This window comes from Peromyscus maniculatus, chromosome X, assembly GCF_049852395.1.
Source record: "Peromyscus maniculatus bairdii isolate BWxNUB_F1_BW_parent chromosome X, HU_Pman_BW_mat_3.1, whole genome shotgun sequence".
NCBI classification, from domain to species: domain Eukaryota; kingdom Metazoa; phylum Chordata; class Mammalia; order Rodentia; family Cricetidae; genus Peromyscus; species Peromyscus maniculatus.
The window spans coordinates 84,188,274-84,332,452 of NC_134875.1; the positions used below are offsets into that span (position 1 = coordinate 84,188,274).

At 42.3% G+C, this 144,179-nt stretch overlaps 1 protein-coding gene and 1 pseudogene across 6 annotated transcripts; one reads left to right on the forward strand and one right to left on the reverse strand.

Moving 5' to 3' along the window:
• Positions 1-18,193: 18,193 nt before the first annotated feature.
• On the reverse strand, positions 18,194-93,494 carry Taf1 (TATA-box binding protein associated factor 1). 6 transcript variants are annotated; one of them, XM_076562033.1, is made up of 39 exons: positions 93,273-93,494; positions 92,555-92,669; positions 92,299-92,415; positions 88,329-88,451; positions 86,282-86,523; positions 84,786-85,004; positions 84,005-84,223; positions 83,231-83,438; positions 79,611-79,787; positions 78,571-78,698; positions 78,370-78,477; positions 78,101-78,274; positions 77,033-77,206; positions 76,462-76,566; positions 70,380-70,580; positions 70,106-70,247; positions 69,631-69,761; positions 68,218-68,298; positions 66,224-66,373; positions 65,939-66,058; positions 65,532-65,707; positions 63,902-64,080; positions 62,023-62,236; positions 61,336-61,501; positions 59,963-60,174; positions 55,338-55,446; positions 54,055-54,153; positions 51,557-51,734; positions 47,352-47,419; positions 44,972-45,094; positions 42,672-42,764; positions 42,507-42,591; positions 30,014-30,081; positions 29,581-29,697; positions 26,047-26,172; positions 24,690-24,846; positions 23,949-24,126; positions 19,961-20,025; positions 18,194-18,814 (listed from the first exon to the last, which is right to left on the reverse strand). In XM_076562033.1, exons 1-39 carry the CDS (start codon positions 93,390-93,392, stop codon positions 18,798-18,800), a joined length of 5,484 nt encoding a protein of 1,827 aa, XP_076418148.1. In that variant the 5' UTR covers positions 93,393-93,494; the 3' UTR covers positions 18,194-18,797. The 6 variants fall into 6 exon arrangements, 5 of the variants coding, with proteins under 5 accessions (XP_076418148.1, XP_076418146.1, XP_076418147.1 ...); XM_076562031.1 differs by lacking the exon at positions 18,194-18,814 and having other exon boundaries at positions 19,273-20,025; positions 62,023-62,233; XM_076562032.1 differs by lacking the exon at positions 18,194-18,814 and having other exon boundaries at positions 19,675-20,025; positions 70,112-70,247.
• Positions 93,495-108,286: 14,792 nt separating this feature from the next.
• On the forward strand, positions 108,287-108,595 carry LOC102907133 (ATP synthase F(0) complex subunit j, mitochondrial pseudogene; annotated as a pseudogene).
• Positions 108,596-144,179: the final 35,584 nt, after the last annotated feature.

The window sequence follows — 144,179 nt, forward strand, 5'->3', positions numbered from 1 at the left end:
TGAAGAAGGATAGGCTTTAGAGGAAGAGGAATCTGGAAGAGGAGCTGAAGGAACAGTCGCCCTAGGAGTAGGGGTGGGAGCTGGAGGTCGGATAGTTGGAGGTTTATTAGCAGGATCTAGAGTCAGAGATTCCAGAGTCAGAGTATCCTCCAGTTTAGGCATAGCTAGGAGCATATGAGCAGGAGAGAAGGAATCCAGAAAAGATGGTTTAGCACTGAGAAAGAAGAAAGCGACTCTTTCCATTTGCCTGCATGCTGACAGAAATTAGAGAACTCCCGTAAAATATTGGGATCTAAGGATCCGCTCAGCAGCCATTTTTTGTTATTTTCCAAAGCATATTTGGGCCATTTCTTAGTACAGAGATGGGTCAGCTTAGGAATCTTTAAGCAAGGCATTAAGCTGAGAGGTTTTGAAGCTTCAAGAAGACAGCCTAAGGGAGAGGAAGAACTAATAGGGTTAGAAGCCTTGTTTTCCATGTCTGCAGCAGAGAGGCAGAAAAATAAAAAAAAATAAGAAAATAAAAAAAACAAACGTGATCTGGAGCCAAGGCCCTAGGCGTCCCCAAGGCCAAGGACAGATACTGGGCACAGGCCGCTAATTGGCTTGTCAGCCGAGAAGCGGGGGGTGGGGGCGTGGGGGGGCCGCCACATGAGGCAAGGATTCCCCGGGAATCCGGACAGTGTCTACCGCTTCGTTAAGCCGGAAGAATGTGTTGCCCTCACACCTTCCCCAGGACACACCCAACGGCGGTGGTCCCACTGCGAGGAATATCTCAGGCTGCAGACATGGGAGATGGCTAGAATTTAGGCCTGCGATAAGGGCTGACCGTAGCCAATAAAGACCGTGGCAGGGGGTTCCTCCGGTTTCAAGAATACTTAGTGAGGTGCCGGACGCTCAACCGTCTCTCACAGATTCAGGAAACCATTTTCGCTAGCCAAAAAGTGGGGGACTCACCAATCAGAGAAGTGGTGTTGGATGTAGTTTGGTGTGGCCAGGCAAATGAAGAGCGGTCTGTTGCGAACGGAGCAGAGTTCCCGGTTTGTACGGAGCAGTCCCCGGTTTATGGGTTTCCAGGTGCAGGGCACCCAGAAGCGCCTGCTTTGGTCACGGCACCAGATGTTAGTTATTTGGCAGCGCTCTTACCCTGCGAGGAAATGTCACAAAACACAACAGAATCCGCTAACAGGAGTTTTATTAAGATAAGAGGAAAGGACAGACAAGTGCTCAGGCCTGCAGAAGAGACACGTGTGTGAAGAAGAAAAAGGAAGCTGGGAATATGGCGCCGGCTTTTAAAGGCTGGGCAGCACAGGTGTACACAGGTCCATGTGGCTACTCCATGCGTGTGCGCAGATCACATGGTCGCATTGTGCACTCTTATGCAACCATGCAAAGCCACGGGGTTCTGGTCATGCAAGACGCCTTGACCCAGAAATGGCTATTTTGACCTGGAACTGGCTAGGTGGAAGTGTCTAGGTCCGCCGGGCATACGCAAACATGCCCAACCGTGGGGGCATGTTGTGGGTCTATCACTGATCCTACTGCTAGGGGCCCCACAAACAGATCAAGCCACACAACTGTCACCCACATTCAGAGGGCCTAGTTTGTTCCATGCAGGTTCCCAGCTGTCAGTCTAGAGTCCTCGAGCTCCCACTAGCTCCTGTTGGTTGTCTCTGTAGGTTTCCCCATCATGATCTTTATGCCCCTTGCTCATAGAATCCCTCTTCCCTCTCTTCAACTGGACTCCTGGAGCTCAGCCTGGTGCTCGGCTGTGGATCTCTGCATCTGCTTCCATCAGTTACTGGATGAAGGCTCTATGATGACAGTTAGGGTATTCACCAATCTGATTACCAGGGTAGGTCAGTTCAGGCACCCTCTCCACTATTGCTAGTAGTCTAAGCTGGGGACATCCTTGTGGATTCCTGGGAATTTCCCTAGCACCAGGTTTCTCCCTAACACCATAATGTCTCCCTCTATCAAGGTATCTTTTTCATTACTCTCCCTCTCCATCCCTCCCCCAACTCAACCATTCCATTCCCTCCTGTTTTCATCCTCCATCCCCTACCCTCTCCCCCTCCAATTTACCCGGGAGATCTCATCTATTTCCCCTTCCTAGGGCGAACCTTGAATCCCTCTTAGGGTCCTCCTTGTTAGCTAGCTTCTCTGGAGCTGTGGGTTGCAGTCTGGTTATCCTTTGCTATCTAGTATCCACTTATGAGTGAGTACATACTGTGTTTGTGTTTCTGGGTCTGGGTTACCTCACTCAGGTTGATATTTTCTAGTTCCATCCATTTGGGTGACACACTCCTTTAATCCCAGCACTGGGGAGGCAAAGGCAGGTATACCTCCAGGTTCCAGGCCAGCCTGGTCTACAGAGTGACTTCCAGGACAGCTAGGGCTACACAAAGAAACCCTGGTTGAAAAAAAAAGGACTGCACAACAATGGAACTTTTAGCTTCGAGTTGGTGGCGCACGCCTTTGATCCCAGCACTCAGGAGACACAGGCAGGTGGATCTCTGAGTTTGAGGCCAGCCTGGTCTACAGAGTGGGTTCCAGGACAGCTCAGACTATACTGAGAAAGCCTGTCTCAAAAACAACAAAAAAGTTGTTTATTTAAAATTTTCAATTTGCTTTATTTTTATGCTGCATGAGTGTTTTTCGTGCACATATGTGTGTGCACCACATGGATTCTTGGTGTCCACAGAGGTCAGAAGAGGGTACTGGAAAAAAAAAGGGTACTGGATCCCCTGGAACTGAAGTTATAAATGTTTATGAACCACCATGTGGGTACTAGGAATTGAACCTGGGTCATTTGCAAAAGCAACAGGTGTTCTTAACCACTGAGCAATCTCTCTAGCACCACCTCATTAGTTCTTGCATCTCAATAACAATTAGTCATTGAATGCGTGCAAATCTATCTCCTAAAATCTCCTAAATCCATCCCATCCTCTCCAACCCCACTGCCATCACTTCACTGATGTCCATTTTCATCCGGACTAACCCAACAGGCCTAGGGACACATTTTCTTTCCTCAAGCCTGACTTCTTTTCTGTATCACCAATTCAACATATACTCTCAAGCCAGAGTTAATCTCTCTAAACCCGACTAAGCCTAATGGCAGCCTACATCTGTTTACAATTCTGCATAATCCAGCAAGATCAAGATAAATTCCAGACTCCTCACCATGGCCTCTGGGGCTTTGTGGCATGCTGTGCCTCTGCATTCCTTCCCAGCCCTCTTTGCCCTTCCTTATTCAAGTGTTCAACACTCAAGCTACACTGGGCCACTTGCACTGTGTACACGCTCCATGCTGGGTCCTGGCTCTGAGTTTTGCACGTGCGTTATCTGTCTGGCTTTAGACATGTGTGCTGGGGTTAAACCCATTGCTTCTGACTTGCTAAATACAAGCTTAACCACTGAAAGTACGTGCTCAGGCCTGTACAGTCAACCTGACAGAAATAAAAACTACAGGACAAAGACAGTTACATTCTTGGAAGTCATTACTGTATTATCTAAAATTGAAAGCTCAGCATGATGGCTCATAACCCGTAATGCTAAGCCCTTTTAAAGGAGGATGAGGCAGGATTCCCGTGATTTTGAGGCTAGCTGGAGTTGCATAGTGAGTTTCATATTTACACGGTGAGTTTTGTATGTATTATCATGTGTGTATGACATGAACATGTGGCTGTTAGAGGACAAGGTTATGGTGTTAGTTCCAAGGATTGGATTCCGGTCGTCAGGTTTGCAAGGCAAGTGCCCTTACCCACTGAGCTGCCCCGTCTCACCAGCCTTTAAGCAACTGTGAAAAGTGACCATTTGGAGGCAGGAGAGATGGTTCAGCAGTTAAGACAATGGCTTCTTGTGCACAGGATCAGGGTTGTATTCTTACCACAAACGTGGTGGCTCATGACCATCCATAACTCCAGTTCTAGGGGATCAGAAGCCCTCTTCTGGCCTCCTTGGGCACTGAACTCATGTGGTACATTCAGGAGCAACACTCATGTGCATCTTTTGAGCTGGGGCGGGTGAGGATGACGGGGGTGTCACTGTGTAGCCTTGGTTAGCCTGGAGCTTGCAATATAGAACAGGGTGGACTTGAAGGCAGAGATCCATCTGCCTCTGCTCCACAAGTAAGTGCCTGGTGCCTGGTTGGAGGAGGTTGTTTGTTTGTTTCTGTGCTTGTTTTAAGAGCAGGGATGTAGTTCAGGCCTCAAAGTAGTCCTCCTGCCTTAGCTTTAAGAGTGTTGGGGCCAGGCAGTCGTGGCTCACGACTTTAATCCCAGCACTCGGGAGGCAGAGGCAGGCGGATATTGGTAAGTTCGAGGCCAGCCTGGTCTACAGAGTGAGATCCAGGAAAGGCACAAAGCTACACAGAGAAACCCTGTCTCGAAAAACAAACATACAAAAAAGAATGTTGGGGCCGGGCGGTGGTGGCGCATGCCTTTATTCCCAGCACTCGGGAGGCAGAGCCAGGTGGCTCTCTGTGAGTTCGAGGCCAGCCTGGGCTACCAAGTGAGTCCCATGAAAGGCGCAAAGCTACACAGAGAAACCCTGTCTCGAAAAACCAAAAAAATAAAAATAAAAAAATTAAAAAAAAAAGAATGTTGGGGTTACACATGTGCACCATAACATCTGGGTCACTTAGGAAGCTTTTAATACTAGTTTCTGGGCAGGTGAGATGTCTCACCAGGTAAAGGTGCTTGCTGCCAAAGCCTGATGACCTGAGTCCAATCCCCAGGACTGACTTTGTGGAAGGAGGGAACCGATTCCCCAAATCATCCCTTTGACCTCCACAAGTGTGCCATTGAATGCATGTACGCACACCTGCACACAAGTCCATAATTGTAAAGAGTTTCCAAGATCACATGCCAGACACACTAAATAACTATGGCGGTTTGTTTTTGTAAGATTTACTTTTATGTGTATTGGCATTTTGTCTGCATATACGTGTATTGCATGCATACAGTGCCAGCAGAGACCAGAAGAGGGCCTTGGATCTCCTGGAGCTTGAGTCACAGATGGTTGTAAGCTGCCATGTGGGTGCTGGGAACCAAATCTGGGTCCTCTTAGCCACTGCTCTTAACTACTGTACCATTTCTCCAGCCCCACCATGTTTGGTTTAACGTATGTCTAACACCTCTTCTCCTTTTAGGAGGTCGAAGTTAATTTTGCTTCTTAAATGTGACCTGGACTTAGTCACGTGCTTCTAAAGAACTGAGGATTCTGGGCTGGGGATGGAGCTTAGTCAGTGGCAGAGCACTAAGCTAGCACATGCAAGCTCCTAGTCTAATTGGCAGTACTGCTTTCATGTGCGCATGTGTGAAGCAATGGGAAACATCCTTCAGTTCTGATAGTCTCTAAAATGGATAACTCCAGTCTAAGAATGAGGACAATCTACAAAACACTTGAAACAGACTCTTCCAAACTAAACTAGTTATGAAGGACACAATATCTAAATGTAACTAAATGTCATGTGGGATCCCAGATTGGATCCTGCAGCAGAAAAGAAGACATTAGTACAAAAAAGCAGTCCAACCTGAACAAAGAGAAACCACTCACGGGACTGGAGCCCTGCTCATTTCCTAGTACATGGATCACATGGATGTTCCTGTGTAGCTAGAGTTTTCCTGCCTTGCCCACAGTCAGGACAAATCTCTCTCACCTGCCAGTCCCACAGCTGTTCAGACCCAACCAAGTAAACCCAGAGACTTATATTGCTTACAAACTGTATGGCCCTGGCAGGCTTCTTGCTAACTGTTCTTATATCTTAAATTAACCCATTTCTATAAATCTATACCTTGTCACGTGGCTCCTGGCTTACTGGCATCTTCACATGCAGCTTGTCATGGTGGCGGCTGGCAGTGTCTCTCTCTCAACCTTCCACTTCCCAGAATTCTTCTCCTCCTTGTCCCACCTATACTTCCTCCTGCCTGACTACTGGCCAATCAGTGTTTTATTTACTAACCAATCAGAGTGACACATTTGCCATACAGAACATCTCACAGCACTCCTGTGACAGAAAGGCAAGAAAGGGGCTATACAGCAAGTTTCTACTGTGCACACCTATGATCCTGGCACTTGGGAGGTAGAGGCAGGAAGATCAGGATTTTAAACCTACCCTGAGCTAGATAGGAGTTTGAGGCCAGCCTTGACTACCTGAAATCCTGTATCAAATGAACAAGAAAAGAAAAATTTCCCTGTGAATCTGAAATTCTTTAAAAGTAAAATTACTTTTTTTCTTTTTTCTTTTTCTTTTTTTGGATTTTTCTGAGACAGGGTTTCTCTTTGTAACAGCCATGGCTGTCCTGGAACTTGCTTTGCAGACCAGGCTGGCCTTGAACTCACAAAGACCCGCCTGCCTCTGCTTCCGGAGCTGGAATTAAAGGTATTTGACACTAGCTGGGGTGGCGGCGGCGGCGGCGGCGGCGGCGGCGGCGGCGGCGGCGGCGGCGCACGCCTTTAATCCCAGCACTCGGGAGGCAGAGGCAGGCGGATCTCTGTGAGTTTGAGGCCAGCCTGGTCTACAGAGTGAGTTCCAGGAAAGGCACAAAGCTACACAGAGAAACCCTGTCTCAAAAAAAAAAAAAAAAAGGTATTTGGGGCTGGAGAGATGACTCAGAGGTTAAGAGCACCGACTGCTCTTCCAGAGGTCCTGAGTTCAATTCCCAGCAACCACATGGTGACTCACAACCATCTATAATGAGATCTGGCGCCCTCTTCTGTGTTCATAATAAATAAATAAATCTTTTTTTAAAAAAAGGTACTTGACACCACACCCAGTTTAAAATTACTTTTCTTTCAATAAAACTATCGAAGAAAAAGGATTTCTAAAAACTAGGTGGTAAGTACGCATCCAGTTGTGATGGTACATGCCTTTAATCCCAGGGCAGCTAGGGCTATTACACAGAGAAACCCTGTCTTGCAAAACCAAAAAAAAAAAAAAAAAAAAGGCCCTAGGCTCAACCTCTAGACAAAAGCCAGAACTATATGAAAGGTCTGTCCATGTTGGGGATAGATCAGAGGTAGAACACAGAGGTAGATAGAATTACTTAGTGTGCAGGAAGTCCTGGGCTCTGTATCCAAGCATGCATATGTTCGAGCATGCACACACACAAATCTTTACTGTGAACCAAACATTATTCTAAGCACTGTACAATGCACTTTTTCTTACTTTCTTTTTTTGAGATAAGGTCTCCCTTGCTGCCTAGAGTCAATCATTCATGACTCAGCCTTCCAAGAAGCTAGAACTACAGATACTCATCAAAGTGCCTTGGATGTTCATGTTTGCAATGATCTTATCATCTTACGTTTACAAATGATAAACTAAAGCCCTGGGGATTTACCAGAAGGTCAGAGTGTGATCAGAGGAGCTTCCTTCCAGGGACATAGCCTCCAGCACAGCAAGGTCCAGGGCTTTTAAAAGGTTTGTGGTTTTTTTTTTTTTTTTTTTTTTTTTTTTTTTTTTTTTTTTTTTTTTTTTTTTTTTTTTAAGACAGGCTCGCTCCTGCCTGTCCGGGGACTTGATTTTAGACAAGAAGGCTGGCCTGGAACTCATAGAGATCGGCCAGCTTCTGCCTCCCCCAAAACTCCTGTTAAAATAAGGAATGCGGCTAGGAGTGCTAAGATTATCGGCGTGCAACACTACACCAGGCTGTATTTTCTGTGTTTAAGTGTTTTGCTTGCATGCACTGTATTCCTACCTGATGCACGTGGAGGCAAGAGGGTGTCAGGTCCCCTGGAGCTAGAATTAGAGACAGCTGGAAGCTGCCATGTGGGTGCTGGGAACCAAACCTAAGTCCTCTAACAGGAGCAGCAAGTGCTCCCAACTTCCTTAGCTTCCTTCCTTCCTTTTGTATTTTGTTTTTGAGACAAGGTCTCTACATAGCCATGGCTGACCTGAAACTCACTGCACAGACCAGGCTGGCCTTGAACTCAGAGTCCACCTGCCTCTGCTTCTGAGTGCTGGGTGTGCCACCACACTGCACTTAAATAAACTTTAAAGATTTCATGGCCACACAGTGGTGGCACAAATCCCAGCACTTGGAAGACAGAGGCAGGTAGATCTCTGTGAGTTCGAGGCCAGCCTGGTCTACAGAGTGAGTTCCAGGATGGCCAGGACTACACGGAGAAACCCTGTCTGGGGGGGGATTTCATGTTGAGAATAGACTAACTCCAAGGCAGACATTATGGTATACAGCTGTCATCACAGTGCTTGGAAGGTGAAAGCAGGAATTAGGAGGTCAAGGCCAGCTTCAGCTACATGAACTCCTGTCTCCAAGAAAACAAAACATGGAAAAACAAGAACAGAATAACTCCAACTGCTCTAAGTGTATGAACTTCTGCTCATTCTGAAGAGATGGAATAGTTGACAATTACTAGGCGCTTACTATGGGTTAGTGTATTCATCAATTTGCTATCACTCAATATGCACAAAGCTACATCGTTGTCAAGGAGAACCAGTTTATGTAGCTGATAATTTTGGAAGAAAGCTCAAGCTTGGGTAACCATATCAACTCAGCCTCTGGTGAGGCTCTCCTTGGCTGTGTCACATTGTAGAGGATGGCATCATGGTAACAGCTCAGGTGAGAGGTGGAAATCATGTGGTAAGACAGGAAATCTGAGAGTGGGGTGGCGAGGGGTTAGTCTTAGGCTTCTATAAAATTCACCTTCTCAAGAACTGCCTGGCCAGGCGGCGGTGGCACACACCTTTAATCCCAGCACTCGGGAGGCAGAGGCAGGCGGATCCCTGTGAGTTCGAGGCCAGACTGGGCTACAGAGCGAGTTCCAGGAAAGGTGTAAAGCTACACAGAGAAACCCTGTCTCGAAAAACCAAGAGAGAGAGAGAGAGAGAGAGAGAGAGAGAGAGAGAGAGAGAGAGAGACAGAGACAGAGAGACAGAGAGAAACTGCCTGGAGTTCCAGATACTATTTGACTCTTTCAGGGCAGTGCCCTAATGAACTGGTAAGCCTCAGTCAAGAGACCACCACTTTCAATTGTGCCAGCCTTGAGAAGCAAGCTTGCAAGCTTACCACAGGTGACCCCACTGGGGACACATTGAACTCACATGCAATCACAGAAGCCATATCTACTTTACTGACAAACCCCCCTATGAAACTCTAACCGTGTCAGATAGCTGAGGAAATGGAACCTGAGTAAACTGCTCAAGGTCACCAACGATCTACTCAGTATGACAAAGACTGCACTCTTACAAAGCGCACATTACAATTCCAAGGCCCTTGGATCTGAAATGGGGATTCTTGCTAAAATGTTTTCTTCCTTCTGGTCCAGGAAGTACTTCAGCTGGAATCTGGAGTCCCAGCTGGCATTTCACTTAGAAGGTTGGAGGGGGTGGAAAGACTAGAAAGTTTACTTCAAGCAAGGAAAATGTGTTGGCCTAAATTGTCTATTATATTTGGCAAACCCAGTTTGCAAATTGTTTATGATTTTTTTTTGTTTGTTTTGTTTTTCGAGACAGGGTTTCTCTGTGTAGTTTTGGTGCCTGTCCTGGAACTCACTCTGCAGACCAGGCTGGCCTCGAACTCACAGAGATCCGCCTGGCTCTGCCTCCCGAGTGCTGGGATTAAAGGTATGTGCTACCACTGCCCGGCCATTTATGATTCTTCATCTCAAAATATAGCACTATTTAACTATAGATGTGTGTGTTTCTGTTACCATGGTCACCTAGTGCTTCTGTTTTCATAGTCACCTAGAACATTTGTTCGTTTTGTTTTTCAAGATAGGGTTTCTCTGTGTGGCCCTGGCTGTCCTGGAACTCGATCTGTAGACCAGGCTGGCCTCGAACTCATCAAGATTCCCCTGCTTTTGCCTCCTGAGTCCTGGGATGGAAGGCGTGTGCACCACCACTGGCAGAACGTTTCTTCTTTACACTTGAAAAATATTAAGACTTCTGAAGAAAAATGTCCTTTTTTGTGAATGTGCCTCCTTTCTGCATGTGTGCCTGTACATAGTGGGTTGGATTTCTTGGGACTGGAGTCACGGAAGATTGAGAGCTGCCATTTGGGTACTGGGAATTGAATCCAGGTCCTCTGAAAAAGCAACTGGTGCTTTTAACTCTGGAGCCATTTCTCCCTGAAAAAAAAATTCTAACAACACTTGTTTCTTTTTGAGACAGGGTTTCTCTGTGTAACTCTGGCTGTCCTGGAACTCACTCTGTAGACCAGGCTGGACTCGAACTCACAGAGATCCACTTACCCCTGCCTCCTGAGTGCTGGGATTAAAAGCGTGCAACACTATGCCCAGCAATTTCTCTACTTTTGATCATGTATTTGCTTCTACTTTCCCAACATAGCCATTTCCTTCTCTTAGGTAGTCCTTATTTCATAAGAAAACAATAAAGCAAGCCATTTTGCCATCATCTTTTTTTTTTCCCCCCAAGACAGGGTCTCTCTGTGTAGCTTTGCGCCTTTCCTGGAACTCACTTTGGAGACCAGGCTGGCCTCGAACTCACAGAGATCCGCCTGCCTCTGCCTCCCGAGTGCTGGGATTAAAGGCGTGCGCCGCCGCCGCCGCCGCCGCCGCCGCCGCCGCCGCCGCCGCCGCCGCCACCACCACCACCACCCAGCTATTTTGCCATCATCTATGAGACATCTCTCTATCTACTAAAAAGTAAATAAATTCCACTTTGCTATTTGACTACTTCTGACACATTACAGAATTACTGTAATTACATGTGAGTCAAGTTGGGCTATGTTTTTTTTTCTTTTTTGAGACAAGATCTAACTATAGCCTTGGCTGGCCACACACACACACACACACACACACACACACACACACACACACACACACACACACACAGCATACATTCATACAGACACACAAATAAAAATACTAAATCTATTTAAGAAATCTTGACTATTGCTGGGCAGTGGTGGTACACATCTTTATAGGAGGCAGAGGCAAGCAGATCTCTGTGAGTTCGAGGCCAGCCTGGTCTAGTTTCAGGGCTACACAAAGAAACCCTGTCTCAGCCGGGTGGTGATGGTGAATGTCTTTAATCCCCACACGTGGGAGGCAGAGGCAGGTAGATCTCTGTGAGTTCGAGGCCAGCCTGGTCTGCAGAGTGAGTTCTAGGACAGGCACCAAAACTACACCTGTAACTCCAGTTCCAGGTACATCCAACACCCCTGTCCACACATAGACACATGTAATTAAAAATAAACTAAAAAGTAAATAAAAATTATGGTCATATATTTTGTTTATTTACCACAGGAACATCTGTCAGGATGTTACTACCATGCTCTAGGGGCTATCTGCGTCAGAGTAACAGGTATGTATATTACCAAGCCCAAGAACCGAAATTTACAAAGATCAAACTTGGCCCGTTGGGATACCTACTAGTGCAAGAGCAGCTTCTCAGAATTTCTAGACGGTGCTCATTTGGGAATACTGCTAAGTCAATTCTCCAAAGCTCTCCAATTACAATCACCTGGAAGCACAGAGGTAGTATGCTTGCCTTGCACATGGGAGCTTCTGGGCCTGGAACACAGTCACCATGGTTCTCCCACAGACATTCTGACTCGGGTTCCACTGATGCCTAGCAGTCTCTGTATGTGTTTCTTGAGACAGGGTCTTGTGTAGTCCAGGCTAGACTCAAACTCATTGTTCTGCCTCAGCCTCCCCAGTGCTGGGATTCCAGGCAGAATCAGTGTTTTTTAAAGCACAAAGAAGATGAGGGCCTTAAAAAACAAAAAAAATAGCATACAAGTCTTGCACTTGCTGGGTTAGAGTTACCCAAGGTATTTTATATTATTTGAGGCTATTCTGCAGGGTATTGTTTCCCTGATTTCTTTCTCAGTCTGTTTGTCATTTCTATATAAGAGGGCTACTGATTTTGTGAGTTAATTTTGTATCTGACTACTTTGTGAAAGTGTTTATCAGTTGTAGAAGTTCCCTAGTGGAATTTTCAGGGTTACTTGTGTATACTATAATATCATCTACAAATAACAATACTTTGAGACAGGGTTTCTCTGTGTCGTTTTGGTGCCTGTCCTGGATTTCACTCTGTAGCCCAGGCTGGCCTTGAACTCACAGAGATCTGCCTGCCTCTGCCTCTCCAGTGTTGGGATTAAAGGCGTGCGCCACCACCGCCTGGCCAGGTCTCTGATTATTGTGCCTTCTTCTGGGACTCTTTTACTTTCATGTTCGCTTGGCTTGTCCAACTTTGATATAATGATTTTTGTTTTATCTTGTTATACTTAAATAAAGTTTACTGAACACCTAGTCCTGGAAAAAAAGCTATTTTCATTAAAGAGTTCAGGATAAGCTGGGTGTGGTAGCACATGCTTTTAATCCCCTCACTCAGGAGGCAGAGGCAGGCAGAGCTCTGTGAGTTCGAGGCCAGCCTGGTCTACAGAGCAAGTTCCAGAACAGCCAGGGCTGCTACACAGAGAAACCCTGTCTCAAAAACAAAACAAAACAAAACAAAACAAAACAAAACAAAAAAAAAAAACAGAAATTCAGGGTTAGATTAGGTCAAGTAAAGAACACACCGAAACCAAGCTCCTAGAAATGACACTGACTTCTCCAACCTACTTGCCATCTGGTTTCTGCACTCACCATTTCAAAGAAACTGCTTTTCTCAGGCTCCTCAATTTCCACATCCAAAGCACAACTTTCAGGCCTTATGTGACTGGCCATTCATAAGTACTGGAAACTGCTAACCATTCTACCCTTTGAAAGACTCTTCATTTGGCTTCCCTCAAAACAGTGTATCTTGCTTTCCACATACTTCTCTGGACAATATTTATATTGATTCTTCCGGAATTTCACATCATGCACCCCAGTTCCACCCAGTTCCCAGTCCCTCTGTATCCACCCTTTACCCTTGTAGTACCCCCCAAAAGGAAAACTTAAAAAGAAATAAGAATAAAATACAAATAAGAATATTAATTTTTTAAGAGCTTTTGTTTTTGTTTTTTCAAAACAGGGTCTTATGTAACTCGGATTGCCCTAGAACTCACTCTGTAGCCCAGGCTGACCTCAAACTCACAGAGATCCACCTACCTCTGCCTCCTGAGTGCTGGGATTAAAGACGTGCTTCACCACTGCCTGGCTCTGGCCAATTTAAAAAGTTTTATTTTGAGCCAGGGCTACACAGAAAAACCCTGTCTTAAAAAAAAAAAACCTGCCTGGACTGAGTCTACCAGGTGATCTCAATCCTCGGGGGAGGCTTTGTCCTGGAGGAGGTGGGAATGGGGGGTGGGCTGGGGAGAAGGGGAGGTGGGCAGGAGGGGGGAGAACAAGGGAATCCGTGGCTGATATGTAGAACTGAATGGTATTGTAAAATAAAAGGAAAAAAATAAAAAAGAAAATTGAAAAACAAAACAAAACAACCAGTTTCATGGCTTTAAAATTTTTATAAAAAGCCTCAAACAAGGTAGACAGCAAGGACATACACCCTTGGTTGTCCATAGACTGCCACACTCACAAGAAATTTTGAACACAGGAAGTAAGAACTAATGTTTTAGTTAGCATACAAAATAGTGGGTTTTGGGCGGCAGAGGCAGGCAGGTAGAGCAGCGGAGGCAGAGGCAGGCTGAAGCAGGCCGAGCGGTGGAGGCAGAGGCAGGCAGGCAGAGTGGCAGCCGCAGAGGCAGGCAGGCTGAGTGGCGGTTGCAGAGGCAGAGGCAGGCAGAGCAGCGGAGGCAGAGGCAGGCCGAGCGGTGGAGGCAGAGGCAGGCAGGCAGAGTGGCAGCCGCAGAGGCAGGCAGGTTGAGCAGCAGAGGCAGAGGCAGGCAGAGGCAGAGGCGCAGGCAGGCAGAGCGGCAGAGGCAGAGGCAGGCAGGTAGAACGCCAGAGGCAGGCAGGCACCAGAGGCAGGCAGGCAGGCAGAGTGGCGACGGCGGTGGCAGAGGCAGGCCGGCTGAGCAGAGGCGGCAGCAGTGGCAAGCAGAGCAGCAGAGGCAGGCTGAGCGGCGGCAGAGGCAGGCAGGCAGAGCTGTAGCGGCCAAGTCGTGGTTGTAATAAATAAAGACCAGAAACTAAGCTATTACCTGCTGAAGAGTTAGGGAAAACAAAGAGATTAAGAGCTTGGAACAGGGACGCCTTTAATCCCAGCACCCCAGGAGGTAGCCATCTCGTGGGACAAGACCAGAACAGACCCGAACACTCTGTCTGAGGCCAACCCAGGGCCCAGCTGCCGATCCTAGGAAACCCAACAACTTGGAGGTTGTTGGTGAGATTGCCCTACTGAACAACCTGCTCAGCTGAGATCCAAAAGGTGCTGCTCAGCCACCAAACGAGATCACCAGAATCATAAGCCTACACTACACCGACAGGGAACAGGTAAGCCCCCATCTCCACACCAGCAGATCAGGTCTCTAGCCCCTAGGCCCTACCCATCAGAGTCCCAGGGACTAGACAGCTACCTTTCCCTGTTCCCCCACCAAAAAAAAAAAAAAACACCAAAAACCAACCAAACAAATAACCCCTACGACAAACCTAACAACTATTGAAACCATAAGCACACCCTGCACCAACTGGGAACAACTGCTCCCAGAGACAGAACCCACTAACACTGATTGGACTAAGCTGCTCCCAAAGAAACAGAGCCCAACAGCACTGATTTGACCAAGAACTCCTAGTGGACCAAGACTAACAATTAGAACAAGAGAGGCACCTTCAGTCACAGACACTGCCTACACCGAGCACAGAAAGAGATGAGTAGACGCCAGTGCAAAAATATAGGCAACACCATAAAGACCTATATGACAATATCAGAACCTAGTGATTCTACACCTGCAAGACCTGAACATACCAAGACAGAAGAAACCAACTCTAAAAATGACTTTAAGAAGATGATAGAAACTCTTAGAGGAAATGAAAAACTCCAAAGAGGAAATAAAAGTTTTTTTTTTTCATTGCGTATCATAGTTTCAAAAGTTGTTTTCCCAGTGCTGGAGATGGGATGCAGGGCTTCACATGTACTAGGACAAGTACTCTACGGATGACCACTGTGCTACCCCAGCCATACATCTTCTCATTGTAAAAAGTGCTTTAATCTTGCCCAAGTTAATGCATACAGACCAATGACAGCTGTACAGCAAAGCCTTCTCTGACCATTAAACTAGCACCTTCATCCCCCACTTTTTCACAAGCTACATAGCAAAACCCTGTCTCAAAAAACAAACAAACAAACAAACAAACAAAAATTGTTAGAGCCCTGCCAGGGAACCAAATCAATGCATTTTTATTTTTTTGGTTTTTCAAGACCGGATTTGTTTGTGTAACAGTCCTGGATGTCCTAGAACTCACTTTGTAGACCAGACTGGTGTCGAAGTCACTGAGATCCACTTGCCTCTGCCTCCCAAGTGCTGGGAATAAATGCACGTACCACCACCCGCCTGGCTCGGTGCCCTTTTCAGCCATCATCAGAGAAACTTCCTCCTACAGTGGATGGGAACAGAGACCCACAGCCATACATCACACACACACACACACACACACACACACACACACACAGAGAGAGAGAGAGAGAGAGAGAGAGAGAGAGAGAGAGAGAGAGAGATCGGAACACACAGCTCTAAATGGGATGTCTCCATCAAATTCTTCCCCTCAGAGCTCAGGGAACCCCAAGAAAGAGTAGGTGGAAAGAGTGTAAAAGCCAGAGGGTATGAAGGACCCCAGGAGAACAAGGCCCTCCCTCTGAAACAACTGAGCGAAGTTCATATCAACTCCCGGAGACTGAAGCAGCATGCACAGGGCATATAACGGGTCAGCACCAGGTCCTCTGTGTATACACTGTAGCTTTCACTTTGGTATTGTAGGACTCCTGAGTGTGTGAATGAGTAGGTCTGATTCTTGTGCCTTCTCTTGGGGCTCTTTTCCTTCTGTTGGTTTGCCTTGCCCAACGTTGATGTGATGCTTTTTGTTTTATATCTTATTTTTAGGTTTTGTTATTATCTCTTAGAAGTCTGTTCTTTTCTAATGAGAGACACAAAGGGAGTTGATCCAGATGGGAAGGGAGGTAGGAAGGAACTGGGAGGAGTAGAGGGAGGGAAAACTAATCAGAATATATTGTTTGAGAAAACAATCTATTTTTAATAAAATGGGGATATTTTTCTAAAAATAAAAAAAAGAAAGAAGCCATTTTTCTTTAAAAATTTATTTTTAGGGCTGGAGAGATGGCTCAGGTTAAAAGCACTGCCTGCTCTTCCAGAGGACCTGTGTTCTGGCGCCCTCTTCTGGCTTGCAGGCACACATGCAGGTAGAACACTGTGTACATAACAAATAAATTTTAAACATTTCTTTTTAATTATGTGTAAGTCTGTGCATATGGGTGTACACATGAGTGTAGGTGCTCAAAGCTTCAGCTGGGTGCCAGGAATCAAACCTGGGTCCTTTTCAAGAGCAGCGCACACTCTTCACTGATTCTATCTATGCTTCCTAGGCAATGTTGTCTATCATCTAGGTTGCACAAATCCTAAGCCTTATACAAGCATATGTGAAAATCACATACTTGTAGCTGAAACTTAAGAGCCACTTCTCAGTGACTAAAAACTCCTAAGTCAGAAACACAGGTTCCACTCTCTATTTCCCATTATCTAGTCATTAAGACAGAAGTCTCATTTCATCCCTGCTATCAATGATTCAGTTATGGTTTATGTCTCAATCATCTACCATCTGGCACCATTCCTTTCTGTCCAAAATCATACTGCTACCAGAATGACTGTTCTAAAATAACCATCTGATCCTGAAGCTGGAAATCTTATCATCTACAGCTATGTTCTCTGTATCCCAACTCAAGTGGAACTACCTACAGTTGGAACATGTTGTTTAATGTCTCCAAGCATTCCCTCTGCCTACAGTGTTCTCCCACTCGTGGCCCTTACAGCTAATGGCTAAACCCTGTTCATCAACTGTTGTTTTTTCGTAAGTTAGGGTCTTGTAGCCCAGGATGACCTAACTCCAAAGCATTCTTTGCCTCAGCCTCCCAAGCGCTGGGATTACAGGTAAAACCACCATGCCTGCCTTCATGATCTAGCTTTTTAGTTTTCTCTGTGGAGTCTTCCTATACTTTCTTGGCAGAGTTCAGTCTTCTCATTATAAATATCTTTTTGTTGTTGTTATTTTTTTGTTTTTTGAGACAGGGTTTCTCAGTGTAATATTTCTGGCTGTCCTGGAACTCATTTTGTAGACCAGGCTGGCCTAGAACTCACAGAGAACCACCTGCCTCAAGGATCACTTTTAATACACTAGTATTTACAAGTCTCTCATTCTAGATCTTAAGATCCTTGCAGGGATGGAGAGATGGTTCAGAGGTTAAGAGCACTGGCTGCTCTTCCAGAGGTCCTGAGTTCAATTCCCAGCAACCACATGGTAGATCACAACCATCTGTAGTGAGATCTGGTGCCCTCTTCTGGTGTGCAAACATACATGCAGGCAGAACACTGTATACATAATAAATAAATCTTAAAAAAAAAAAAGATCCTTGCAATTGAAAACTACATGTTCTCTATTAGTTTTTCATTTTCTTTTTCTTTTTCAGGTCAAGGTTTCTCTGTGTAGCCCTGGCTGTCCTGGAACTTGCTCTGTAGACCAAGCTGGCCTGGAACTCAGACCCCTGCCTGGGATCAAAGGCATGTGCCACCACATCCAGCTATGTCTCATACACTTAGTAGAAATAAGTGGTATAATAAAGAAAAAGAGGCCATGAATTTGAGAGAGTGAGGGGGGGGGCCTATGGGAAGGGTTGGTGGGAGGAGGTGGAGAGAAATTATATAACTATATTTTAATAAAAGTAAAAATAAATTTAAGCCCAGCAGTGGTGGTACATGCCTTTGATTCTAGCACTAGGGAGGCAGAGGCAAGCCGACCTGAATTGGAGGCCAGCCTGGTCTACAAAGCGAGTTATAGGACAGCTAGAGCTGTTACATAGAGAAATCCTGTCTTGAACCTCCTTCCAATAAATGAATTTTAAAATGGGCAATATAAAATGAATACCATATATCTACCTAATCTCCCAAGTCAAAATTCTAGAAACCCTTTCCAGTCTTCCTTTTCCATCCCAAGTACCAATATGTTATGAAGTCCTGTTGATCACACCTCTCTCTGAAGAGGTTTCAATGTCACTCCTCTTTTCCCCATTCCAGTGCCACCACCACCCTACTTTAGGCTCCACTCCTCTTAGCCTGAACTACATTTTCTCTCCCCTCCAAACCACTCTCCACACTGCCAGTAAATTTAAAAAAATTTATTACAAAAACAATACACACTAAAAACTCAAACGATACAGAAATAAAAGCAGAATACTTATTCAGTATACATAAACCAAATGAACCACATCCTCTCTATTCCCATCCGCAGAGGTTCACTGTGAACAATTTAACAGTTTCACATCTTTCCCTTTGCACATACAAGTATATACAAACATAGCATATACACCTGTTTTTTTACTCTTACACAAATGGGATCATAACGTGTCTATTATTTGACTCAAATTCTGTCTTCATTCAATATCCAGAAAAATTTTGAAACGAATCTAATGCACTTCTCTAGACTTCATTTCCTTAAATAAAAAATTCACTCACTGGTATCAAATGCAAATCTCTCTCTCTTTCTCTCTTTTTTTTTTTTGTTTTTTTTTTTCAAGACAGGGTTTCTCTGTGTAGCTCTGGCTGTCCTGGAACTCACTTTGTAGACCAGGCTGGCTTCGAACTCACAGAGATCCACCTGCCTCTGCCTCCCAAGTGCTGGGATTAAAGGCGTGCGCCACCATCGCCCGGCTCAAATGCAAAGCTCTTGAAGATATGCTTCCTGTTGTCTTTCAGTGTCATGTCTAGTCATTCCAGCATCCTTTCTGAAACAAGGCAGGTACAAACACATTCTGTCATATCTAGACTTTCAACTTTTCCCTTCATGTTAACACCCTGCCTGGACTTTTTGAGCTGCTACACTCCTACCAATGACTTCTTCAACACTCAGTTTTCAGGTGGCCTCTGGAAGACTTCTCTGCTTTTTCACACATGATCTCTTCTCAATTTTTCTTTGTACTTTACAGCTAAGCTTCTTGATTGTATTTGTCTTACAGTTCTAATAATTTATAAACATGGTTTGAACTCTACTCTCCCTCCCCCGACTTGATGACAAGCTCTTATTTAACCTTTGCACTCCAAGGATCTGATAAAATGCTCAGCATGAAACAGATACACAGTAACATATCTGTTGGGATTTCATGATTTTAAGAACATTTACTGAGTACCTACTTTGCATAGAACCATATCCTAAGCATAAAAAGCAACAAAAGACAGTCTTGGCTATAAGAAACTTACCATTTTTCCTATAACTTTTCCTAGGGCGAGGGAGAGCACATTTACATGGCCACCTATTATTTTGGATACACAGCCTGTTTCAAAGATTTATAGCTATGTTCCTGTAATCTATTTAGGAACAAGGCATTGTATATCTACGTAAGTAACACATGAACAGTTTGTCCAATATGTTTATATCTTAAGCGTGGTACAGAGCCAGCCCATCAGTACCTAATTCTCTATTCCAGCAGACAGATTTTCATCTATTCCTGCTTGCAAATTATAAGTGAAATGGTGCTATGTTTCTACACGAAGAACAATAAATGCCATTAAAGGCATGTAATGGGGAAGAGTGAGTCTGCTCTCTCTTCTTGGTAGTGGTTAGGGAAAAGAACTTGCTACTCCAGGATCTGGAGAGATGATTACTATTTACTTATTACTAAACCTAGGGTAGTAATCTGGTGATATCATTATCTATACACATATAAATAAGCTGAGGGAAAGGTAATCGACCAGGCTGATTGAAGAGGCTTAAAGGAAGCCTCATTCATCAGAGTCCAAGTCACTGTCTCCAGCAATGGAGTGGAAATCCTCACTGTCCTCCTCGTCCTCAGAGAGGTGGACCTGGCTTAGTACGCTGGGCCCAGAGCGCTGCTCTTCCTCATCTTCTTCCTCCTCTGATACCTCATACCCACCGATGCTGCTGAAGCTTGTATCCTGGGTGTTCGACTTGGGGTCGGGTTCCTCATAGCTCCCATAACTGAGAAGAGAAACAACATCTCTCAAGCTTGGGAACCACCCACTAGCGGACCATTCCCATGCTTTGTACTGCCAAGGAATCAACTCATCTCAACCTCCCCTGGACACTAAATAATGGGTTCTTGACTGTTCCACCTCCCCTAAGAAAAAAATGATCCTGTTAAAAACATTAACTTGTTGATGTTATACATGTGAGAACCTGAAATAAACTTCCTGACACTGACCAACCAACACACACTACCAGCTAACAGGACCACAAATGCTGTCGAGCCCCACTGTTTCACCTGCTACTTAGTTTCATTCATCTTGTATCCAAAATTGGGCAGCAGTCCTGAATAATCTAACATATCTTGTCTCTATTATCTCCTTTCTATTCCTGCTCTGTCTGCTGTCGCTTAGTCCTGTGTTAACTTCCCTGGCCTGCACTACTAAAATAAGTCTTCATGGCCCTAGTATTGAGCTCCTTCAACTAATTCTTCACACTTCTACCACAGTGTTCTATTTTCTGTTTGTTTATTCTAATTTTAGTCTGAAAAAAAATCACAAATGCACATTTACTGTTTAAAAAAATTTAGAATGGCTCAAGAGATGGCTCAGAGGTTAAGAGCAGTGGCTGCTCTTCCAGAGGTCCTCAGTTCAATTCCCAGCAACCACATGGTGGCTCACAACCATCTGTAATGAGATCTGGTGCCCTCTTCTGGTGGGGAGGCAAAACATTCAAACAGAACACTGTATACATAATAAATAAATAAATAAATCTTTACAAATAAAATGGTACATACTTTTAATCCCAGCCCTTGGGAGGCAGAGGCAGGCAGATCTCTGAATTGAGATTAGCCTGGTCTACATAGTGAATTCCAGGACAGCCAGGGTTATAGAGAAACCTTGTCTTGGAATAAATAAATAAATAGCTAACTGATTAAAAATAAGATGCTCATCCCTCAGAAATTTGTTTTTCAAAGGTAATAATGAACATCCTTCTGTGTCAATAAATACAGCTCTACTGTTGTGGAATATTAGTTTAAGATGTGTTACATTCATTTATGCTGTGGAATATTTGTTTAATGATGCAAAGATGTGTTGCATTCTTTTATGTTGCATTTGTTTAACTCTGTAAAGCGGTGTTACTGTGCCTGTTTAAGACACTTGATGGTCTAATAAGGAGCTGAATGGTCAACAGCTAGGCAGGAGAGAGAAATGGGTGGGGCTGCCAGGCAGAAAAAATAAATAGAAGAGAGAAGAGCAAGGAGCGAAAAAAGGAGGAGAGGAGGACACCAGAGGCCACCCAGCCATAAAACCAACCACAGAGTAAGAACGAAAGAAAAATAAACAGAATAGAGAAAGGTAAAAAGCCCAGAGGCAAAATGTAGAAGAGAGATGGGATAATTTAAGAAAAGCTGGTTAGAAATAAGCCAAGCTAAGGCCAGGCATTCATAAGGAAGAATAAATCTCCGTATATTTATTTGGGAGCTGGGTGGTAGGCCCCCAAAGAGTAAAAACAAAAAAACAAAAAACAAACAAACAAAAAAACCCCAAAACCAACTACACTCTATAGCATAATTTTTTGGGTGGATTTTTGAGACTGAGTCTTACTATTCAGTTCTATCTAGCCTCAAATTTGTGATTCTCCTGTCTCAACCTTCTAAGCGTAGGGATTAGAGTGTGCCAGACTTAACAGCTGCATGGTATTCTGCTATATGGCTATAACATGATTTATTTAACAGTCTCTCAGTAGTAACATTTAGCTGTTCCCGATTTATTTCACCATTAGACACAATGGGCTGTAATAAAATCTTTGCACACCTTTTTTGTTTGTTTGAGACAGGATCTCACAATGTAGCCCTAGCTGTCCTGGAACTGGCTATGTAGACCAGGCTGCCCTAGAACCCATAGTGCTCTGCCTCCTAGAGTGTTGGGATCAAGGGTGTGCATCATCACATCTGGCTAAAAACACCTTAATAAAGTGTTCTCATAGGAAAATTTCCTAGATGTAGAATTTTAGAACCAAAGGGGGTATACATTTAAATATTTTTATTTAAAGTGATAAAATTGTCATAGTTCTCTCCCACTCACCCTATCTATTTACATATTACTGCCAGCCATTTGGGAATGTTTTTTTCTTCACACCCTTTCCAAAAAATCATCACCAATCTGATAGGTAAGAAGCTACATTACATTGTTTATCATACTTATTTGATTATTAGAGAAGCTATAAAATATAATTATTGGTCATTTGAATTTGTGAATTTCTTAGCTCACGTCTTTTATCCTTTGTTCTTTAGGGCATAGAGCAAGCTTTCTAAAACACAAAGCAGATCATACACTGTTCTCACTCAATGCCTGCCCACATTTGGGTCCTTCACAATTTGGTTCTTACCTATCTCTTTTAAAAAATAATTTTTATTTATTCTTAACTACCTCTTTGAATCATTTCTATTATATGGATCAATTAAAAGCTCTGGCCTACTTGTATTTAAAAATGTCTCATGACTCTGGGTTTTCACATTGCCATTCCAAGTCTCTGGGATATCTTATGCTTCTTACCCTATAAACTACTACTCATATTTGGCTCAGTTTCCTTCTCTAATCAGCTTCGCTCCCCATCCCTCTCCATGCCCCAGAAAAACCCTGTGGTTGCCTTTTATGTTACACTGCCATTGCCTGTTTACCTGTTTCATAATTCCTAATAGGCAGAACTCCTTAAAGGAGGGAATACCAAAACTTATTTTTGTTTTTATTTATAATCAATAAAATGTTTTATCTACTTGCTGGCAAGATGGATCACATGTGCAGTAAATCCAACATGTTTGAAGCCAAAATCATTTTCCCATCCTCTCTGTTTTTCTTTCCTCAATGAAAATTTCATTATTTATCAGACTCAACTCCCAAATTCAACTGAATACTGCTATTTTCTATCCCATGCTACCCTTAAATGTTACTTAACATATAAATTTGATGTTACTTTCTCTCCCTCCTTTTTTGTTTTTTGAGACAGTGTCTCATGTAACCCTGCCTAGCTTTGAACTCATCCTGTAGCTGAGGATTACCTTTAACCCCTGACCTTCCTACCTCTACCTTGAAAGTGTGCACAGGTCAGCATCACCACAAGGAGCTGTTTTGTTTGTTTTTAGACAGAGCCTCAATACATAGTCCAGGTTTAGGGGGTTTCTGTTGTTGTTTTTGGACACAGGGATTTACTGGCCTGGACCTCACTATATAGATCAGACTGGTCTTGAATTCAGAGATCCACCTGCCTCTTCTTAGGCATGCACCACCACACTTGGCTAGCCTTGAATTTAGGGTCTTCCTATCTCATACCCTAAGTATTGAGATTATAGAAGTGTGCCAGCATAGCTGACAACTTCCTTTTCCTGAAAGTATGTACTCCTAACAGAACAAAATCCAAATGCCTTAGGATTCTACTTATGATCCCCTACAATATAGGCTCTTGCTATTTCAAAACTCTTAATTTCTCAACCACCTCCATTTACTCTTGAACACATTTCGTGTTAGATTTCTATGCCTCTGACATATTATTTCATCTGTAAAGATCTATCCCCACTTGCTGCCACTGTATATGCTTAGCAGACTCCGATCCATCCTTTAAGGCATAGTTCAAATGCTTCTACGTGTAATTTACCCTGATTACTTAAAAGCACAATAAGACACCGTTTTAGGGATACCTCAGCACTCTGCACTTATTTGTGCTTAAGTACTTATAACATTGTATCAGATGATTCCACTAGACGAGCTCCTCAAGGGCAGGCTATGTCTTATTCATCTATGTATTCCCAGGGTCTAGACAATGCTTGGCCCAAGTATAGGTGCTCAGGGAAGACAGATGGAAGCTATCTGATGCTAGGCCCTTTGTCAGCATAGGTGGGAAATGATGCCAGAGCCCAGCAGCATCTTACTGCCCATTACCTGATGTTGCTATCCTCCAAACCACGGGAAGCCTCCCCACCATCTCCCTCATAGGACATCATGCTTTCTTCATTTTCCATGCCCATCCTCGTATTCTCTTGAAGCACACGAGGATGTTTAGGTCTTATACTGCCAGATCCCACATCAGAGTCACTTCCACTTTCACTTAGCTGAATAGCTGTAAAAAGACAGATTGTGGTTCATTAACAGACAAGCTTGATGGACTAGTGGTATGGCTCAGTGCTAGAGTGTTTGCTTGCATGTATGAGATAGACTTTGTGCCTATAGTCCTCACCTCTCAGGCCTCTCTTGAACTACCAAATGTCAATAGTAGCAAGATCTATAGTTTAGAAACTGAATCCAAGTAACTTATTTCTTCTATCTCAGTCTAATCTACCCATTTTCTATCATCTCCAATACCTTTACCTTACCATTGCAATTATTTTTCTTAATTTTCCTTTCCTGTTCCCAAACACAACCCCTCAAAGCTGCTACTTGGGCACTGCCTTTTCCACTGTTCCTTTTATGTCTCCTGTGTCTGCTCATCTTCACTTCCCCTCAGGCTAATGGACATGATCATCCTGAGTGTGTGTTCAGTACTCTCAGGTCTACTAATGGGACTTCAATAAAAAGAGAGGCTTTTTTATACTAGCACATAGCAAGTAGCAAAGTGGTTTCTACTCAGTCCTGAGGGCGCAACAGTGAGCTACACAGAAACAGAAGCGAAAGAGTAAGACTCACCAGAAAAAGGGTTATCTCCTTCTTCATCACTCCCAGCATCTTCCTCATCATCTTCCCCTTCAGACATAAGCAAGTCCTCATACAGGACACTGGCTTGAGTCTGTTGTACAGTTCCTTCCTCTTCATCTGCAAGATCACCATCTCCATCTTCACCTTCCTAAAAAGTCCACGTGGCAGCCCCATTAGTGACCAAGAGACCAGAATGCCTTCCTTCCCCTGCATCCCATTTGCTGCCTCACAAGAAGTTAAGTGACTGTAGTGGATGGATTTGTCCAACTCACTCTAAGGATTCAAGTCAGACTGAGGCTCGCTTCGGAGAAAATCTATGATTCTCATCTTGGGATTTGGCCGGACCTATACTACTGGGGTTCCTGTCATATAAGTGTATAATGTAACCATAAGCTTTCTGTAAGCATACTCACTGGGGCTGGAGTCTTAGGTTCCCCCCTCCTCCCCCGCTTCAATATCTACAGAGTCTTCCTCACCCAGCCTACCTTGGCCCTGGCAAACCTGAGTAAGGAGCACAAATGGCACATCATTGAGGGATGTGCCCCTAGGAGTTAACCAAGGGTTCTTTACCTAGGCCAGATGCTTTCCTGATGTCCCAGCCAACAGCACTGCTGGGGGAGGCTGTTGACACAGCTCAAGGCATGTGCACTTCCTCCCAGTCATTCTTTGGAAATAATAGACAGGGCAAGAAAAACCAAAGAACAGGAAAGTTTTTGGTCCACTCCTGTCATCAGAAGGGAATGCTTCCTTTCTAAGGCAAGCTTTTGAGATAGAAAATCCTTCTGGGTTTTTGAGAATAGGTATAGCTTCAGATGAAAAGTATGTTTTGATACCTCTGGTAAAAGCCAGTTTAAAAAATTATACATAATTTTAATTTGGTTTATAACTTTTTTTTTTTTTTTTTTTTTTTTGGTTTTTCGAGACAGGGTTTCTCTGTGTAGCTTTGCGCCTTTCCTGGAGCTCACTTGGTAGCCCAGGCTGGCCTCGAACTCACAGAGATCCGCCTGCCTCTGCCTCCCGAGTGCTGGGATTAAAGGCGTGCGCCACCACCGCCCGGCCTGGTTTATAACTTATAAGATGCACAAAATAGTACGCCAACTGTTGTGAACACTATCTCTGAATGCAGCTGGTCTTTCTAGTTAGTCACCTATTAGGCTGCACTGATGCTTCAACTACTTTCTCTGAAGTTCTGTTGTGCTTAATTCTGCCAACCATGCCCCAGAAATCAAATTCCAAAGCCTTGTTTTCAGGGCCAAAGGATCTAGTCACCCTTCATGTATGCATGGTATCAGTCCATGTTCACCCACCAGGCAGACCACCAATCTCACAAAGAGAAATAGTCTCCTACCTGTGTTAGCTGCTTTTCTGAAGTAGCACTGGGAATATCCAAGACAGACATATTGCTCTCATCTTGATATACAGAGGCATCTCGAGAAACACTGAGGGATGTGCTGTTATCATACAAATCAGGAGGCTGTGGCATAAAACATACAATTTAGCTTCTACCAAGGGAACAGCTAGAAGAAACACAAAGAATCCTCCTTTATAACATTCACTAAAGAAAAAGGACATGCAAGACGACCCAGTTAAAGAGGAAACACAGCCTGGTACAGCTTTGTAGACAAATCTTTAGAATCCTATGAACAACATCCACTCTAGCAAACTGGCATCTAATGTATGTGTTCAGAAACTAAAGCAGAAATGCATAAAGCTTAGGGACAAGTTTATGTATTAACAGCCTCTCTGGTCAGTAACCTACTTTCTTCTTCTAAGCCTGGCCTTATTGTATTTAAGCTCAGAGATTCATATGAGTTATAGTTTTATTGACTTAGAGGCATATAAGAAGAAATTGGATAAAGGAAAGTTTCAACAAGAGTATGGGATGGTTTGACAGTTCACGAGCTTGCGGACGATGCTTCAAAGCAAAATGATATGTTAAAAAGAAAACAAAACATGGGCTATGGAGGAAACAGCCCTGGCATTGAGTCTTGGCTCTACCACTGTTAATCATCCTGTTTTCTTCAACTGTAAAACATGGATGATAATATCTACCTCACAGGGTTGTCATGTGTACCAATTAAGAGCTATGTACCAATACGTGGTACTTAATAAATGATAGATCTCTTCCTCTTATTGTCCCTGAAAGGAACAGGGATTTAGCAAATAGATTCTAGTCAATGATAAGAGGGACTAGATAAAATATTCATGAAGTGCATAGAATAAGAAAAATAGCCGGGCGGTGGTGGCACACGCCTTTAATCCCAGCACTGGGAGGCAGAGGCAGGCAGATCTCTGTGAGTTCGAGGCCAGCCTGGTCTCCAAAGCGAGTTCCAGGAAAAAAGCGCAAAGCTACACAGAGAAACCCTGTCTTGAAAAAAAAAATTCATCAGTTTTAAAGTATGTTTATAGACATAAACACACATACCACAGATATGAAGAAACTCAAAATATTCAGTGATTGGTGTTATGAAAGATGGAATTGATAAGTAACACCTCTTCTTTGTATCTTCCAATTTTCTTTTTAAAAAAGACTTCATTTTTAAAAATTATGTATATACTTGTATGTTTGAATGTGGGTTTGTGCATGTGAATACAGTGTCTATGAAGGCCAGAAGAGGTGTCAAAACTTCTGGAGGTGGAGTTAAAACAGCAAGCCACATTACATGGGTGCTGGGAACCAAACTCAGGTCCTCTGAAAGAGCAGCAAGCACTCTTAACTGCCAAGCCATCTCTCCAGCCCCATCTTCTAATTTTCCCCAATCATCATGTTACTTTGAGCAATACAAACCTGCTTACGAGCAAGGAATAAAGCCTATAGTTCCAGCACAAATTTGAGGCCAGTCTGGATTATACAGCCAGACCCTGTCTCAAAGAAACAAATGCACACCTACAAGTGTTGCTCTGTAAACAAGTAAGCAAACAAGACTGAGAAGATCTGAGTTTCCAAAATAGAGGCAAAACAGGTTTCAAAAACGTTAGTGCACAGATAAACTGGTATGCAACGGAAGGGAAAAATAAGGGAATTTCTGCAAAATTTGAAAGTGTAGTATGAAAATAAAGAGAATTATGGGAAACTGTAAAATGAATAATTCCAAGGTATTGAGCTCAATGCAAGCTCGGTATAAATATCCAGATGCAAATACATTATTAACCACCACCATTTGGAAGTTGAAAATAACATGATTACTGCCATGCTTCTATACAATCACAACTGTATTATGACAGTTACATAGACATAGACACTTTGTAATAATCTTTTGATTTCATATAGTAATGAGTAAGGATGGTCACACATGAGGCTCTTCCTTGAATTAACAGGCAATGACTGGGCTATCTTACAATGTATACACATAAATGCATAAATGAAGGGAATGATGAGAGCATGAACTGATAAGAATGAAGCAGTACTATCCATACCATACTCTCCATAGGAAACTCACTAAGAATACCAAAACAGCTATTGCTCAGGAAGGACAAGGCTTTGATTCACCAATGGTCTAGGCTTATGACTGTCCAAGACTTGAGAAAAGCACATGCCACTTGGTGGTTAGATTCTTCTGGAGAATGATGGCTAGTACTCAAGCTTTAACTTACCAGAAAGTACCTTGTGGAAACTGTGAGCCTATTAGCAAACAAGGCCTTCCTGGGCAACATCACTCACCCAAGCCCCCTTGACCCAATCTGCCCATACAACTCCAAGAGCCTTTCCTTGTTCTGGACCTTGAAGAAGTATCTGAGGGTTCTTTATACCTGGCCCCTCAGTAACCTAGGTTTTGGGATGAAAGAGAGAGTAAAAGAAAGATAGAGAAAGTGTACGAATGAGACACAGAGACAGCAAAAATCCAACAGAGATCATGTATGCTGCATTTAAACTCAGAGTGAAACCTGGGTAGACTGAAAAATAATCCTATGGGAATTGGAAGAAATTCTGCATTTAAAGTAGTTGGTTAAATTGGAAAGAGCCTCTGGGAACTTTACAAAAAACAAAACAAAATAAAAACCCTTCACACAAAGAAGGAAAGAAATATTTACCAAATACCTATCATGTGCCATACAAACTAATCACTTAACGTTAGAAAGCACATCTTAGAGAAATGGGAATAGAAATGTTTATTTCCCAGTATCACAAAACTACACAGTAGCAGAGCTAAGACTCATACCCAGGCCTGTTTTACACCAAACCTCATGTCCTTTCCACCCTACCACTGTATCTCCAATAAAGAAACTAAGGACCTGTTAATATTCCATTTAAAGTCTATTCTTCAAATATGCCAACTTTCTCAGAATGTAATATAGAGGAAATATTCAAAAGGTTCCTTCAGACCAGAAAACCCCAAAAAATTTCTTATTTACCCTGCTTTCTAGTCTTCCAATATATAAACTTAAAATACAAATATAAACAGTCTTCATTTAGTAGGAAAGGGAATTAACCCAGAAATTGAGTGATGTGAGTTACAATGACATACCTCTAAGGTAATGGGTAATCAGACACCTAGAAGGTACAAGAACAATATGGCCCACATCTGTAACTGAGCAACCTACATTCTAAGGACATCCTAGAAGCCCAGAATTTGCTGACAAGAGAACTGGACCTAGAGGATAGCTCTGGCTATAGTAGTCAGGAATCTGGTATTCTCACACACTGTCTATAAACAACCGCCCCACTCATTCATCCCATAGTTGCCTCTTCTGGATTTAACAAGGCCACAAAGATACACGGCCCTCACTCACCTTAGCCTTTGAGAAGACAAGAAAGCACACGAAAGGCATATGAAGAGGAAGGACAGAGAAGAACGGTATCTCAGTAAACACATCTGTTAACATGCTCCCAATTTCCCAAACCATAAGAAAACTCTAAGAAATTCCTAATCCTTTGACTCACCTGAGGTGTGTAAGGTCCTGGAGTCATTGGGTCCAAACTTTCTAATTCTGCTTCCTCCAGAGCTGCTTCTTTAGCTGTACAAATATCTTTCTCAAGTTGAGTCAAATGTTCATCATACTGAAGAAACAAAGAAAATTAATGAATTCATTCAACATTAAGGTACTGGGCAGGCAAAAATAAACAACACACACACACACACACACACACACACACACACACACACACACACACACACACACATAGTCCCTGTCTTCATAGTGCTTCTATTCTAACAGCAGAACACAGCTGATAACCTAAACAAGAGAAAGAAATGACAGAATGAGGGTAGAAGATGGAATATTACATTTGAAAGAAAACAGGGTAGTCAGGAAAGCTTCAAACTCAAAGACACAACAGAAAGGCTTCAGGGAGCTAGATCTTCTTAACCACCTACCTCAGTTAATGTCTGGTAACAAACATTCACAATCTCCTGAGCAGTCTTAGTATACTGACTCTCAGGCCCTAGGAAAGAAGTAAAATGCCATTACCTTTGTAACTTCAAGAATTTTATATTTCTTCAACACACTCATTTAATATATATTGCTATTTATTCATTTATTTAAATAACCACTAAAATTTGTTTTTTTTATATATTTTTTAAAGATTTATTTATTTATTATGTATACAGCATGTATGACTGCAGGCCAGAAGAGGGCACCTGATATCATTACAGATGGTTGTGAGCCACCATGTGGTTGCTGGGAATTGAACTCAGGACCTCTGGAAGAGCAGTCAGTGCTCTTAACCTCTGAGCCATCTCTCCAGCCCCCTTTTTATATTTTTCAATGCAGGATTTCTTTGTGTAACATTGGCTGTCCTGGAACTCGCTGTGTACATCAGGCTGGCTTTGAATTCAGAGATCTGCCTGCCTCTGTCTCCTGAGTACTGGGATTAAAGGCATGCATTACCACCACCCAGCTAAAATGTATTTTTTATGTTATGTATATGCTTATGTGTATCACTGCACACTATATGCATGCCTGGTACACAAAGAGGCCCAAAGAGGCTGTTGGACTGGAGTCACAGATGGTTTGGGGCTGCTATATATGTGCTTGAAGAGGCGTCAGTGCTCGTAATCACTGAATAATCTCTCTATCCTCATACATTGCAATTTAAAAACAAGAATTTTACACTTTGTTATCCAATAGTATATCATTATTTAAGATTCAGAAAAACTTATGTTTAATCCTTACCTTGGACCTCTCCTCTACTTTTATAAATGAAAATTTTTATTTGATTTTTGGATTTTTGTTTGTTTTTTGAGGCAGGGTCTCACTATATAGTTCTGGCTCTCCTGGAACTCATTATGTAGATCAGGCTGGCCTCAAACTCACAGAGATTCACCTGCCTCTGCCTCCATACCTAGCTATTAATGGGAAAACTTTAAGCATACAAAATCAGACTAATTAGTACCCTAATTAGCCAGCTTTAACGATGATCAACACAGCCAGGTGGTGGCAGTGCACGCCTTCAATCCCAGCACTCGGGAGGCAGAGGCAGGTGGATCTCTGTGAGTTCGAGGCCAGTCTGGTCTACAGAGCAAGAGCCAGGACAGGCATGAAAACAACACAGAGAAACCCTGTCTTGAAAAACCAAAAACCAAAACAAACAAACAAACAAACAAACAAACAAACAAACAAACAAACAAAAACCCAATTATCAACACATGGCTAATCTTGTTTCATTTATATTTCATTTTCTAGACTCTTCTCAAAATATTTTGGATACAAGATCTCATTATGTGTTCTAGACTTGTCTCCTTGCCTCTATCTCTAAGCTACCGAGATACATACAGAGACCCAGTGTCGAATAAACAAATAAGAATCCTTTTGTAAACTATGGATTTATGGAGTGTCAATGGAGGTTTATCTATTAATAGAACTACTGTACCACTTTGGTGTAAGGATGTTGATAATGGGAGTAGGGAGTATACTGGACCTCTGTAACTTCTACCAATTTTGCTATGAACCTAGAACTACTCTAAAATATAAAGACTACTTGGAAAACAAGAACTACTTTCTAAGCCAAACTGTATCATATCTAAAATAATAATCCCTTGGTACACGTCTTTAATCCCAGCACTCCAGAGGCAGAAGCAGGTGGATCTCTGTGAGTTCAAGGCCAGCTTGACTTACATAGTTCCAGACCAGCCAGGGCTACATAGTGAGACTCTGTCACAATAAACAAATAATTCTTTTTTTAATTAACTAATTAATTTTACATCTTGATCGCAGCCTCCCCTCCCTCCTCTCCTCTGAACTGGCCATCCCCTGTGATCGGATTGGTGACTACCCACCCCAGTTGTCATCAGATAGCCTTCATCCAGTGACTGATGGAGGCAGATTCAGAGACCCACAGCCAAACATGGGACCATGTTCGGGGAGTCCTGCTGAGGAGAGGGAAGGGGGATTGTAGGGAAAAAAAAGGGGGGGGGGTCAGGAACATTGCAGGAAAAACCACAGAAACCACTAGCCTGGCTCATGGAAACTCTGAATCAACAACCAGGGAGCCTGCATGAGACCGACCTAGGCCCTCTGCATATATGTAATTCTTTAAGATAAATGAATCAATGTTCAAATTATAGGCCTGCCCCACCATACCCAGTTGATCAAACTCAGAGCTTTATGTATACTAGGCAAACATTCTACCAAATAAGATATATCTCCAGCTCCAATAATGTATTTTTCTATGGTAAATTAAACTTCAATGAAAACTTAAAAAAACTAATTAATACAAAACATTTACTACAAAATTTCAGATAAAAACCCAATGGTTGATATTTCTTAAAAATTAAAAGATAGGGCAATGGCCAGGCACTGTGACACATGTTTGTAATCTAAGCACTCAGGAGGCAGAGGCAGGAAGATATACAGTGAGTTCCAGGCCACCCAAAGCTACATTGTGAAACCCTTTCTAAAAACCCAAAAAATTAAAAGAGATGGCAACAGAGGACCAACATCTTCCAGGACACAAATGGCCTGGGACTGAGTAGCAGCTCCTCTTTTTATGTTTCATTTACTGTTTTGAGAGAGGGTCTCCATATGCAGCCTAGGATGGCCTTAGAACTCATAGAGAGCTACCTACCTTTTCCTCCTGAGTGCTGAGATTACCAGCATGTGCTACCATATCCAGTTTATGTGATGCTAGGGATTGATCCCAGGTTTTCTGGCATTCTAGAAAAACTCTTTGAAATATAGCCCCAACCCAATAAGGAAAGCTTTCACAGATGTGATCCTTGAAATATATCTACTGCTTACCATTATATAAAGAATAAAAAGTATACCACATGGGGGGGGTAGAGATATAGCTTAACAGGATAGTTTACCTACCATGCACAAGGCCCTGGGTTTGGCTCACAGTACCACGGAAAGTATACTATATATACATATACTATGATTATTACAAGCCATTATAGGAATAAGGAAGTCCTTTTCAGGGGCTGGAGAGAAAGCTTAGTAGGTTCAGAGCACTTGTTTTAGTTTGTTGGTTTTTCAGACAGGGTTTCTCTGTGTAATAGCTGTTCTGGAACTTACTTTGTAGACCAGACTGGCCTTGAACTCACAGATCCACCTGCCTCTGCTTCCTAAGTGATTAAAGGTGTGGGCCACCACCGCCTGGGTAAGAGCACTTGTTCTTATGGAGAATCCCTGTGCATTTTTCAACACTCAAGTGGTGGTTCACGACCAACTGTTAACTCCAGTTCCAGAGGATCCAATATCCTCTTCTGAATTCCTTGGGTACCAGGCATGCACGTGGTGCAGAGAAATACATTCAAGCAAAATATTCATACACATAAAATAAACTTAAAAAAATAAGTCCTTTTCAGGTAAAAACATCTCCCAAGAATACAATATCTACTCTTTTGTGAAATGGAGCCAGGCATGATAGTGCATGCATGCCTGTATCTCAGTGCTGGAGAGGTTAAGGCAGTAGATTATGAACTCAAGGCTAGCCTGGATTACAGTAAGTTTAAGGTTGACATGAAAAACTTAAAGATCATGTATCATATATCCAAAATCTAGGGGCTGGAGATGGCTCAGCAGTTAAGAATGCTTTCTGCTCTTGAAGAGGACTCCAGTTCTGATCTAAGCACCCTCATCATGTAGCTAGCACACAGTTACCTGTTCCAGGAGATTCAATGTAATTTTTGGCCCCTGAGGCATTCATATTCATTCTATCTCTCTGTCTCTGTAACACACACACACACACACACACACACACACACACACACACACACACACACACACACAGAACAAAAATCTTTTTTTATTTTTCCAGACAGGGTCTCTCTAAGTAGCCATGGATATCCTGGAACTTGCTATATAGATCAGGCTAGCCTCCAATTCATAGGAGATCCTCCTGCCTCTACCTCTCAAGTACTGGGATTAGAGGTATCACCACACACACAGCAAGATCTTTAGAAAAAAAAATCAGATTGGGCTAGGGATATAGTTTGGTGGTAGAGTACTTTCCCAGCATTTGCAAGGCTCTGTCTGGGTTTAATCTTTAGCACACACACACAAAAAATGCAAAATAAAATAAATTTGTATCCTTATGCCAGACACAAATAAATCAGAAAACTTAAGCCAATCATCAAGATATTAAGGACACAAATAATTAAGAACAGTGTAGTGGCATTGGCCTTTTTTGTCCATTTTGTTTTTTCAGACAGGGTTTCTCTGTGTAACAGCTCTGGCTGTCCTGGAACTTACTTTGTAGACCAGGCTGGCCTCGAAACTCACGAGATCTGCCTGCCTCTGCCTCCTGAGTGCTGAGATTAAAGGTGCTTGCCGCCGCCACCACCAGGCTAAGGCTTTGTTTCTTTTCAGACAGGGTTTCTCTGTTTATTCCTGGCTGTCCTCAGACTCACAGAGATCCACCTCCCTTTGCCTCCCAAGTGCTGGGACTAAGGGTGTGCGCCACCACCGCCCGGCTGGCATTGGCCTTTTATCCAAGTACTACAAAGGCTGAGGCAAGAGGCCAGTGTAACCTATAATAAAGATACTATCTCATCTACCCTTCCCTCCAACACACACCAAGAAAAGAACAGCTACTGCTTGTTTCTGCATTTTTTTTCATCTCTTAGTTCTAACCAATCAGTAGTTTGATACTCAAAATACTGATGGAAAGGGGACTACAAAAGTTCTCAGACAAGCCAGGCACTGAGAGGTTGAGGCAGGAGGATTGCTACAAGTTCCTGGCTAGCCTATAGAGTGAGATTTCCTCCTGCCCCCCAGACAGGGTTTCTCTGTATAGTCCTGGCTATCCTGGAACTTGCTCTGTAGACCAGCTTGGCCTCCAATTCACAGAGATCTGACTGCCCCTGCCTCGAAAGTGCTGGGATTAGGTGTGCACTACCACCACCTGGTGACTGTCTTAATAAAAAGTTAGTGCAGGCCCAGAGTGATGGCTCAGTGGTTAAGGGCATTTACTCTGCAATCATGAAGACTAGTCAGATCCCAGCCCAGCAAATACAAAACAAACTGTGCATCCCCCCAAATACCTGTAACCCCACAGCTGAGAAGAACAGAGACAGGAAGATTGCTGGGGCTTGCTCTCTTCCAGTCTAGCAACACTAAGCTTTAGGTTCAGGAAGAGAACCTGCCTCAAAGGAATATGCAGAATGAAAGAAGAGGATATCCAATGCCTTCTAGTCTTGGTGTCTGCACATAGGTACATGAACACATACACACACACAAAGTCAGATTTTATATGTGAACTTAAAACAATCAAGCTTTCATGTGATGGTTATGTAATGATAGAGAAAAATCAAGGCTGCATATAGGCTACAGGCCTCCTTAAACTGAACTAATAATAATATTAATACCAGCTTCTATATACTGGCTCTTATGCCTACAAGGACATAGGTTAAGAAATTCAGCCTTTAAGCCAGGCAGTGGTGGCGCACGTCTTTAATCCCAGCACTCGAGAGGCAGAGGCAGGCGGATCTCTGTGAGTTTGAGGCCAGCCTGGGCTACAGAGTGAGTTCCAGGAAAAGGCGCAAAGCTACACAGAGAAACCCTGTCTCGTAAAACCAAAAAAAAAAAAAAAAGAAAGAGAGAAAAAGAAATTCAGCCTTTAATCAGTTTTGACATGTAAACACAGATCAACCTCTCAGCATGTCAATTATAACAATACAAGGACAATTAGTTTTATATGTTTGTAATGTTTCTCTCTGGAAATCATTTTGAAAAGATCTCTTCCCTTCCCACTTCCTTTGAAACAAATGCCTCTAAAGAAATACTCACTAATAAGTGCCTCTAGAATATAAAAAATAATTTCCAAATGCTATCCCTTTTTATTACTAGTTCCTTATAGGTATTGCTGGTTTTAGAGAGCCCATGTTCAAGAGTTACATGGGTTCAGCTATTTAATTCCATTACGCTACTATAAGAAGAGCAGCAGTGAAGTCTTTATAACACAACATGCTAGAATTGGTAAATCCCTGTTGAGCTATATAGAGAAAAATACCCAGACATTTTCTTACTCTTAGCTATAGCAGCACTTCTTGAATGAAGAATTAATGAAGCAAAGACTCACAGATTCCCTGTACAAAATTCTGTATGTAATATATCTTTTTCTGGGTAGAATAAAATTATCAAAAGGTCCATATCCACCTCCGTAAAGCTAAAAATACTATTCTATATCTTGAAAAACATCAGGAGCTTACTAAAAGTAGGAGGATCAGCTGTAGGTTTTACCGCTTTGGAGGAAAAAATAAAAAGACATGCAAAGGTAATAGGGCCTCTCTGGGAACAATAAAAGTGTTGGGGCTACTGGGAAGGAGAATTAAACAGCAATTGAAGTACAATTTCCCAGACCCTAAAAGGAAACACACACACACACACACACACACACACACACACACACACACAAAGTTGTTTCCAGAATGTTGCCATAATTACCATGAAAGATAAGATAAATTATCACTCTACCCAACAGATTAGGTTACCCACTAACAAAAAAATTGTTTGAGTATATTTTACCTTTTTATTAAATCATGGACAAAGAAATTAAAAATGTCTTACTGAAAAAATATATTTACTTAGATTTTACCCTTTAATTAAATAAGGATTTGCAGAGCTTAGAGAATCACATGCAATTCATACCCACATGTTCTTAATTAGTGGTAATTTCAATGATTGCTTCAGGAAAGCAACATGTCACCAAGATAAAAAGACCATTATTTTCCCCATGCAAACAAAGCAAGGAGAGGGAAAGCAAGCCTTACTACTGCTAGAGAGCTGCCAAGTTCCAAAGAAAACCCCTGGCCAGCAGGTAAGCAGCTTTGTGATTACTTCTAGGCTCACAGTTCCCAATGCTCCATCTCACGAGGCAGAAGCAGGCAGATCTCTGTGAGTTCAAGGTCAGCCAAGACTACAAAGAAAGACCCTGTTTCCAACAAACAAACTTGGCAATTTCTTAAAAAGAAGCAATTACTTACTACTGAGGTTTTTTTGTTTTTATATTTTGAGACAGGGTCTTGTTAGGTAGCCCTGGCTGGCCTGGAACTTACTATGTAGACCAAGATCTTTCTGCCTTTTTTTTAACCTTCTAAGTGAACCATATCAATCTTCTTCTCACCTCAAATCTCTAAAATTATAAAAATAGTAAAATGGAGACCCCAAAATACATTTTGTGGTTTACTTTTTTTGAGACAGGTCCTTACTATGTTGTCCAGGCTTATCCCAAACTCCAAAGTACCTTAATAGTTAGGACTCTATGGGCATGCACTATCATGCCTTGCTTTAAATATTCTTTTCTTTCTTTTTTTTTTGGGGGGGGGGTTAGAGACAGGGTTTCTCTGTGTAGTTTTGGTGCCTGGCCTAGAACTCACAGAGATACTCCTGGCTCTGCCTCCTGAGTGCTGGGATTGAAGGTGTATGCCACCATCACCCAGCTCTTAAATATTCCTTTTTAAGCACTTAATTTAAGACAGATGTAGTGGTGTACACAGGACATTCCAGGACAGCCAGGGCTAGACAGTCTCAAAAAAAAAAAAAAAAGCAGCACACCATTTAAGGTTTTTGTTTTGTTTTGTTTGAGACAGAATCTCACAATGTAACTCTAGCTGGCCTGGCCTAGACTCACCACCTAAATGGCCTCAAACTCTCAAAGATCTGCCTGTCTCTATTTATAGAGTGCTGAGATTAAAGACATGCTGCCACTATACCCAGCCCAAACTTCAAATTTCAATAGAGCACACAGTACTACAAAAGTATAGGGAAAGGAACCACCGATAAAGGGTGACAAGGAACACTTCACTGAACTTTTGATTCAGTTGGTGATGAAACACTAACTGCCAAACCTAACTCCCCAGACCTGGTCTTAGAAGCCCCCTTACACTCGATACTCTGTCACTCTACACCACCACCTCACTCCTCAGGCACTGTGCCTCCATCTTTGGCCCTTTAGTCTTTCTTTCTTTCTTTTTTTTTTTTTTTTTTGGTTTTTCGAGACAGGGTTTCTCTGTGTAGCTTTGCGCCTTTCCTGGAACTCACTTGGTAGCCCAGGCTGGCCTCGAACTCACAGAGATTCGCCTGCCTCTGCCTCCCGAGTGCTGGGATTAAAGGCGTGCGCCACCACCGCCCGGCCCTGGTCTTTCTTTCTAATATTTATTTTATGATGCCAGAGAGGTGGCTCCGTGGTCAAGAGCACTGGCTGCTCTTGCAGACGACCAGCACCCACATGGCAGCTCATAACTCTCTCTCCAGTCCCAAAGACTCTGATGTCCTCTTCTGGTCTTTGTAGAAACTACATGCATGGTGCCTAGACATGTAGGCATTAATTTTTTATTTTAAAAAGAACATTTTTAGCAGGTGGTTGAGGGCACAGATCTTTGTCTAGAATAGAGTCATCAAGAAAGAGATGGTAGTTAAAGTGTATGAGTAAGAATATTCAGAAAAAGACTGAAAAGTCTTAAGAAGGAGGAGGACAGTTGTCATCACAATACAGTTTCAAGAAAGCAAGATCAAGACAGGTACTGTAAACTACTTCTCACCTAGGGCAATTATGTGACCTTGTTCACTTAGTAGATATACTTAGCATTGTAGAAGCCATATTGGAGGGGGCTGGAGAGGCTCAGCGCTTAAGAGCACTAGCTGCTCTTCCAGAGGACCCGAGTTTAAATCCCAGCACCCACATGGTGGCTCACAACCATCTATAGAGGGATCTGATGCCCTCTTCTGACACAAATGTGTACATGCAGATAGAGCACTCATATACATAAAATAAATAAATCAATCTTTTAAAAAGCCATATTGGAGTAAAAAGCTGGGTGCAGTAGCATACAACTGTACAATCCCAGCACTGGGGAAGTTAAGGGAGGAAGATGGCCAAGTCTGAGGCTAGCTCAAGCAACATAACAAAACCATCTCAAAACCAAAACAAAATAAAACTAAAAGCTCTAAGTGAAACATGAATGGGAAATAAAAAGATGGAGATTTCAAAGAAATCTGGCAATAATAAAAAAGAATGAAAAATCGAAATTCTATGGAAATAGTCTTGTATATAATATGGTATTATATACAGGAAAACTCCACCTACATGAAGGACTTAAATGAAAAATTAAAATAAGAGTGAGTATGGCTGTGTGTACCTGTGGACTCAGCTATTGGAAACAGAAGCAGAAGGACCACACAAGTCAGGAGTTGCAGGCTAGTCCAGGCAATGCAGTAAGAACCTCCCCTCATCTCAAAAAAGAAAAAAAGAAACAAACCAGTTTTAAAACATAAGCCCTAAAATAAAAATCACTGCAAACTTCATGTCAGATGGCTTATACCTCCCAGTCTAGCCAAACATATCCAAGCTTATAATCCATGATACTGTCTTTTTGTTGTTGCTTGCTTTTGAGAGAGTCTCACTATGTAATCCTGGCTGGCCTGGAACTCTCTTTGTAGAATTCAAAGAAACCCGTGATCTGACGGTCTCTGCTTTCCTGAGTGCTAGAAATAAAGGTGTGAGTCACCACAATTGGCTCACAAGGCTTTCCTTAATGAGGCAGTTCAACTCTCATGTCCCACTTAAAACACACACACACACACACACACACGCACGCACGCACGCACGCACGCACGCACGCACACGCTCGCAACTGGAGAGATGGCTCAGAAGAGCGCCGACTGTTCTTCCAGAGGTCCTGAGTTCAATTCCCAGCAACCACATGGTGGCTCACAACCACCTGTAATGAGATCTGGTGCCCTCTTCTGTATACATAATAAATAAATAAATATAAAAAAATCAAAAACAAAAACCAGGTGGCACATGCCTTTAATCCCAGCACTCGGGAGGCAGAGGCAGGTGGATCTCTGTGAGTTCGAGGCCAGCCTGGTCTACAGAGCGAGATCCAGGACAGGCACCAAAACTACACAGAGAAACCCTGTCTTGAAAAACCAAAAAAAAAAAAAAAAAAAAAAAAAAAAAAACCACACACACACACACACACACACACAACATTCTATCTGGTGCAAGTATCAATTCTACTCTCTTAATACCTATATAATCTGCTCAACCTTTCCATTTGTATTGCTTCTTTTTGTGTTGTCTTTTTGTTTTTTGAGACAGGGTTTCTCCGTGTAGTTTTGGTGCCTGTCCTGGATCTCACTCTGTAGACTAGGCTGGCCCTAGAACTCACAGAGATCTGCCTGGCTCTGCCTCCTGAGTGCTGGGATTAAAGGCGTGCGCCACCACTGCCCGGCTTGTTTTGCTTTCTTGAGACAGGGTCTCTCTTCAGAGCCCTAGCTATCCAGGAACTTACCATGTAGACCAGGCTATCCTTTAACTCACAGAGATCTGGCTGCTACTGCCTCCTGAGTGCTAGGATTAAAGGCCTATGCAAGCATGCCAGGTCTCTTCTTCATGCTTCTAAACTGTTCAAATTGTTAGGTTTTATTTGTTTTTCAACATGGCTATTGTTAAGAGTTTGTTTACTGGTCTCCAAATCTCATTCATCTCCACTTCATTATTTGGATAACTTCCTAAATGGTATTTACTAAAACTATACCTCTCTCCTCTCTTACTGGTTTAGTGTGACTTACTGGGCCTTTCACAATTTGGGTCTAACCCTCCCACCCCAATCTTATTTTATAATCAAACCTAGCCACCACCCTATATTCAAGTCAAACTTATTTGTACTTCCCCATCCAAAACACTTTCATGTATTTTTGCATTTGGTTCTCTATCTGGAACTTCATCACCCTTCTTTTCTTGATTATCTGTTCAGCATAGTAGGTGCTCAGTAATGAACCACAATAGTCAATATCCCTTAAGACTCAGTTCAAAAATAAGTTCCTGAGGCTGGAAAGATGACTCAAGTGGTTAAGAGCTTCTGCTGTTCTTGCAGAAGAGCTGAGTTCAGTTCTCAGCACCCATGTTAGACAACTCACAACCATTTATAACTCTAGTTCCAGGGGATATCACACTCCCCTCTGGCCTCTACAGACACCTGCACTCACATGTGCACACCCACACATACATATAATTAAAAAATAAATCTTAAAAATAATTTTTTAATTTTTTTTTTTTGGTTGAGCATGGTGGCACATTCTTTTTTTTTTTTTTGGTTTTTCGAGACAGGGTTTCTCTGCGTAGCTTTGCGCCTTTCCTGGAGCTCACTTGGTAGCCCAGGCTGGCCTCGAACTCACAGAGATCCGCCTGGCTTTGCCTCCCGAGTGCTGGGATTAAAGGCATGCGCCACCACCGCCCGGCCAAGTGGAACATTCTTTAATCCTTGAGTTCTACATAGTGAGTTCCAGGCCAGCCATGGCTACATAGCGAGACTCTGTCTCCAAAAAAAAAAAAAAAAAAAAAAAAAAATCACTGAGCCATACTTGGTGCTACACAAAATTGGGAGGTAGGAGCAGGAAGCTGAATCCAAGGTCATCCTCAGGTATATATCAGGTTCAAGGCCAGCCTGGGATACATGAAACCATGTTTCAAAAACAAAAATCCTTTAACTTTTACTAGTTTATGAAGCCTTTCCTAACACTCAGATTAAAGTAATTTTTTTTCTCTAATGTACTTTGTATATCCTTCTATTATAGCTTTGTCAAGCTATATTTTATTTGTTTATATCAACCCAAGTATGAAGTGCTGGAACAGAGACCATCCTTTCTATCAGTAGATTAAGCAGCTAGCAAAAAGTCTAGTACATATTATTCCATCAATTCAGGTACTGAGCAAAATTTCACATACCAAAGTTTGCCATGGTCTACAGCTAGCTATACATTTCAGCCTCAGCTCCATGCAGAGTTGGAATGTAACTTTTCAAATCTTATAGAACACAGCAATGACTCAAAGGACAAGGAACATTCATTTGATTTTTATTCACACCTCATTTTTCTATGCTTTACACAATTTCAAAAATAAGGATCAACTGCTTTTCATCAAGTTTAATAGTGATTCTTACAAAACACACACTAAAATATGCACCTACTTAAAAAAAGTAAAGCGGGCAGTGATGGCTCATGCCAGCACTTGGGAGACAGAGGCAGGTGGATCTCTGAGTTCAGGGCCATTCTGGTCTACAGAGTGAGTTCCATGACAGCTAGGGCTATTACACAGAGAAACCCTGACTCTAAAAACAAAATCAAACTAAGCAGACTAAATGGTTCAGTGCCAAGCCTGGCAACTTAGGTTCAGCCCTGGAAGCCATATGATGGAAGTAGAGAACCACCTCTCCAAGTTGTCCTCTAACCTCCAAAAGCATACCAGAATAGCACTCCCACTCTTACAACATACATACAGATATAAAAACAAAATTTTAAGAAGTAAACTGACTTATTTGATTTAGCTATCACTGCTCAAAACTGCTTAAGCCCTTAAAATCTTAATAATGCAAATTAGTGCTGAACAGACTGCTGAAAGAGGAAAAAAAAAGAAATACCCACCATTGTACTTAACACTATTGGCCAGAATAAGGTTTACATCATCTAGAAAGCTCTCTCGACTCTGGTATTTGTGCTTGGAGATATTCTATGATAAAAACAAGACACTCAGCTATATATACAAAAACATTTGACTATAAAAAGACACTAATTATAAAAATCACTCACCTTACGTATAGTCTCCAAATCCATTGGACTGACAATCACTTTGTAATAATCTGGAACAAACTTCTTATTAACTGGGTGATGAAATGGCCAAGACTAATAAAAAGAAAGCATGGGCAGTTAAATGAAAATCACTATTTATAGCACAGAGTCCCAATTTTCATTGAGTTACAAATATTTCTGATAAAAACTATAGACTCTTTCCACAGAAATATACAAACTCACACAAAATTCTCTGTAATTTAAGAGTCCTATTAAGGATTCTCACACCCTGATTTTAAATTAAGAATCCCTCCTCCATTCTATGAGCAAATGCATCAGGATCATGATGGGGAAACCTGCAGAGATGACCAAACCAAACTAGTGGGAACTCATGAAAGTTGGATCAGTGGCTGTGGAGCCTGCCTCATGGACTAGGCCCTCTGCATAAGTGAGACAGTTGTGTACTTTGATCGGCTTGGGGGGCCCCCTGGTGGCAGGATCAGAATCCATCCCTGGTGCATGAGCGGGCTTTTTGGAGCCCACTACCTATGATGAGACACCTCCTGCAACCTTGAGGCAGTGGAAATGGTTTGGACTTGCCTGTACTGGATGTGCCTCCCCATGGGAGGCCTTGCCTTCTTGTTGGGGGAGAGTGAGGGGTGGGTTGGGAAGGGCGGAGGAGGGAAGAGAGGTATCTTTGGTTGTGTGTAAAATGAATGAAAAATTTTTCTTAATTAACAAAAAAATCAGAAAAAGAAATACCTAGGATCACTATAGGAAAAAAAAAGAATCCCTCCTCTAAACTTAGAACTAAAATCTTATTTCTGCATTAAAGACCAAGTTCTGTAAAAATAGAATAAAATTCCTTATTCCATAGTTCCATCTAGAAATTTTATAACACTCTACACATAGAACATTATGATTACATGCAACAGAAAATTTAATTCAGAATTTCGGGGGGGGGCACCAATAAAATAAAATGGTCTGCAGAACTAATATGATAGATAGCTTTGACATAAAAAGTTGAACAAAAAGGGAAAAAGAAAGAAAACAAAAAAGGAAAACATTGAGTAATTAATGAAGTGTTTTTTATGGACAGGCAAAATGGGTCAATGGGTAGAGGTGCTTACCAATAATCCTAATGATCTGAGTTTAATTCCTGGAACCCACAGGATAGAAAGGAGTTCCAATTCTCTGAGGGGTCTGTTTGTTTGTTTTGGTTTTTTGAGGTAGGGTTTCTCTATTTAACAGCTCTGGCTATCCTGGAACTCGCTCTGTAGCCCAGGCTGGCCTCAAACTCACAGAGATCCAACTGCCTCTGCCTCCCAAATGCTTTGCTTTGTTTTTTAAAAGACAGGGTCCTACTGTGTAGCCTGGGCTGGCCTTGAATTCACAAAGATCCACTTGTTTTCTGCCTCCCAAGTGCTAGGATGAAAGGTTGTGCTACCACACCCAGGCAAGTTGTTTTGACCACACACAAACCACAGCTTATACCTTCCTCCCCACATGCACAAATAAATAAATGTACTAAAAAATGTTGTGTTAGCCGGGCGGTGGTGGCTCACGCCTTTAATCCCAGCACTCGGGAGGCAGAGCCAGGTGGATCTCTGTGAGTTCGAGGCCAGCCTGGGCTACCAAGTGAGTTCCAGGAAAGGCGCAAAGCTACACAGAGAAACCCTGTCTCGAAAAACCAAAAAAAAAAAAAAAAAAAAAATGTTGTGTTATTTGTATAGAAGCATTTCTAAATCAAGAACCTACTATTAGTTGCCAGTTCTTCTCTCCCAGGCTATTCAAGAGCTTACAAATACTAAGTTCTGACAACAGGAAGAACCTCTTAATAGTCAAAGATACTTGGTATCATTGCTTTCAATGATAATGAATTCATACAGGAAAAGGTTACCATTTATTTATTTGTTTGTTTGTTTGTTTGTTTGTTTGTTTCGAGACAGGGTTTCTCTGTGTAGTTTTGCGCCTTTCCTGGATCTCGCTCTGTAGTCCAGGCTGGCCTCGAACTCATAAAGATCCGCCTGCCTCTGCCTCCCAAGTGCTGGGATTAAAGGCGTGCACCACCACCGCCCGGCAAAAGATGGAGCCCCCCCCCTTTTTTTCCAAGACGGGGTTTCTCTGTGTAGCTTTGTGCCTTTCCTAGAACTCACTTTGGAGACCAGGCTGGCCTCAAACTTTACTATTTAAAATTACATCCTAGTTCCTATGGACATACATCACTACATAGAATTTCTTAATACACACATGCTTACCCTATATACTTCTTTCCATCCCCTAGTACTATCTTCACAACACTTGGCATGAAAATTACTTACGTCTGGAACTGCCATCATTTTCTGAGTGACAATGTTATCCAGAATAAAAGAAAACGCTACTTGGTCATCATCATCAAGCAAGGGGTTGATAGCTTTCTCTAAACGTGCCAACTTATCCTCTTTCTGAAATAAAGCAAAGCAAAAAGAAGGCAGTTTTCCTGAAGTGTGGTCACCACAGAAAAGCTAAAGATATTTAAATTTCACCTAGCTATCTATGACTTTAATCCCCCAAATTTACCTCTGAATTATCTACTGTTCAGTTTCAGGCCAATCTAGAAAAAGGATATGTTAGCTAAAGGAACAACACAAAGAGCGTGCCAGCAAATCCCTTAAGTATTCTTTAAAAAAAAAAAAAAGACAGGGTTTTTCTGGGTAACAGCTCTCGCTGTCCTGGGACTCACTTTGTAGACCAGGCTGGCCTCAAACTCAGAGATCCAACTGCCTCTTTCTGCCTCCCAAGTGCTGGGATTAAAGGCATGCACCACCACACCTGGCTTAAACATTCTACATCCCATTCTTGTATAGCACCAAGACCAGAAAGGTCAACATATCACCAGTTTAGCCACAAGAACAAAAACATCTTTGGCAAATTAGGCTTTTCTATAAAATGAATGCTGAGGATACAGAACAACATCACCATTAGTTAATGACTCTTTTTATTTGTTTATCTAATAGGGTATGTATCCTATGTATCCCAGGCTGGCTTCACATTCAGTATACAACCTCAGCTTGATTAGTGACTTGTACAAATAAAACTTAATCCAACAAATTCATTTTGGTCTGTGTACTATGAAAATCTCTATGTTCTCACTGCCTGTATCCTCAATCCTTAGTCTCATTTGCCCTTGTTTTGTGGCGGTGGCGGTGGCAGTGGCAGTGGCGGTGGGGGGAGGGGGGGGAGGGGGGTGGGGGGTGGGGGCGTGTGGGGGAATGGGAGTGGGGTGGTGTCTCCTAAGTCACAGGCTAACCTTGGACTTGATATGTTGCCACAAATTACCTTGAATTTCTGATCCTCTTACCTCCACCTCCCCTGTATACCATTATTGAATCTCCACATTGGATACAGGACTTTAGCCTTCTAACAGATACAAAGAGGAATCTAATTGGCGGGTGTTTTTGTTTTAATTTTGAGACAGGGTCTCAACATATAGCCCAGGCTGGCCTGGAACTTGTGTTCATTTTAACTTTGACTCCCAAGTGCTGCCATTACAGGTATGTATTACTATGCTCAGCTAACTGTGGCTTAAACATGCAATTTATGTCAGTCAAGTTGAGGAAATCTTCCATGTTTATCAATCATGTTCTCTTATGAAATATCTATGTCAGTATCAACTTTATTATCTGTGCTTTTATAAACTTATAAGGTACCACAATCTTCTTTGGTAAGAACAGGGATTTATGGGTCTGGAGAGATGGCTCAGTGGTTAAGAGCACTGGCTGCTCTCTCAGAGGCCCCGGGTTCAATTCCCAGCAACCACGAGCAGCTCACAACTGTAACTCCAGTTCCAGGGGATCTGACACCCTTACACAGGCATACATGCAGGCAAAACACCAACGAACATTTAAAAAAAAAAAGAATAGGGGTTTACAGAAGGCCTAAGGCTGTAATTTAGTGGTAGAGTGGCAAGACCCTGGGTTCAGTTTCCAGCACACAAAGGAAAGAGAAAAAAAAAAAGCTCAAAAAATACAGATGATCCTTTAATTTTTTAAATTACTTTTTAAAAATTCAACTGTCTATAGGCCCAGTGGCTCAGGAGGCTGAGGTGAAAGGAGCACTATGAATTTAAGGTCAACCTATTAGACACAGTGAGCTCCAAGGCAGCCTGAGTTAGATAAGGCACTATCTCAAAAAATGGTTTTTTCAATATGCCTCCCTGGTACAGCAATGAGTTGTAATGTGGGCCACAGGAGCTCTCCTAGAAAGTCATTTTCTGCCATCCTTTCTAAAGTCATATAGGTTTGAGATCTTAATCCTAGCATGATTCCAGAGCAAGTCATTTTCTTCTTTGGACTTGGCTTTCCTGTCTACAGAAGATAGCGTCTATATAATATCTAAGTTCCTATCCATCAAATGTACCAAAGATTCGCCATTCCCTCAGCTACTGGTCCTTCTGTTAAATACTCTAGTTCCTCAAGTCCACTATTTTCCACCTTCATATACCACAGCATTTCTCTTGGTTTGTTTTAATCTATTTTTATTTTTGAGTCAGATTCTCATGTTGCTCAAGCTGCTCTAGAACTCAGTATGTAGCTGAGGAAGACTTTCTTTAAGCTCCTGATCCTCCTGTCTTCAACTCTCAAGTGCTAGGATTATAGTTTCATGTCACTATGCCTACTACTTTCTCTTATCATTAATTCTTTTTTTATCATTAATTCTTACCTCTTTGAGCTTTTCATCACAGAGATCCAGCATGGATTGAGAAATCTGAGTCAGTGAGTGTTTTGGCCCTACAAAGGAATAAGAAATGGCCATTATAAATGGGAGCCCAAAGTTGCCACGCTTCCCACACTTAACAAATCTACTAAAGAACCTAAAAGGTCCCAGGCACCAGCCTGGTAACTGAGTTAGGTAGATATACCAGTTTTTTTCCTCTTTATTGTTTTAAGACAGAGTCTCTTGTATCCCAGGCTGGTTTAGAACTCACTATTGTAGCTGAGAATGACCTTCAACTTCAGATCCTCCTGTCTTTACCTCCTGGGGATTACAGATATGTGCTACCACACCAGGCACAGACACTACCAGTCTTTACTCCATTTTTCAGTGTCTAACATATAACGGGTAAACTATGAATAAATTGCAATTGTTTTGCATTTGTGTCCACACATACTTGTATTACAACTGCTTTTTGTTTTGTTTTTTGAGACAGAGTCTCACTAGGTAGCTCTGGCTGGCTCAGAATTCTCTACGTAAACAAGGGTAGCCCCGAACTCAGAGATCCATTTGCCTCTGTCTTCCTAGTGCTGGGAGTAAAGGCATGAGCGACCTTTATTGGGGCTTTTAATACCTTAAAAATCATTCTGTAGATGGAGAATATGTTTAAGAATGATAATGTTCATCAGACCACAACCCATAGAACCATGGAGGCTATATATATAGCATGGAGGTCTCTAGGACGACTGTGGCTTATAATAAATTTCGATTTTACTCAATTATTGAAAAAAAATAGCCAAACAAATGGAAACACATGAACTATAAACTAAAGGCTGAGGGGCCCCCAGCTGGATCAGGCCCTCTGAATAGGTGAGACAGTTGACTGGCTTGATCTGTTTGGGAGGCAACTAGGCAGTGGGACCGAGTCCTGTGCTCATTGCATGAGTTAGCTGTTTGAAACCTGGAGCTTATGCAGGGACACTTGGCTCAGTCTGGGAGGAAGGGACTGGACCTGCCTGGACTGAGTCTACCAGGTTGATCGCAGTCCTTGGGGGAGGCTTTGCCCTGGAGGAGGTGGGAATGGGGGGTGGGCTGGGGGTAAGGGGAGGGGATGGAAGTGGGGAGAACAGGGGAACCTGTGGCTGATATGTAGAACTGAATGGCATTGTAAAATAAAATAAAAGGGAAAAAACAAAATATTTCCATATAACTAGCATTTCTTTTTTAAGATAGGGATTCTCTGTGTAGCTCTGGCCATCCTGAAACTCATTCTGTCAACCAGGCTGGCCTCAAACTCAGCTCAAACTCAAACTCCTGCCTCTGCCTTCCAAGTGCTGGGATTACAGGTGTGTGCACCACCACTAAGCCTAACTTGTATTTCTAACCACTTCTTTTGAGTATCATTTACTAGATTATCTTCCTCCATTGAACTGTTGTTAGTATCCTCCCAGAGCCTTAACCTCAGCTCTACTATTTATTTCAGCATTTGATTATTCATTCAAACATTTTATGTCTTGTCTAGAAAACGGTCAATGATGGGAATATAAGGATAATTATGAGTTCCTATTACAGAGCATTCTTGGACTAGTCAAAGAAAATAACTTGAAAACAAATCATTGCCGAACAGTGGAATCCTATCAAATATCTATGGATAAAATGATACGCTGTCAGAAAATACATAAGAAACAAGACTTGCCACAAACTGACAAATTGTTAAAATTCAGTGATGGGTACACTAAAATTTATTCCTCTTAAATTTCCATAATAAGCTGGGTGGTGGTGGCGGCACACCCCTTTAATCCCAACACTTGGGAGGCAGAGCCAGGAGGATCTCTGTGAGTTCGAGGCCAGCATGGTATACAGAGTGAGTTCCAAGACAGCCTCCAGAGCTACGCAGAAAAAAACGGTCTCAAAAACCCAAGAAAAAATTTACATAACAAAGTTGAAAAAACTATCAGTATAGATGAAATATATTGGTTGCACATAAACTATATTCTATATCACTGGACATCAAATCGGCTAATTGGAAACCAAGACTGGTGATGCAGGCTGGTAATTTTAGCTGCTCAGGAAGCTGAGGCATAGGTTGCAAGTTTAAAAGCAGGCTAGGCTACAAGAAAAGTTCAGGGCTAGCCTGTGCAACTTCCCAAGACTTCATTACAAAATAAAAAGTAAAAGGGGAGCTGGGATATAGCTAAGAGGTAGAGTACTTGCTGGAGGCTCTGGATTCAATCTTTAGTAGAATAAAAAGAAAGGAAAAAATCTGCGTTGGGGGAGTAGGGAAGGCTTGTTCTGACTCACATTTAGGGAGTCATTAAAGAACAGAAGTCCAACAGGCAAACAATAGGAAAGGACATTCCAAAGAGAAGGAAAAGTACACAAAGACACAGCACTAATTAGTCAAATTCATAAAAACATGCTACAGTACATTTCATCAGAGTCACAAGTAGTTTTGATACCATTATAACAAAGGGGTGTGTAGGATGTATGTATGTCTGTATGTATTTGCATGTATATAGGAAAAACAGGCAATGAACTTGGAAAGTCAGAAAGAACCACATTAGAAAGATCTTAAAGGCACTAGAAAGCTACTTTAAACTGGTTAATGATGCTTCTTTTCTTTGTTCCCCTTTTTTTATGGTGCTTGGACATCAAACATGTTAGCCAAGTGCTCCACCTCTGAGCTCTAACTATCATCAGTCTAAGGCAGTCATTTCCTACATTTGAGTTCTAGTGGAGAATTGCCACCCGGTCAACAATAGGAAGAATTAAGGCAAAAATGTTTGGAAGCTGTTGCAAGAGGTTAAACAAGAGGTAACAAGGGCTTCAATTAAAGCAGCAATGGTAACAAAAAGGAAAGGGACAAGTTCCAAAAAATGTAGACAGTACACTTTGTAGGACTTAGTTTGAAGTGTGAGGAAGAGAACATGGATCAATTATGACTAAAATTTCTACGTTATATAATGAGGCAGCCAGCAAAACCATTCATCTGCACAGGCAATCAGATAATGAACTGCCAGTAGGACATGAGAACTGGTCATGTCAAGCAGACAACTGGAAGCAAGGGTTTGAAGCCTTGAAAAGATGTAGAGACAGAAGAAAGGGGCATCAGTAGACATTCAGTAGCCAGAAGTAGTAATGAAAAAGAGTAAGGAGCTAAAGAGATGAAATTTGGTAAGTTGGACTGGCTTGTGGAAGGCTTCAGAATGTAGAAATTGTTATTGTCCTGTTTCTACATGAGAAACAGAAGAGGTTATGAGATGTTAAATAACATATCCATCATAGCTCTATTGGTATTATCTACTCTGGATGCCAATTCAAGGTTGAGGCTGGAGAGATGGATCAGTGGTTATAATTGCATATTATGTTCTTCCAGAGGACCTAAGTTCAGTTCTCAGCTCCAATGTCTGGGGACTCACAACCTCCTATAACTTTGGTTCCAGGTGATCAAATGTCTCTGGCCTCCAAAGGAATTTGCATATGCATACACACATATATACATATAATTTTAAAAAATGATTCTTGCTACTTCCAATACTCAGAAAGTTGAATTCACATACCCATCACAAAAAGAAAATTGAATTGAAACTAGAAAAAATTATGAATTAATACAAACTGATTTCTTCCTCCTTGCTTTTCCTGTTTGTTTTTTATAAGAAAATGGGTATCTAGCCCCTGTAACAAAAATGTAAACTGATTTAAAACACATAAAACAAATATGGCTGCAAGACTATCCTTTGTAGAGTTCACTCACACCCAGTGCCTCTCCAACTTACCTAGGTTTACTTTTTTATCTCACTACTTACCCCAACTGTTTCAACACATAAGACTTAAAATTCACCAGAGAATACATTAAAAATTAAATAGTACGAGGCTGGGTATGGTAAAACATGGCTTTAATCCCAGCACTCATTTGGGAGGCAGAGGCCAAAGGATTTCTGTGATTTTGAGGCCAGTCTGGTCTACATAGTTAGTTTCAGGCCAGTCAGGGCTACATAGTGAGACCATGTCTTAAAAAAAGGATTAAATAGAGGAACTAAAAAGAAGCAATACTTACTATATGACTGAAATGTACACTACCTGATGTTCATACCCAAGAATGCACATTATAGTCTTTTCATTCATTCTAATCTATTGAATTTAGAATTAGCAAGGGTATAGGAATCTGAAAAGTGACCTTTGCAGTCAAGGAACAAGGAATAAGGGACTATTACCATTATAGGTTGCACTATTTTTCACAATTAGTTCCAAATGCTCTCTGAATTCTTCTCGAGATGGATAGAGGCGTTTGCGCACATTTTCACGGAGTGTCTGTAGATCCATCGGCCGAGTGATGATTTTATAGTAGTCCTTTACAACCTTTGCATTAACTGGAGTATGGAAAGGGTATGTCTGTGGAAATAAGAGCCAGCACCATTTAGGAGCAAAGAACATTCGACAGAGATGTACCTGGAGTTTTCTCTTCGGGTCCCGCGGAGTGCCGCCAAGCTCCGGCAGTCCCGCCAAGCCCCACCAAGCCCCAGCAGTCCAACAGCCTGCTTATAAAATAAACACACAGACGCTTATTTAAACTGTTTGGCCTAATGACTCAGGCTTCTTGTTAGCTGTTCTTATATCTTAAATTAACCCATTTCTATTAGTCGATAAGTTGCCACGTGGCTTGTGGCTTACCGGTACCTTACATCTTGCTTGTAATGGTGGCGGCTGGCAGCATTTCCCTGCCTCAGCCTCCCACTTCCTAGAATTCTTCTCCTCCTTGTCCCACCTACCCTATCCTTCCTGCCTGGCTACTGGCCAATCAAGATTTTTATTTATCAATTGATCATCCACAACACGTAGCGACATATAGATGAACAGAAATGGGTTAATTTAAGATGTAAGAACTAGATAACAAGAAGCCTGCTGCGGCCATACAGTTTGTAAGCAATATAAGTTTCTGTGTGTTTACTCGGTTAGGTCTGAGCTGCTGCAGGACTGGCAGGTGAGAGACATTTGTCCTGACCCTGGGCCAGGCAGGACTGGAAAAAACTCCAGCTACACAGAGACAATTACATTTTCGACAATTACATTTTCCTGGTTTAACCAACTCTCAGAGGGATTTTTCAGAATTTGTTTTTTGGTGGTTTTTTTTTTGTTGTTTTGTTTTGTTTTGTTTTGTTTCCGAGACAGGTTTTCTCTGTGTAGCTTTGGCGCCTTTCCTGGAACTCACTCTGTAGCCCAGGCTGGCCTTGAACTCACAAGAGATCCGCCTGCCTCTCGAGTGGTGAGATTAAAGGCATGCACAGCCACCACCTGGCACAGAATCTATTTTTTGCATTAAGCTATTTTCTTTCTTAATTTATTTATTTACTTACTTGCTTTTTTTTTGTTTTTAGAAACAGGGTTTCTCTGTGTAGCTTTGCGCCTTTCCTGGAACTCACTTTGTAGACCAGGCTGGCCTCAAACTCAAAGAGATCTGCCTGCCTCTGCCTCCCAAGTGCTGGGAATAAAGGCGTGCACCACCACCACCTGACTATTTATATTTTATGTATGAGTGCTCTGCATATATACCTGCACACCAGAAGAGGGCATCAGATCCCACCATAGATGGTATAAGCCATCATGTAGTTGCTGGGAATTAAACTCAGGGCCTCTGGAAGAGCAGTTAGTGCTCTTAACTGCTGAGCCATCTTTCCAGCCCCCTAAGGTATTTTCTTGCTTTCTTTTTTTTCTTTTTGATTTCTCAGGACAGGGTATCTTTGTATACAGCCTTGGCTGTCCTGGAACTAACTCTGTAAACCAGGCTGGCCTTGAACTTACACAGATGTGCCTGGCTCTGCCTCTCGAGTGTTGGGATTAAAGGCGTGTGTCACCATGGTTGGCAAGGCATTGAATTCTTTGGAGCCACAGTTAGAGTTGTCTGTGAGCTACCCAACATGACTGCTGGGAGCCAAACATAGTCCTCTGCAAGAGCAGTATGTATTCCTAACCACTGAGTTGTCTTTCTAGCCCCATATATGCTAGACATTTATGCAATGCAAAAATGGTTCTTATAAGACATACAAATTTGAGGCTGGAGAGATAGATCAGTGGTTATAATCACATATTATGCTCTTCCAGAGGACTTAAGTTTGGTTCCCAGCTCCCATGTCTGGGGACTGACAACCTCCTGTAACTTTGATTCCTGGTGATTCAATGTCTCTGGCCTCCAAGGGAATTTGCATATGCATACACAGACACACACACATATATATATAATTTTAAAAAGTGATTCTTGCTACTTCCAATACTCAGAAAGTTGAATTCACACCGGGTGTTGGTGGCACATGCCTTTAATCCCAGCACTCGGGAGGCAGAGGCAGGCAGATCTCTGAGTTCGGGACCAGCTTGGTCTCCAAAGTGAGATCCAGGAAAGGCTCAAAGCTGCACAGAGAAACCCTGCCTCGAAAAGAAAAAAAAAAAAAGTTGAATTCACATATCCCCACAAAAAGAGAAAATTGAATTGAAACTAGAAAAAATTAGCTTTATATCCTCTTATAACTCATGTGTCCTTTTGCCTATATTCTGTCCTTCATCACCTAATATTCTATTAAACAATTTAAAAATAGACAAAACCCCAAGGAATTAGGAGTTCCAGATACACAGGTATACACACTACTGCCATCTAGCTGAAGTAACAGAAAACAAAGGGTCTTGGTTTTCCTATTTTATACATCTAACATAATGAACTCACATTTGGAAGATCTCTCATGTCATTGATGATAGACTCCAAGATAGATGACAGTGTCACCATAGGGTCTGTCCGGCGCCGATGGATGGATTTATGAGGTCTCTAAAACAAAACAAAACAAAACAAAAACAAGAAATCAGAATTCTTCTCCCCCAGACAGGGTTTCTCTGTGTAGCTTTGCGCCTTTCCTGGAACTCGCTTTGGAGACCAGGCTGGCCTCAAACTCACAGAGATACACCTGCCTCTGCCTCCCAAGTGCTGGGATTAAAGGTGAGCGCCGGTGCCACCACCACCACCCCGGCATGAAATCAGAATTCTTTAGCTAAAAAAACAAAAAACAAAAAACAAAAAACAAAAAACTACCACCCTGGAAATTTTTCAAATATACTGATACATTTTAGAAATCGTCAATAAAGCCAGACTTTGAGGGCTTAAGCCTATAATCCCAGCAATTGGGAGGATTGCTGCAAGTTCAAGTTCATAGAACGCTCAGTAAATTCCAGGCCATCCTGGGCTAGAGGGAAACTCAATCTTAAAAGCTAAGTTTGGAGGGGGACAAGCTGAAGAGATGGCTCAGTGGTTAAGAACCTTGCTGCTTTTGCAGAGCACCAGGGTTCAGATCCCAGTACCCACATAGTGACTTACAACTAAAACCATAGTGCACTCTCTTTTGGGCTCTGCTGGCACCAGGCATGCACCTAGTGCACTTATATACATGCAGGCAAAAAACTCTTACACATCAAAAAGAAGGGTGGGGCAATGAGATGGCCATACAAGAGAGTGACCATAATTTGATCTCCAGACTCCATGTAAAGGTGGGAGAGAACTAAGTCCTCTGACTTCCATGTGTGCATCATGACATATGCACAGACGAACGCACACACACACAAAATAAATAAATTTTAAAGCCAGATAAAGGCAAACACCTTTATCTCAGCACTTGAGAGGCAGAGGCAGGCAGATCTTTGAGTTCAAGACCAGCTTGATCTATAGAGTGAGTTCCAAGAAAGCCCCAGGGCTACAGAGAAACCCTGTCTCAAAAAACCAAAACTAGCCAGACAGCAGTAGTATATGCCTTTAATCCTGACACAGAGAAACCCTGTCTCAACGCCCCCCCCCAAAAAACCCCAAAATAATAAATGAATTGTAATAAATCATCTAATGAACAGTACACATAATTCTCAAGGAACAGACATAAGAACATCTGACACCAACAGAGCCATGTCACAGAAGGCTGGAGGAATCAATCAGAACCCATTTGATATGAAGACAACGTGGATACTCACATTCAAATAGTCACAGTGAACAGTGGTTCCAACCCGCCGTTTTTTCTTGGGAGGAAGTTGTTGTTTAGGAAACTTCAGGACCAGAGATTTTCTGCGAACTTCATCCGCACTGCAATCAGTAACATTGCCACAGTGTGTTATTTATAGTTCCAAGAAATAGGGGTGAAGAGATGGCTTAGTGGTTAAGGGTACTTGCTACTCTTACAGAGAGGACCCTGGTTCAGCTCCTAGCACCTATGTGGTAGCTCACACCCAGACAGTAACTCGAGTTCCACAGGATCAGATACCTACTTCTGACCTCTGTGCATACCAGGCATACACAGTGGTGCACTTACATACATGCAGGCAAAACACTCATACACACAAAATAAATCCTATAACTCCAAATAGATCTTTATAGTTCCCAGAAATGAAATAACTACAATGAAAAGGTCCAAAGTACCTAAGTGGGAAAAGTCAAAGAAGCCAAAGGTCAAACAGACATCTTCTAAGCAGGACCTGAATACTCCAAATTAGTAAAGAACTAAGCAAATCAAATTTTTTCTCAGTTCCTATTTAGAAAGTGAGGGGACTGGCTAAAAGCATTTTAAGACTCCTCCCAGTTCTAACATTCTATCCTGGGGTTCAAAAGGTAGAACACTAGACTCATTCAGAATATAAATGAGTCTGGACATGATGGCACACCGGGGAAGCAGAGGTAGGGAGATCTCTGTGAGTTCGAGGCCAGCCTGACCTACAAAGAAGCTCCAGTCAGGACTACACAGTGAGATCTTGTTCAAAACAAAGCAACATAAACTAAAACAAAATATAAATGAAGAAGCAGGTGTGATTACACATGCCTGTAATCCAAGGAAGGGAAAAAAAAGAATGAAAGAAAGGGAGAGGAGGATAAAGGGAGGCAAAGAAGGAAACAGAAAGACTAAAAAGAAAAAAAAATTAAAAACCAGTATAGGGGAAAAGGGGGAAGGGTTCCTGCAATTTTTAAAACCAATCCACTTTCTCCCCTCCACTGTAAGATGTCACATTTTCCCTTTCTAAGGTACTTTTAAGATATGATGCCGGGCATGGTAGCGCATGCTTTTAATCCCAGCACCCAGGAGGCAAAGGCAGAGGCGGGGAGATCTCTGTGAGTTCAAGGCCAGCCTGGTCTACAGAGTGAGTTCCAGGACAGTCAGGGATACACAGAGAAACCCTGTCTCTCAAAAAAAAAAAAAAAAAAAAAAAAAAAAAACAGGGCTGGAGAGATGGCTCAGAGGTTAAGAGCACTGACTGCTCTTCCAGAGGTCCTGAGTTCAATTCCCAGCAACCACAAGGTGACTCACAAACACCTGTAATGAGATCTAGTGCCCTCTTCTGGCCTGCATGGACACATGCAGGCAGAATACTGTATACATAATAAATCTTTAAAAACAAAAACAAAAAAGATGACTTACATATGTTGATAAATCAATAAGGATAGAAGAATGTAAATTAAATAAAAAAATGAATAGAGAATTGCACCAAACTAATGTTTAAAATTATATAGAGAAAGACTGAATCTAGGGTTTTGCATATACTAAACAAGAGATCTACAAATTAGCTATTAATACATTCCTATCCCTCTTTTCACTTAAAAAAGAATGTGTGTGCATGGTAACTGAAAGGCCAGAGAGGGTGTAGAATACCCTCTATAGAGGTGGAGTTACAAATAGTTGTGAGCTGCTATGTAGGTGCTGGAAACTGAATCCAGGTCTTGACCAAGAGCAGTGAGTGCTCTTAACCAATGAACCTTCAGCCCTTATTCTTTTTTTTTTTTTTTTAATTTTTGTTGTGTAACAGCCCTGGCCATCCTGGAACTTGATCTGTAGACCAGGCTGGCCTCTGCCTCCTGAGTGCTGGAATTAAAGTCATATGCCACCACCACCTGGCTTGTTTTGGTTTTTTGAGACAGAGTCTTACCATATAGCCCAGGCTGTCTTCGCATTTGTAATCCTTTTGCCTCTGCCTCCTAAGTGGTAGGATTACAGGCATGTACCACAATGCCCAGCAAGAGAATGATTTCTAAATACCATTTGCTAATAAAGGAGCCTGGACACCTCAGATAAATGGTCAATTCTAAGTCTGAGACAAGGAAAACTTTAAACATCTTGTACTAGGAAGCAAATGATTTCTCAAAGATTTATAGGATCATTTCAAAACCACAGATCTAAGGGGCCTGAGAGATGGCTCAGCAGTTAAGAGTGTTTATGGCTCTTTCAAAGAACCCGAGTTTAGTTCCTAGCACCTATATGGCAGCTCTCATAACACTATAATTCTAATTACAGGGGATCCAACTCTCTCTTCTGGTCTCTGTGTGTGGTGCACATACATACATGCAGGCAAAATATTCATAAAATGAAAATAAATAATTTTAAAATCACCACAGGATCTGGCTTAAATGAGTCAAATTGGGATATAATGCATTAAATTTATAAAGGAAGAATTTTGGAATCCACAGTAATATATTAAAATGGAAAGGATGAATTTTTCTTACCAAAAAAAAAAAATACCAGCTAGAATAGAGGAATTCTAGAATTAGAAAAAAAATCACCACTTTACAAGTGCCAATAAAATAACTTGGCAAAGATCATCAATAGCTCTAAAAGCAGTAAAGCTGTTAAGGTTGAAACAGGATATCCATCCTCATGTTAATTGAAAAAGAAAACTCTATCTTTCCTACCATATCTGGGTATTGCTACTTTAAGAAAATGATCAAGAGTTCTGGAGACACAGGTCAATGGCAGAGTACTTGCCTAGCAACCTCAAGGACCTAGGTTCAATCCTCAGTCCTAGAAAGAAAGATGATCAAAATAGTGGGAAAAACTGACACTGTGTGCTTGATGATGTGGTAATACATAATATCAACTAGGCAGTCTATTAAATGTCTAGCCAAAAATATTTAATATGAGTTCAATCAGTAGAAAACAAAGCATACTCTCCCTTGGAGTCTCTCATACTCTTGAGCATTTTCATTTTTAAAATAAATCTCTGGTCTTCTCAAAACAAAATCCAGAAAGTGGGGTATTTTGTGAGACAATTGATCTGTATGCTGCAAAAAAAACCCAATGTCATAAAAAGTACAAAAATAGGCCAGGTGGTGGTGGTGCAGGCCTTTAATCCCAGCATTTAGGAGGCAGAGGCAGGTGGATCTCCGTGAGTTTGACACCAGCCTGGTCTACAAAGCGAGTTCCAGGACAGCTAGGACTGTTACACAGAGAAATACTGTCTTGAAAAATCTAAAAAAATAACAAAAAATAAATAGTAAGGACAGTTTTAGATTAAGACAAACTCAAAATACACTTATGTTTAAACTGGGATTGTATCCAAAACTAGGAAATGAGCTACCAAAGACAATGAAATGACTTGGGAAATTTGAGTAAAATACCTGAGCATTGTATCTTACTAAATTAATGCTATTTCTTAGTCATGATAATAGTACTGTAACAGGTGTTGCAAGTCTGGGGGAAAGGTATCCTTACTGTTCAGGGGGTCAGGCGACACCTTGAGCTGCTCGGACAGCTCTGACAGCTGGAGCTGCAATGGGACAGCTCAGCTCTGGAGAGGTGTGTGTTTGCAGTGAACTGTCATGATACCTGCAATTTACTTCTCAATGGTGCAGATTATAAACATTTATAATCAAATGTGGCAAAAGGTGATCAGGTGAATTTAGAATACTTTAATTGTGAATTTTCAGCTAATCAATAGGTTTATAATTTTTGTTTGTTTTTTCAAGACAGGGTTTCTCTGTGTAGCCCTGGCTATCCTGGAACTCACTCTGTAGACCAGGCTGGCCTCTCTGCCTCCTGAGTGCTGGGATTAAAGGTATGCTCCACACCACCTGGCTCAGTTTATAATTTTTAAAATGGGAAAAATTTTAACATCTTCATTTTTTATCTATTAAATACTCTAAGGGCAAGAAGATTGGATGTAAGCATAGTCTGCTTTATTTATTTTATCTTAACTACCCACATGTCAGGTGTGGTGCTCCAAGCCTGTAATCCTAGCTACATGGGAGACTGAGACAGAAAGATTACAAGTTTGAGACCAATCTAGGTAATTTAGCAAAACCTTCAAAAATTTGTACAAGGGTTTGAGGACATATGGCTCAGTGACAGAACATTTGTCACTGCGCCTCCCAGTAACCCCCTCCAAAAAAACCAACCAACCAACCAAATAAACAAACAAAAAACAAGCAAAACAAAACAGAAGAAAAAAACACTACTGTGGTAAGGGTACTTGTGTAAATACTAAGACTTGGCCAGGCTTGGGTGGCACACACTTTTAATCCAGCACTCAGGAGGCAGAGGTAGGCAGATCTCTGTGAGTTCGAGGCCAGCCTGGTCTACAGAGTTAGTTCCAGAAGAGCCAGGGCTAGGTAGAGACTCTGCATTGAAGAACCAACTCCCCCGCCCCCAGAAAACACCCAAGACTCAATACATAGCATGTACAAAGGCAAGTAGTACTGGCAAATATTACTAATTATAATCCAAAGTTCCTGTAATCCTAGTTCTACTTCAGAGAACCATCACATCACATTTATCCCTGCCAACCACCATAATAAACCTTCAACAGCTCTCTGCTATAGCACTCTGCCTGCTAGCCCTTACCTCTCAATGAGCTGTTTTCCCAAAACGATCTTGGTCCCTTCAACTTTGATAAGTTCTTCATTATCATTATGAATGACTGTCTTTTCCAGCTCCTCCTCCTGTTCCTCTGTCATGGCAACAGGATTAGAAGGTGGAGCATTTGTTTGATAATAAAGGGGACAGAATTTGTTTGTCCTCATGTGCCCAATGGCACCACAGGCTCCACATTTCAGCTGAAACAGAAAACAAAACAAAAAAACCCACATGTTAGAGGTAAACAGGCTGAACAGCATGTCAAAAGTAGAAATGAATATGGAGCAGGGGAGAAACAAAGATAGACACCATTATATAGAAAACTGGTTTGGAAAGGTTAGGTCACAGAGCTAAGTGGCAAAAACAGATATGCTGAAGTTCACAATTCTTTCCATTGAAGCAGTTACCTTATCTTATGTTGTACATGGAATCTTTAACCTAAGTGATGCAAAACAACCTGGATGCTATGTATTCTTATCTTTTTCTGATTTCTTAAGACTTTTTTTGTGTATCTGTATTGGTGTCTATAGGTATATGTGCAAGTGTGTGCACAGGTACCTACTGAGACCAGAAGGGAGGTGTTAGATCCCTTGAAGCTGGAGTTACAGGTATTTTTGAACCATCCAATATAAGTGCCAAGATCTAAATCCCAGTCCTTCGATACAGTAAGCACTCTTACTACTCTTACTACTTTCTAGCCCCTTCTTTTAATAAGTTACCTTTTTTAAAAAGGATTATGAGGTTAGGGAAGTAGCTCATCAGTGGAGTGCTTGCCTAATACATATCAGGTCCTGGATCTGATGCTCAGTAACAAAGGTATACAAATATAAATAAATGTACCAAACCTACTTAACTCCTAGAGAAAAATGTGTGTGTGTGTGTGTGTGTGTGTGTGTGTGTGTGTGTGTGTGTGTGTACACATGTGTGTATATTCTTTCTGAGGGCCTCATGTAGCCCAGGGGAGCCTGAATTCACTATGTAGATTTGTTCCTGGTCCTCCTGTTTCAGTTTCTTTAGTATGGGGACTGCAGGTGTTATTATATTATATTATATTATATTATATTATATTATATTATATTATATTATATTATATTATATTATATTATATTATATAAATAATATAACCTAGCATTCCACAATATTGCTTTCATTTTCAGTAACCAAAGAAGACAAAAGCTGAGGGAAAAGGTATGCTATCTTCCTTTGCTTTGTTAGCAGTGATAACATCATTAAACAAATTTTTTTCTTTTTCTTTCTGAGACAGGGTCTCTCTGTGTTTCAAGCTCACAATCCTGTCTCAGCCCATCAAGTGCTAGGACTGCACTGTGTCCCCCCAAACCTGCCTACTGTTCTAGACTTACTTTGAGGTCAGGGCGTTCCTTCATTTTTTTGGGCTTTTTCTCAGGAGGGCCCTTCAGCTTCTCTTTTTCCTGGTTTCGTTTAAGTCTTCTCAATTGCTCTTGGATCCTCCGCCGTTCTTTTCGCATCTCTTCTCGATGCTGCTCATCAAAAAGGGCAAATTTTCGACTGAATAACAGGAGAAAAAAATATGACAGGACCATAAGCAACCTAAATCAAGATGACTACCCGGAAAGCTACCATCTCAGAATATAAGTAATTCATCCAGGCTGAAGTGAAAAAACTGTCTGCCACCTCCACCTTTCTTGACAGTCAGTCTTCCACATCAGAGTAACATCTCTCAATCGAAGTCCTGAATAATCATTAAGATTTTGCTTTTGATTTTTGAGACAATGTTTTACAGCCCAGACTGGTCTAGACCTATGTTTCTCCTGCTGAATCCTCCCAAGTACCGGTATTACAGCAGTGATTTTTGCAAAGCCAAACCACTATAATCCAAACATAGCAAACAGTTATTTTCCCAGTGATTTGGCTCTGTTCAAATCCAAAGCTTTCAAGGCAACACAGTTCTAACTGATAGCAGATTTCCAGGGATAACAATATATATTCTAATCCCTACAATTCATGCATATACTTTGTCTCCATCATTCTTTTCCCCACCACACTCAAAAGTAGCACATCAAACTCACATGAACTCCTCATCTTTTGTGGTACGTATGCGCACATAAGCATCAATAACAGCTGGTTTTCGGACTGTCTCACAACGAACATACTCCTTCCCCTCTTCATCTCGAAATGTTCGGTAAATTTTGAGACAGCGGCCAGTGGCAGAAGAGTTAAGGCTAGTCACCGAGGCTGTGTCATCATCTCTGTGATTATTTCCTGCTGCTGCTGAGCCTGCTGCTGCAAGACAGAAAACAATTTTCAAACACTCCCTCCTAAAACCCAAATGGCCACTTTCTTGGGATTGAATGGAGACGTTCAACATACCACGAAACCCTAGTTCTACTAAAAACAGAGTTGTTACTAGCCACAAGAACACCCTGATTTGCCCTTTCCTGACTTCTTTCTAAGCACTGCCAATTTCCATTTTTATAAATATAAACATTCTAGAAATACCTCAAAGTATTGTTTGCTACTGGAGACAGAAAAACAATAGTTATACTGTTATTCCTCTGAATAGCAGAGTGACAAAAAACTCTTAGCAGCAAATAGTTGAAAACATCCAAGCAAGGACTCAGGAGGAAGAAATAAGCCCAGTCTTAAGATCTAGCATGCCGAGCAGTGGTGGTGGTGGTGGTGGTGGTGGTGGTGGTGGTGGTGGTGGTGGTGGTGGTGGTGGTGGTGGTGGTGGTAGTAGTAGTAGTAGTAGTAGTAGTAGTAGTAGTAGTAGTAGTGGTGCACGCCTTTAATCCCAGCACTCTGGAGGCAGAGGCAGGAGGATCTCTGTGAGTTCAAGGCCAGCCTGGTCTACAGAGTGAGATCCAGGACATTCACCAAAACTACACAGAGAAACCCTGTCTCAAAAAACCAAAAAAGAAAAAAGAAAAAAAGAAAAGACCTAGTGCATGCTTCTCAAACTTTAATACAAATAGGAAACACCTGGGGAATCTTGTAAAAATGTAGACTAAACTCAGTAAGTATGGAGAGACGATTCAAGGTGATCCTACCTTTCTAACAAATTTCCATCAATGTAGATACTGTGGTCCAGAACTACATTAGTAAAGAACTAGAGGACCACAATGGTGTAAGAGCCATATATCTTTACTAAGTAGCCAGAAAAACAAACTTATACAAACTTTACAGAGACGGGCAAACAAAGGTAAGACTAGTATGAATGAAAATAGTCACTCTAATCTTCATCCTCAGACTTCATCCTCTCACTATCTACATTCACTGCCTGCTTGATAGCTATTATAATCAGAAGAATCACAGGGACCTTGTTATCCATCTTCCTCATCATTAGCTTCTGCAATTATTGGATGAGTTTTAGCTCTTTTTTGGATCTAAGATTCCTTTAAGAATCTTCTGAAAATTATGAATCTTCTCAGAAAATTGCCTATCTGCATAAAATTTTAAATATAAATTCAAAGACAACCTGGCAAATTCATCTGGAGATTCTCTATTTTATTTATGTTTTTGAAGACAGGGTCTCATTAGTTACCTAACCCAGGTAGGCCTTCAAATCAAGAGCCTCCTGCTTCAGCTTCCCAAGTGCTGGGATTCTAGGTATGTGCCACCACATCTAGCCAGACACTTCTTGTACTTTTTAAAACTGTTTCTCTGGGGGATGAATTCCCAGAAAGCTGATTTGATTTTAAGTACACCACTGGTAGCCCTAGCTTGGCCAGGTTCCTGACACAGCAAGAGGATGCAGTAAGCTGGCAGCATCTCTTCAATGTTTTCCCTACAGACTGGAGTCCAGTTTGTAGAATTCTCTCTACCTCATCTACAGGTTTCTCTATACTTATTCCTTATTTTGTCTCTGGCTTGGACTCAGTTACAGTCTGCACTTATCCAAGCTCCGTTTTTGATCCCTTTCTTTTCTTGTGTGAGAAGCCCCCTCACCCAGTAGCATCCGCTGGAGTTCCTTCCGCTCCTGCTCCTCCCTTTCCCGAGATAGCTGAGAGCTCGTTTTCTTGTTCTGCAGCATGTTCTCAATGTTCTTCCCCATTTCTTCAAAGTCACTGTCTTCGGCTGAGCTGCTGTCTGTGTCAGTTGATAAGACTTCAGTCGATGACAAAACCCTAGCAAGAGAGGAAAAGTTAAAGACCAGGGGAAATACAAGTGTAGCAAGAAGTAGGATTGGAGAAATAGAAAACTGAGAAATCGCAGGGTGGTGGTGGTGGTGGTGGTGGTGGCGCCGGCGGCGCCGCTGCACACGCCTTTAATCCCAGCACTCGGGAGGCAGAGGCAGGCGGATCTCTGTGAGTTCGAGGCCAGCCTGGCTAAAGAGTGAGATCCAGGACAGGCACCAAAACTACACAGAAAAACCCTGTCTCAAACCCTCCCCCACAAAAAAAGAAAATTGAGAAATCAACCTTAAAAAGATATACTCAGAATCCACAAAGTCATGAAACCCCTAACAGAAAAACTACATATTCCTAGACATTTCACAAGTCTGTAGTAATTCTTTCAGAATCATTGGGGAAAAAAAGCTAAGAAAGAAGCACACAGGCCATTTTTAAAAATTTTTCTTGAAAGAGATTCTCACTGCTTCCTCTCTCCACCACCTCCTGCCCCCGCCTCAGGTATGCCTTGAATTCCTTATCGTTCTTGCCTTAGCCTCCCAAGTGCTGCTCAGCTCACCAGTACAATTAGATTCATAGATGCTTTTTAATAGCATATTACTATTCTTTCATAATTAAGCCATTAGTGGAAAAAAACATAACCACTTAAAAGTGCCAGACCCAGGCAAAGTAGGCCACACAAACTGTCACCAAACCATGAGATCAAGCTTAGCATTTCATGACATTCAAAGCTTTTGCTAAATTACTTTGAAAACAGTAGGTTCAGCAGGCATGGTGGCACATGCTTATAATCCCAGTACTCAGGAGGCAAAACCTAGAGGACTGCCAAAGGCTTGAATCCAATATGGGCTACATGGTAAAACCCTGTCTCAAAAAAAAAAAAAAAGAAAGAAAGAAAGAAAGCTTTAAAAAAGCTGTGCACTTTGGTGATAAATGCCTTTAATCCCAGCACTCAGGAGGCAAAAAGGTAGGTGATGGGTTCAGGGCTGACTGGGTCTCCATAGTGAGTTCCAGGTCAGCCAGAGTTACAGAGTGAAATCTTGTCTTTAAAAACAGGAATAGGTACTCTGGCAGTATTATTACAGATGGTGCCTGGTATTTCAGATACCCAATCACCTAGTTACATTTTTTTCAGGTGACATCCTCTTCATTATACAACAATATCTGGTAGAGCATGGTGGAGGATACCTGTGGTCCAAAATTTAGGAGACAGGTACAGGAGGATCATCAAAAGTTCAAGGCCAGCCTATCCTATATAGCAAGTTCCAGATCAGCATGGCTATATAATAACTCATCCCAAAATAGAAAAATAGTATGTAGGAGCTGAAGGCACAGTTTATTGATAAAGTACGTGTCTTGCATGTACAAGGCCATTAGTTCAAAACAAAACATGTCTAGGACACTTCCCCTTTCCAGCTTAAACTTTCCACAGTACTGAATTAACATACTTGTTCTGTAGGTCAAAGATACGCTGACATTCCTCTTTGTAACGCTCTTGATGCTCAGCCACAGAAAACCTTGATCCACGGGCAAATTTACTCATGGGCCCCTCTCCAGAACGAGCCTGTTCTGTTGACATTGTGCGTACCACATCAATAACTTCCCAGCGGGACAACTTTTTAATCTATAAGAGAAACACAGAACTACATATATACCTCATTTAGGGATGTAAAAGGACAAACCAGGGCCGTTATTAGAAATATAGACAAGAAAACAAAGAGAAAGTTTGGGTAAAGTATTTAGGACCTATCATGATCTACATCACATTAAAAACCCCAGATAGTTCTTTATACCTTCCTACCTTTCTATCTGTATACAAAGCCTCTTACTCAGAGTTTTCCTCTTCTACACCTACCTCTTCCTCAGGCACACCAAATTTACGAAGAAGTTGTTTGGCATTTTTCAGAGACAGGCGACGAAGGTCTGCATCTGTTCCCGTGACGGTCTTCTTCACTGGCTGAGGCTCCTTATCATCCTATCTCAAACAAAAACAAGTGAGAATCTGAAGCTCAACTCCTAACAGTAAGCATCTATGCTGTTCTGGCAAATGAACCATTTCCAGGTCTTCTACTCTATTTTTTTTTTTACTGCTCCAACCTCATTCCTTCCTCTTCATTTCTAGCAATCTAAAGACTCTCACCTTCTGCTGTGTAGGTTTGTTTGGAATCTTCACATAGGAGAATCCTTCACCACAGCCTGTGGGATCTGCTACTCCAGTCACCTCCAGGAGACATTTGCCCTTCATGGCAGCAATGAAAGCTCTTGTAGTATTCCAAGGAGCAGTACGAACCTAAGATAAAGAAAAGGAGTCAGGGTTGTGGGAAACATTGTTCCACGTCTAACCACTACCTAAAAGGGTAGAACAATTACTCTGAATGTTTCCACGGTTTCTTAAATTATCTAAATATCAAGTTAAATAGAGCAGCTATCCAATGCTCAGCTCTCTTCTATGATACTTAAATCACAGTGTTTAGAGATTCAGAGTGCAATCAGGATAAAAAATATGTTTATCAGTGGTGTTCTTCAGTCCATTATCTCTAGGATTTCAGTAGGTAGTGTTGTACCCACATTCATGATGATCATAGAAGGACAACTGCATTTTATTGTCCAATTTTTCAAATGGTTTTCTTATTCTGATTTTTTTTATAGTAGGTTCTCTAATCTAGGTTGGCCTGGAACTCTCTATGTATTAGAGCATAATGATCTTGAACAACTGATCTTCCAAAGTGATGGGATTACAGATGTGTGCCATCTCACCAGCCAAAAACCTTCTTTTTAAAAGAGATAATGAGACGGGCGGTGGTGGTAGTGTGTGCCTTTAATCCCAGCACTCGGGAGGCAGAGGCAGGCGGATCTCTGTGAGTTCAAGGCCAGCCTGGTCTACAAAGTGAGATCCAGGACAGGCACCAAAACTACACAGAGAAACCCTGTCTTGAAAAACAAACAAACAAACAAACAAACAAACATAAATAAATAAATAAATAAATAAATAAATAAATAAATAAATAAATAAGATGATGAGGGCTGGAGAGATGGCTTGGTGGTTGAGCGCACTGACTGCTCTTCCAAAGGACCCAGGTTCAATTCTCGGCACCCACATGGCAGCTCACACCTGTCTGTAATTCCAGTTTCAGGGGACCCGACACCCATGGCAAAACACCAATGCATATAAAACAAAAATAAATTAATTTTAAAAGAGATAATGAGAAGCACTGATTTAAAAAAAAATGAGTGTTGTGGGCCAGAAAAAATGGCTCAGTGATTAAAAGCATTGCTATACAATCTTAAGGACTGGAATTTGGATCCAAGCACTCAGATAACAATCCCCAGCCACAAATGCCTATAACTACAGCTCTGAGGGATATGATCCCCTCTTCTGGACTCTGTACACAGGCACACACATATACACGAATAAATAAATCTTTAAATTAAGAAAAACTATAGAGCCAGATGGAGTGGCACATGCCTTTAATCCCAGCACTCAGGAGGCAGAGGCAAGCAGTTCAAGACCAGCCTGGTCTACATAGTGAGTCCCAGGACAGCCAGGACAACATAGAAAGACCCTGTCTCAAAAAAAAAGAAAAAAAGAAAAAGAAAGGAAGAAAGAAAGAAAAAAAGGGCTTGCTGCTCTTTCAGAGGACCTGGGTTCAGTTCCTAACAGCCATGTCAGGTAACTTATAAATAAGCACCTGTAACTCCACCTAGAGAGATCCAATGTCTCTGGTCCTCCAGGCACCTACACTCACTTACTTATGCACACATATCCACACAGAGACACACATATATATAATTAAAGATAAAAATATACAAATGTTAGCCGGGCGGTGGTGGCGCACGCCTTTAATCCCAGCACTCGGGAGGCAGAGCCAGGCGGATCGCTGTGAGTTCGAGGCCAGCCTGGGCTACCAAGTGAGCTCCGGGAAAGGCGCAAAACTACGCAGAGAAACCCTGTCTCGAAAAACCAAAAAAAAAAAAAAAAAAAAAAAAAAAAAAATATACAAATGTTGCTGGACATGTTGGTATGTGTCTGTACTCTCAAGAATTGGGAGACAGGGAGGAAGATTTAAAGTTTCCAGGCCAGACTGTGTTACAGAGCAAGATTCTGTCTCAAAAAAATAGTTTGTAAAACCTTACTTCATCATCAATCTTCATCTGGAAATCCTCTTCATTTTCTTCCTCAGGGGCAAAAAAGGACTTCTCTCCATAGCCAGCATCCTGAAAGAGGACAACTCTATGTATGAATAAAGTCAATGGAAAAAAGTTTTTTTTTCTGAAAACAGTTTTACCGAATACCAAAATACCAACCGAAACAGCATAGAAAATGGATTCTGTAGTTTTCAATGTATGTATTACTATTATGCATTCTTGAGCTACTAGAAGATATGCCAAATTTCAAGGAATCTGCTCTAGGGATATAGTTCAGTGGCAGAATGCTTGCCTAGCGTGTGCAAAGGTCCTGTGTTCACACAAAGTTTTTTTTCTAGAATCATTTTTAAAATAATTGATTTTTATTTTATGTGAATTGATGTTTTGCCTGCATGTATATCTGTGTGAGAGTGTCAGATCCCCTGGAACTGGAGTTACAAACAGTTGTGAGCTGCCATGTAGGTGCTGGGGACAGAACCCAGGTCCTCTGGAAGTGCTCAAAATTGTTCAGCCATTTCTCTAGCCCCCACACGAAAAATTTTCAAGGAATGTATGTGGATATGTGAATAGCTAGGGCCCATTTAAAAGGCAAACTAAACTAAAGAGAGATTCTAACTACAGAATTTCTCAGTTGGACTTCTTCTGTTCTAGCCTTTGTAGTGTTTTGAATGAAAACCTCTCCAGCACCATGTCTGCCTGCATGCTGCCATGCTTTCTGCCATGGTGATAATGGACTAAACCTCTGAACTGTAAGCCAGCGCCAATTTGAAATGTTTTCCTTTGTAAGAGTAGCTACTGTCATTGTGTCTCTTCAGAGCAATAGAAACCCTAACTAATGGGGCTGGAGAGATGGCTCAATGGTAAAGTGTAGCCAGGTTTCTCCAGCCCCGCCCGGTTCCACCCGGTTCCACTTGGCCCTCGGTCCTGCAGCTGCTTATAAAATAATCATTCAGAGGCTTAATATTATTTACAAACTGTATGGTCTACAGCAGGCCTCTTGCCAGCTAGCTCTTATAGTTTAACTCAACTCATAACTATTAATCTATGTATCGCCATGTGTTCCATGGCTTTACCTGTATCCCATTCCAGCTATCATCTTTGCCTACCCGGGAATCTGAAAAGTCCTTTTCCTGCTTATTTTACAAAAGAGTCACCACCCAAATGAATGATCTATCATTTTTAAAGCAAGGCAATAGGACTTAAGTCCCTCACAGAGCCTCACATTGACATTTAGCTACACCATAACTTCCCCTAGAATCCATACACACAGAAAGTACCTCATGCAGTTCAAATTGTTGAATAACTGGTAATAATCTAGTAACTATCATCTCCCGAGTATTCTCTTCTATGTCTCTGAAAAGAAAAATAGACATAAGCAGTGCTTAACAAGAAGAGGCTCACCTTTAGTCTCTGCTCTGCAGCTATCATGCTATAATAAGCACAGCACTGTTCTGGCGATACCATAGCTCTGATCTCCTCTTCAGTTGGTAAACGAAAATCAGATTTCAGCACCCACCAGTTTGAATCCATCCCTGGAAAAGACACGGAGAAACTGCTCTGACTTCTAAAGAACCCAAAGTAATAGTATAGCAAACTGACATTGAACCAAGTAATGTCTAGATAGGACTAGTCAACAAAACCCCACTGCCAGGTTTCCTACATCTTAAGTAAGACATGCAAATAACTCACATGGACTCTCCTAGTAACCAATTATCAAAAAAAAGCAATCAAAGTCTCTAGTTACAAGATTTGGTACCTTCTCCTTTTGACAGACATCAATTTCTATTCTATTAGCTATGACTTCTTTTAACTGAAAGTTATAATTGTTTGGGATTATGAGAGTATCACAGAAAAGACAAGTAGTCACACTGATGACCTGTACGTTTGAAGTCAGCACAGAGCTTTAGCCTCTTCCGGATGCTGCTTTCTGAATGTGAAGGAAAGGCTTTCTTTATATCTTCCATCCGGATACGCCGTGGCCTATCTTTACTCTTCCAAAAGAGGCGGTAAATAAAAACCTGTCCAGTAAGTCAAATACACTTTATTAGATAAAGGATAAAAGTCCTCACCAGGGTCCCTTCCCCAACTAAGCTCAGCTATGTTTACATCTTTTTATTAGCATGTGCATCTTAGCCCAACTCCCATCTTACCTGCAGAAAGTCTCGGATGTGTGTATTGGCCCTTTTGGAGTTAGGACCAGGAACTTCAAACAAGGGACACTGCTGGCCCACCACAAAAATGTCCACTAATTCTCGAATATAGTAACCCTGCCTTGTTCGAATCATCAAGAAGTCCGTCTCTGGCATCTTATGAAGATAAATTGGAGCACGAAAAAGATTGTTCTCAAATGCCTAATGAAAGTAAACCACAAAAGTTATTTACAAAGAAACCCTAGAAAATTCAGCCAACGATTGAAAAAGGAAAATAAAACTTACCACTATCTATATTCATTAGATCTAAAATCTATACAATAAAATAAGCAAATGATATGGAATAGCAAACAAGATGATGATGATGATGATGATGATGATGATGATGATGATTATTTTGGTTTTTTGAGACAGGGTTTCTCTTTGTAGCCTTAGCTGTCCTAGAACTCGCTCTGTAGACCAGGTTGGCCTCCAACTAAAAAATCTGCCTTCCATCGACTCCTGAGTGCTGGGATTAAAGGCATGTACCACCACTGCCTGGCTGATATTATTTTTTTTACCCACTATCTTTTAGAATTTAACAGACAAAAAGAAATCTTTTTTTAAAAAATGAGTCAGAGCAAGACCTAGTGGCATATTCCCTTAATCCCAGCCTTTGTTAGGAAAGCAGGAAGATTAGGAATTAAAGGTCAGCCTTGACTACAGAGTGAATTTGAGGCCAATCTGGCCGCATGAGGACCCCATCCCTCAAAAAAGAATAGAATGAGGCTGGGAGATGGTTCAGCAGGTAAAGTGCTTGTTGTATAAGCATGAGAACCTGAGTCTGGATCCCCGGCACTCACTTAAAAAGCTGAACACAGAGGCATCTGTCAATAATCCCAGTGGTGACAGGGAGAGGATCAGTGAAGACAAGATCCTTGAGAACCACTGGCCAACCAGTCCAAGCAAAACTGTAAACTCCAGGATCTATGAGAGATGCTATCTCAAAAAAATAAGGTAGTGACTAACAGAGAAAGACAACCAATATTGACCTCTGGCTCTGAGTTCCACACATATTATTATATGCATATAATCCCCACATATACACACAAATAAAGAAATTAAATAACAGTATTGGAAGAAAAGGTGTTATAACAAATACCTATAATCTCTCAGCACTTGGAAAGTAGAGGCAAGAGGATCAGGGGTTCAAGGCCATCCTTGGCCACACAGCAAATTTGAAGGCAACACAGGCTATTTAAGAGACACTTGACTCAAAAAAAAAAAAAAAAGAAATGAAAATATATGGTTTAGATTCAGAAGAAAGAGCCTATGGCAGTCACTGTATGAAGTCACTCAAGTCAAAGTCTCTGAGCTTAAGTTTCCTCAGCTACAAAATACAGGCTACTTAAAATACCTATACTTCCCAGAACTACTATGAGGAGCTTTTTATACATTAATGTAGTAATATACTCCTACCCTCCAGTCTCATGCACAAGAGGTGAAGACAAAACAATTTAGAGGGACGAGGTCTCACAGAAGCCCACGGAGGTCTCAAAAACAAGGCAGTTCTCCTGTATCACTAGACTGTTGAGTACTAGGATCCCAGGCATCGTGCCTGGCTTCAGAACATTTTTGAATACATTAGTTAATTAATTAAAAATTAAACAAAACAATGAAGGAAAATCTGCTAAGAGGACAGAATGAACAAAAGCAGAAGAGCAGTTGGACAGAAATATCTGAGATAGAAGTAGAAGCCAGGGAGGCTGGAGAGATGTTCAGACGTTAAGAGCATTGGCTTGCTCTCCCAGAGGATGAAGGTTCAGTTCCCAGCACCCACATGGCAGCTCACAACTGTCTGTACCTCCAATTCCAGGGGATCTGACACCCTCATACATGCATGAAGGCAAAACACCAATGCACATAAAATACAAATAAATTTTTTTAAAAAGCACTTTTAAAAAAAGTAGAAACAAGATAGGGATCAACTATTATAAACTCGGAATCTAAAAAAAAGTATCCCCCACCACCAAAAACATCCTAAGAGAACTGGGGAGATGGCTAAGCAGTTAAAGGCACTTGCTACTCGATTATGAGGCCTGGAGTTCTAATTTTAGTATCCACATCTGACAGCTAAGAAATACCTAAAACTTTAGATACAAGTAATCAGACACCCTCTTCTGGTTCAACATGTATGCACAAACAAATAATAAAAATAATTGTTTAAAAGTCCGAATAGGGGTTGGGGATTTAGCTCAGTGGTAGAGAGCTTGCCTAGCAAGTGCAAGGCCCTGGGTTCGGTCCTCAGCTCTGAAAAAAAAAAAAGACAAAAAAAAGTTCTAATAATGGGGTCTGGAGAGATGGCTTAGTGGTTAAGAGCACTGACTGCTCTTCTAGAGGACCCGAATTGAATTCCCAGCATCCACATGGTAGCTCACAACTGTCTGCAACTCCAGTTCCAGGGGGATCTGACACCCTCACACAGACACAATAATACATAGAAAAAATAAAAATAAATAAATCATTTTTTAAAAATCCTGATAATGCCAGGCATGGTGGCACATGCTTTTAATCCCAGCACTCAGGAGGCAAAGGCAGGCAGATCTCTGAGTTCCAGGATAGCCAGGGCTATGCAGTGAAACCCTCTTTTGAAAAACAAAAACAAACAAAAAATCCTACTAATGAGCATTAAAAAGGAAGACTTTCATCATACTGGTGGAGAAATTAAATTCTTTTTTTCAGTGTGTGTGTGTGGGGGGGGTCATTAGAGACATGGTTTCTCTGTGTAGCCCTGACTGTCCTAGAACTCGCTCTGTAGACCAAGCCAATCTTGAACTCAGCGATCCGCCTGCCTCTGCCCCCTGAGTGCCGGGATTAAAGGTATATGCCACCACCACCCAGCTGAGAAAAATTCTTAATGTTCACTATAGATAGACTTACAGAAGATAGTAAATAATCTATTAAAATTTTAGTTGCATTTCTCATTTATTTAGAGTGTGTGTGTGTGTGTGTGTGTGTGTGTGTGTGTGTACACAAATGTGGGCACATGTGTGTCATGAAGTACAAGTGTGTAGAAGACAAGAAGACAACTTGCATGAGTCAATTCTTTCTTTCCCCCATGTAAATCCTGGTGTGTCATGGTGCTTTATCACAGCAATAGAAATCCTCAGACAGAAAAATTGGTACCAGGATCATGGATATTGCTGTGACACACATGACTATGTGGGTTTTGGGGGGGAGGATTTTTAAAGGAGTTTGGAATGTTGGGCTGCAAAAGCCACCGAGTGCTCAGAGTTTAATCATCTTTTCTATGGAAACTTCTAAGATAATGCTGAGAACAGGGCAGGTGATGGAAACATGGCTTATGAAGTTTTAGACAGAAGTTTGAGAGTCCCTCAAAAACTATCAGGGCCATTCAAGTGATATTTTGAATTAAGAACCACAAAAGTGAAATATCCTGCTCTGACCTCTGCATGTACATGTACCCACACACTCATGTCATCACACACACATGCATGCACGCACAAACATGCCCTACAAACAATTGGGCATGGTGGCGGTACACACCTATAATCCTAGCACTTGGGAAGCCTGTGTTACCTAAGACTCCCATCTCGAAGGGAAAAAAAACAAAACAAAAACAAAAACAAACCCAGAGACATCAAGATGTCTTGGCAGGTAAGAATGTTAGCCACCAAACTTAAACCTGAGTTCAATCCCCAAGACTCACATGGTAGAGCAAGAATTGACTCCTGCAATTGTCCTTCAACCTCCCTAACACACACACACACACACACACACACACACACACACACACACACACACACACACACACACTGTTAAAAAAAACTATAAAAGTAGTCACAAGAGAATAAGATGGATTATTTAAAAACCACCAACAAGAAATCTCAAAGAAAATTACAAGAACAGGAAAGCAAACAATAATCAGAATCTGGTGAGAGGGACTTAAGGGTGTGACTCATTTTACCAGACTAGTCTCAGACTTGCATATACAAGGCCCCAGGTTTAATTCTCCAGTTCTACCTGCCCTGATAAACCTAGAAGGAATGATTAAAGAACTTGCAGGTGCAGAAAAGCTGGCAATAGTGACAGTGGAATAAATAAATAAGATACAAGAATAAAGGATTGCTATATTTAAGATTGCTATGGACACTGTGTCACACATCTGGAATTCTAGCACTTGGGAGGCAGAGCCAGGAGAGTTGCTAAAAGTTCAAGGCCAAACTTGTCTATATACCAAGTTCCAGGCCATTTCTAGACTACAGAGTAAGTTCCTGTCTAAAAAAAAGAAAGAGGAAAAAAGGAAAAGATTAGCTTGAGAAATGAAATGGGAGAAAAAAAGTTCTGGAGATTGTTCCGTATCATTTGTGGACCTCCATAGTTCTTTTTAAAAGCTACTGCCAGAGGGCCTCACTATAACCTTCAGAAAAAAGCACAAAAAGCAGCACTTCACTCTGGCGAGACGATAATATGATTCAAGTATGATTCAGTATTCACAATGGCCACAACTAATTACCATCAAAATGTACCACTTTTTTTTTTTTTTTGCAGTGCTAGACACAAAGCCAGAGCCTTCAACATGCTAGGTAAGCATTCTATCACTGAGCTGACATTTCTAGTTCCTCAAACATACTAATTTCACACAAAAAATTTAAAACACTCATAACCTACATTAATTCTACGTAGACTTCCCAGTGTTTTGTTTTTGCTTTTTTATTTTTGAGACAAGGTCTCGCTCTATACTCCAGGCTAGCCTCAAACTTGCGCCTTCTAGTACTGGGATTGCAAGCAGGCACCACCCATACCCAGCTACCAGTGTGTATTTTTATATATTTTTTCCTTCTTTCCATTTTTTTTTTGAAACCAGGTATCACTATGTAGCTCTGGCTGTCCTAGAACTCACTATGTAGACCAGGCTGGCCACAAACTCATAGAGATCCACCTGCTTTTGCCTCCCTAGTGTTGGGATTAATGTGTGCATCACCACCATCACGTATATTTTCAAAAAGCTGTTTTATTTTTTATTTGCAATCCCAGTACTCATAAGGCTAAGGACTGCCCCAAAGTTTGAGGCCAATCTAGGCTACATAGTAAGTTTCAGGTCAGTCTGTGCTAAAGAGTAAGATCCTAGATCAAAAAATACACACACACACACACACACACACACAAAAAAAAAAAAAAACCACAAAACAATAAAAAAAATACCCACTATTCTATATTTAGCCTAAGGAAAAAATCTGAAAAATAACTGAGAATTATTTTTAAGAAAAAAAAGTTTGACGCCAGGCAGTGGTGACACATGCCTTTAATCCCAGCACCCAGGAGGCAGAGGCAGGTGGATCTCTGTGAGTTCAAGGCCAGCCTGGGCTACCAAGTGAGTTCCAGGAAAGCTACACAGAGAAACCCTGACTCGAAAAACCAAAAAAAAAAAAAAAAAAAAAAACCAAAGAAAAAAAGTTTGTCTTAAACTTTAAATTATACTGATCTTTTGCTGGTTTACCAGACTGACCTCAAACTTGCAACATAGCCAAGGATGACGTTATACTCCTGATCCTCCTGCCCTCCATGTCCAGTAGATTATACTAAATTTTTACTTTTAATTCTTTATTTTTTATTTCTTAAAAATGTGTCTGAGTGTTTTGCCTTCATCTATGTCTGTGTACCACACAGATGAAGTGACCAAGGAGGCTAGAAGAGGGTTCAGATCCTCTGGAAGTAAGAGCTACAGATGTTTCTGAGCTGCCATCTAGGTGCTGGGGAATCAAACTCAGTCCTCTGGAAGAACAGCCAGTGTTCTTAGATGCTGAGCCATCCCTCCAGACCCCTCCTTTTTTGAGATAGGGTCTTAATACATAGCCCTGGCTGACCTAGAACTCAGTATGTAGACCAAGCTGGTCTCAAATTCTGCCTCCCAAGTGCTGAGATTAATGGTGTGCACCACCAGACCCACCATCACTTTTACTACATTATACCTATACATAAACAGTACCTCAATCAACCAGAATTGTTTCTTTCTGGGCAAACTTGCTCCTTATCTGTCAATTTCTTTAGGAGAGAATAAAGACAGGAAAGAATTTTTCACCTGCAGTAACTGGCCAGGATGGAGAGAGCCCAGGAAAGGAGATGTATGGCAATAAACAGTTTCTCCATATTTGCAATCTGGGGCTCCAGGATCTTTTCCAGGTTTCTAGGAGAAACATAGTAAACTCAGTTAGACTCACAGAATAAAACCAAAAACACACATGTAATCTTCCATAAGCATAGCATTTGCTATTAACAAGAGACACCACTCCTTTCTCCCAAGAAATGTGTATGACAAAATACATGTTCACAGATTATCACTACATAACTAATTACAGTTATATTGATAACAAATATTTCAGGGACTGGAGAAATGGCTTCATGGTTAAGAGCACTTGTTGCTCTTACAGAGGACCCAGGATTGGTTCTCAGCACACATATGGTGGATTACAACCATCCAAACTTCCAGTTCCAGAGGATCTGAGCACTTTTCTGGCCCCCTCAGGCACCTGGCATACATGTAGTACACATACATACATACATGCAGCAAAACACTCATACACAGAAAATAAATGTAAATAAGTATTTTTTTAAACACACACACACACACACAGAGTACAGCACAGACTCACCCTTTTATAGTAGTTTTTTATTTTGGTTGCCATGCCAACTTGCATCATTAATGGTCCGTTTTCCTCACTGTATTCTGCAAGAATAAGGTCTCCATCTTTGCCTGTAAGGTCCTGAGGCGTGCGCATAAAAAACATCTCTCCACCACCTGAGGCTTGCCTCTCCTGCTCTCTCATCTGTCCAGAATAAAGACAATACAGCCTATTTCCAACAGGAAGATAAACTACACACATTGACATCATCCAATTTGAGAGAATATCAATGTCTTTACCATGTTATGTTGTTTGAATCTTAGTTGCTTTTTAATAAAAAAAAAAAAAAAACAGAGCCAGAAATCAAGGTGAAAGCTGAAAGATCAGAGAAGTAGAACAGCCAGCCACTAGTTCTTAAATGTGGTGATATATTGTGTACCCTAATAAACTTGCCTGAGGATCAGAGGACATAGCCAGCCACTATATTAGATATAGAGGTCAGGCAGTGGTGGCACACACCTGTAATCCCAGCACTTGAGATCTCATGCCTCTGTTCGGGAAGCACACATGCCTTTAATCCCAGGAAGTAATATGGCAGGGCAGAGAAAGGTATATAAGGTGTGAGGAAACAGGAACTCACTCTCTTTAGGCTGAGGATTTCGTAGAGGTAAGAACTAGTGGCTGACTGCTCTGCTTCTCTGATCTTTCAGCTTTCACTGTTTTTTTTTTTTTAATTAAAAGACCATCTAAGATTTGAACAACAATGTTAATTTTCTTTTCATTTCATTGTGAAAACTTTCAAACATACCACTAAAATTGGAAGAACATCCTTTATTTCACTACTTAAACATTTTCACTATTTATCTGTAAATTTTCTACAGATTTTAGTAAACCAGTTTTGAAAGCTGCAATATTTTAGCCTTAAGTGTATTCATATATATCTTCTAAGAACAAGGATATCTTTCTAGATAACCAAAATAAAACTGTATCACATCTGAAAAAATAGTTCTCTAATATAACCTAATAACCAGTACAGTATCCCAATTTGTACCCCAATTATCTTACAGAACATTTTTTCTAATGAGGATGCAATTATACCTTTGCCTTCTTTTTGATGTGCTTCAGCAAAGGCTGGACTGAGTGTGGACCTGGCTGAGATAGTGTCCCAAAGGAGTACTTTTTTAGAGGTGGTCGATGGAACTGCCGGAGTTTGATGGGTCCCATGTGAGTAGGAAAGAAGGGTTGCCGTAATTCTACTGCGGGAATTGAATGCTAAACAGAAAACAGAAGAGTTATGAGTAAACACTAACTCCTTTCTAGGCAAGATTTACGAATATCCTCCACCAAAACAAAGCAGCTATTTGTACCTGGATAATATTCCCTCCGAAAGTACCACGAAGACCCTGTTGCTTGGGATAGTAATACTCATCATTGGAGAGATTCCATGGATCTTTCACTTCTGGCTGAGACATGTTCTAATGATAGATCAAATAAGCCTCGGTCAGACAACCCTTTCCTAATACCTTTCTTTGTTCTTCTAAATACCAAGTTCTTTTCTTTTCACAAACCTGCTGTGGTTCTTCCTTGATGACTCCTGTTTTTCCTAAGAGAATTCGACTCTTCTTCAGAGATGATTCTTTCTTATTCTCCTTGGAAGGAGAATTAGAAGTAGCTTCTTCCTTCTCATCGGGGATCTCTGAGGATGGAACCAGAAAACTTCCAAATTGCTATCCCTAAATGCTCATTTTCTTTCTTTCCTCCTCCCCTTCTTCCCTTCCTCTTTCCATTTCACCTCTCTCTCACCCTTTCCCACACCCCTCTATGCAGTACTAAGGACTAAAACTAAGGTCTTACACAAGCTAGGCAAGGACTCTACCACTGAGCGACATCTCCAGTCATCTTGACCTCCTTTCGCATTATTTTTAGACAGGATCTCACTAAGTTGACAAAGCTGCCCTGGAACATACTCTGTTGCCTAGACAATCCTTGAACTTACAGTCTTCCTGCCTTGGCCTCCCAGGTACCTGGGACACATGCCACCAGGCCCAACTAAAATTCACATTTCCCATTGATATTTTGAGTTTCAAAGTAGATTTCTCACTCCACTTTCAGTTGGTAATTCACTCAACTACAAGCCTAATCTTTTTTTTTTATTTTTGGTTTTTCGAGACAGGGTTTCTCTGTGTACCAGTCCTGGCTGTCCTGGAACTCTCTTTGTAGACCAGGCTAGCCTTGAACTCACAGAGATCTGCTTTCCTCTGCCTCCCAAGTGCTGGGATTAATGGCATGTGCCACCATGCCTGGCTTACATGTCTGATCTTAAAGATAAAATTTTCAACATTCCTACATGAGTTTTTTCTAAACACTCAAACACTAGAAACTGGCAGCTACATCTCTTTTTAAAAATCATTTCCTAAACGTTTTTAGTTTCGGGGGGAGAGGGAATGGGAGGAAAGAAAGGAGGGGAAACTGCAGTCGGTATGTAAAATATATGAATAAATTTAATTAATAAAAAGTTCTAGATTTGCCCTTTGGAATTCCTTTTGCCCTTTGACATTAATAGTAAGATGTCAAAGATATAGAACACTGGCTTCTGCCATCACCATACCCAAAATCAAGTTCTCATCGTTGGGATCAAGTGTCAATACAGGAGGCTCCAGAATCCGGGGCATTGCCTGAGCATCCCAAATGATATTGTCCTCCCAACGTCCATATACCAGATCTTCATTATCAATGGGGAAAATGGAATACCAAGGTTTATCATCATCTAGTGTGGCTGCAAAACCTGGCCAAAACAAGAGGAGAAAACAGTAACAAAAAAAACATTAGTGCTCCTTTCAGTCATGATTCTAGCAAACATAAAAACAATATTAGTGTAGGTATTCATAGCTACTCAAAAGGAACCTTCTTGATATCATGTAAAGCTCACTTTGACAGAAACCATTAATGACAAAATGTTCACTGCAATATTGTTTATAACAGTTAAAACTTAAACAGCCTACTTACTAAGGGACTAATTAAATAATTATGGTTAAGGGCAGGAGAGATGGCTCAAAGAAGAGCACTAGCTGTTCTTCCAGAGGACCTAGGTTCAATTATCAGGCCCCACATGGTAGCTTATCACTATAACTCCAGTTCCAGGGGATCTGATATCCCCACACAGACATAACTGCAGGCAAAACACCAATACACATAAAATAAAAATAAACAAATTAAATAAAAAATTATGGTGAGCCAGGAGGTCATGACACACGTCTTTAATACCAGCCTTCTGGAGGCAGAGACAGGTGGATTTCTTTGAGTTCAGGGCCAGTCTAGTCTACAAAGTGAATTCCAGGACAGCCATAGCTACACAGTGAAACCCCATCTCTGATAAACAATATATATAACAATATCAAGCCGGGCGGTGGTGGCACACGCCTTTAATCCCAGCACTCAGGAGGCAGAGCCAGGCGGATCTCTGTGAGTTCGAGGCCAGCCTGGGCTACCAAGTGAGTTCCAGGAAAGGCGCAAAGCTACACAGAGAAACCCTGTCTCGAAGAAAAAAAAAAAAAAAACCAATATCAAACAATATATATATGGTGATAAACATTGGTATTTAACTATATTAACAAATAAAGCAATTACTGATAAGTAAGAAAAACAAACTTCTAAGAACATTATGCATAAAATAAGAATACTATAATACACTTGGGAAGCTAAGAGAAAGACTGTAAGCTTGAGGCCTGACTGGCTACCCACCAAGATCTTGTATCAAAAATACTATGTAACTGAGTTGGGTATGGTGGTACTTTCCTTTAATCCTAGCACTTGGAAGGCAGAGACAAGTGGAGGCCAGCCAGGGCTACACAGTAAGACTTTGCCCCCCCAAAAAAACCCAAAAATTCAAAAGAAAAATTATTTAACTAATAAAGTATTTAACTAGAACTGAAGAGAAAAACCTTTTTACAAGATTTTAAAAATTAAGGCCTTTTTAGTCAGATGGTTGTGCATGCCTTTAATCTCAGCATTTACAGGGCAGAGGCAAGAGGATCTCTGAGTTTAAGTCCAGCCTGGTCTAGAGCTAGTTCTAAGATAGCCAAGGCTACACAGAGAAACCCTGTCTTGAAAAAAAAATTAAGACATTTTTGAGTTGGGTGTGGTGGTACATATGTATAGTCCCAGCACTCAAGAGGTAGGGGCTGAAAATACTGAGTTCTAGGACAGCCTGAGCTATATATTGTAAGACTGTCTCAAAAAAAAATCAATGGTGGGGTAGTGGTGGTGGTGTATGGCTTAAACTGTACAATGAATCCAGCATAACTGAGAAAATGTGGATAACACAGAATGGTATAAAGAGAAAAAAAGAAACCAGAAATAATCATTGCCAATACTTTAGTAGATTTTCTCTTACTCATATTTTTGTTTACACAGTTGTGTTTTTCATTTTTACAAATGAAATATACCAAATATGCTGTTTCATATCTTGTTTTCTTTCCATTTTAAATGTTTCCTGGCATTTACCTCTAATCACAGTACTCAAGAGGCTAAGGCAGAAGGATTACTTCAAGTTCAAGGCAAGCCTAGACTACATACATGGCAAGTAGTAGAACAGCCAGAGCTATGGCATGAAACCCTGTCTCAAAAATCCAATAAATCAACGTGACTTTTTAATATGACCCTCTGTCCTCAGTGTTGGTTAAAGGGTTATCAAGATCACCAAGAATAATTTAGAGATCGTCAAGGACTTGTTTAAAGGTGCTTTCAAGTCTAACTGATAGCTCTGAAAACAGATCATAAACAGATAAGATGGAGGTATTTAAAACCATTTTTCATTTAAAAATTCAATAAATAATTGTTTCCACGTCTTTAAACATTTATATGAACAACTTTAAAAACTTACATATTGCCGGGCGGTGGTGGCGCACGCCTTTAATCCCAGCACTCGGGAGGCAGAGGCAGGCGGATCTCTGTGAGTTCGAGGCCAGCCTGGGCTACCAAGTGAGCTCCAGGAAAGGCGCAAAGCTACACAGAGAAACCCTGTCTCGAAAAACCAAAAAAAAAAAAAAAAAAAAAAAAACTTACATATAAAAATTGTGTTAAGAAAAAAAATCAACAAGGTGTGGTGGCACACACCTTTAATCCCAGCAATTGGGAGGCAATGACAGGCAGATCTCTATAAATATAGGCCAGTCTGTTCTACATATATAAAGTTCCAGGCCAGCCAGGACTACACAGTGAGGACCTGTCTCAAAAAACAAAAAAGCAAGAGAAAAACCACAGTGTAGCATGGGTGAAGTGGCTTACACATCTAATCCCAGCACTTGTGAGACTGAGGCAGGAAGACTGCAGCAAATCTGAGGCCAGCCTGGGATACAAGATAGGTAGGACCTTGTCTCCAAAAAGAACACCACTACCACAGTACTCAGAAGACAGAGTCAGGTGGATCTCTGTGAGTTCAAGGCCAGCTTGATCTACATCGCAACACTATCTTAAAAAAAAACAAAAACAGTATGTATGACACTGAACTCAAATCATATATGGCAAGAAATACTTATAATAATAGTACTTGAGAAGCTTGAATTAGGAAGATGGTGAGTTTTAGGAAAGCCTGGACTATAGAGTGAGTTCCAGATTAGCCTCAGGTACAGAGCAAGACCTTGTCTCAACATTACTTAACTAAGCTCAACCATATACATGCAGAAAACACATTAAAAAGTTAATAACTGATAATCTCTAGAATATCAGAATTTTTCTTTTTGACAGTTTTCATGGTTGAGAAAAAAATTATAAAATGATCAAGTGCCTTTATAAATAAAAAATGAAAATAGGGGCTGGAGAGATGGCTCAGCGGTTAAGAGCACTGACTGCTCTTCCAGAGGTCCTGAGTTCAATTCCCAGCAACCACATGGTGGCTCACAACCATCTGTAATAAAATCTGGCGCCCTCTTCTGGCATGCAGGGGTGTGTGCAGACAGAACACTGTATACATAATAAATAAATAAAATCTTAAAAAAAAAAGAAGACTGCTTTCTAACTTAGGATATCATCTCTTATAAAACTATACAAGTAGATAGTCATAGGCTATATATATATATTTGAAAAAAAATGAAAATAAAATCAGGGATTAGATTTAAAGCATTTTACTCTGCCTGAACAGCCTAAAAGACCGTAACTCGGATGGATTCCTTATGATGACTGAGATGAAGAACTGTGTGTGTGTGCGACACTGTTAGAAGAGAAGCACACCTTGCTGGACATTGTAGGCCATGGCATTCCTAGTCATACTGGACGGAAGCCAGCCTGCCAAGCTTGCACGCTGAGGTTTTGTTCCCTTGTGTTTGACATCCTCCCCATCCCAGATGATGTCATCTTCCCAATGCAGTTGTGTCACCATTAGGAAGTTTTCATCTGCCAGAAGATCAATGCCATTGCCCTCCTCGAGATTCCTTAGTTTCTGTACAAGTAGAAAGAATAATAAGTCAGTCACAGGGGGTTTGGGAGTTAGCTCCTGGTTTGGTCCTCAGCTCTGAAAAAAAACGTCAGTCACTGGTCAAAGTTTCCAATCCAGACAGTAAAGGATTCATGTGGTAACACAAGTAGTGCTGTGTCAGACTTAGTGTCAAATACCTGCAATCCCAGCACCTGGGAGACAGAAAGGAGAATTCCAAGTTTGAGGTCAGTCCGGGATACAAAGTGAGACCCTGCCTCAAAGAGCCAAGGGTTGAGAATGTAGCCCAGTGGCAGAGTGCAGTGGCAGACTGGGATCAATCTCTAGCACAGAAAAACATGATGTTCTCCTTATGCAAAGTGCCTGATAAGAAAAAAAAAAATATCTGCCTCTTCTCCAACTTACTTTGGAACAGCACCCATTTCAAAAACAGAATCCTTAGAATCAAGTTTAGTTACATGATGATATACCCCACTATGCAAATCTCCTACTAAAGATTCTACCCAAGAACTTGCCAGCCGAGAAGTTAGTAAGAATGATAGAACCCTTTCTTATCCACCAGAATTGCTTACCGTCATCATTTTGCATTGTACTGTGGGGTCATGTTCAGTCTTCCTCATCTTGAAGCCATAGTCAAACCCACTACCATCTTCAGGGACACCGAGCATGTCGTACCACAGCCGGGCAGGTCCATAACGCCATTCTGCCACTCTTGGTTTGGTATCCATCACTTTATCTGTGTCTCCAGTGGCCTGGGAAAACTTGGACTCCACAGGAGCCATCATTGTGATCTGTAACAGAGTCAAAGATGTAGAGGTGGGGCTTCACTATTCCAGATGACCTAAGGCTACAAGAAAATTAACAATCATAAGGTGACTTAGAGGAACCACAAGTATGATTCCTGAATAGGAATTTTTACCTGGAGTTAGAATATACAAAAATAAGAGGTATATCATCGCATGCTTTGTCCACGAGTCACAGCTTTATATTTAGCAATGTATCACCATCTACCCTGCCCTGCCCCACCAAATATTTTTCTGTTACAACAGGAAAGGTGAAACACTGCATTTAACTCATAATTATTATTGGTAAGTAGCAAAGAATTTTTTTTTTTTTTTTGGTTTTTCGAGACAAGGTTTCTCTATGTTGTCCTGGCTGTCCTGGAACTCACTCTGTAGCCCAGGCTGGCCCTGAAATCACAGAGATCCACCTGCCTCTGCCTCCCAAGTGCTGGGATTAAAAGCATGCACCACCAAGCCCGGCTAGCAAAAAACTCTTAATGCTGAAGTGTTAGTTCCCACTTTGACACAAGCTAGAGAGCTTTCTGCATGCCCCCATGTCTACTTTGCCTACTTCATCATCAGAGAGACACTGCTCTGGAGGTGGAGGTGGAGCATAGTCATAGTTCCACAGAGATTTCTGGTTGACTTCTTGTTCTGCTGAGCACTCTTCCTCCAGCATTGGCTCTTCCTGTATAAGCTCACGATGCTTCTTCTTCCTCTTTCTCCGAGCACTCCTCCAAACCGATGGGACATTCTTTCCTGGTCCAAAAAGACGTAGAAAGCGTAACACCTAGAACATATAACATACTATTATGTCAGAGATTTGGTGTCTGAAAAACTCTCAAGTTATCTATTCAATTGCAGGGGAGAAAATGAAGGAATGCTAAGTTCAGACCATGAAAATACTGTCCCTCAGAAAGACAGTTTCTTTTTTTCTCCCTTTTTCTTTTTCATGTGGTACTGGACTTTGAACTTAGGGACTTACATGCTATCAATGAGCTATAATCCCAGTCCTTAGCTTTATTTTATTTTTGTTTTCTGAGACAGAATCTCACTATGTAGAACAGGCTGGCCTCAAACTTAAGAGATCCACTTGCCTCTGCTTGGGTTTAAAGGCATGCACCACCATGCCTGGCTAACCCTTAGCTTTTATGACAGGGCTTCATTAAGATGCTCATTTGGGAAGGATTAAGGTGTGTAGCCTTATTGGAGGTGTGTCACTGGGGGTGGGCTTTGAGGTTTCAAAAGCCCACGCCAGGCCCAGTCTCACCTGCTCTCTGTCTGCAGATCTGGATTTAAGCTCTCTGCTACTGCTTAGGTGCCATGCCCGTCACTGTGTTCCCTGTCATGTTGTACATGGATTAACCCTCTTAAACTTTAAGCAAGCCCTCAATTAAATGCCTTCCTTTAAGTTGTATTGGTCATGGTGTCTCTTCATAGCAATAGAACAGTAACTAACACTTGGTTTACTTTTTATTCTAACAGAAAGCCTGTCTCAAAAAACCAAAAAAAGGAAAGTTATTTTATTTAGTCATGTATTTATGTGTGTGTATATTTGTGCATGTGCAGGTGTACATGCCATAATACATGTGTGGAGGTCAAAGGACAAGTCTCAGGAGTTGGTTTTCTCCAACCAATCTGTGGGATCTGGGGAGCAAACTCAGATCCTGAGGCATGCATGCAAGTGCCTCTATCCAATGAGCCATCTCACCAGCCACTAACAGGACAATTTTGTTGATGTTTTTTGAGACAGGGTTCTCTGCATAGCCTTGGCTGTCCTGGAACTCACTATGTAGACCAAGCTGGCCTTGAACTCACAGCAATCCACGACCACGCCTGGCAGCTGGACAATTTTTACTGCAAACATTCTAAGCCACATTTCCTATGAATACATACGACTTCAAAATATGATCTAAGACAGTATGGAAAGCTCCTATACAAACAATTATCTGTCACTGAAAAAGGACATCATTAAATCTCATGCACTATATATTCAGCATTATAACAACAGAATTTGGAATCTGGAAGAAGTCAGTTTTCATTATGGACATTCTCTATACAAAGTACCTTTCCAGGCCTAAATTCGGGAAAAAGTTCTGTGACACTTGGCAACAGCTTGGTGGCATCATGCTGCATAATCCCAGCCAATGGTAGAGTCAGCTTTCCATCCTTAGATTCTGCCTGTGTTGCTTCCTGAGGTCCCATCTCAGATTCTGAGTCAGAGGAACTACTGAAGTCCACTTTCTCTGAGGCCAAAGAGGAAGGGGCAATGATGGAGGGCAAGATGATGCCTTCTCCATCTTCAGACACTGCAACAAGGAAGAGAAACCCCTTTGGCATGTAACTGTGAACACATTTCCTCAAATTCAGCCAACACCCCTTCTAAGCTAATATGCATGGCTCTGTGGCAGGGGATATAGTCCCAAGCACCCACATTACTAGTATGCAGCCCAAAAAACTCATCCAACTTATTATTTCCCCCCATCCCCAACTCACCTTGGACCTGGTACCCTAGGGTTGTGATGAGAGAAAACAAACACTATTACTACATTTACTACTTTCCATAAATGACCAATACTGTGCCCAATATTGTGATTAGTAGCAAAATTATATTAATACTTCACATTAATCAGGCCCTGTTATGTTCAGTTCGGGTATCTATAAGATGGAGAATTGTTAAGCCCACAGAATAACAAAAAATAAAATTTCACACACCAAGTTAAATAACATTTACCTTGCAAACTAAAGGAAATGGTCAGAGCACCAACTGGAGGAATTTAGGTTAATGTAAGCCTCAAAATATAGAAGAGCAAGGCATGGTGGCATACACCTTTGATCCCAGCACTCAGGAAGCAGAGGCAGGCAGATCTCTGTGAATTCAAGGCCAACCTGATTTACATGGAGTTCCAGGCCAGCCAGGGATACACAGTGAGACCCTGTTTCAAAAATAAAGGTACTGTTCTTCCTTGTTGTCTGACCTCTGACAGCATGAGTACTGTTACAGGGATAAGAATAGTGAGAACAACTCAAGACCTTATCAATCTTTGAAATCTCGGAAGGTAAGTGATGCTACATTCTAGAAGATTGCTTGATTCTTGAGACAGGGTTCTGTTACATAGCCTCAGCTAGCCTCAAAGTAGAAGTCATCCTCCTGCCTTCAGAGTATTGGGAATATAGGCATATACTACCATGCCCAAATTAAAAGTTTTTTTTTACAACGGATAATTTCCAAATGAGTATATAAATTAGTTGCATCAGAAAGTCTTGGGGAAGCTGGGCGGTGGTAGTACATGCCTTTAATCTCAGGAGGCAGAGGCAGGCAGATCCCTGTGAGTTTAAGGACAGCCTGATCGGCCGGGCGTGGTGGCGCACGCCTTTAATCCCAGCACTCGGGAGGCAGAGGCAGGCGGATCTTTGTGAGTTCGAGGCCAGCCTGGGCTACCAAGTGAGCTCCAGGAAAGGCGCAAAGCTACACAGAGAAACCCTGTCTCGAAAAAAAAAAAAAACCAAAAAAAAAAAGGACAGCCTGATCTACAAAGTGAGTTCCAGGATAGCCAGGGCTACACAGAGAAACCCTGTCTCAAAAGGGGTGGGGAGAAGGTCCTGGGGGAACAAAAATTGTGGTAGCTCATGCATGTAATCCCAGCACTAAGAAAGCAGAAACAGAAGGATTGCTACAGGTTTGAAGGCTGCCTAGCATATTATACAGAGTTCCAGGGAGAGGCTTCATAGTAAGACCCTGTCTCAAAACAAAAAATTCTTGGGAAACTCTTAACAAAAATTTCTGGGCTCTATTCCAGATCTTCTGAATCAAACACTCCAAAATAACCAGGTATCTGTATTTTTTTTTTTTTACAAGACTCTAGGTAAATGTGATGGGCAGCTTAATTTGAGCACTTTGTTAAATTATTATTTCTTGACTGTGTGGTATTAAACATTTTAAAAGGAAATTTTCTATTCAATAGCAGTATTTGACACTATATGATTTTTTTCTAAAAGTGCCATCCTTTTCTAAGAGTTTTTGTTTTTTTTTTAAGTCCCTTAAGCATACCAAAAGCCTGGTTTGATGAATAGAAACTCATTTCTAAAAGGAAAGTAGACAGTTTTTACTTACCACCAGTAATACCATCTTGGTCTTTTTCTTTCTTCACTGGTCCTGGTGGTGGTGGTGGGGGAGGCATCAACTTGCAATCAATATCTTCACAATCAGCATCATAGTCATCTTCATCATAATCTCCTAAAACCAAGGTAATTTCAAATGAAGAATTCCATACAGTATCTTTGAGCATCCTTCAAATCTCAAGATTTAAAGCACCACAGAAGTACTATGCATCCTTTAAGAACATACAGAAGAGTCTTGTGTGTTTGTGTGTGTGTGTGTGTGTGTGTGTGTGTGTGTGTGTGTGTGTGTAAAACACTCCTTTAATCTCAACACTCAGAAGGCAGAAGTAGGTAGCTCTCTGAGTTTGAGGTTAGCCATGACTACATAGCTAAGAAACTATCTCAAAAAACAAACAAAACATAAAAAAATACATAGAATATGCAGCTTCTGCCTTCAGAAAGATATGGTACAGTCAAATGTTCAGCTCTCACATGGAGTATGAGAGCTTCCAGGAACTGTGTGAAACCTTTTGATTAACTGCTCCTTTTCCTGATCATACTGGGTTTTGTTTTCCACCTTGTTCACTTTCCTAATTGAATAGTCTTCCCCAGTTTCTAAAATTAAAAAAAAAAAAAACAAAACACACAAAAAAGCACACAGTTCCCAAGTCTTTGATACACTTTTCCTGTCTTTTGGCAGTAGATCATTCTTCTCAGTGCTTTTTAACTATTGGCAGTACTCACTAGTTGGTCCTGACAACATATTTTGTTTTGGTTTTGTTTTTTCCAGACAGGATTTCTCTGTATAGCCCTGGGTGACCTGGAACTCACTTCGTAAACCAGGCTGGCCTGAAACTCAGAAATCCACCTGCCTATGCCTCACAAGTGCTGGGACTAAAGGTGTGTGCCACCACACTTGACTAAAGATCTGTTATGTTATTTTATGTATGTGGGTGCTTTGTCTGCATGTCCATCTGCACACAAGAAGAGAGCATTGGATCCCACTATAGATGGTTGTAAGCTGCCATGTGGTTGCTGGGAACGGCAGGACCTCTGGAAGACTTAGTCCTCTTAATCACTGAGTTATCTCTCCAGGCCCATACTTTGTTTTCAATGTTTTGACACAAGGTCTCATGCAACCTAAGTATTGAGATTACAGGCATATATACTACCTTGCTGGCTCAAATAGTCTTTTGTTCTACATATTTCCCTTTTCAACAATCATCCTTACCAGTCAGCATGGTAGAACATGCCTGTAATCCCAACATTTGGGAAGGAGAGGCTGCATGATTAGGTGTTCAAGGCCGGTCTGTATTACATGACATCCTGCCTCAAGGTAGTAACTAAAAAGACCCCAAGGGAGCTAGCAGGATGGCTCAGTGGGTAAAGGCACCTACCACAAATCGTAACAACCTGAGTTTGATCCCCAGGGCCCACATGGTAGGGCAGAACTGATTCCTTCGCTCCCCTCTGACTACTTATGTGTTGGAACATAGGCTTCCACATGCAAAATAAATGTAATTTTAAAAATAAACAAACAATAGAGGCTGGACCAATGGCTCAGCAGAAAAAAAGCAATTATTGTACTTGTTCTTGCAAAAGACCCAAGGCAGCTCACAATCTTCCATAACTCTAATTCCAGGAGATAGGACAGGTTCTTATGACCTCCAAGGGAACCAGGCACACACGTGGTGAACACACACACAAACAGGCAAAACAGCCACATCCACAAAAAGTAAAAACATCTTTTAAAAATAGAAGAAAGGCATGACTCTTTTAAAGAGGGGAACTCCTTTAGAGCGAGCTCACACGAGCGTGTGGGGGCAGGGGAGGACACGACACGGGACTGGAGAGATGACTCGGTGGTTAAGAGCACTGGCTGCTCTTCCAGACAGCCTGAATGTGATTTCCAGCACCCACATGGTGGCTCACAACCATCTGTAACTTCAGTTTCAGCATATCCAATTGGCATCTGTGAACAATGCATACACACACATGCAGGCAAAAATACCACTACACATAAAATTAAATAAATCTAAATAAAAAAAGCCCTCAAGAGTCAATGAGACAGCCCATTGGACAAAGGAATTGCTGCTCGTCTGGCCACCTGAGTTCAATCCCTAGGACCCACGTAGAGATGGAAGGAAATAGCCAACTCCACAAAGTTGTCCTCTGACCCCTACACATGTGCTGTACATACACATGCACATACAAAATAAAAATTACCTTTATTAGTCCTGTGGGGTTTTTTTTGAGACCAGGTTTATGTATCCCTGGCTGTCCTGGAAATTTGTATATAGACAAGGCTAGCCTCAAATTCAGAAATCCACCTACCTCCTCTGCCTCCCACCCTAATTTAAATCCAAATTTTCGGGCTTTGCCCTGATTTACCATATTTCTACAATTCTATCACATCTTGGCTGCCTAAAGGAAACTTTCCAGTTAGATTATCAACTTTTTTTTTGTGTTTAGTAAATGATCTCCCATCATGTGACCACAAACTTAAATTCCCAAAGAGTATTAATCATTTTCTTGACTATAGAAGAAAACTGGGAGATTACTATAAATAACAAATTCAAGTGTCAGATAATAAATGGAATATGGAATTGGGATTTCAACCTTTAGTATTCTGACCCAGAAGTCTATTCTTTCCATTCTATCACACTATTTAGCAATCATGTTGGCCAGAAACTCTTTATGGCATCAAATCTCAAATAATATAAACATAAAGAAGCTACAAAATTTGTCTTATCTTTGGTTTTTGCTATTTAGCAATATTTTTCCCATGGCTTAAAAAAAAAAAGGCTGAGGCCTAATATCACACGCCTTAATCCTAGTACGTGGGAGGCAGAGGCAAGTAGATCTCTATGAGTTCCAGGCCAGACAGTTACACAGTGAGACCCTGTCTCAAAACAAATACCACTGGCTAATTCATTTCCCCATTCCTTTCTTATTTTTTTCTTTCTTTTTGTTTTGAACCAAGGCTTCACTATGTAGCTCTGACTATCCTGGAACTCACTGTGTACATCAGGCTGGTGTTGAATTTACAAGATCTGCCTGGCTCTAGCTCTCGGGTGCTAGTCAGAGCCAGTACACCTGGCTTCCCCATTATTTTCTTATTTCTCATTTTCTCAACTCTCTAGACAAGTCTTTGACCCAGCACTCAGGAAGGGAGAGGCAAGTGGATCTCTATGAGTTAGAGGTGAGAGTTCCAGGACAGCCAGAGCTATACAGTGAGACCCTGTCTCAATGTGTGTGTGTGTGCGTACACATATAAATGGATATATATACTTTTTGCTAGACATGGTGATGTCTAGCCTTTAATCTTAACACTTTTGTAGGATACAGGACAATCAGGAGTTCAAGGTCATCCTTGGATCTAGAACTTAACCCACCTAGGGCACACGACATCCTATTTTTAAAAAGAAATACAATACTGGACATGGCAGCACACACATTTTTCTTCATCTATAAACTCTTTAAGGGCAAAGACTGGATTTGTTTTCATCTCTAACTTCGAAGAGCATCTAAGAACAGTATCTCAAACCTACAGGCACTTAAAAAAGACCAAATGACAAGAAATCATTATCACCCTTGTCATTAGCCAACACTTTGAGACTGAGCATTATGAGAATAAAAGCCTGAGCTTGGTAAAAGAGGACACCTACCACTTGGAACTGAATTGACAATAGGACTAGCAGACAGAGGAAATTCACAGACAGTAAACCACAACGGCAGAGACCAACATAGAAGTCAGAGCCCCAAACACATTTATCCAGGAAGAAAATGCACTACACTACCAATTTGATAACATTAAAGAATGCCAGGCATAGTGGGGCACATCTCTAATCCCAGCACTTAGGAAGCAGAAGCAGGTGGATCTCTATGGGTTCTAGATCATCCTGGTGTACACAGTGAGTTCCAGGATAGGCAGGGCTACATACAGAGACCCTGTCACTAAAAAAAACAAAAAAGAGAATCACCTGAGTGACAAAGGGGTTGCAAGCTCCCCATCGACTGCTGATATCTTCGGCTTTCATCTTCTGCCACCTCATTGATGTCTGAATAGTCCACAGCATCTTCTCTACTCCTAATCCAGCCTATGGACAAAAAGGAGAGACATCTCAAGAAAAAGCAAGTCATTCTCACTTCCATAGATAATTCCCACTTAAAAGTACGTGGACCATAGCTAGCCTCCTCCCCTGACCCACACTGTACTCCCCATGGCCCACACTTCACCTTCGTCATTTAACAAGGCACCATCAGTCTCTGTCAATTCTTCATTTGCCGTGAGTTCAGTGATCAGGCTGCCCAGACCCAAAGCCCCCAAGCCTGCAAGATGCTTCTTACATTCCTGAAAAAGGGACAGCATGAGAGTCGAAAGTAACAACCAAACCTGAAAGTCCTGCACAAGGTTTATTTGCCTCGCTCATGACAAAGTTACAAATCCATTTGAAAAAAAATGATTCCACAATGTGCTCAAAGGCACTTCACATGCAAGAACTGTACAGGAAATCTAAACTCCATATAGATCAGATCCAAACAACACAGGTCCCATCCATACCCCTGGCTTTGAAGCCATTCCAGATCAACGAAAGCCAGACAAGCAGGGTCCCAACAATCTTCAAGAAGGATCTCACACAGTAACGGTTCTGATAACTTTGCTAGGTTCAACTATTATTTTCCCCAGCAAACAAGCGGACTGTTACCTTCGAACCAAACACCTCTGCGTCAGTGACTGACACTTAACCGTTTTCCTCTTTTCTCCCCATCCTTCCTCCGAGTTGAGCGCGCGCGCTCTCGCTCTGCACTCTTCCTCAAAGCCAAGAGAAGGGGCTCCTCTGAGCCCCCCAAATGGCCTAGAACACCCTCTGTCACCGCTTCCTAAACAGTCTCCACTCCAGCCGTCCTCCCTAGCCACACCACCCTCCGCCTCAGGCCCACGCCCACGCCTCACATCATCCAAGACGCTTTCGCCCTCCAGCTGCCCTGCTCCATTGATGTTTCCGAACAGGAACCCGGTTAAAGAAAATGGTCCTCCTCCGGCGGAATCTTCATCGCTGTCCGTGTCTGACATGATGGCGGCACGTCTGCCCGCACCGGTTGCGGACAGCAGCCCGGCCCGGCCCGGCCCCTTCGGCCGGAAACAAATACGTCAGTCGCACGGTAATGACTCGCGCTCCCAGACCCTCCCAGAGTCTACCGGAAGTTGAAAAGAAAAACCGGAAAAACCGGGCTGTCGCTCAAGAACCGACACTCAGGCATACTACTTCACTAACTGTTTTTGATTGGTCCGCCCAGGATCAGGAGGCTGGGTAAATGGAAAGTGGTTGGTCAAAGAAACCGTTCAGTCCCGCCCAGCGACTGCGCGGGAACCTTCTCGTTGCTAGGGTAGGAGAGGCAGATTTCCCTCCAATAAGAAAGACGTTTTGAGACCGCCTGACCTATACCCCCTGGAAACCTGGGGTCACAGGCTGCAAGGCACGGAAGTAAGGATTTAAACCGGTTTTTCTGGTTTGTGCCGTTCCCCAAAGGAACGTTGCTGTGAATTGTGCCAGAGGTAGGAACGCTACTTACTTATTTTGAATCGGCATTTCCCCACAGCAAAATGTGAAGCTTAGTCCAGCACTCGGCAGGCAGAAGCAAACGGATCTCTGTGAGTTCGAGACCAGCCCTTTCTGCATAGTTCCAGGACAGCCAGGGCTACACAGAGAAATCCTGTCTTGAAAAAACAAAACAACAACAATAAAAAAAAAATGAAGCTTAGTAAAACAAGCAACCGAAACTTCGAGATTCACAATCGCTAACATTTTCATAGTTTTTTAAAAAGCTATTTATTCTTATTTTATGTGCATTGGTGTTTTGCCTGCATGTATGTCTGTATAAACATGTGAGATCTTGGAGCTACAGTTGTGAGCTGCCATGTGGGTGCTGGGAATTGAATCTGGATCCTCTGGAAGAGCAGCCAGTGATCTTAACTTCTGAGCCAGCTCTCCAGCCTCGTGGTTTGTTTATTTGAGCTCCAGCACCAAAATAAATAAATAAATAAATTAAATAAATAAATAAATAAATATTTAAAAGCTGGGAGAGAGGGAAGAGAAACAAAGAGGGAGAGAAAGTAAGTATACAGGACTGGTGATACGGCTCCCTAGCCCCGTGGTTTGTTTATTTGAGCTCCAGCACCAAAATATAAATAAATAAATAAATAAATAAATAAATAAATAAATAAATAAATAAATAAATAAATAAATAAATAAATAAATAAATGAATGAATGAATGAATGAATGAATGAATATTTAAAAGCTGGGAGAGAGGGAAGAGAAACAAAGAGGGAGAGAAAGTAAGTATACAGGACTGGTGATACGGCTCCCTGGCCGTGTACTTGCCAGCATTCGTGAGTTTGAAGACCTAGGTTCAATTCCCAGTACTTAAAAAAATGACTTTAGTCAGGCAGTGGTGGTGGCGCATGCCTTTAATCCCAGCACTCGGGAGGCAGAGCCAGGCAGATCTCTGTGAGGCCAGCCTGGGCTACATAGTGAGTTCCAGGAAAGGCGCAAAGCTACACAGAGAAACCCTGTCTCAAAAAAAAAAAAAAGACTTTATTTTTCCGGGTGTAGGTAGCTGAGGTGGGCGTGTCTCTGAAGTCAAGACCAGCCTATTATACATAAGTTCCAGGCTACACAATGAGACTCTGTCAGAAAAAAAAAATTAAAATATTTAAGTACTTTACATATTTATTCTTTATTTCCAAAAGTAGACATCTTAAACCAGCCAGATGCCTCAGTGGGTAAAAGACACCTGCCACCACCCCAACCTGAGTTCCATCCCCAGGACCCACTGTTACTGTGGCACATTCGAGACACACAAAAGTAGACATTTTTTTTTTCAACCCACTCTTGCGACTTTAAAAAGTTAATGTCTCAAAGCCTTTAATCCCAGCACTCAGAAGGCAGAGCTAGGAGGATCTCTGTGAGTTCAAGGGCAGCCTGGGCTACAGAGCGAGATTCAGAACAGGCTCCAAAGCTACACTGAGAAACCTTGTCTCAAAAAACAAACAACAACAACAACAAAATTAAATCAATGTATTTGACATACAGTTAAAATTTAAGTGTCTAGAGTTGTTGGAATTGAAGCATCTATGTTTCCAAATCTAGGATTTATTCAAGGTTCCTACTTTGCATTTTTTGTGCATCTTTCCTTGTTGATTGTTTTGTTTGTATTTCTGTTTGTTTTGAGACAGCCTCACTTCAGTTTTCTAGGCCTGGCCTTGAACTTTCCATTCTCTTGCCCCAGCTTCCCAAGTAACTGAGTTTACCAGTCTTTGTTACCAAGTTCAACCCTGCAATTACATTTTACCACCTCCCTTTAGCCTAGACACGGGGAAGTTTTCTTTATTTTGTAAAAGGTTTTATCTATCTATCTATCTATGTATCTATCCATCCATCCATCCATCCATCCATCCATCTATCTATCTATTTTGGTTTTGGTTTTGAGACAAGGTTTCTCTGTGTAACAGTCCTGGCTATCCTGGAATTTGCTTTGTAGACCAGGCTGGCCTGGTAGTCATAGAGATCTGCCTACCTCTGTCTCCCAAGTGCTGGCATTAAAGGTGTGCGCGCCACCACTGCCCCACGAGGTGTTTTTCTTTTAAATTATGTGTATGGGCACATGCACTGGAGTGCAGTTGTCCATGGAGGACAGAGCTGTTGACTGCCTGTTGGAGTTACAGATAGTTGTGAGCTGCCTGATGTGAGTACTGAGAACTGAATTCAGATCCTCTGGGCGAACAGCAACCACTCATTCGTAACCATGAACTATCTAGCCAGCCCTGGTACAGTTTTACTGAAAAATGTTTGCTATTCTGCATATGCCTGATTGTTCTTCAAATTGATCTGGGTTTCATATTTTACTGGCCATTAAGAAGGCAGAGTATCGGGCTGGAGAGATGGCTCAGAGGTTAAGAGCACTGACTTCTTTTCCAGAGGTCCTGAGTTCAATTCCCAGCAACCACATGGTGGCTCATAACCACCGTAATGAGATTTGGTGCCCTCTTCTGACATGCAGGCAGAACAATGTATACATAATAAATAAATGTTAAAAAAAAAATTAAAAAAAAAAAGAAGGCAGAGTATCAGATTGTCCCAATATTGATAATGCTAATTTGATCGGTTATGTAGGGTGACGGCCAGATGCCCTGTTGAAGTAATACATCTCCTTTATAACCTAGTAAATCACTTATGGGCAATCCTTTGACATTATGTAAATATTCCATATATCATCACACTTTAATTGTTTTGGTGTGATATTTTGTTTGTACTCTAACAAGTAAAACTTGCCTGATGGTCAGAGGACAGAGCCAGCCACTAGATTAAACATAGAGGTCAGGCAGTGGTGGCACACACCTTTAATCCCAGCACTAGGAAGGTTGAGACAGGAAGTGATATGGGTGGGCAGAGAAAGGAATATAAGGCAGGAAGAGACATTCTTGACCCCCTTGATTTTGCTGGGAATGTAACCTGGGTCCTCTAGAAGAGTAGCCAGTGCTTTTAACCACTGAGCCATCTCCAGCCCCTTATTTATTTTTTGCAGTGCTATGGATAGAACACAGAGCCTATACATACTAGGGAAGTTCTCTCCCACTGAGCTACAACCCTTTTTTAAAATTGATGTTGAGACAGGACCTCTCTAAGTTGCCCAGGCTGACTGGAACTCAGGGTCCTATCTCAGCTTCCCTGGTAGCTGGGATTACAGATACACAGCGACACACCTGGCTCCCTGTTTGACTTGGTGTTGATTCTGCTTTGGTTTTTAGATAGGGTCTCCTATAACTCGGGCTAGTCACAAACTCTGATATAGCTGAGGATGCTTGAACTTCTGATTCTCAAAGCACTCCATTTCCTGGGTGCTAGGATGTTGAGCATGCACCACGTGTCAGGTTTATGCAGGACTGCAGATCAAGCTCTGAGCTCTGTGCAGGCTAGGAAAGCACTCTACCAGCTAAGCTACATTCTTGATGCCCTCGATTTTGTTTTTAGCTGGTGGTGGTGGCGGCGGCGGCGGCGGCGGCGGCGGCGGCGGCGGCGGCGGCGGCGGCGGCGGCGCACGCCTTTAATCCTAGCACTCCTAAGGCAGAAGCAGGCAGATCTCTGTGAGTTTGAAGCCAGCCATTATACCATTATACAAAGTGAGTTCCAAGACAGCTAGGGCTATGCAGGGAAACTCTGTCTTGAAAAACAAAAATAAAAAAAGGTTTGCTTATTTTTATATTATGTGTGTTTAAATGTTTTGTCTAAATATATACATGAGCACTGTGTGAATGCTTGGTGCCTAGAGACAACCATCTCTTTAGCATTCTTCATTTGTTTTCTACTGAGACATTAATTTTTTTCTTTCTTTTTGTTTTTTCCAGACAAGGTTTCTTTGTGTAGTCCTGGCTGCCCTAGAACTTGCTTGGTAGACCAGTCCAGCCTCAAACTCACAGAGATCTGCCTGCCTCTGCCTCCCAAGTTCTGGAATTAAAGGTGTGTGCCACCACTGCTCAGCTTTTAAATTAAATATTTTAACAGTAGTTAAAAATTTTAGGCCACAAGCCAGGTGGTGGCGCACGCCTTTAATCCCAGCACTTGGGAGGCAGAAGCAGGTGGATCCCTGACTCAGGTCCTCTACAGAGCTAGTTCCAGGACAGCTAGGGCTGTCGTGTTACACAGAGAAACCATGTCTCAAGAAACAAACAAACAAAGATTTTAGGCCAGACAACTTTGGCAGGGCAAAGGTTCCCAGTCTTGTCTCAATTGGAGCCATCTTTGGTTTACCCTGAAACTGACCACCCCACCCTTCTACTCACACTGTGAAAAGTCCCATGGGAAAGCACCTAGCCTTGTTCTAGAAACTCAAGGTCAAAATGCCTTGCTAAGTGCATGATTTTGGCTTCTGTTAAACTGCACGCCTACTTTACTTTCCCCTGCAACTGCAAACCAGGATGGAGTTTTGCCGTGTTCTTTGCCTTTAAAAGTTCTGTGTGAGGGCCTGGAGAGATGGCTCAGCAGGTTAAGAGCACTGGCTGCTCTTCCAGAGGACCCGGGTTCAAGTCCCAGCACCCACATGGCAGCTCACAACTGTCTGCAACTCCAGTTTCAGGGGACCCAAAACTTCCCATGGCAAAACACATAGAATTAATATATATACTACTGGGCAGTGGTGGCCCACGCCTTTAATCCCAATATATATATAAAAAGTTCTGTGTGAAATGCATTTGAGGCTGCTCTATGAAAAGTGTTTCTCTCCAGGCATAGAAACACTGAATATAGACTCAATTTGGACTTTGGTTGAGCTGAGTGGTCTTTGGGTCTCTACCCTACAATGCAAGTCTGCCAAAGCCTTCATAGGTAACTGAAATGCTGCATTTTAGTGTTGAAAAATCAATGGGATAGTATTGCTGTACTAACATTTAATCAAAAAAATACTAGGGTGTGGTGGTAGACACTCGTAGTTTCAGAATTTAGGAGGTAGAGGAAGGAGGATCAGGAGTTCAAAACTGACTTTGGTTGCATAAGACTATCTAAAAAAATCTAATTATAAAAAATAAAGCCAGGCATTGGTGGCGCACGCCTTTAATCCCAGCAATCAGGAGGCAGAAGCAGGTGGATCTCTGTGAGTTCGAGGCCAGCCTGGGCCACAGATCGAGATCCAGGACAGGCACCAAAACTACACAGAAAAACCCTGCCTCAAAAAAAAAAAAAAACCCCAATAAATAAATAAAAATAAAAACAAAGCACCAAGATAGTCTCTCTGTGTTTTTACTTAATAAGACTACTTAGGATCACACATCATGCATGTGTGTGGTTTATTTATAGTATTGGGGATTGAACCCAGGGCCTTGCATGTGCTAGACAAGTGCTCTACATCTCCATCACTTTTTAAACATTTTCGTGTGTGTGTGTGTGTGTGTGTGTGTGTGTGTGTGTGTGTGTGTGTGTGTATGATGTATGGATGTGAGTGCAGGCACTCAACATGCCACAGTGCATGTGGAGGTCAGAGGGAAGTTTCCAAGACTCAGTTCTCGCCTTCTGCCATGGTTCTGGGAATGAAACTGGGGTCATCAGGCTTGGACAGCACAAGTGCTTTTATACATTGTGTCATCTCACTGGCTGGCCTTCCATCACCTTTTAAAATTTGGGGGGTGAAGCAACCCCAAATTTTATAGTGGACCTGATGCCCTCTTGTGGCATAAAGTAGTACATACAGATAGAGCACTCATGTACATAAAATAAATAAATCTTTTTAAAAATGAAAAAAAACTTTGGGGGTGAGGGTATTGCTTCTTTTTCATCATTATCTTTTTTTTTTTCAAGACAGGGTTTCTCTGTGTAGCCCTGGATATCCTGGAATTCACTCTGTAGACCAGGCCTGCCTCTGTTGTGAGATATCTGTACACTGTGACTGGTGTAATAAAAAGCTGAAAGGTCAATAGCTAGGCAGGAGGTTTAGGTGGGATTTTCTCGGAGAGAGAGGAAGAGGTGGAGGAATCTAGGTTCTCAAGGGATGCCAGGAGAGGAAACAGGAGGTGCAAAATGGAAGAGAGGTAACATCAGTGACAGAACATAGATTAACATAAATGAGTTAGTGTAAGTTATAAGAGCTAGTTGAGACAAGGTTTCATAGTAAGTTTCCGTATTGTTATTTGTGAGCTGGCAGCCAATGAAAAGGTACTACTTCACTTAGACTCCAAGATCCACCTGCCTCTGCCTCTGGGACTAAAGGTGTGTGCCACCACTACCTGGCTTACATTTTTAATTTTTTTTAATATTTATTTATCACATATACAGTGTTCTGCATGCAGGTATGCCTGCATGCCGGAAGAGGGCGCTAGATCTCATTATACATGGTTGTGAGCCACCATGTGGTGGCTGGGAATTGAACTCGGGACCTCTGGAAAAGCAGACAGCACTCTTAACCTCTGAGCCATCTCTCCACCCCACATTTTTAATTTTTAAGATAGGATTTTCCTAGGTTTCCTAGGCTAGTTTCGAACTCACTGTGTATGTAGCTGAGGCTGGCTCCCCTGGAGCTGGAATCACAGATTAGTGTGGGTGCTAATAACCAAATTCAGGTCTTCTGAAGAGCAGCAAGTACCCTTAACTACTGAGTTACCTCTCCAGCCCCCAGGATGATCTTTTCAACATATCTTCTAGTAGTTATTCAATATAGTTATACCATACTGCCTCTTGGGCGGTTGTACTGGAGGAAAAGCAGATCCATTGAGCGGTAGATAGAGGCTTAGTATGGAAAGGGATAGCAAGTGGGAGAAATGAGTGCGCCGAATTGGCAGGAGGTGTGAGTGAAGAAGCGCTCGGCTAGCTGTCATTGTGGAGACCTCAAGCATGGAGCTCTCAGGCGTCTGTTCCTTGAGGGAGCTGAGAAGGCAGGTTGCAGCAGTGATGTTCCAGGAGCGTGGGGGAACGGCACGCCAAATCAGGAGTACAGGATTCATCACCTCTGCTGTTTCTCTGGAGGTGGAAATGCCTCCATTCATCCTGTAGAAAGTGTCAACGAATTAGGAGATAACAGAGTTTTCATGAGTGGGCATGTGGGTGAAGTTAACCTGTCAATATTCACCCAGTGTCCTCGGTTGGTGGTTGGTATCCTCAGAGCTGGTGCAGGGGCCGGTGGTATATCTGAAGAGCCTCTGAGGGTTGGTCTTGGCACAAGTCTGGCAGGAGGGGTTGTGGTGGCCCACAGAGGCTTCCTAGTGAGACCTTACTCAGGATCAGAGAATCTGAGTTTGCTTTACCCAGCAGGGCTACATAGTGGGATGATTTGGCCGGGGGGTGGGGGTGGGGTGGGGGTGTGTTTACCACGTGTTTGGAACGGTCTGCACTTGGCTTATGGTGTGCTTTGATCTTGCAAGGGGGAGGTCTTTTGCCTCCCCCCTTGGCATATTATAAAAAGCCCTTTTAAGCTGGGTGGTGGTGGTGTACACCTTTAATCCCAGCACTTGGGAGGCAGAGGCAGGCGGATCTCTGTGAGTTTGAGGCCAGCCTGATCTACAGAGCGAGATCCAGGGAAGGTGCAAAGCTACACAGAGAAACCCTGTCTCGATAAACCAAAAAAAAAAAAAAAAAAAAAAAGCCCTTTTGAATAAAGCTCTGGGCAACTGGGTATTGACCCAGGGCCCTCCCAAAGCTATCCTGTGTCTCTTGTCTTCTTATCTCATTTCCTTCTATCTTTCTGTCTAATATTTCCCCATCCCTTTCTCCTCCACCCAAGAACCCTTGTGGGAGCAGGTCGGAACTGGACTCTGGCAGACTTCCACAAGGAATGGACCTATGCAGGAACCTGTAAGTTGTAAAAAAAAAAAAAAAGAACAGATTTACATCTTGGTGTTATTGCAAAAGGCTATGGCTTTGGGTTAAAAGGTATGAACACTTTCTAGGGCCTGGTTTCAGCCCAATGAAACATATTTTTAAATCTATAACCAGAGGAATTTTACTGAATGGAAGTGGTTGGGTGAGTGAAGCAGGAAGGCTTCCCTAAACATCCTCAGATCTGAGAAGGATGTGTAGGTGAACAGAAGTGAGACAGCTTTTCATTCTTCATATAAACAAACCTTAAAGCTGTTTCTTTTATCCAATTCTCCAGGAGTTACTGAGAACAGTCTATAGTAAAAGGTGAAATCTGTTCTGTGAGTTTATCTGATGTGGTAACAAGCTAAATCGTGTCTAGACCTAATAGGAGCCCTAGGAGAGGGAGACCTGTGAATTTTATATGGAGAACTGAGAAGGCAGCTGAAGCAAAGCCTGGTCGTCAAATGCAATCAGAGAGCTGAGAAGGATAAATTATACAGCTTTCAAATCTATTAAAAATGACAGGGACCAGCCCATACCCAGTTAGCCATACCCAGGTCTCCACATTGTTGGAGGCAGAAGTATCAGAACAGCATCAATCTTTGGCCACCAGGTCCATAAGGTCGAAATCTCCCATGGAAGAGGGACATAGGGAAGACTGACTTGACTTTATTTAGGCAAAGGGGGTGCAATCATTTCCCTGATGTCCTGCTGTTTGTCCACAGTCTGGCCCAGGTCCTGGTGGCAGGTGTCCCATTGGGGCATCTTGCCCAGAGGTCAGTGTTGCCATCATCCAGATGGAGAGAGCTTCTTCAGAGACCTTGGGTCACTCCTAGGATCTGGGAGACTCTGTCTGATATAATAAGCTTTTTGATCAACATTTTAAATGCCAAATTCTGCAGCTCTCTGAGTATTTGAGGACTGCCTGTCTATTAGGTATGAATGCCTGACTACTGCCTTACAGACTCCAATATGTTAGCAGCTTCCATAAGGCTAGGACTTGCTGTCTCCTGAGAAGGCAAACAAGAGTGACAGGGGAAAGATCCCAGGGCCGAATAAGAACTGGAGAAAGGGGGCTTGTGAGTCAGGGTGCAACCCAACTCTGAGAAAAGGACCCTCTCGTGGGACCAGAAACTCCATCATAGAATATACATCTTGTTTATCAGATACCTCATTTACCAAACATATGACATCATTTATTTAAATTTTTTAGAAGAAATAAGTGTAAATCTCTAAGTTAGTTTTTGTTAATCTGAATAGATCTTTATAAATTTCTCTATTATCGTGTAAGAGTGTACTATAAACCAGTGTTGAATCAAATATATCTTACCAATGATAACAAAAGCGAGAAGATTTAGCCTCTAGTTTTCAGCTGTGGTCCTAAGATATATATGACAAAATCAGGTTTTAATATTGTTAACAATTTAGTTTTAATATCAATGGGCTTATGCTTAGGTCACATAGTCTGGCTGCCAGCAAGATCCATCCCTGTACATGGATGCAGAGGTGCAGCTTTAATATCTCAGTAAACCAGCATGGTGCCTGGTACATGGTCATCCTCAGCATGGCAGACCATGTGGTGTGACCAACTTAAATAAAAGACGTTTCCCGGCCATAACGTGGCTCCTACCGGCAGCCAGCTGGCTGTCCAGAGAAGGTACTGCAGCTGCCATGTGGCCTTCTACATCATGATGAGGTCATCAGCTGAGATGGAGGAGAGCTGTGTGGTTGCTGGTCAAAACATGTTTCTTTTTCTTTTAAATAGGTAAATCTAAGTCATAAGGAAGGGAGAAGGAAGAAAGTGAGTGGTGGTATTGAATGGAAGTCAAAGCCGCCAGTGGAAGAGAAAGCAGGCTTGTTACAGGTGGAGGGAGCAGATCTGCCACGGGTGGAGGCAAGTAAGTGGGTCCTTTAGCGGGCCCTGCCAAAGTACGCCACCAAGCAGACACGCCACATGCAGCAGCTAGTGGAAGGGGTTTGAGGGAGGAGGAAAGGGGAAAAGTGAAAGACCCCATTAGAGTGGGGGCAGGCCCTGATTGCTCACAGAAGTCATACATGTCCTGAAAAATCACGGTTCCCATGGATGAGAGGGGGAAAAGGAATCCCTACAGCCTTTAGCCGTGGGCGTGTTTGCCAGGTGTTTGATTTTGATAAGGGGAGGTCTTTTGCCTCTCCCCTTGACATATTATAAAAAGCCCTTTTGAATAAAGCTCTGGGCGGCTGGGTATTGACCCAGGGCCCTCCCAAAGCTATCCTGTGTCTCTGTCTTTCTTATTGTCTCTACCTTTCTACCTAGTGTTTCCTCATTCTTCTCTCCTCCACCCAAGAACCCTTCCACAGGTCACAGCCAGTGACTCCCACAGGCTGGTCCCCAACAAAAAGGTATCTAGGATGCTCCAGTGGCGCAATCTGTTAGCACGCGGTGCTTATACAAAAAGGTATCTATAAAAAACTATCAGGTACTTTTATCCTCCCCAGCAGGCCGGATCTTGGTGAAGTCAGTCTTCCCAGAGTTTGTGGGCCTGTTGGTCTCTCATTTGGACCCCTGCCTGGGTAAGGGCTCTCTGTTTTATATTTACTTGAGCACAAACCTGGCATCTGTCTGAGACAGCCCATGCTAAGCTCTCGAATCTAGATATAACATACCTTGGTCTGAGCAACTGAGAAAATTTTGTGGACCCCAGATGAGTAGGCTGGTGAAGGTCAGTTACCAGAGTCCTGCCAGTTGTTTCTGGAAGAATCATCTTTCCCTCTGGTGTCTCCATCAACCTGTGGGTTTGAGCTGTCCATTCTTTCCTTTTGCATACCCTGTTTCTTCTTGGTTGTACCATGGAGTCTCAGGCAACACTGGGTCATGGCATGTCACGAAAATATCAATAGGCCCCACTGGCCTTAGGGCTGTTTGTCTTGAGCCAGCTCAGCAGCCTGGCAGTGGAGGACAGCAATTTGTCGGGAAGCCAAATGGCCTGTAGAAGGGCCAAGACTTTTTTCTTGAGAAGCCCTCTTTCTCTATAGCTCATACCATGGACATGGCCGGTGGTAAAAGGACACTGACCGATGGTCCGTGTATGTGTCGGTGGACTTTCCTTTTCCCCATCTGAGAGCCTGGGTCAGATCAATCAGCTCTCTCCAGGCTGAGGTACCTGGCTTGGGCCCAGATCATTTCAGTTAAAGTAACTATTGCAGCTCCTACGAACCTGTCTTTAATCCTTCTACACAGGACCTAATGAAATTGTTGAAAGTCTCCTTGGTCAGTGTTGGACACAAGGGAAAATTCATTCCGTTCAGGATGTGTTGTCTGGCAGGGATCCCCCTGCCCTGCCCTGCCCAGCCCAGGGGTGGTTTATCTAGTTTTTTCAGAGAATGGTGGCTTTTACAGATCATTGGTTGAAAAGGTGACATAAATCATGAAAAAGGAAGGAGTGGAGCTTTCTCTTTTCCTTCAGGCTCAGCCCTGGGGAACTTATCCCCTTCCCTGGGGCTGCTTAGAGCAGGCAGGAGCAGAGGGAACGTTCACCTGGGGGACTGTTTCCCCCTCCCTGTGTGCTTTCCACTTAGACGTCGGGGGGCGGTGGGGGGGCCTGGACGAGAGGCCTGCCCCTCCCTCCACACAGGGACCAACCCTGACTGAGCAGGAGTCAAGGAACAAAACACTCAGGCGCAGGCATTCCTGCTCCCTGAGTGGGACAGGTGGGTGGGCTGTTTGTTTGTTTGTTTGTTTGTTTGTTTGTTTGTTTCTCTGGGTGACCTGGCAGAGCCAAAAGGATTTGAGTCCCCAGCAAGAGGGGACACAGATCTGAAGCTGAGTGGGGGGAGGGTCTCACACCAGAGAAAGCCACTGGTCAATCAATACAAGGAAACAAAACTGTCGAGAGAGAGAGAGAGAGAGAGAGAGAGAGAGAGAGAGAGAGAGAGAGAGAGAGAGAGAGAGAGAGAGAGAGAGAGAGAGAAGACAACCGGGGCAGCCACCACACAATCACACACCTGACCAGACAGAGATCCAGTGATCCCCACATGGATCCAGACACTGGATCAACAGCTATGTCCCACCCCTCCTACGGGTCCAAACAGAAGTCCCCTTAACCAGACTTACCTATGGAGGTGACAGACCAGGTGACTTTCTTTCTTCTTTTTTTGGTTTTTTTAAACAGGGTTTCTCTGTGTAGCTTTGCGCCTTTCCTGGAACTCACTTGGTAGCCCAGGCTGGCCTCGAACTCACAGAAATCCGCCTGGCTCTGCCTCCCGAGTGCTGGGATTAAAGGCCTGCGCCACCACTGCCCGGCAACTTTCTTTTTTTTTTTTTTTAATTTTATTTTATAATTAATTTAGTTTTACATATCAGCCATGGATCCCCCTGTCCTCCCTCCTCCCCTCCCCCAGCCTTCTCCCCCAATCCTCCCCCCATTCCCACCTCCTCCAAGGCAAGGTCTCCCATGGGGAGTCAGCCCAGCCTGGTAGGTCAGTTGAGGCAGGTCCAGTCCCCCTTAGCAAAGTGTCTCAGCATAGGCCCCAGGTTCCAAACAGCCAGCTCATGCACTAAGGACAGGTCTGGGACCCACTGCCTGGGAGCCTCCCAAACAGTTCAAGCTAATCCACTGTCTCACTTATCTAGAGGGCCTAGTCCAGTACCATGGGGGCTCCTCAGCTATTGATTCACAGTTCATGTGTTTCCACTAGTTTGTCAAGAGGTCCTACATGGCTAAGACCAGGTGACTTTCTAATCTGTTTCCTTTTGGGGTGGAGGTGTCAGCTCCCTCTGAAACTTTAGGCAGCAACTGATCAAAGGGAACCCTGGGGACCTGGACCATCTCATGCTGCACACCCCCTAAGAGTCCCCTGACCATCACACTCTTCCTCACTCAAGGGAAGGAGAGTCTCCGTGTCTCGAAGTCTGATCTCTGGGGTCTGGGTGGGGCCTCCAGAGATGTGGGGGTGTCCACCAGAGAAGACTACTTGGACGTGGTTTAAGCCTATAGAAAGTCTTTATTAGCTGACCGGCAATTACACTTGGTGTTTGGGGTCCCAGTGTAGCCCTGAACCTTTCTCAGGGTGGGCTTTTACGCACACAAACCATGTCCCGGGTTGACATACTTCAGTTAACAAGAATTTTAGCCAGAAGAGAACTACAGATGCCAGAAAGCCAGGTTAGACATTAAGAGACTTTCTCAGAACTATTGACATTGATGGACTAGGTCTTTGTTTTAGTTTTGGCAGGTGGTGCTATCTGTGTGGTGAGTTTTATAGTGTGAATGGCATTTCCATCGTGAGGTCAGTTGGGCTAAGATCTGGGATCTAGGGGCCTGTTACATGGGAGAATCTATGAAAGTCAACCAGATCACTGTGATCATTTCTACAATACCCTTGCTAAATTTGTGCCTGTCTGTCCTATCCATTTTTGAAAAGGAGCATTGAAATCTATAGCTGGCACTCAGGAAACTGAGGCAGAGGTATTGCCATGAGTTCCAGATCAGCCTGTGCTGCAGAGAAAGACCGTGTCTCCAAGAAATCCATGGCTCAATTGTGGCTCTATCTGTTTCTCATTGTGTAGCTCTGGATGGCTGTCATGGAATTCTGTGCTAGAACCCAGAGCTCTGCTTGCCCCTGCTTCCTGAGTGTTGGGGTTAAAGGTATGCACCACCACACCTGGCCCTGGAACTCTTTTCGCTTATCTGGGTTACTGGAAATGGAACCCAGGTTCTCACACACGTCAGGTCAGCCCTCTGCCACTGAGCTCCTCTCCTTACTCAAGGTTCGAGTCTTTGTTATTTTACTGACTGCTTAAACGTTCTTAGGGTACACAGCCAATTTCAAGAATTACGGTACATTGGGCATGGTGGTGCCCAACTTTAGCAGCCCTTGGGAGGTGAAGGCAGAAGCAGGGAGGTCAAGGCATGCCTGGTTTACCCAGTGAGTTCCTGGCCAGTCAAGGCTACACAGTGAGACCCTGTTTCAACTCCTCCCGGCCCCCCAAAACAAATCAAAGTAAATAAACTTGGTAGGTAAGGTGTGTGTGTGTGTGTGTGTGTGTGTGTGTGTGTGTGTGTGTGTGTGTGTAAAACAACACTAAAGAAGAGAGCATGAATTTGCAGGGGGAGTTGGAGGGGGAAGAGGAAGGTGCCCAAGTGATTTAGATGTGTGGCTCAAGTATGAATTTTTCAAGAAAAAGATAAAATTATTTTAAAAAGTAAAGTTTGAGTGTGGTAGAGCATGCCTTTAACCCCAATACTAGAGAGGCAGAAGCAGGTGGATCTGTGCAAGTTTGAAGCCAGTCTGGAGTCTATAACAAGCTCCAGGCCAGCCAGGGCTGCACAGAGACTTTGTCTCAAAAATGATCAAGTTTATGGGGCTGCAGAGATGTCTCAGCAATTCAGAGCATTCATTGGTCTTGCAGAAGACCTGGGCTCCATTCCCAACACCCTCATGGTGGCTTGCAACTGTCTGTAATTCCAGTTCCAGAGGATACAACGGCCTCCTCTGACCTCCCTGGGCAACGGGCATCAAGAGGTGCACACAGCCTAAACACCCACACATAAAATAAGAATAAAATTTTAAAAATCTGATCTTAGAACGCTTCCATCACTGTCTAAAACTGCCTGTTTTTAGTTGCTCCTTGTTCCTTCCTCCAGGCGCCAGCAACTATTTATGGGTCCTATAAATGTGGCTTTCCAGGGCTCAGTGACCTTTCCCCGTCTAGTGGATTCTGTTGTGGCCTGTGGCCTTGGTCTTGCTGAGATGCTTCAAAGCCTTATTAAGAATGTCTGGGTCCCCATGAAACCCTACTATACCCAGGTTTACCTGGAGATTTGGGTAGTAATGGGGTTAATGACCTTCATCATTTATAAAATCAGGAGTGCTTATAAAAGAAGTAAAGCTTTGAAAGGCTCCAGTCCTGCACCTGCCCATGGCCATCATTAACTTAACCGCTCCGAGTCCACTGACGATGAATCCTGTCAGCTAAACTTAAGCAAGCTGTGTTAGATGAGAACATGGAACATCTCTGTGCACTTACCTAAGTACCATTTACAATGTGCCATTAATAAATGTATGTGAGCAGCACAAAAACACGCGACTTTCCTGAACACTTCAATTGGATCATACATGTAGTGAGACTAGTCCTCTGGTCCTAGCCAGAGTAACTCCATCATGGCCTTTTGGTTTGGTTTGGTTTGGTTTGGTTTTTCGAGACAGGGTTTCTCTGTGTAGTCCTGGCTGTTCTGGAATTTGCTCTGTAGACCAGGCTGTCCTCGAACTCAGAGATCCACCTGCTTCTACCTTCTGAATGCTGGGATTAAAGGTGTGCACCACCACTGCCTAGCAAGTAACTCCATCTTGTAACAATTCACCAGGTAGCCATTCTATGTGCCAGACTTAGGTAAAACTGCTAAATCCAGAGAAGTCCCCCATAAGGACAAAAATGGGCTGCTCACAAAGAGAATGTTCCCAGAGTCTGTTTCAAGCCTGTAGTCACCTCTGCTAATGTAACACTAGGTGGCGCTCTAAACTCAAGTTTGTTAATGCTGCAGCCTTAGAGCTGTAAACCACAGGAGCTTTGGAGATAGGGGGTTGGCGGGTGACTTTGGGAGAATGAAACTGTCCACATTTGTCCTTCCCTCTGTAAGCAACTTTCTAATAAACTTTCCCTGGGCCTTGCAATGCTAGTTAAGCACTCTATCAGTAAGTTACATTTCCAGCTCACAGATTCTGTTATTGAAGATGTACTTACATACACCGTTCTGTAAGCTGGTAGTGCCATCCCAATGCAGAGTCAGATGTAGGCTCTTCGGGCCTTTTGGATAAAATAATGTGCAGACTCAAATGTTAATTTACATCTCCTAGGGATAGTTTCACAAGAATATGTCATCTTTGGAGGCTAGTTTAAAGTGATCCATATTACAGTGTACATCAGTACTTTCTCTCCTTTTATTCTGGTATGTTCCTCTGTGATGTGCTCCTTTTTATGCTTTTGGTCATTTATTTTTGTTTTTTTGAGATGGACTCACCACATAGCTCAGGCTACCCTCAAACTCACATTGACCTTCCTGCCTCAACATCCTGAGTGCTTGGATCGCAGACTTGAGCAACTACACCTGGCAACCTGGCATCATCCTGGTTTTTGTTGTTGTTGATCTCATGCTGTTGATCTCATGTTGTTGATCTTTAGCTAGCCTAGATCTGGAAGTGTAGACCAGGCTGGCCTTGAACTTGTGGTAATCCTCTTCTTTCTGCCTCTGAAATGCTGAAATTATAGGTGCATACCACAATTCTTAGCTCCCTTTTAAAATGCTTATTTTATTTTTTGGTTTTGTTTAAAAATATCTAATTTTATTATTTTATTAGTAAAGCAATAAATCCAGGGTAGGCTGTTTAAGAAGTATTAGGGAGCCGGGCGGTGGTGGCGCACGCCTTTAATCCCAGCACTCGGGAGGCAGAGCCAGGCGGATCTTTGTAAGTTCGAGGCCAGCCTGGTCTCCAAAGCGAGTTCCAGGAAAGGCGCAAAGCTACACAGAGAAACCCTGTCTTGAAAAAAACCAAAAAAAAAAAAAAAAAAAAAAAAAAACCCAAAACAAAACAAAAAAGAAGTATTAGGGAAAATTATTAAGGTAAATTGAGGAAATACACTCACAAATGCAGGACGGAGTGGACAGCTGAAGTCGTCCTTTGATGTGACCAGGAGTCAATCCACCTAGCAGGCAGGGTAGGGAGAAAGGGCAGGTGACCCTTCTCCCGCCCCTTTTAAGAAGCACTGCCTCCTTTGGGCCAAGGTCATGGGCGGAGCAGATACCACTACATATGAGTATGGATGTATTACCTGCGAGTATGTCTATGCAGCACATTCGTTCAGTGTCTTGGGGGCCATAAGAGGATATCAGAGTCCCTGGACCTGGAGTTACAGCCTTTTTAAAGTCACCACGTGGGTGCTAGGAGTTGAATCTGGATCCTCTGGGACAGCAGCCAGTGTTCTTAACCACTGAGCTATCTCTCCAGCTCCCCACTCCCCAGTGTGTGTGTGTGTGTGTGTGTGTGTGTGTGTGTGTGTGTGTGTGTGTGTGTGTGTGTTTCTTTTTATTTATCTTTTCCTAGACAGGGTCTCACTATGTAGACCAGGTTGGCCTTGAACTCACATAGATCCATCTTCTTCTGCCTCCCAAGTGCTGGGATTCAAGTTGTTTGCCCCCACTGCCTGGCTTCCAGCCCCCTTTTAAAAGCTATCTGGTTTGAGATGGGATCTGGCTCTGTTGCATAAGCAGCAAGTGTTGTGCCGCCCGCCGGTCAGGTGGAGAGAAGTACAGCATGTGATGCTCTAGCCACTCCCCTTCGCCCTTCTGTTGGGCTGCCTTCTGAGTTTGACTCATAAAATTCTTTGCATGTTCTCCATCCAAAGCCTTTGTTACAGACATATGTTTAGGTATTTTCTGTCAGTCCACACTTGCATTTCTTAAATAAAACTAGCAGACGTTTTTAACCTTGAAGTCTAATATTTTTCCTGCATTTTAATCCACTCTTGTGTAATCACTCTTTCTTTGCCTATATTCTTTTTTTTCTTGCCAGAAGAGGGCGCCAGATCTCACTATACCTGGGAATTGAACTCAGGACCTCTGGAAGGACAACAGCCCCCGCCTATATTTCTTAAAATTATTTCTTTTATTTTTTGAGATTACAATATAATGAAATAATTTCCCCCTTCCCTTCTCTCCCTCCGAACCCTCCCATATACTCCTCCTTGCCCTCTTCGGCCTCTTCTTTCATTCATTGCTACATTCATATTATATATACATATATAGTCCTAAATACAACCTGCTCAGTCTCTATAATGTTACTCGTGTGTATGTTCTCCGGGCTGACCGTTGGCATTGGAGAATCGGATGGAGTGCTCTTCCCTGGGGAAGATGATTTCTCGCTCTCTCTGCATTCCTCAGTTACCTGCAGGTGTGGAGGGCTGAGGCCTCCTGGGCTTTCCCCGGCCATGTTATCATGTCTACGGTTGTTGTCCTTGTCTCCTTACCTGTATCACTTTATATTCTTTGTTACTATTATGAATAGAACTTGTTTTCTATACATGCTCTTAACAGCTGACCATCTCTCTAGCCCTCATGATTCAGGTATAATTTTTAAGTGGTCATTTTGCATATAAAAACTTCCTTTGTTTAATGAGTGGAGAGTTGGTTGTTTGGATTTCCACCTTGCTGTGAGGTATTCACCAGAGAAGACTGCTTAGACATGGATTTAAGCCAACAGAAAGTCTTCATTAGCCGGCCGGCGACTACACTGGGTGTTCAGGATCCCAGTGTGGCCGAGAGCCTTTCTCAGGGTGAGCTTTTAACTACAAAATACATGTCCTGGGTTGATGTACTTCAGTTAACAAGAACAGTTGGCCAGAAGCAGAACCACAGAAGAGACTTTCCTGGAACTATGGACTTGATGGATTAGGCCTTTGTTTTAGTTTTTGCTGGCCGTGCTGTCTATGTGCTGAGTTATACAGCTTGAATGGCACTTCTATCATGGAGTCAGTTATGCCAACGTCTGGGGGCTTATTAAGGTCTGGTGCCCTTTTACAATCTCAACTAGGAATCCTGGACTTCATATTACCTTTCATTTTTCAACTGGAAATGCTGAATTTCATATTCCCTTTCATTTTGATTTCTCATTTCGCTGCATTGGTTAAGATTACCAGAATACCTGGGGGTGTAGCTGAGGGCAGAACTCGTGCCTAGCACGCAGAAGGTCCTGGCTCAAGTTCCCAATATCATGGGAAAGAGGAAGCTATCATAAGCTTAAATGGTAGCTGAATTGTAATTGGCTTTCAGGGAATAAGAGGAAGACTGCTGGTCAGGCATGGTAGCACATGGCTTTAATGACGGCACTTGGGAAGCAGAGGCAGGCAGATCTCTGTGAGTTCGAGGCCAATCTGGTCTACAGAGTGAGTTCTAGGACATTGAGGGCTACATAGAGAGATTCTATCTCAAAAACAAAACAAAACATATAGATAGATCACGACATCCCCTGTACCCTCCCCACCAAAAGAAGAAAGTACAGGCAGTGGTGGCTCACACCTTTAATCCTAGCACTCTGGAGGCAGAGGCAGGCAGGTCTCTGAGTTTGAGTCCAGCCTGGGCTACACAGCAAGTTCCAGGATAGCCAGGGCTACACAGACAAACCCTGTCTCAAAAAAACCAAAAAATAAAAAAAATAAAAATAAAAAAAAGATCATGAACACGTGCTCACATGCTTGTATATCTGTATGCTGATACAATCTGCAGGAAGCTGGTAACATAACTTGTTTCCTGGAAAGAAAACTGTGTGATTAGAGGGAGGTTTTTTTTTTTTCTCTTCTCTCTCCAAAGTCTTGGTTTAGGAAGGACTTGTTTATTTTGCTCTTCAGAGGACCCAGATTCACTCCCGAGCACTACCACATTTTGGCTCACAAGCAGCTCTAACTCCAGTTCCAGGAGAGTTATTGCCTTCTGACCCCTGCAGGCACCAGGAACACACGTGATGCACAGACATACACGAAGGCAAAACACTCATAGCCCTGGCCGTCCTGGAACTCAGCCTCCTGAGTGCTGGGATTAAAGGCATCTACTACTACCACCTGGCAATATATATATATATATATATATATATATATATATATATATATATATATATTTTTTTTTTTAATGTAAAAAGATTTCATCTAGAGCCAGGCGGTGGTGGCGCATGCCTTAAATCCCAGCACTCGGGAGGCAAAACCAGGTGAATCTCTGTGAGTTCGAGGCCAGTCTAGTCTACAAAGTGAGTTCCAGGACAGCCAGGACTGTTACACAGAGAAACCCTGTCTCAAAAAGTTTAAAAAAAAAAAAAAGATTTCATCTGGGTCTGATGGCACACACTTTTAATCCTGGGACTCAGAAGACAGAGGCAGTCAGATCTCTGCGAGTTCGAGACCAGCTTGTACAGAGTGAGATCCTATCTCAAAAAAACTAAAAAAAAAAATACATAGAAATAAAAAAAATTCAAATATCAGGATGTTTATAAAAATAACCTACAGTAACAATTTTTGAAAAAGCTAAAAACTATTAAGACAGTCTGAGTGATTCCAGGACTCAGAAGGTAGGGAGGAGGAGGAGCAGGCAGGTTGAGAACCACAAACCAGCCTGGGATACATGAGACAACCCCTGGCCCTTTGTTTCAAGAGAAAAAAGACCATGAGACCAATTCTTTTTTTAAGATTATTTATTATGTATGCAGTGTTCTGCCTGTATGTTTGCCTGCCCACCAGAAGAGGGCACCAGATCTCATTACAGATGGTTGTGAGCAGCCATGTGGCTGCTGGGAATTGAACTCAGAACTCTGGAAGAGCAGCCAGTGCTCTTAACCTCTGAGCCATCTCTCCAGCTCACCAATTCTTTTTTTTTTTAAGATTTATTTATTTGTTTATTTATTATGCATACAGTATCCTGCCCGCGTGTATGCCTGCAGGCCAGAAGAGGGCACCAGATCTCATTACAGATGGTTGTGAGCCACCATGTGGTTGCTGGGAATTGAACTCAGGACCTCTGGAAGAGTAGCCAGTGCTCTTAACCTCTGAGCCATCTCTCCAGCTCACCAATTCTTTTTCTAAAGATTCATCTAATGTGCCAATTAACAGCCCCACACCTCACTCAAATGTGGCATGTACCACATGTAAGTGTATCTGGAAGTTCCCCTCAGGGACTCAGCTCAATGAGATTGCCTTTGCAGTCACAACTGAGTCATACACCTGGTTGCGACTTGAGCATATTTTTTTTTACATTTATTTACTTATTTGTGTGTGTCCTCCCTCTCCCTCTCTCTCTCTCTCTCTCTCTCTCTCTCTCTCTCTCTCTCTCTCTCCCTCCCTCCCTCCCTCCCTCCCTCCCTCCCTCCCTCCCTCCCTCCCTCCCTCCTAGGAGCATTTGCCTCATGAATGTGACACAGGGCAGTTTAGGGGAGTGAGTTCTCTCCTTCCACCATGTGAGTTCCAGGGATGTAACACAAGTCTGAGGGCTTGTTGGCAAGTACATTGACCTTAGCTGAGCAATTTTTTCCTGCCCTTTTGTATAACTGTTAATAAAAGATTATTAAACCATGTTTAGGAGTACACACCTGTGATCATGAGACTCTGGCAGTGGAAGCAGGATGATCACTGTCATGAGCAAGGTCGATACACATAGTTAGTATAACAAAAGTTATATTTTATTATGCTGAGGGTCATCACACTAGGTTCACACTCCTAAGCCTATCTCCCCAATACTGCTCACCTGTGTGACATATCTTAGCTGAAGGTCAGGTCTGGTCTCAAACGCCTCTCATTCAAGGGTCAGGATCCTGGTGGCGACTGTCCAGCCGCAGGGTAGATCAAGGTGGCGTCTCTCCAGATGTGCAGAGCAGAGCATTGCTCTTGGTCTCTGCTTAAATACTGTCCAGTGGGCATTATGAGGTCTAGGACTGTGTCTGGTTATCTTGAGCGAGTGATGTCACTGAGTTCTGGTTATCAGGTGCAGCCTTGGGTGTAGCGGGGCTCCTGACTAAGCCATTTTTACATATCTAAAAGGCAATTTTTTTACTATGTTCATTATGATCACCTATTTTTTTAGCAATATATTTTTTATTTGCATTGGTATTTTGCCTGCATGTGTGTCTGTGTGAGGGTGTCAGATCTTGGAGTTAGAGACAGTTATGAGCTGCCATGTGGGTGCTGGGGATTGAACCTGGGTCCTCTGGAAGAGCAGTCAGCGCTCTTACCCACTGAACCATCTCTCCAGCCCCATGATCACCTATTTGAAGCAAGCCTGACTTAAGTATTGAGGCCTTGTCTCAAAAAACAGACAAACAGCAGGGCTAAGAATGAGTTCCATCCTCAGCAGTGCATAAAATAAGGGGCATGGTAGCACATCCTTGTAATCCCAGCACTTGGGAGGTGGAGGTAGGAGAATCCTGAGTTCAAGGCCAACCTGGGTTATAAGAGAGCTTCTCTTACATACACAAAAAGATAAAATATAGCTAAGAATTTACACTTTAAACGTTTTTCATTGAAATAGAATTACATCATTTCCCCTCTCCCTTTCTTCCCTCCAGTTCCGCCAGGTACAGTCTCTTCAATCACTTCCACATCCCCCTCAAATTGATAGCCTCTTTTTGATTCTTATTGTTACAGACATACATGAATATGTGTGTCTGTACAAATATCTAAATACAACCTGCTTAGTCTGTTTTTGTTGTTTGTGGATATATTATTTTAGGGCTGACCACTCTGCACTGGACAACCAATAAGGTGGCTCATCCCTGGGAGAGGCTCACTCTCCTCCCAGCAGTCATTAGTAGCCTGTAGGTCTTTGTCTAGGGGAGGAACACTGTGAAAAATCCCCCCCGCCGTCCTATTAACATGTCCACTAATAGTGCCCCTGTCCTGGTCTTTTTCATGCGGCCATTTCCAGGAGAGACTGTTTCACAGTGGATTTCCTGGTACTCTGGCTCTTACAATCTTTCTGTCCACTCTTCCATGCTCTTCCCTGAGCCACAGATGCAGGAGCTGTGATGCAGATGCATCTGTTAGGGCTGGGCTTCCCACGGTCTGTTGCTCTCTGCAGTGTGTCCAATTGTGGTTTTTCTGTGATGGTCTCCATTTGCTGTAAAGCAAGGCTTTTTTGATGTGGGGTGATAGCTACACGTCTCTGTGGGTATAAGCTTAAGATTTGGGATGTAGTAAGAATTATGCTGGTCCAGCAAAATGGCAGTAGTAGATTCTTTTCTGAGGCCCATGACCTCACTAGCCCAGAAAATGAGCTAGGTTTCTAGTTCAGCCATGCTCTCCCTCCTGTTGAGTGTGCCTATTAGCCAGCTGTTGTTTCGCACCACCATGTGAACACCGCTTCCTGCACCTTTACAAATACCTTGCCATGCTGGTGACTGTCACGCTTGGTTGGGGGTGTTACAGTCGGGGAGGACTACTTAATTGCTTCCCTCCATTGGCAGCTTGCATAATGTTTTTCTGTCACCATGGAAACTAGACTGCAGGAAAGAGGCTTTTAGGTGGGAGCCAGCTCTAATCATCAGAAGTCTGTGTCCTAAGTGTGCAATGTCTTCAGCAATGGCGGGGGGTGGGGGGGGTGTTTCACCCTCAACCCAGGGCAACCCAGGCTACACTGACAGTCTAGCTTTGAAAGTCACTTGGACTACACTTAGCAAAGATTCAAAAGGAGGCTCATTGTGCCTGGTACTAGGGTTTTTGGTATCTTTGTCAGCTGCCAGAGGATTAATATGACGAATATACAAAAAAAAAACTGAAGAAAAAAAACAAAACCCCAAAACTCAAGGAAACAAATGACCCAATTAAAAAAATGGGGTAGGGATATAAACAGAGAGTTCTCAATAGAGGAAATTAAAATGGTGAAGAAATACCTCAAAAAGTATTCATAATGCATAGCAATCGTGGAAATACAAATTAAAACAACTTTGAGATTTTTGGGGTTTTTTTTGTTTTGTTTTGCTTTGTTTTTTTGTTTTTTTGAGACAGGGTTTCTCTGTGTAGCTTTTCACCTTTCCTGGAACTCACTCTGTAGTCCAGGCTGGCCTCGAACTCACAGAGATCCACCTGCCTCTGCCTCCCCAGTGCTGGGACTAAAGGCATGCACCACCACCGCCTTTGAGATTTTTATCTCACCTCAGTCATAATGGGTCAACAAAATACTTGTGAGGTTGTGGAGAAAGAGGAACCCTCATTCACTCTTAGTGGGATTGCAAATTGATGCAGCTACTCTGGAAATCAGCATGGAGAAGTCTGAAATGACTAAAACGAAACCTACCATATGACCCAGCTATACCACTCCTTGGCAAAAAAGGACCTGACACCACATTCCACAGATGCTTGCTCAGCCATGTTCATTGCTGCTCTATTCACAATAGCCAGAAGATGTAAATGAATAGATAATGAAAACGTGGTATGTATACACTATGGATACCATCCACATGGAAAGAAAGATGAAACTTGCTGGTGGACACAGAAAAGATCATATTGTGTGAGTTAACCTGGACCCAGAAAGACAAGCACCACACAATCTCTCTCATTGTGGTTTTTGCTCCAAATCCTCAGATGTGAGTATACAACATGGAGTAACTGCAGAAACCAGGAGAGCATGAAGGGACCATGGGTTGGGCTTAATTGGGGAATAACAAGATACAGGTGATATGAAATATGAACCAGAAAAACTTGGAGGGGGTGCCAACTGAGGAGGAGAGAGGTCAACTGTAGTGGTATTTGCTCCGCCCATGACCTTGGGCTATAGGGCCCAAAGGAGGTGGTGCTTCCTGCCATTGTAGACGACCTCTTATAAGGAGAGGGAGAAGGGTCCCATGCCCCTTCTTCCTGCTCCTGTCTGCGAGGTGGATTTGCTCCTGGTCAGATCAGAGGATGACTTCAGCTGTCTACTCTGTTCTTTTTTTGTGAGTGTATTTCCTCAATTTATATTGTAATAAATTCTGTTACCCATGTAGATTGATCATAATAGTCAATACCGAGAGGACGGGGGGGGGGGGTGAGGGATAACAGCAAGGTTTTTTGATAAAGCCTCAATAAATCATATAATTTTATATTTACCAAAAATTCTACATAATACATATAAATATCTATGCAGATGTGTACAGATGTATGTGCAAGAGGGCAGAGAGTGGAGAGAGAGAGAGTATATCTTGAAGGAAGTTGAGTCATTGAGCTGACAATATTCCCCATAATGGCTTATTTTAGGGGGGAGGGTTTGAGACAAGGTTTCTCTGTGTATTTCTGGCTGTCCTGGAACTTGCTCTGTAGCCCAGGCTGGCCTCGAACTCACAGAGATCCGCCTGCCTCTGCTCCCTGGGTGCTGGGATTAAAGGTGTGTACCACCATTGCCTGGCTAAGAATTTAATTTTTAAAAAATTTGTATCTCATTATTTGTAACTATGTATGTGGGTATGTGCACATGAGTACTGGTGCCTGCAGAAGCCAGAGGCATCAATCAGGTCACCATGGAACTGGAGTTACAGGTGGTTATGAGTCACCTGACATGGGTGCTGAGAACTGAATTCAGGTCCTTTGCAAGAGCAGTATGTGCTCTTAACCACTAAACCATCTCTCCAGCCCCAAGAATTTAAATTTATAAATATATTTGTTTATCTTAGGTAGGCTTTCTATTGCTGCAGTGAAACACCATGATCAAAAAGCAAGTTGGGGAGGAGAGGGTTTATTCGGCTTACACTTCCACATCACTGTTCATCATCAAAGGAAGTCAGGACAGGAACTCAAGCAGGGCAGGAACCTGGGGCAGGAGCTGATGCAGAGGCCATGGAGGTGAGCTGCTTACTGGCTTGCTCTCCATGGCTTTGTTCAGCCTGCTTTCTTGTACAACCCAGGACTACCAGCCCAGGGATGGCACCACCCACATCAATCACTAAATAAGAAAATGCCCACAGCTTGCCTACAGCCTGGTCTTATGGAGATATTTTCTCAACTGAGGTTCCCTCCTCTCTGATAACTAGTTTGTGTCAAGTTGACATAAAACTAGCCAGGACAATGTGTTTTTCTCTTTTTAAAGAAAGATATAAAGGTGGCGATTTGTTGCCTTAGAAGATTGTCTAAAACTAGAGAGAAAAAGGAACAAAGACAATTTGATCAGTCAAGCAAAAGTCAGGGGGCAAATTTAAAAAGTCAGAGCATCATACACAGAAGACATGAGGCAGGATGGTAATAAAAACCCAAACCGAGTCTGCAAGACAGTCCAGTAGGTAAAAGGCCTTGCTGCGCAGGTCTAATTGCCTCAATTCAGCCTCCAGCACCATATGGTGGGGAGATCTGACTCCTGCATACTGTCTTCTACACAAGCAAGCCATGGCATGAGCGCAAACACCCACCACACGCACAAAAATGAATTGTAAATGTAATAATTTTTTCAATTAAAAATACCAGTAGCAATGCACAACAAAGAATATAGAATGTAAAAGTAGCTTACAAGTAGTCACAAGCAGATGACTGTAACCTCCAATAAGCAAAATTCATAATCGCTGAAGGAGAGGAGTTAGCTTTCCAGAGCTACCGTCACAGAATACTCCCAACACCCAGATTCAAAAAGAAAAGTAACAAAAACTTACAAATAAACAAGAAAGCATGGCTCAACCACAGATATGACAGCTGTCTATCGGAGGCGGCCTAGTCATTGAAATTACAACACAACTAACTCATCAAATCGGCTGTCTTAAGCGTGTGCAGTGAGCAGAAACCAACGATGCACAAAGGACATCAGCCAGGTGTGGTGGTGCACCCCATAATCCCAGCACGTGTAAGAGCTCAGGCCTGAGGCCAGCGCCATGGCCAGAGAAGGAGGTGGAAAGAAAAGGCAGGAGTGCCGGGCAGTGGTGGCGCAGGCCTTTAATCCCAGCACTCGGGAGGCAGAGGCAGGCGGATCTCTGTGAGTTCGAGGCCAGCCTGGTCTCCAAAGAGAGTTCCAGGAAACCCTGTCTCGAAAAACCAAAAAAAAAAAAAAAAAAAAAAGGCAGGGGCAGGGCGTGCTCGCGCAGTTTGGGAGCACAGCCTCAGGAGACACGAGCCGAAGGAGCAAGTTTGAGGTGACAGATCTTGTTCATTGTCACTCTGCCTACCCCGTGGACAAGCCATCTGGAGGTTTCCAGGTGGGAAAAAAAGTGTGTGGGGTGGGGGTGGAACACAGGTAAATTGCTGCTGATAGACAGGCTTTCCTATTTTTAAATTTCATTTAAGTTTTAGAAAGTTTGTGTTTGTGTGTCTACACATGTGAGTGTAGGTGCCTGCGGAAGCCAAAGGAATCAGATTCCTGGGAGCTGTCGGGAAGAACAGTATGCAGTTTTATTTGGAAATAAAGTCTCATTATATAGCCCTGGCTGTTCTGGAACACTAGACTGGCCTCTGACTCAGAAATCCACCTGCCTCTGCCTCTCAAGTGCTGGGAATAAAGGTGTACATCAATATGTTCTCTTAACTGCTGTGCACATAAATTTTATTTTAAAGATTTTTATTTATGCATATGCATGTGTGTCTATATGGGGGTAGGTGTATGTGAGTATGGTACCTCAGGCCAGAAGAAAGCATCAGATCCCCTGAAGCTGGAGGTACAGGCTGCTGTGTACTCCCTAATGTGAATTCAGGGATTCAAACTCAGGTCCTCTGGAAGAGCAGTATGTGCTTTTAACCACTAAGCTCCCAGCCCTAGGATTTTCAATTTTTAAAATGTGACCCCAGAGACTGTGTGGCTCTGCCCCAGGACATATAGCAATCTCTTCAGAGACAAGACCGCAGTTGCCACCACCATACTGCAGCGTGGCAGTCATGCTCTGGGTGAGCCTTTCTTTATCTGTTATGAACGAGCGCTCACTTTTCTGCAGAACCTCCATGAGATTTCAGCTGAGAAGCTGCAAAATGTCTGGCACTGAAAACCCACTTTAAGATGCCAGTGGATCATCCTGGAAACAGTTGTATTAAGAATAATCTAGAAGGGGGCTGGAGAGCTGGCTCAGAGGTTAGGAGCAGTGGCTGCTCTTCCAGAGCACCCAGGTTCAATTCCCAGCAACCACATGGTGGCTCAAAACCATCCGTAATGAGATCTGGCGCCCTCTTCTGGCCTGCAGGCATACATGCAGGCAGAACACTATATACATAAGAAATAAATAAATCTGAAAAAAAAATAATAATCTAGAAGGGTAGAGGATGGGAAAAAGGAATAAATTAGTCTCCTATAATGGTTTTGTGTAAGGTATGCTGAGAATCAGAACCTAGCCTATTTTCTTTGTTTCTCTTTCAAGGCAAGATGTCCTTTAGCTCAGGTTGGCTTCAAACACCCTTATGTAGCCAAGGATGGCCTTGAATTTTCCTCCTTGTGCTCCTGCTCCCAGTGCTTGGATTATGTACACTACCACACCCAATAAATGAGGGCTGGGGATGGAGCCCAGGACTTTGTGCATGCTAGGCAAGAACTCTACCAACAGAGTCCAATCCTTTTCTTTTCTTAACACAGGGTTTCACCATGTAGCCCTGGATGGCTTTGAACTCACAGACATCTGTCTGCCTCTGCATCCTAAGAGTGCTGGGATTGAAGGTGTGTGCCATTATGCCCAGAAACCCTTCTTCTTCCTTTTCTTTTTTCCTCCTCTCCTCTCCTCTCTCTGTCTGCATATTAAGTGTTTTTCCTGCATGTATGTATGTGCAGTATGGTGTCTGTGGAGTCCAGAAGACAGTACTGGATCCCATGGACCTGGAGTTACAGATAGTTGTGAGCCACCATGTGGTTAGGTGCTGGGAACTGAACCTGAGTCTTCTACAAGAGTAATACATTAAAAAAAAACCCTCTTGTAATACTCAAAAAAAAAAACTCTTGTAATACTCAAAAAAAAACTCTTGTAATACTAAAAAAAAAAACAAAACTCTTGTAATACTCAAAAAGAAAAACTCTTGTAATACTCAAAAAAAAGAGTAATAGATGCTTTTAACTGTTGAACCACCTCTCCAGCCCCATCCCTTTTTTTGAGATAGGGTCTCACCATGTAGATATTTTCTAGGCCTGTTTAATAGAAGTGAAATAGAATTACCTCATTGTCGTTCTCTGCCATTTGTCACAGATCTCTTAGTTCTCTTAAGCGCTGCATTGCAGCGGGCTGACCGCCAGAGGGAGCAGGAGCGGCCTCTCAGCCTGCCGGGACAGCTGGCCTCAGGCAGAATTTGGCAGGAGACAGACAGGCAGGAGGAAGGAAAAACAGGGTATTCCTCCCTCCTTTTCTCTTCCTTCCCCTCTCCAGCTGCAGACGAGGTTGCTGTGCCGTGCCAGCTCTTTTGTTAGTCCTTGAGTTCATTCACAGGCCCCCATTGGGCTTCTCAGTACTTGTCACTGAGTCTCTACTAAATTTTCTCTGTGGTTCCTATTTCCCAGATTGAAACCTAAGTGCTATATCTAGTATCATTCCAGAAACTCACTAGACATTATTTCTTTTGAAGTACATTGTATTGCTCATCTCTCTCTCTCTCTCTCTCTCTCTCTCTCTCTCTCTCTCTCTCTGTGTGTGTGTGTGTGTGTGTGTGTGTGTGTGTGTGTAGGTCAAAGGATAGCTCACTACTACTTCTAATGGGTTCCAGGGCTCAAACTCAGGTCATCAGGCTTGGCAGCAAATGAATTTTACCTACTAAGCAATCTCACCAGCTCTGTGCCTGTATTATTTTTGTTTTTGTTTTTGTTTTTGAGACAGGGTTTCTCTGTGCAGCTTTGCACCTTTCCTGGAACTCACTTGGTAGCCCAGGCTGGCCTCGAACTCACAGAGATCTGCCTGGCTCTGCCTCCCGAGTGCTGGGATTAAAGGTGTGCGCCACCGCCGCCCGGCACTGTGCCCATATTTTATAAAGGAAAATGCTGAGAGGTAAGTGAAATTACTGGCAGGTGCTGTGGCATATGCCAGTAATTCTCACTACTTGGAAGGGCGAAGCAGAGGGATGGCAAGATCAAAGCAAGCTTAGGCAACATGATAGACCATACATCTAAAAGACAGGGCTAAATCACTCACTCAAGAACAGAACGATAACTTATTTAATCAATTCTAAGATGACTCAGACATGATGGCACATGCCTGTAAATTGATATAATGGCTCAAATCATCCAGAATTCCAGCTCCAGAGGATCCAATGCCCTCTTCTGACCTCTGACAGCATCAAGGGCACATGTGGTGCACATACATATAGGCAAAACACTACACACACACAAAAAAAAAAAATTAAATAAAATAAACCAGATGGTGGTGGCGCACACTTTTAATCCCAGCACTCGGGAGGCAGATATCTGTGCATTCGAGGCCAGTCTGGTCTACAGAGTGAATTCCAGGACAGCTAGGGCTGTTACACACAGAAACCCTGTCTCAAAAAACCAATAATAATACTAATAACAAGATCTAATCTAAAAATTAAAAATAAACCAGGCAGTGGTGTCAAATGTCTTTAATCCAGCACTTGGGAGGCAGAGGCAGAGACAGGCAGATCTCTAAATTTAAGGCTAGCCTGGTCTACAGAGTGGGCTCCAGGACAGTCAGAGCTACACAGAGAAATCCTGTATAGAAAAACCAAAATAATAACAATAATAAAATTAAATGAAAATTAAAAATAAATAAAGCTTCTCTTTATCTGAGACAAGGTTTCACAGTAAAGCCCTGGCTGTCCTGGAACTCACTCTGTAGCCAAGGCTGGCCTTGAACTCACAAAGATTCGCCTGTCTCTGCCTCCTGAGTGCTGGCATTAATAAATCTTTAAAAGATCTTAAAAGAGAGAAGAGGGGCTGGAGAGATGGCTCAGTGGTTAAGAGCACTGGCTTCTTTTTCAGAGGTCCCAAGTTTAATTCCCAGTACCTACATGGCAGCTAACAACTGTCTGTAATTCCAAGATCTGACCTCCTCACACAGACAGACATACATGCAGGCAAAACACCAATGTACATAAAATAAGAGTAATTAAATTATTTTTTAAAATTTTTTATGAGCATTAGTGTTTTACCTGCATGTATGTCTGTGTGAGGGTGTCAGGTCCCCTGGAACTGGAGTTACAGACAGTTGTGTGTTGTCATGTAGGTGCTGGGAATTGAACCCCGGTCTTCAGGAAGAGCAGTTAGGGCTCTTAACCACTGAGCCATCTCTCCAACCAAGAATAAATTATGGCCAGGTGGTGGTGGTGGTGGTGGTGGCGGCGGCGGCGGCGGCGGCGGCGGCGCCGCACGCCTTTAATCCCAGCACTCGGGAGGCAGAGCCAGGCGGATCTCTGTGAATTCAAGGCCAGCCTGGGCTACAAAGTGAGTTCCAGGAAAGGTGCAAAGCTACACAGAGAAACCCTGTCTCAAAAAACCAAAAAAAAAAAAAAAGAATAAATTATGAGAGAGAGAGAGGGAGAGAGAGGGGGAGAGAGAGGGGGGAAGAGAGAGAGAGAGAGAGAGAGAGAGAGAGAGAGAGAGAGAGAGAGAGAGAGAGAGGGAGAGAGAGAGGGAGAGAGGGAGAGAGGGAGAGAGGGAGGGAGGGAGGGAGGGAGGGAGGGAGGGAGGGAGGGGTTCTATAGTGATGCCTTGGTAGTTAAAAGCATTTACCGTTCTTGCAGAGGACCCAGGTTTAGTTCCCAGAACCCTGCTTCTGCCTCCCAAGTGCTGAGATTAAAGGAGTGTACCACCACACCCAGCAAATTTTCAGTTTTTCCAAAAGCTGGGTATGGTCACACCTGGAACCCCATCATTGGGGAGTGGAGTCAGGAGGGTCGCTGGGGCTTGCCGGCAGCCAGTCGAGCTCTAGGTTCAGTGAGAGACTTGTTTCAAGGGAGTGAGGGAAAAGTGGTAGAGTTGGACATCCAATGTATCTACACATACATGGGTACATGCACGCACACGCGCACACACACACACACACACACACACACACACACACACAATGTAATTAAGACACAACAGCTTGGAGAGATGGCCCAGCAGTAAAGAGTATTGGTTGCTCTTCCAGAGGACCTGAGTTTGATTCCTAGCACCCATATGGTTGCTCACAACTACCTGTAATTTCAGTCTCAGGGGATCTGATACCCTCTTATGACTTCTATAGACATACACACACGGTACACAGATATACATGCAGGCAAAACACCTGAACACATAAAAATACATTTAAAACCTAGGTTAAATCCCCAGAACTGCAACAACAGCTACAAAAATTAACTGCAAGCCAGATACAGTAGCATGTACCTGCCATATCCACTCAGGAGACTGAGGCAGGAGAATTGCAAGCTTGAGGCCAGACTGTATAACTTAGTGAGGGCTTGTCTTGAAATAAAAAGAGGGACTGTTAATATAGCTCAGTGGTAGAGTGCTTATGTAGCATGCACAGTGCCTGGGTTCAGTTTCCAGTACTGAAAAAGATCAATTGCAAGCCGGGCAGTGGTGGCACACTTTTAATCCCAGCACTCAGGAGGCAGAGGCAGGAGGATCTCTGTGAGTTCAAGGCCAGTCTGGGCTACAGAGTGAGTTCCAGAACAGCTAGGGATACACAGAGAAATCCTGTCTCGAAAAAACAAAATGCAAACGAGGTGTGCACTCAGATATTCAGAAGGCTAAAGACAAAATTTCTTGGCCAGTCTGGGCAATACAGCAAGATCCAATTTCTTTTTCTTCTTTCTTATCTTGTTTTTGTTTTTTGAGACAAGATCTCACTATGTAGCCTTGGCTGTCCTGTAACTCACTTTGTAGACCAGACTGGCTTCCAACTCACAGATCCACCTGCCTCTGCCTCCCAAGTGCTGGGATTAAAGGTGTGTGTCATCACCACCCATCTTCTCCTTTGCTTGTCTTTAAAACAAAATTTTAAACAATATTTTACAACGAAAATGTCTCACAATCATTCAGTGCATGTGAGTGTGAGCGTGTGTTTGTGCACATGGCCACAGTGCACATGTTGAAGTCAGAGGGCAACATGTCATGTAGGTTCTGGAAATGCTCAGGTAGTCAGGCTTGGCAGAAAATGCCTTTATCCACTGAGCCATCTCACTGGCTCTCTATTTTGGTGTTGCTTTGTTTTGGTTTTGAGACACAGCTTTACTATGGAGCTGTGGCTGGCCTTGTAGATAAGGCAATATTCCTGACTCAGCCTCTCAAGTGCTAGGATTAAAAGTATACAGCCCTATGCCCACCTAGCTCAGACCCACTTTCAAGGTACACATACATGTGGAGTCAAGATTACTATCAGAGCCGGGCAGCAGTGGTGCACGCCTTTAATCCCAGCACTCAGGAGGCAGAGGCAGGCAGATAGCTGAGTTCAAAGCCAGCCTGGTCTACAGAACGAGATCCAGGACAGGCATGAAAAGAACACAGAGAAACCCTGTTTCAAAAACACAGTTATAAAACTCACCCTAATAATCATATAGGATCTGAAGGAACCTCAAGTAATCAACATAATAGTGAAATGAAACAAAAATTGTCAGAGAACTCAAACTTCTGGATTTTCAAACTCTCTGCAAAGCGTCAGTCATGAGAACTGTGGCCTGGTGTGGGGCTGCAGCTCAGTGTTTTACATGTGAAATATCCATGCTACACATGCACTCCATCACTGTGCTACATACAGTCTCAGGCCTAACCATTTTGAAATGTATAGTGCACTATTGTTTACTATATTCAACACACAATATAACACATCTCAAAGAAAACTAAACTTATTCATTCTAATTGAGGCTTCAGACCTTTGCCTATCATCTCCCCATTCCCTCTACCCCTCTCAGCATCTACTTATCACCATTCTGCTCTCTGCTTCATTGAATTTAATTATAATTGAGAAAATACAGTAATTGCAGTGCTCTTCACAATAGCCAAATTGTAGAGATCAGCCTACGCATACTTAAACAGATGAATAGATAAGGGAGAAGATAATTGATATGCACAGAATGAAACACTACTTAGGTTTTGAAAAGAAGCTTGGGGCCAGTGAGATGGTTCAGGAGGTAAATGAACTTGCTGACAAATCAGACAATCCAATCCCTTGGACCCATTTGGTGGGAAGTGAGAACCAATTCCTGCAAATTGTCCTCTGACCTCCACATGCATGTTGTAGCAAGCACATGTGCACACATGCATATACACAAAATACATGTAATAAAAAAATTTAAAGAAACTTTGTCATTTGAGACTACGAAGGTAGAATTAGGGAACATGAATCAACTTTAAAACATGCTAAGTGAATGAAGTCAGACACAAAAGGACATGTGGGGTAGGATTCCACTTCCATAAGCTACTAATAGGCAAACTCATATAGTCAGCAGTACTCAACAGCATTAATTTATACACATCAAATTACTAAAACAATACACTGCCTGAAAAAAACACTCTTTTTTGTCAAAAGAGAAATATAGGATGAGTGTGGTGGAAGTGGAGAGGAGCAGAGGAGAGAAATTCAGGAAACATTTCATCCCATATAATAAAGGTCATCCTTAGAATTTTCCCAGTGATTTTTTTTAATAAACAAAATGTTCAAGTATAAAGAAAAAGAAACAGAAAACTGGACAGAGGTCATGAATGGCATATATACTCACACAGGAATGAAATATACATGGCTTTTTGTTGAGACAGGTTCTCTCTATCATGTAGCTCTTACTGTCCTAGAACTCACTCTGTAGACCAGGCTGGTCTTGAGCTCACAGAGAACTGCCTGCCTCTGCCTCCCAAGTACTGGGATATTAAAGGTGTGCGCCACCATGCCCAGGCAGCTTTTTTTTTTTTTTTTAAAGCCAGTCTTATAATATAGTCCTAGCTGACCTAGAACTCGATATGTAGACCAAACAGGCCTTAAACTCATAAAGATACATCTATTTCTGCCTTGCAAGTGCTGGGATTAAAGGTGTATCACCATGCCTAGCATATAGGATTTTAAATAGATGAAATGTGGGGAGCAGAGGAAACCCTGAGTGTGTGAATGGATCTTGAGTGGATGGGTGTTGCTGATGAGCTGGCCATATCAAGGACTCCAAGTCTCGGACAAATAGCTGAGCCTTTCTACTGGGTGAGGCTCAGCGGGATAACAAAGCCTTCCTCTCGTTTAAGTACCAATGTTGATACTATGTGCAGAAACTGTCCACTGAAGCTTTTTCCTCCTAGATATTTATGGCTCAAGACTGCTCCCCTACAGAAAGTGCTCCTAACCCAAGAATAGCTAAACCTGCCTCCTTCTTCAGCTGTATGAGATAGCCTGCCTCCATGTTCAACTGTATATAATAAATACACCGAGCTTCTAGGATGCTGCAGCTTCTCAATCAGAGACCTTAGTCTACTGGATCCCAGCCTTTTCATGCACCCTGCTTTTCTCCTTTCTTCATTCTCTTGCAGCCTCTGTTAGGCCAGTTCCTGGAGTCATGAAGGATGTGGCAGTGAAAAACACAAACCGGATTTTACCGAGATTACAAATTATAAATTAAATACAAAAGATTATAAATTAAACACAAAACAAGACGAGAATTTTTATAATAAAAATGGTAGTATCAGAGATCATTGGGGAAGAGGGCACAGAAAGACCTTAAGAGCCAGAAGTGGGAGATGTCCACAAGGAAACACTTTTATTGCACATAGAACTCACAGTGATTATGACAGTGTGCACAAGACCTTCGAAAGCTCAGACCAGACAAGTCCCAGCAACTGAGTGGGGTTTACAGTTGTGGGCATCAAGTATCACCCCTAACTGAGGTGCTATTGGCATTTGATAGCTGCTAGGAAAGGGAGAGTTAGTTTTCTTTGGGGGTGTGACTTCTGGTAGGTCTACCATACTCCAGAGAAAGCCCCGCCCCAAGACTATTTGGGCAACACAAACTGAGCTACATGGTTGGACAAAGAGGTGGGGGTGATTCTGGGAGGAATTGGGGGAGGGGATGAATATGATCAAAATACACTGAAATTCTCAAAGAATTAATAAAAGTATCTTAAATGGCAATACCAGAAAGTGTGGTGATATATTATTTTAGCAAGAATAAAGAAGAACAGACACTCTCCTATTTTGTTGTTCAAACGTTGGTATAAGTTTTAGAAAGGCAACTTGTCAAAAAATTGTATAAGTACACGTCCTTGCTGGGCATGATGTCACATGCCTTTAGTCTCAGCACTTGGGAGGCAGCCTGGTCTACTTAGAGAGTTCCAGGACAGGCAGTGCTACACAGAGAAAGCCTGTCTGAAAAACAAAACAAACAAACAAAAGCATACATTCTTTAAAAATTAGTAAGTAACAAAAAATCCAATTCCAATAGGCTTCAACAATAAAGAGAATTTCTCGGCTCATTCGCTTGCAAGCTTCAGAGAAGCAGGTATTATACTGGTTTGATTTCTTAGATAACAATATCAAAGACCTAATTTTCTTCCCTCAGCCTTCTAAAGTATGTGGGCTTCACTTTAAATTAGATTCATTCCTTGGTAGCAAAAGGAATGAAGTATTTGAAGGCAGTCATACCACACTGTCTAAAAGAAGAAAAAATAAAAATATTCTACCCACAAATCCTTTAGCAAATCTCCTCAATCATTTTATTGGTTTTCTGGTACATTCCTAAACAATCCCCTTGTACAGGAAAATGGTGTCATGGGGTAAGCTTGGGTTGCCTGAACCAATCAATGAGGCTTATAGGCATGATTAGGTTTCACCCATGATACACCATCCTAGAAGCTAGTGAAAGCAATTCTGCCTCTCCACCCCAATGTTATGAGTACTGAAGAATGAAAAAGATGTAGGATGAACTGGCCAAGGAATGATATCAGCTACTATGGGATATTGGGCAATACCTAGGAATTTATCCTGCATTATATTGCACATGTGTACAAATAAGTGTGTTCAAGAGGATTTGCATGTCAGGAAACTGCAAATAATTGAAATGTTGGGGACTGGTTAAAGTATGACATACATATATATACATATATATGTATATATATATTATATATTATATATATGACACGCATATAGAAAAATAAGGCACTGTGTATATATTGGTATAATACAATCTTAGAGAAATATTAGCGAAAGAATAGAATAATAGCATGTAATATTTCTGGAAAAGGCAGAAAGAGATATTGATATATTCCAAGCAATAAAAGAAAGGAAGCGGCTGTTTTTATCAATAACCCAGACTAGATGTATAAACACACGTGCCAGCAGTCAGAGTGGCACAAGCCATAACACCAGCACTCTCCAGTTTGAAGCCATCCTGGACTATATAGTGAGTTCCAAGCCATCAGAGGCTAAACAGTGAGACCCCTTTTCAAAACAACAACAAAAACCATTAGCATAGAGGTTGCCTCTGGAAAGAGAATCAGGGAAGTGGAGTAATATATGACTAAAAAACTTCTCTCTCTCTGTCTCTCTGTCTCTGTCTCTCTGTCTCTGTCTCTCTGTCTCTCTCTCTCTCTGTGTGTGTGTTCCTGCAGAATCCAGGAGAGGGCACTGGATCCTCGAGAGCAGAAGTTACAGGCGGCTGTGAACTATACAATGTGGACTTGAACTCAGGTCCTCTGGAGGAGCAGCAAATGTTCTTCAACACTGAGCATCTCTGTAGTTCTCAAATATTTAACTTTTATTCTGGCCTTTTATAATGCCTGATTTTGAAAATTACAAGATGAATGTTTAGCTATAATTTTAAAACATTTTAAGTTAAACATTTCTAATTTCTACCTTTCAGACTGTCCATGATTAAAAAAAAATATTTGCTAGCCTAGCATGGGCAGTCTTGCCTATTGTTTTTGTTTGTATTCTGTTTCCGTGATAACTGCCATAACCAAAATCAACCTAGGGAGTAATTTGGTTATTTCATCTTACAAGTTATAGTCCATCATCAAGGAAAGCTAAGGCAGGAACCAAAGGAAGCAGAGACCATGGATGAATGCTCCTTACTAGCTACTATTTTTATATAACCCAGGCCCAACTGCCTATGAATGGTACTGCTTGCAAATGAAAAAATCATTTTCTCTGATGGAGACTCACTGGGTAAACAACCATACTTAAGAGCAGGTCCCATGCCTAAGCAGTAGATGCTAACACAAAATTAACTCAATGGGATTTTTGGATATTTTGTCTCATAATGCTTTGGGCAATTTTTACCTTACTTGTCTTTTGCTTATTTATTATGGCTTCTGATCTTGTGTTTTTTAGGTTTTATGTGCATGTGTGTGTGTGTCTGCATGTGTATATGTTTCTCGTGCTTTTTTTCCCCTTTTCTTTGTCTGTTTGCTTTATTTTATTCTGGTTTTTTTTTTTTTTTTTTTTTTTTTGGTTTTTTTTCGAGACAGGGTTTCTCTGCGTAGCTTTGCGCCTTTCCTGGAGCTCACTTGGTAGCCCAGGCTGGCCTCGAACTCACAGAGATCCGCCTGGCTCTGCCTCCCGAGTGCTGGGATTAAAGGCGTGTGCCACCACCCCCGGCCTGGTTTGTTTTTTTTTATTGGAATACTTGTTTTCAAAAGAGACAATGAAGGTGTGAACGTGTGGAGTTGGATGGGTGGGGCAGTGGAGAGGATCTGGGAGGAGATGAGGGAGGGGAAATTGTGATCTGAATATGAAAACAATTTTTTTTTTCAACACAGAGATTCTCTGTGTAGCCCTGGCTGTCCTGGAACTACCTAGGCTGGCTTTGAACTCAGACATCCACTGGCCATTGCCTCCCAAGTGCTAGGACTAAAGACATGCATCACTATGCTTGGCTGAAAACAAATTTGAAATTGAAAAAAGAAACCCTACATAGCAAGTTCCAGTACAGCCAAGGCTGTTACACAGAGAAACCCTATCTCAAAAAAAAAAAAAAAATGAAACAAACAAACACCAAGCTAAGTGTCTATCAAGAGGGGAACAATCAGTGTATAAAATATCCACACAATAAGGTACTATGCAACAAAAGAATGAGTATCAGACATTTCTACATATTGACAAGTGATATCTCAAGGATTAGATGTGTAGGCCGGCTGTAGTAGGTAACAGAGTGCTCGCCTACCACACATAAGCTCCTGGTTTTGATCTCCAGTTCCACACAGAGTAGATTATATAAGGATGATATAGTTAATGGTTACAGAACACTATTAGAAAATGATTGTAGGCTGGGGATGCAGCTCAGTAACAGAGAGAATGTTTAGCATGTACAAAAGCCTGGGTTCAATCCCCAGCATCAAAACTTTTTTTATTCCAAATTATCCAAAAAGAAAAAGCCAAACCTCTGCACATTAAGTATTGTTAGCATTTGCTCAGACTTTTTCTATGCCTCTAGAGCAGTGGTTCTCAGCCTTCCTAATGCTGCAACCCTTTAATACAGTTCCTCATGTTGTGGTGACTCCAACCATAAAATTATTTTCATTGCTACTTCATAACTGTAGTCTTGCTACTGTTGTGAATTATAATATAAATATCTGATATGCAGGATATCTGCTATATGAACCCTGTGTGGGTTGCGACCCACATGTTGAAAACCACTGCTCTAAATGTTCTAGTGTATATTTGAAATGCCTAGAAGATAGATGAATCATGGGCCATGGTGACATATGCCTGTAATTAAAAGAGGCAGGAGGATCACTACAAGTTTATCCAGGGCTACACAGCCAAATGCCATTTCACACGTTCTCCATTTGTACCTCAAAAGGGAAAAAGAAATGGATAGATGGATGAGTCTACCAAACTGTTAAATGTGACTTCCTCTGAAGAATAAATTGGAGGAATCAAAATTTTAAGTTTAATTTCACACACACACACACACACACACACACACACACACACACACACACACACATATATGTATGTATATGTATGTATGTATGTATGTGTATATATATACACACACGTGTGTGTGTATGTGTGTGTATATATATATATTTGTTCCATTTTAGAAATGAAGGACTCTTATATGAAAATACTGAATACTACCAGACATGGTGGAGCATACTTATAAACCCAGGACCCAGAACATAGGAGCAGGAAGATCAGGAGTTCAAGGCCAGACTCTGCTATGTGAGACCTTATCTTTTATTTCCTTTGTATCTATATGTGTATGTATCTGTGTGGGTATGTGTATGTGACTGTAGTGGTGGCTCCTTTTCTGGGGATTGTGAAAATCTTCTGACCTCCAAGAGCACCTGGCATACACGTAGTGCACAGATATACATGGGATCAAAACACTCATATACACTAAGTAAGTCTAAATAAATCAATTTGAATGTTTTTTTTTTTTTTTTTTTTTTTTGGTTTTTTCGAGACAGGGTTTCTCTGTGTAGCTTTGCGCCTTTCCTGGAGCTCACTTGGTAGCCCAGGCTGGCCTCGAACTCACAGAGATCCTCCTGGCTCTGCCTCCCGAGTGCTGGGATTAAAGGCGTGCGCCACCACGCCCGGCCCTTTTTTTTTTTTTTTTTTTTTTTTTGGTTTTTCGAGACAGGGTTTCTCTGTGTAGCTTTGCGCCTTTCCTGGAACTCACTTGGTAGCCCAGGCTGGCCTCGAACTCACAGACATCCGCCTGCCTCTGCCTCCCAAGTGCTGGGATTAAAGGCGTGCGCCACCACCGCCCGGCCAATTTGAATGTTTTAAAGTAGCATAATTATGCAGGTAATACTCATACCTATTTTGAATACTGACTTTTCTCACAAACTCTAATAGTCCATTTACCAATAAGTATCTTCTTGCCTTTCTAGTCCTACATGCCAATTTTCTCAAAGCCATTTCTAAAATAACATTCTCACAACAATATTCAAATAATATTAGTATCCATTCATTGTTTTTCTATGCTTAGTTTGTTTTAATTTTTGTTTTCATTTTTTTTTTTGAGACAGGGTCTCTATTATGTAGCACTGGTTATCCTGGAACTCACCAGATAGACCAGGCTGGCTTTAAACTCACAGAGATCCACCTGTCTCGACCAGCCGAATGTTGAAAGTAAAGGCATGTGCCACCACACCCGGCTTGTTTTAGCATGCTTTCAAAGGTCCTAGCTTTCAGGACTCAAGGTGAGCTCAGTGAGAGAGTACTTGCTTACCACAGGAAAGACCCTGGTTTAAACCTGAGGCATAAGGGGCTGGACAGATGGCTCAGAAGTTAAGAGCACTGGCTGCTCTAATAGCGAAGCTAGGTTTGATTCCTAGCACCCACATGATGGCTCACAATTGTCTGTAACTGCAGCTCCAGGGGGTCGAACATCCTCCTTTGGCTTCTGCTGGTACCAAGTATGCATGTGGTCCACAGACATAGATGCAGGCAAAACATTAATACACATAAAATAAAATAAATATTGAAAAGAAAGTTTAAACTCTTTAAAAGACAATCCCAGGCATAAGAAGAAAGAGTACTAGTTGTCTACTTACTGCTTCAACTTAAAATCTTGGCAACATTTTATGTATTTTTTCATTTTATTACAAAATGTCATCTCCAGGGGCCCGGAAGATGGCTCAGCAGGCAAAAGCACTCATCTTTCAAGCCTAAGGACCTGAGTTTGGTCCCTAAGACCCACAAGCTGGACACAGAAACCTGAGTCCACAAAGGTGCCCTTCGAACTTCACATGTGAGCCATGGTGTTGACATGACAGTGCATGTGGGTGTGATGATATACTGTGTACCCTAATAAAATTTGCCTGAAGATCAGAGGACAGAATAAACCACTAGATTAAACCAGGCAGTGGTGGCACACACCTTTAATCCTAGCACTTGGGAGGCAGAGATCCATCTGGATCTCTATGAGTTCAAAGCCACCCTGGACTACATGAGATTAACTCAGTCTAGGAGAGAAAACAGAGCCAGGCAGTGGTGCACACATCTTTAATCCCAATACTTGGGAATCACATGACTTTGCTTGGGAAGCACACACGTTTTTAATCCCAGCACTAAGAAGGAAGTGATGGCTGGGTGGAGAAAGGTATATAAGGTGTGAGGAGACAGGAACTAGAGGCCTTTTCAGGCTGAGGAGTCCTAGAGGTAAGACATGGCAGTGGCTTGTTCCTTTGTCTCTCTGATCTTTCAGCGTTTACCCCAGTATCAGGCTCCAGGTTTTTTATTAGAAGACCAATTTAGCAATTTGAGTTACATGTGAGTCCACACACACATACCCCTCCACTCACAGCGTTTCCTTTTTTCATGTTTGTGGCACTAGTACAAACCTAGAGCTTCCCACATGCTCAGCTATACTATACCACTGAGCTGTACCGCCAGCCCCAGGACTTCCTTCTTCTTCTTCTACATACCCACCCCGATTTTTCTTTCTGAGACAGGGTTTCACTGTGTAGTCTTCATAGTCTCTACACTGTAACTCCATGTGTAGACCAGGCTGGCCTCAAACTCAAAAGAGATCTACCTGCCTCTGCCCAATGGGTGCTGGATTGTTTGGTTGTTTGAGACAGAGTCTCATGTAACACAGGCTGACCTGGATCCTGTCTCAGCCTTTCAAGTAGCTAAAACAATGGTACACATTCCAGTACCTGGCTCCTACCCATTCTTTGCCAGCTCAATTGTGGTCCTTCATTCAACAAACATTTATTAATCACATATTATGTATATGCTTGGTAAATTTTGGTTCTGGGAATGTTGCATTAATATAGCATTTTTTTCTAGTGGAAAAAAATAATATACAAATAAATGAACAATCATACAATAAGATAACATTTAACAATGTTAACATTTAGCAGTGGGCCCTGTATCAGGCACTGTGCTGAAGGTTTTATATATGTTATTTTATTTACTACTTCCAATGACTTCAAGATACAGTGTTGTTATTCTCGTTTCATGGTTAAGGGTACTGATGCATGTAGCCCTTAAATACTTCATGATAATATAACTAGAAAGTGGAGAAGATGACTTGAATTCAACCTGACATGATAGTGTATCCTCTTAACTTTTCTGTTCTATTGGTTCTCATGTAAGGAAACTTCAACTGATAAGGGTTATGGGAAAAATAATCAAGGCTACTCTGAAGGGACACTAGGTGCTGATTTAGAGGAGATTGTCAAATACAGTGGCACAGGTCTGTAATTCTAACATTCAGGAGGGCTGAGTTCAAAGCCAACCTGGGTTTTGAGTAACTGAGATTACATGCTTGTACCACTACACCCAAATCGATCTCTATCTATCTATCTATCCATCCATCCATCCATCCATCCATCCATCCATCCATCCACCCACCCACCCACCCATCCATCTATCTATCTATTGGAACAGGGTCTCTCTATGTAGCTCTGGCTGGCCTGAAACTCGCTATGTAGTACAGGTTGGTCTACAGAGATCTGCCTGCTTCTCTCTCCCTAGAGCTGGAGTTAAATGTTTTTGCCACCACACCATGCTCCATACTTACATTTTTTCTTAAAAAAAAAAAAAGGTAATATTCTAATTGTTGGAATACTTTTATAAAAAGACACAAATATTCTAGTTCCCCTGGGAAAGACAGGTTAATGGTGAATTTTTTCCTTTGACTAGCCAGTTTTCAACTTAATTAATCAATTATCAATTATTAATTAATCCTTATGAGAGGTAATCTGAAATCTGGAAGAAAATTATTCTAGGCAGGAGGAGCGGATAGTACAGAGACACTAGAGATTGAAGTGTGTGTGTTATGTTCAAGAACAGAGAAGAGGGCTGCAGTGATGGCTCAGCCATTAAGAGCATCTGCTGATTTTACAGTGTATCTGAGTTCGATTCCCATCACCTACATCAGGTGGCTCATAACTGTCCAGAACTCGAGCCCCAGGCAGATCCAACACTTCTCACATCCAAAAGCACCTAAACTCGTGTGTGCATACACACACACACACACACACACACACACACACACACACACACACACACACAATTGAAAATAAAACAAATCTTACATAGGAAAGAACTGAGAAGACCACATTACTTCCTCATTTCCACCTATGGAGCTTTCTCTCCAGTTCATCCACACACATTCCATTCTGCCCACCAGAGCTGCTTAGTCTGGCTGGACTATGTTTTGTCCTAATCTAGACATGATGGTACACATGGGTAGTCCCAGGTGAGGGTGCTGCAGGATAGCTTAAACTCAAATCTTAAGGCCAGCCTCTGCATCATAAGCGCCCATCTTCTAAAAAAAAAAAAATCGCTTGCAGCTGGAGAGATGGTTCAGTGATTATGTGCACAGGCTGCTTTTACAGAGGACCAGAGTGAGTCTCAACACCTACATGGCACCTCACAACTGTCTGACTCTAGTTCCAGAGGATTCCATACCCTCTTCTGATCTCCAGAGGCACTAGGTGCACATGGTGGTGCACAGATATACATGAAGACAAGACAGTCATACCTATAATAAAGAAATCCAAAAAGAGATTATAGGTTCATGTCACCACTCTCAGATACTTTTTTTTTTTTTGGTGGCAACAAGGTCTTGCTATGTAGCCCTGTCTGGAACTTGCAGTAATCAGCCTGCTTCTGCCTCCTGAGTGCAGGGATTACATGTATGAGTTATCACACGTGCTAGATAGGTAGGTTTGTTTGCTTATTGGGACAGAATTTCCAGTAGTGCAGGCTAGTCTTAACTTCCTTATGTAGGATGACCTTGAACTCCTCACTCACCCTTCTGCCTCCACATCCCAAATAATAGGATTACAATCCTGCATACACCACCACTCTTGCCTCATTAATTGAGTCTTATTTTGCTAACAGCACTATTATAAAATTATCCATATGATTTCTTTCCTTTTGTGGCTTTTTTTTTGGAGGGGGCAGACAAGGTCTCTCTACACAGCCCTGGCTGTCCTGAAACTCACTGTGTAGACAGACCAGTCTGCCTCTCTGTATCCTGTATACTGAGATTAAAGATGTGTACTACCATGCCTGGCTTACCCATACATTTTCACCAATAATCAGGGGGAGTTGAAAGATTTGATGATTAAGGGATTATTTCATCTTTGTTCATCTTATTTGTATGAGTGTTTTGCCTGCATATATGTCTATACACCACTATCTTCCAGCCCCGTAATAAATTTCTTTAAAAAATAACAAAGTAGCATGGTGGCACACACCCCTAATGCCAGCATAGGCAGAGGTAGGCAGATCACTTGTGAGTTGAGCCAGGGTGGTTCAACCTACCAGACCAGGCTGAGTTACTAGTCAGTACGACACTGTCTAAAAAACAAACAAAAACTCCAATTAGAGGCCGGCAGGCACGATGAATTAACAAGTTAAGGTGACTGCCCCCAGGACTGACTGACTCTAATCACCAGGACTTACTTGGTGGAAGGAAGGAGAGCTGACTCCCTCAAGTTGTTCTCTGACCTCCATACAAACACCACATCAAGCAGTGTATCTCTCCCAACACACACAACAAATAAATGTAACTTTTTAATTGAATAAAATAAAAACAAAAACCTCAGTCTCTGCTAAGAGCTGTCTTAGTGCCATCTGAGAACATGCAAAGTCTAAGACCCTGACAGGGCTCTTAGGAGAAGAGCATCCCCCCCCCCCCCCAGCCTCCTAGTCTGTCCCTTTGACCAGCCTAACTGGGGACCAGGGAGCCTCTTACTCAGTGACCTCATACACCAATGTGAGACTTTTCTAAGCCACTCTGACCACCCCCCTACACACACACTCTGATGGCCTGTAGCCACTGCACCCCTACTTCCTCCAAATCCAGACATTCTCCCAGGTGGACTTGACTTCACACTCCCTGGCAGCAGCCGCTTCAGTGTGACTGCCTCTGGGAGGGAGCCCCTCATCTGCTGTCCACTCTTTCTCTTTCTGCTCCCCAAGTCCCAGGTCACTGCTACAGGGAGAACCAGGCAGGCAAATATAGATGCATGCTGTCCAGTTTCAAGTTGGCCCTTGCAGCTGCTCAGCAACCCTTTATTTGTCTCATACATTCCCTGGCACTCTCCCACAGGGCTGTTCAGACCGTCAGTCTTCTTCTGAAACTACAAATTCCTGTCTCACTGCTACTTCAAAAGACTGCATTCTGGATCCTCTGATCAGATTAACTGTTCCGTCCACAACCAGTTATTATTATCTGTCTGCCTTCCAGTCCTTTCTTTTACCTATCCAGATCCTTTCCTGGAAAAGCAATCAGCATTTCTCTCATTTATTCTTCCTTAGATATGATCCTCTCAGTAAAAATATGGAAACAAGGAATAAGCACAAGGAGAGAGAAAGATATTCCAACAGAGGACTTGTCCTGGGCAAAGGCACAGAGGGAGATAAGATATATTTAGAAAAGAGGAGTAGTGAGTCGAGTAATCCCCTGAGCAATAATCCCAGCTGCTGCCTCAACCGCTGCTTCTCCTTTTGCAGCTCTGACTTCAGCCTGAATCTTCTTTGCCTGGCCTGGTCCACATACCAGCTGTGTGGAAATTGGATACTACAAGGCCCCTCACACTCTACCTTCTCTGGACCTCTGTTACTATTTATTGAGCTTTGACTCCAACCATCTGTTTCAGTCCTGGTAAAGAGGTCCCAGTTCCGTCCTGAGTCACTTGCCAAGCCAGTGAGCAACCTCCCATTTCCTTTGTCACATGGACAGTTTCTCCACACCACTAAAAACAGGACAGTGAATAGAAAAGATGTTAATACAAAGAGACAAAAAGAACAGGCTAAACTACACAACAGACACGAGTCAGTAAAACCCAGGCTTCAAAACTACCAAGAAATAGTCCGACTTCTTTAGTAGAAACCTTACAAGGAAGATACATGTGATGATGCATACCTCTAAGCCCAGCACTCAGGAGACTGAGGCAGAAAGAAAACAAGTTCAAAGCCACCCTGGACTAATAATGAGTTAGAGGTTAACCTGAGTTACATAGTAAGATTCTTTTTTTTAGTATTTATTCATTTTATGTATGTGAGTGACTACGTGTATTTATGTCTGTGCATCACAGACATGCAGTATCCAAGCAGGCTAGAAGGGGACAGATACCCTGGAACTGAAGTTACAAATGGTTGTCTACTGCTGTGAATGTGTGCTGAGAATTGAATCTGGATTCTCTGCAAGAGCAGCCTGTGCTCTTACCTGCTGAGCCATCTCTCCTGTCCCAGTAGATCCTTAGAACAACTAACTGCAAGAAAGGACAAAAAGGAGGACTATGAGCCTTTAGTTTAAGAGTGGCATATATGATACTGTAAGCCTAGTCCAGAGCCCATTGCTGGGGAGATCCTGGGCCCTGGTGTGGTGATATTTTATTTGTACTGAAATGTTATTTTAATTTTATGTTAATAAATAAAGTTGCCCTGGGGTCAGAGCTATTAGAGCCATAGTAAGAGCATGGTGGTTAGAAGAGCTAGGTAGATTTCTGTGTGTTCAGGGATACAGCCAGTATTGGAGACATACGCCTTTAAGACCTGGAGGGCGGTACTTACAGGCAGTGATGAGGCAGTCATGTGGTTGGGTTTACAACCAATGAGAAGGCAGAACAGAAAGATTATTTAAACAGGGACACAGGAAGTACCTCCCTCTCTCGGGGAAGCTAGGAGCACTGCAGGAGGTAAGATTTTATCTCTGAGCTCTGACCTCTCGGCTTTTCTCTTTTACCTTGGCTCTGTGTTTCTTATTTTAATAATACGATTGGTTACATCTACATCTGGCGCCCAACGTGACAAGAATCCATTAAAAACTGCTTGGGGCCGGCTCCCTAGCCGGAGCAGCCGGCTCCCTAGCCCCAGCCCAGGTCTGCTTGGGCTCAGGCCGGACTGTGAGCTGCTTGCTTAAAGCCAGTGCTACAAACAGCTCAGGCCTGCCCTGCTAAACAGGGCCCCTGGCTGTAAAGCCAAGCCTTGACTCGGCTCAGAGGGAACAAGTGGCTGGCTTTAAGCTTTAGCCGGCTACCCCTTCGCTTTCACTTTCACTTTCACTTTCGCTTTCGCTTTCTCTCTTGCTTTCTCTCTGTCTCTCTGTTTCTCTCTCTCTCTCTCTCTCTCTCTCTCTCTCTCTCTCTCTCTCTCTCTCTCTCTCTCTCTCTGGATTTACACCTAGGACTCTAGGTGGCTGTTTTGAAATTCGCTCGGATTTCTACTGTTCTACGCAGATTTGGTAAGTCATAAAGGAAACTATTTAAAGGACAAATTTTTTCCACATTTAAAAAAATGGGTTTCCTGTGTACATTGGAAGAAAATTGGGTTTTGTTTGAAATTTTAGGCAGTCTGACAATGGAACAACTATATGAAAAGATTAGTATTATGGGAATTATGCAGTTAATCACCATGCTTATTCTCATTTTACTATTTAAAAAGATAGTCGATTTAAGTGCCCGGATAACAGCTTTAGAAAAACCTGTTAATTTTAACAGTGAAGTTGGTTCAAGTTTGGATCATAAGGTTACAGAAAGAAAGCCTGTTTTCACACAATCATCCTTAATTTATCCTGTAACCGTACAGCAGATGCCTGATCAAATGGCTACACAAAATATCTGGGCTCCAATTGAACTGATGGATTTTAAAAGGTTTAAGGAGGCAATAGTATCTTATGGCATGCATTCCCCATATGTAAAGCAAATGTTAAACTCTTGGTCAACATATAATAGGATTATACCACAGGACTGGCGGGACCTTGCACAAGCTGTTCTAGAACCCAGCCAGAGACTTCAGTTTCTAACGTGGTTTAAGGAGGAAGCTAGAAACGTAGAAACACAATGGAGGGATAAAGGAATACAAGTTTGTCAGGATCAGCTTATTGGAGAAGGCCAATATGCTTCAATACAAACACAATGTTTATATGATGTTCAAACCGTAATTTTATGTCGAATGGCAGCCTTGAATGCATGGGACAGAGTTGATGAACCAGGAAAAAAACCTGAGTCATTCACAAAGGTTATGCAAGGCCCAAAAGAATCTTTCACAGATTTTTTAGAAAGACTGGCTTCAGCAATAAACAGAATGGAAACCACATATGTCGCTAACATAGCTATGAACCTGTGGGGTCGAGACTTGTTGCAACAATGGAATACTCAGATTAAAATCCCTCCAATCTCAGAAACAAATCATAAACTAGCACATGTTTCTGAGAGAAATATTAGAAGGCATTATTTTGAGTGGTCACCAGCCATCCATATTATACAGGAACAGGGCACAACAACTGATAATCTTCCAAAAATACCAACAGCTCTACCTTTAAAATGGTTAACAGACAAGCCTGTATGGGTTCAGCAATGGCCTTTAACAACAGAGAAACTCCAGGCTTTAGAAGAGCTGGTAGAAGAACAGTTAAATGCTCAGCATATTGAACAGTCAACCAGCCCTTGGAATTCTCCTGTATTTGTTATTAAAAAGAAATCTGGTAAATGGAGAATGGTAACAGACCTTAGAGCAATTAACAAAGTAATTCAGCCGATGGGCTCTCTACAATCTGGAATTCCTTTGCCTACTCTGTTACCAAAAGGATGGCCTCTCATAGTTATTGATTTAAAAGACTGTTTCTTTTCAATACCCTTACAAGAAAAGGACAAAGAAAGATTTGCTTTCACAGTGCCTACTTATAATAATTCTCAACCGGTTAAAAGATTTCAATGGAGGGTCCTCCCACAGGGAATGTTAAATAGCCCAACTCTGTGCCAATATTTTGTACAACAGCCATTGGAAGTGATACGTAAAAAATTTCCTAAATCTATAATTTATCATTATATGGATGATATTTTACTAGCTGACTCAAATGCAGATACTTTAGAAAGAATGTTTGAAGAAGTAAAGAAAATTTTGCCTTGCTGGGGATTACAAATTGCTCCTGAAAAAATACAAAGAGGAGATTCTATTAATTATTTAGGATATAAAATAGAGCTACAAAAAATTAGACCCCAAAAGGTGCAAATTAGGAGAGATAGACTACAGACTCTTAATGACTTTCAAAGATTATTTGGAGATATTTCTCATCTACGAACTATTGTTGGGGTAAAAAATGATGAACTGACTAATTTGTTCAAAACCTTAGAAGGTGACAAGGACTTAAATAGTCCAAGAGAATTATCACCTGAAGCTGAGAAAAAATTGGCCTTGGTAGAAAAGAAAGTACATGAAGGGCACGTGGATCGTATTGATCCAAAGCTGGATTGCATTTTGGTTATTTTACCCTCTAGGCATTCCCCTACTGGAATATTAATGCAGAGGGAAGATATTATATTGGAATGGATATTTTTACCAAATAAACCAAATAAAAAATTAAAAACTTATGGGGAAAAAATCTCTGACTTGATTTGGAAAGGAAAATTGAGACTTCGTCAATTAGCAGGAATAGACCCAGCAGAAATTGTCGTACCTTTAACTAAGGAGGACATTGAAAAATTATGGACAGAAAGTGAACCTTGGCAAAGAGCTTGCAGTAATTTTTTGGGAGAAATTAACAGCAAATATCCCAAAAGCAACAGAATTGATTTTATAAAGAGAGCTGATTGGATCTTGCCTCGAATTGTACGGCAAAAACCCATATCTGGAGTTCGTACATTTTATACAGATGCCAACAAACAAGGAAAGGCAGGTTACAAATCAGAAAATTTAAGTAAAGTGGTACAAAGTCCTTATAATTCAGTGCAAAAATCAGAATTGTATGCTATTCTGTTGGTATTAATGGATTTTTCAGAACCTCTCAACATAGTAACTGACTCTCAGTATGCTGAAAGAGTGGTATTACATATTGAGACTGCAGAATTTATCCCTGATGCTTCAGAATTAACTTCACTATTTATTCAATTACAAGATACAATCAGGAAAAGGAGTCATCCTTTATATATAACTCACATCCGATCTCATACTGGTCTGCCAGGCCCTCTAGCACAAGGCAATGATGAGATTGATAAATTATTGATAGGAAATGTGCTGGAGGCCTCAGAATTTCATAAAAAACATCATGTCAATAGTAAAGGTTTAAAAAAGGATTTTCCCATAACCTGGCAACAAGCCAAAGAAATAGTAAAGAAATGTCCTACTTGTTCCTTCTATAATCAAACACCATTACCAGCAGGATGTAACCCAAAGGGTACTCAGAGGAATGAAATCTGGCAGATGGACGTGTTTCACTTTGCAGAATTTGGAAAACTGAAATATGTACACCACACTATCGATACTTATTCAGGAT

What these genes read in the sequence shown, in the direction of transcription:
- Taf1 (XM_015999624.3), bottom strand. Translation starts at nt 93,392, where the DNA reads ATGTCAGACACGGACAGCGATGAAGATTCCGCCGGAGGAGGACCATTT. An exon ending in CCGAATTTAGGCCTGGAAAG is followed by an intron (nt 85,005 to 86,281) that starts GTACTTTGTATA and finishes TATATGTTCTAG; the next exon opens with GTGTTACGCTTTCTACGTCT. An exon ending in CAGAAAAGCAGCTAACACAG is followed by an intron (nt 24,847 to 26,046) that starts GTAGGAGACTAT and finishes TGGACTTTTTAG; the next exon opens with GAAGGTGAAGATGGAGATGG.